The 144,179-nt window shown below is 38.7% G+C and overlaps 1 protein-coding gene across 3 annotated transcripts; it reads right to left on the reverse strand.

Moving 5' to 3' along the window:
* Positions 1 to 902: 902 nt before the first annotated feature.
* On the reverse strand, positions 903 to 105,050 carry LOC131675502 (methionine-R-sulfoxide reductase B1-like). Of its 3 annotated transcripts, none has more exons than XM_058954510.1 (3): positions 104,857 to 105,045; positions 104,363 to 104,535; positions 903 to 925 (listed from the first exon to the last, which is right to left on the reverse strand). In XM_058954510.1, exons 1-3 carry the CDS (start codon positions 104,940 to 104,942, stop codon positions 918 to 920), a joined length of 267 nt encoding a protein of 88 aa, XP_058810493.1. In that variant the 5' UTR covers positions 104,943 to 105,045; the 3' UTR covers positions 903 to 917. The 3 variants fall into 3 exon arrangements, with proteins under 3 accessions (XP_058810493.1, XP_058810492.1, XP_058810491.1); XM_058954509.1 differs by lacking the exon at positions 903 to 925 and adding an exon at positions 33,170 to 34,039 and having other exon boundaries at positions 104,857 to 105,050; XM_058954508.1 differs by lacking the exon at positions 903 to 925 and adding an exon at positions 53,591 to 53,894 and having other exon boundaries at positions 104,857 to 105,040.
* Between the last annotated feature and the right edge of the window lie 39,129 nt (positions 105,051 to 144,179).

Consider the following 144,179-nt stretch of genomic DNA (forward strand, 5'->3'; position numbering starts at 1 on the left):
TCCAGTGTGTACTCGTGGCAGCTCCACGGCACCTCGGCAACAGCGGTCACTCGGAATCAGCCTGGTACGGACGTTCTGCTCTTGGAATTCGCCCCTGCGGTTCTTGTAGCGGTAGATAGCGTTAAGATTGCGGACGAGCGTAATGATGGTCAAACCTTCACTGGTTCATTTTCAATCGCGCGTGTTCCGTCTGCTCGCGCGCCGAATTCCTTCATTCCATTTTTTGTCTCCCCGGTAGGTGCTGCCTCCGCAGGCAGCAATTAGGTTAGATTATTAACGCTAATTCGACGTTTACCGTCACAAATGATAATAAATTTGTTTTGAAAAATTTTTCTCATCTTCTGTATACGGAAGTGTAGCTTTATGTTTTCAAATTTGTAAATTAATTATAGCTCTCGCGAATCCGAAAATATGCAAACAATCGAGCAAGCCATGTAACTCTTTTTTTACTTTTATTTTTGCAGTCTTTGGTATCAATTTTGTTAAGCTGATTTTACTGGAGCGTGTACGTTTCGCTCGTTCATTTTTCAATTTTTGTTTCAATTTTTTTATGTCTGTTTCTAATTTAAAAATTTTACACTTTTATGTACGTTCTTTCATCATATAAAAAGTTGAATGATATGGATTTTTATTTTTTTATTTAAAAATGTGAGAAGATTTATCGAGCAAAATATCAGTATGAGATGTTGATTTTTCAATTGTGCTTTAAATAATTATCAGTATCTACCACGTTAAAACTCGAAAATATTTGTTTACCAGAATCATATGTAGCATGCGTACCTCGTTTATTTACCTTAAAACATTTATCAATTTCCATTAGTCCGGGTGCTACGGGTGATCCTGTATGCAATTCGATGTCCCCTCGGTAATTTGACAAATCTTTATGTATTTTGAGGCGTAGAATAGATTTTTCCAGGTCACCAAGCTGAAAAATCATAATTTTCCGAGATATGGCATATTTTTAGGTAAAAATGGCGAGTTTTTCGAGTTTAGCGGAAAAGCAGAATGATTTTCAGTCAGTAAATCAGTTTTTTCGATAGATTTGTGGGATGATTTTAGGTGAGAACGAGTGGTGCTTGATACTAAAGTGTTTATTTAAAATTTTATATAGTAAAATAATACATATAGAATGGGCTGGCGATTTCACATTGTCGTTCGCGTGTCCTATCGCTTCAAGCGCTGTTGTGAGAGTGTGCTCGCGCTCGCTAGTTTTACAAAAACCAATCGGGCACCTATCCCCTCCTACGTCAAAGGCGCAAAGACAGGCGCGACGTGGGAGAAGACCGCAACAACCTCGATCGTATTTAACAAATAAGAATAAACCCTACAGTCGGCCATACTGACACTCAAGGCCGTCCCAGTCGTGTATAATAACAAAACTTATTTAGCATATAATCTCGTGTGGTCTGGTGAAATAACTCGAGTAACGTGATTGCGTTACGTGAAAACCATCTATGTCTTCTACAACATATCTATCTTTATCTAAGACTTTAGAAATTATATATGGTCCTTTATACTATTTCGGAATGACCTTTTTAATGACACCTACGGTAGTATCAACATTTTTTATCATGACGTAATCTCCGATCTTATAGACATTTGGTTTTTTTCTTTTCTTATTATAATTCCTATCGTTTTCCCGCTGGATTCGATTATCGCTAGCTTCTCGCCGCACAGTTTCAAAATTTTGGCGTCGATCGCCCTCAAAAACTAGTCGTAAACCATCATTTATTTTCTCCAGCTGTAGCATGCTGAACAATAACTGGATCGGTGATTTCTTTGTAAATCGTGAAACAGTCTATACAGCATATGTGAGGCTATATTTTAGGTCCACCTTAGTGGATTCGCCATTTTGAATTTTCACAATCTGACCTTATATTCGTAATTAGCAACCTCGAAAACCCATATACACATTTTTTCGGTCGAATGCGATCACTTATAAATGGGCTTATAGCCTCACATATGCTATATGGGCTGTTTTAACGTTGTTACGAAACTACGAAAATACTTAACTTCACTTTTATTACTGATATCTCGATGAAAAAAAAGCCATCTTGAATCTGAAAAATGGATTTCAAAGGGCAAGACTTGTGATACTCTGGCGTGTTTTTGAAAAAAAATTTATTCAAGATGCTATGTAACCATAAAAATAGCAAAAAACGATATTTTTTGCACTTTTAGATTAAGATATTTCGGAAATGTGACATATAGGGAAAATTCTGAGCTCGGATTCGAATTTAGCACATCAAAATCAATCGAGTACACTATGTCTGGTCTCTGGTTCTAGGCTTTAAGAAAATTTTGGCGACCTGTGTTATTAATTGCAGAGACATCACCAGGCAATCAAAATCATGTGAATGAAATTCAGTCTATAATCGAAGAATTAAGAGAAGCTGAAATAATATATTAATAGTATTAGTTATCTTTCAAGCTCATTGTCATCATGAGCATTAATTGCTTTGGGCGTCAATTAAAATCACTTTTCATAGTTATCACTCAGGGTCCGCCTCACTTGTGATTTAAATAAACTGATGATGGTCAGTTTGATATAGAAAATGAGATACTGATCTGCAAACATTCAATCCTGTCAATCTTAAAGTATTGCAAAAAGTTATCAGTGACGAGTTGGAAAAAATTTTCAACATTATTAATACTCAGAAGCGAGAGTTGATGAAATAAGTTTAAATAATCAGTTGTTATACACTGATATCGAACAAAAATTGTGTAACGGTCCTATTTATGAGCTATTTATTAAATCACTGAATTACTGCAACTAGTCTAACGTATCTATCTGTTTATTCAAATCAATACATTAAGCGGCGCTACCTCACTGTTTACGCGATTGTATACAAATAAGAGTCGAATCAAAATAAACAGCGTGACGTCACAAAGTAATAGACATAGATATAATGATTTTGGATATTAAGAAAAATATGTTAATTGGAGATAATTTTAATATAACAAAGTATTGATTATATAGATTTTAGCATGTAGATTCATAATATTATAACAAAAATTACATTCAATTATAAAATAATAATGAATATCAATATGCAAAGTTGATTTATTTATTACGTTAACATATGAAATATTAGAAAAATGTAAATAATTCATATGCAAAGTGAATAAGCATAGAACATGAGTAAGAATTGGTTTCATTAATAACAGCTGAATAATAACTGTTATTAGTAAATAAACAATTAACAATTTATTTAAACAATAAGCTATATTGTAACGGCCCGGAAAATAATTAGATTATTCTCGCGGCCTTTTAACAAATTTATCTTCGCTGCTCGGTGCGAGGCTTACCGCCGCCCCGATCAGCTAGGCGCTTCCTGGTGTTCCGCTGCGTACGGGCGGACACGTGCTGCCCTGAAAAGGGATCGCGAAAGCGCGGCTAAGCACGAGAGCGTGCGAGGATTTTAACCACGGGCGTGGGAAGGGACAAAGGTGCGTTCGTGGGTACGCCCAACACAATGGCAACACTTGAGTAGGTCAAACCGCACTTTATTCACTCAATCAGATTTTCCTTTTTACACAATACCGCATGCCGAGATTTCGCTTCGAGTACTATTTTAGAGAGAGAGAGAGAGACGCTCGCTCGCGCAACTAACGCACGCTAAGTAATCGCTTACGAACGCAAAGAAACTCACCGGGAAGTAGCTGCTGCAGACAGACTACTCCTTCTCGCTAATCGCCCTCGCTATCGCCCTTGTTCGGGCGGACAAGCTCTGCTCCTTGAATCGCCCACCGGAGATGACGGTCCACGGGCCCTGGTGATCCTCGTGGATGGCGTCAAACTTTCTAGCGCACTCACACTTCCCTTTTTCCACGATCGTTTTTCTTTCGTTCGCGCGCGCGCGTGACGACAGCTCGAGCTCCCCGGTATCAGTGCCCGAAAATCGTCTCCTCTCCCCACTCTACCGCTACGGTACGCGCCTCATCGAGTCTCCCTCTGTCTCCCTCTCTGCTTCGCTTCGCGCTCGCTTGCCCGCTTGGCCATGCTCGGCCTCGTGCGCGGGCAACTTTCCGCGAAAACGGCCTCGGCCGTTATAGCCCCCTCCTAGTCGGATGATACCCGAGGTAATCTCCGACGATTATAGCGCGGAATGATTATGCGAGGGTGAGGACTGGCGAGGTGAGAGGAGTGAAGTGTAATAAATGTGACGGTGACATGAGATATAAATCTTTTATTTAGTTGCCCCAGTGGGCAACTGTCAGCGACGCCGATGGCTGCAGCCGTGACGGAATTCGCCGTGGCGGGCGAGGTTCGGGCAGCGCGATGACTTGGAGACGTCGGGATGTCCGCAGATGTAGCATCCCTCGGCGTCTCGGCGCGATTGGCCCTCTCGGCGACCCTCCGGGTCGACGACATTGGGGTTGGGGGTCCGGCTCGCGCTCCTCACGCGGCTCCGCTCTCTTCGCCCCAGGGAATAGGCGCTCCGTTGGCGATGATGCTCTGACCAGCGCCCGTGACGCTGACTGATATTAATCGTCACCGTGCTTCCCCCGGAGGAGTTGGCGTCCACGCTCACGCGGCCGTGATGGGCTGACTCGGGGGTAGCCGCGTCCTCGACGTCCTGGTTGGGCGTTGTCTGGGCTGTGGGCCTAGTAGCCCTGGGCCCTTGAGGGCGCTGGTCTTCCATGCTGGGCGCCCGGCGGAATTCCGGGTAGGGCAATACTGGAGGGAGCGCCGTAAATACAGGTGACTGCCCCTGCTGTATTGCCCGGACCGCCAACTCGTAGCGCTGCCACCGCTCGAGTTTTTCCAGCCACGGGCCAAGGAGGGTTACCGCACCGGGTAGTTTTAAGAACTGCGCTGACTTAGTCAGGACTTGGCGTTGGAAGCTCATGACGAACTTCCAAGCGTTTCCGAGTTCGGTCAGCGCTCGCCCGATGCTTGGCCAGCCCTCCTCACTCGATCGGCTCGCCCGCTCGCTCAACGGGGAGGTGGGCCAATCCACGCTTTCGTACGGCCGGTCGATGCGGGGATATACGCGGGCAGACCACGGGATGTGTTCCGGGTTGCAGCCCACGTCCCGTGTCCTGCGGCCGCACTCGAAGGGCGCGCTTCTTCGGCTCGGGGCCTCTTCTCGGCCCGTCGCGGCTCCTGGCGCGCCCGTGGATGGCCAGGTCTGCGAGGCCACCTCCTGCTGGTCAGGGTAGGCCTGAGTCGATCGGTCTAGCCGGGTCGGTGTCGCCTGGGTTGACACCGCCCAGCGGAACGGCCTGACATGGACTCCGCAGTGTACCGTTGAGCGGGGGGTCTGGGTGGTCGCGTCCCTCTTCTCGCCGGTGGTCTGTGAGGAGGCATCCTGGGTTTTGGGCGCGGGGCGATCCGGACCTGAGGCGGGTCTTCCGGTGGGTACGCCCTTGGGCGCGTATCGCCCGTACAGCCATGCGTGTGCCGACGTCTTCGGCGGCGGGGCGGGGTGGCTTATGTGCCCGCCGCGGATCGGCCAGCCTTCCGGGACCTCACGGACCTCTTCCAGGGTGAGCCCTGGATTCGGCCCTGGGCGTGGCGGCGCGATGACGCCCTCTTCCTGGAGCTGCTGCACCCGCAGGATTAATCGAGCTCGGGCGTCATCGAGCCGGCGGAGCACGGTGTCTTGCGTGATGCCCTCCCGGATCTGGCTCGCAACCCGGTCAAAGATGCGGGCGAACTCCGCATCCCTCTTCTCTTCGCCTTCCAACTCGAGGGCCTCGAAACGCATCCGCTCGAAGGTCTTGTGAGCGCCGAAGAGGGTTCTTTTCTCCGGCCGCTCGAGGTCCTCGTGTCAGGCGTAGCTGAAGAACCAGGCGGCGACTTCGACGACTGCGTCTTCCATCTGTAATGGGGTGACAATGGATGGTATGAGGTGAATGAATGATCATGGCTGATGGGGGTAATGATTGCGAATGACGCGGGGGTGACTGTTAAGCCTTTCGCGGTCTCCCAGGCTTTCGCTTGTTCGCTTCGACGGCCCGGCTTGAATTCGGCATAACCCGCATCGCTGTGCGAAGTACCAGGCGTGCCGTCTTTCTAGGCCGGCCTCGTGGCTTTCTCGCGACAGTGGGCTGTGGGTTTGCCGCTTCGCCTTTGCGGGGCCGTCCCGGTCCCCGCTTCGCTGGCGCCGGCGCGGGTGTCGGATCCGAAGGCTCGCCCGGTTCGTCGGACTCGCGCTCGCTCATTTGGTCGCACGCTTCGGGCGGGTCGCCTTTCGCCCTTGTTTCCCTCGGCGGTCGAGCCGTGCCTTCCCCATCTTCCGGCTGGGTTTGGTCCTTGAACTCGGCCGGGTCGTAAAACTGGCGGAGGTCTTTGGCGTGGACGAGGGTGTCTAACTCTTCTTGGTGGTTAGCCAGTTTGAACGCGTTGTTGCCGCAAGCTTTCGTGATGACGTACGGCCCGGCATATTTCGGTGCCAGTTTTGCCGCCACGCCTTGGGCCGCCGAGGAGAGGATCCGATTCCTCTTCCACACCCAGTCTCCGACCTTGAACTTATGCGGTCGGTGTTTTTTGTTATAATGGGGCGCCTGGCGCTCTTGTTCATCCTTTGTGCGCGCTGCGGCCTCATCATACCAGTCACTCAGTAGCCCCAAGTGTTCGGCCCATTCTGCCCTAGCTTGTTCTTCTTCGTTCTCAGCGCTTGCGGAATCCTGTTGGCGGCGCTGAGTGCCGGGCGGGGCTGGTTGTCGACCATAATTCAAAAGGGCTGGGCTGACCTTGGTGGTGCTGTGTATGGCCGTGTTCAGGGCGAAGGACAATTCAACGAGCTTTTCGTCCCAATTTTTATGATGGTCTTCCAGATAGGTGACGATCATTGTCTTGAGAGTTCGGTTGTATCTCTCTGTCGGGTTGGCATGAGGGCTATACGCAGGGGTTAGCCCGGACTTTATGCCTTGCTTAGCCAAGTAGTCTTCGACGAGTTGGTTTTTAAACTCTGTCCCCTTGTCCGAGAGGAATTGTTCCGGCGCTCCGAATCTCATTACGATTTTGTCGTTTAACTCTTTAACGATGGTCTTGGCGTTGGCTCGGCGGATTGGTACGCACTCCACCCAACGCGTGAACAAATCGACAAAGACTAGGAGATATTCGTGGCCTCGGGGGCTGCGCGGGAACGAACCGGTAATGTCGCCGGCCACTACCTGCCATGGGCGCTCGACTTTGTGTCGCCCCATAAGCCCATAAGCGCGTCGCTGCTCTACTTTGCACTGTTGGCAAATTTGGCAGCCGCGCACGTATCCTTCTACGTCGCGCTTAAGCGCCGGCCAAAAGTAAAGGCGGCGTACGCGGGCGAGTGTTTCGTCTCGCCCCAAGTGCCCTGTTGTCACCGCATCGTGACACTCGGCCAAAACTTTCCCCTTCTGCTCTTGGGGCACTACTAGCTTCCACGCCTCATCGTCCTCAAACAGTTCGGAGAAAGCTCGGTCGGGGCGGTAAGTGTACAAGTTACCGCCCGTGATTTTCCAAATCGGATGGGCACCGGGCTCATTCTCCACCTCTTCGATTTTGGACAAGTACCACTCGTCTTTGGTTTCTTTGGCCCACGTGAGAGCACTTATCGTGGGCCCATCTTCGTCGTCGTCCTCGAACGCGCGTGACAGTGCGTCGGGGACCGCGTGCAGGGCTCCTTTATGGTGCTCGACTTCAAATTGATATCCTTGAAGTCGTAGAGCCCACCTCGCTAGACGGTTCGTCGGGTTTCTCATGCGTTTTAGCCAGCGCAGAGAGCTGTGGTCCGTTACCACTTTGAACTTGTAGCCCTCTATGTAGTGTCGGAATTTTTCAATTCCGTACAGCACTGCTAGGCACTCACGCTCCGAGACCGAATAATTGCGTTCTGCTTTCGACAAGGTGCGGCTCGCAAATTCAATCACGCGCTCTTCACCGCCAACCGACTGGACTAGAACGACTCCGAGTCCTGAGTCACTGGCGTCCGTGTGTAGCGCGTAGTCTCCCTTGGGGTCTGGTGGCTGTAGGATTGGGGCTGACATCATCAAGTTCTTGATGGTTTCGAACGCCTCTTGCTGTGCGGTTCCCTACACGAATGGTTCGGCCTTTCTGGTCAGCTTGACGAGGGACTCAGAGATCGTGGCAAAGTCTTCGATGAATCGCCGGTACCACGAGGCCATGCCCATGAAGCGCCTGAGCTTCCGAACATTGCTGGGCCTCGGGTATTCTGCAATCGGCCGGATTTTTTCTGGATCCGGCCTGATTCCGTCGCGATTAACGAGTAGTCCGAGGTATCGGACCTCCGACTTGCAAAACACGCTCTTGTCAGAGCTCACTGTGAGCCCTGCCTCTATCAAGCGGTTCAGAACTTTCGCCAAGTGGAGCTTGTGCTCTTCAAATGACGAAGAGACGATGATGATGTCGTCTAGGTACGCGAACGCAAAAGGGTCCATGTCTGGGCCGATGACGCCGTCTATCAGGCGTTGGAATGTCGCCCCCGCATATGCAAGGCCGAAGGGCATCCTCACGTATTGAAAATGCCCCAAGCCCGGTACGGTGAAGGCTGTATACGGGCGACATTCCGTTTTCAACGGGATTGGGTGGTAGGCGAGGCTCAAATCCACTGTTGATATATACTTGGCGTTGCGCAGCCGCCTCAGTATATCTTGCATAAAGGGAATTGGGTAAGCATCTGGCTCCGTAATCGCGTTCACCTCGCGGAAGTCGATGCACATCCGGTATTCTCCTTTATTGCCTCGCGGTACCATCACGATTGGACTTGACCAACCGCTTTTCGATCTTTCTATCACGCCGGCCTCGAGCAAATTTGCGACCTGCTTGTGCATTTCCTGCTCGATCTTGGGTGAGACCGGGTAATATCTCTGCTTGATCGGTCTGGTGGACGTCAGCTTGATGTCATACTCGACGTCTCTCGCCGCCCCTAGAAGTTTGCTGGGCGGTGGCAGCATACTTTTCACCAAACTTTCTATCTCCCCACGCTGCTCTTCTGTCGTGTCAGCGATACCGATCGAGGCCATTTCGGCGGCTCCCTTTAAGCCAGCCATCTCCATTGGTACCGTTACGTTATCGTCTCGCAGAAAAATGGTATTATCAGTGTGGTCAGTCACTGCCTTGAACTTTTTCATGAAGTTGACCCCTACATAACATTGATCTGCGAGCTCTGGGATTATAGAGACGCGTACATCTTTGGTCACGCCTCCGGTTGTGAAAGGCATCGCTAGATGGCCTATCACGGGCACTGATCGGCCGTCCGGCAATCTGCACGACCCAGCCTTAGTTACTTCCAGTTACGTCCTCCGGCGCGTATTCTTTTTCACGGCTTACGGTATGGCGTTCCTTTGCAACCGCGGCAGTCACCGAAGACTCGCCGCCCAAATCACAAGCTCCATTAGCTACAGTGAGCCCTTCGCTCGCTGCCTGCTCCGTCTGGGCTTGCGTAGATGCGCGGAATCCTGAGATCTCCAGGTTCTCTGATGCCGAGGCCGATACCTTGCCATTGCTGTGGAAAGAATGTCCGTCGCGCTTATCTGTGAGGACTAAGTCGGCGCTGCTGGGTCCGCTGACTCTCTTTTCCTGTGTTGTAGAATCTTCGCTACCTGCCGCGGTCCCACAGCCGATGTTACCGTCGTCACCGCTTCCTCGCCCTTGTGTCGGCTGGGCGCTCGCTGGCTTCAGCGAGTCGTCGTTGCCCGCCGATTGCGAGTTTGTTCTGGTGACCGGCATCGGGGGCATCGGGCGCTCCTTATCGCCCGGGGTTTGCCCTGCCTGTGGGATCTGGGGTTTGGGGAGAGCGGTAGTGATCCCTTCTAACCGCTTCCCGTCCCATTTCCCGCCGGCTCTGACGGGTTACAATCTGGGCAATACCTAACGCTGAAACCGAGTCTGCCGCACTTGGAGCAGCTCAACGGTTTCGAATAGTCTATGGCCCTTCGCTGACCTCTTGGCCTGGGTGTCGTCTCGCCCTGGGCCTGCGGCTTGGGCGGCGCCCTTGTTGTGGAAGGAATCTGGGCGAGTTTTTCACTGAGCTTATCCATTATGGATTTTTCCAGCTTCTCCATCCAATGGCTCGCCGCCCCCTTATGAGCGACCGCCGCGATCTCTGCCTCGGCCGGTTCCTCTCCTTCCTCGGGCTGTTCGGCACTCAGTGTCGACACTTTTGCCTTTTTTGTCCCCGTCCCCGGTGGGGTATAAGTCCATTCCGGAAACAGGGCGGCTTTCGGCTCCAGCATCACTCTTTGCTGGCTCGCGTGAATTAGGTCGTTCTGGACCTCTGTGGCCAGGCGGCATAATTCACGCACCGAGGTCACTTCCGTGCGTCTGATGTGGCGCTGGATTTCTGGCAGCAAGTTGGCATATAACAGTTCAAGCTCTTCCGACGCGGGCATGGGTGGCTGCACTTTTCTCACCATGGCTTGGAGCTTGGTAATATAATCCCTTACCGGCTCATCTTGCCCCTGGTAGCGCGCATGCACCTCCCTCTTCAATCTCTGTTGCTGCACGATGCTGGTGCCAAACCATTGGCGCGCGTACTCGATGAAGTCCTGATAGCTGATCCAATCCTGGTGGTTGTTTAAGTACCAAGTTTGGGCCACCCCCGTTAGGACGTCGGGCAATCCCATCAGCATCTCTTCCGCGGAAATTCCGGCGGCCATCCGTTGCGCTTCCAACTTATCTATGAAGACGTCCACACTTTGGCCTTCACTTCCAGCGAACCTAACCTTCCATCCTCTCACTATTTTTTCCACATCTCAGGTCGTGGAAAACCCGCCGGTCGTATTTTGGTGCGATCCCGCCGACGGGCCCATGCTGTACCTGGGCAGATAGGTGCTGTTGAACCTGTTCTGCCCTGCACTGCGTCCCAGTCTGTCGGTGGTGGTCGGTTCTGTCTGCCCAAAATTCCGTCCGACTGTGGTACTATGGTGAATCCTCGGCTGCCCTGCTGGGTTCGGTACAGCGGAATTCAGATGGGCATTCTGCTGTCCGCCCCCTCCTAAGGGCTGCGCTAGGGGTGGTTGGTACGGCCATCGCGCCCCGGGCATTTGATTGCCCCTCAATGGCGTGCTGCCGCCCGTGTCGCTCGGGTAGTGAAGCGTGAACGTGTCCTGGAAGCGCGCGCCCGGGCGCGGATTGTCTGCTGGCGGGGCGTCTTGTTCAGCGTGTGTCTGCGCTTCTTGCGCATCCTGCAGGTCATCCATGTCGTTTTCTAGCATTCCGACCCTGTGCTGGAGTGTCTCGATTTGGCTGACGATTTTGGCTTGTGCTGCGCACACTCCTTGCATCAGCTGCGTCGCTTCCCGAACCCTCTGGTTGTTTAGGGCCACGGACTTTTCCACAGCTCGGAGTTGCTTCAGCCAAACTCCTATTGCTTTTATGAACTCCCGTGAGTAAATGTCAATAATCGCCTAGTAAGATTTACAACCTCGCTCTGACAACCTAGCGCACGTGAGTGTATTCTTGACTAATTGGTGGCCAACCAAAAACAAATTGATTAATCGCGTCTTAAATTCCAACGAATTCAATGCTCCAACGCGAGCTTTTATTTTAATGGCCACTTAACACGCGGCTTGGGGCGCGCCATTCTATGCAAAAAAATAACAATAATCCTACCTATCAGCAGTGCTAACTGTTTGTTAGCGCCGCTGTGTTATTCATTCAATTTTGGGCACGCCCGGTGTTGCAGTTCGTTGGGGTTATATGTGACGATAGCTAGAATCTAAGAAAAGTTCGATTCGCTTCGTCTGCTATAAGTTCGGCGTAGCAAGGCGGCTTACGACGAGTCAAAAAAAAATAGTGAGAAGGAGAAAAAAAAATGTTCAAACAAAAGCAAAAACAAAAAAAAAATATATCGACCGCTGCGAGGAGTCACACACTATTACAAAAAAAATCAACGGAGAAAATCAGAAAAAAAGGAAACAAGTAAAATTAAAAAAAAATAATGGTAGGAAAAAAAAACTTCTCGCAACTGTCGGTCGCCTTGCTCGCGCGGGCGGCGGCACAATTTTGGCTGTCCGCGCGACTGCCGTCGAACCTATCTAACGGCGTTGACCACTACGAATTTTAGTAGTCGCGATACTCGGCTACAATGATAAAATTTTGAACGACATAAAAGTCGTCAAGGCCGTTATTTTCCCGACGAACTCTAGCTCAAGCCGCTTGTTTGTAAACACTCACGCGCGCCTGATACAAAGACTCTCTCTCTCTCTCGCGCCGGGTTCGACCTGTCGAAGGTTGCCGCGCGCCGGTCAACCGTCGTTGCCCGTGATTTTAGCTAGTTGGGCGCCACTGTAACGGCCTGGAAAATAATTAGATTATTCTCGCGGCCTTTTAACAAATTTATCTTCGCTGCTCGGTGCGAGGCTTACTGCCGCCCCGATCAGCTAGGCACTTCCTGGTGTTCCGCCGCGTACGGGCGGACACGTGCTGCCCTGAAAAGGGATCGCGAAAGCGCGGCTAAGCACGAGAGCGTGCGAGGATTTTAACCACTGGCGTGGGAAGGGACAAAGGTGCGTTCGTGGGTACGCCCAACACAATGGCAACACTTGAGTAGGTCAAACCGCACTTTATTCACTCAATCAGATTTTCCTTTTTACACAATACCGCATGCCGAGATTTCGCTTCGAGTACTATTTTAGAGAGAGAGAGAGAGACGCTCGCTCGCGCAACTAACGCACGCTAAGTAATCGCTTACGAACGCAAAGAAACTCACCGGGAAGTAGCTGCTGCAGACAGACTACTCCTTCTCGCTAATCGCCCTCGCTATCGCCCTTGTTCGGGCGGACAAGCTCTGCTCCTTGAATCGCCCACCGGAGATGACGGTCCACGGGCCCTGGTGATCCTCGTGGATGGCGTCAAACTTTCTAACGCACTCACACTCCCCTTTTTCCACGATCGTTTTCCTTTCGTTCGCGCGCGCGCGTGACGAGAGCTCGAGCTCCCCGGTATCAGTGCCCGAAAATCGTCTCCTCTCCCCACTCTACCGCTACGGCACGCGCCTCATCCAGTCTCCCTCTGTCTCCCTCTCTGCTTCGCTTCGCGCTCACTTGCCCGCTTGGCCATGCTCGGCCTCGTGCGCGGGCAACTTTCCGCGAAAACGGGCCCGGCCGTTATAATATATAGAACGAAAATATTAAGCTTATACTTGATAATGATAACTTTATGATTTAGAAATCTTAGATAATTAATCTAATAATTGCATAATAAGATTAGAAAAAACCGTTACAAATATGAAAAATTAGTCATAATTCAAATGTTATTAATTAATTTAAATATTTAATTTTAGAGAATACTTCCAAAATTAATCAACTATAAAGTTATATGAAAATTTAATAATTTTCTATTGTAAATATTGTAATATCACGTTAATTAACTTTATTAGTTAATAACTTTTGACGACACTATTGGCGATAATTGTATATTGTATAAAATCAAATAATAAATTCTGTAAAGTTTACATGTGTTAAAAACTTAATATTAATGGTTATTTACTCGTAAATTAAGAAAACTCATTTCTCAAAATTCGCGAATGTCTCTCGAATTTTCGATGACATCTCTCCTGCAAAAATAAGCGGGAAAATCTGTGTATAAATAGGCCCACCTCTGCACAGGCTAGGATTCACTTCTAGCCTTGCAAGGTGAGCGCATGAGTCTGAATAAACTTGGATTATACCTAAGTTCTTTCTCTCATTGTGATTAACCGAGCAAGACTGTCCCTTCCTTATAATTTGAGCTCGACTTATAGAATATCTCGCGCTATAAGAAACTTGGGCCAAATTATATCCTATCAAAGAAAGACTTTAGCTCTGCTTATGGGACAATTCGCACCATAAGAAACTAGGGCATTGTCTGACTTTCCTCGAAATATTGTACTTATTTTTGTATATTTGATTTACTTATTGATTATATTTGATTTATTTATCTATTTTATTGACAATTAGAGTAAAATTATTGGAAACAAATTCTTACTCGTTAGCTAGATACGAGAGTTTGAATTATTTTATTTATAAGTGATACGAACATCACATTTGGCGACCGTGACAGGACTCTTGTTACGTTAATTAGTGTTAAGTGTTTGTTATTTATTTAGTATTAGTTTGTAATTATATTATAGATTTTTCTTTTATTATGCCAAAAAGAAATAGACAAATGCGAGCAATATTATATAAAAATGCGTCACTGGAAAAAGAATTAAGTGAACTGCGTACATTGTATATGGAACTTGCGAATTCATTTGTTAATTTAGGTAACAATTATAAAAAGAATATGAGTTTATTTGATACGAGTTTAAGAAATATAAGCTCTGATTTGAATCATTTAGCTGATACAGTAGAGCATATATTAGCATCTAGACCAGCACCTGGCGCTTAACTTGTACTATTATTTATGAAATAAATTTGTTAATTTGAATATATAATTTTCAATTTGTTTGATTATTTGTCGAATCATATTGATTAATGTCATCCATATATTATTTATTATTGGTGTTGAATTAATTATATACTTTGGATTTTTTTAGTTGATATTACAATGTCAAACGAGAAACGTCCAATGTATAACTCTACTGAGTGTGCTCCTGAAACAATTCTAAACGAACTTAGTGAATCACTAATTGGTGAGGAATTGACTGTGCAGCAAAAAAGAACGCACGAATGGGAAAGGGCTGTAGTAGATGAATTAAAGACATTTCATACTGATCAGTTTAAGTTACAAAATGATTTTAAAACAATTTGTGAAACTATTAAGAATTTAAGTAATAAGGTTGATAGATTAACGAATAAAATAGTTGAACAAGATCAGTTAATTAAAAATTTAGAATCAAATTTAGAAAAATCAAATGAAATTATTTCTATTTTAAAAGATAGATGTGAAGATAATTTTAATGATATTATTCGAGCGAAAAATAATGTTGCCATGGAAATGAATGAAACATTTTCAGTACTTCGTGAGAATATTGATAAAATTAAGAATAATGATCAAAATAGATCTATTGTTAATGAAACTATTATTGAAACCATTAAGCAACCTGCTTTAACGTGTCCAGTTTTTGACGATAGTTACAAATAACGACCAGTAAAGTATTTAAATGATCTCAAACGTTATTTGCAAGCAAGTAATTATAATACTGCTCAATTGTTATGTTTGTTATCTTAATCTATGACGGGAGTAAATTCTTCTTGGTATGACTTAGTACAGCGTGAAATTAGAAATTTTGAAGATTTTGAAATGTTATTTAAAGAGAAATTTTGAAACGCTGAAATACGTAGAAATATTACTCGCGATATAGAATTTGGAAAATATTTTGGTGGAAAATTATCACGTTATAATTATGCTATACGTAAAATTAATTTAGCTTTTGATATAAATGAAAATCTAGATGAAGAAGAATTAATAGATAAATTATCTCGACATTTTGATAGAGATGTACGTTTATTAGTTCAAGCTAGACATATAAAAAAGATATCAGAATTTATTAAAGTTTTATCTTCTTTGTATAATGATGATTATATTAGTTCACGTCATGCCCAAAAAGATAGTAACGGAGAACAACAAATTAATAGCATAACAATTGAAAATAGTAAGTCGAATAATAAGAATAATAAAGCAAATAAAAATAAGAATATTACAAAACCGATTTTGCAAGATGTACCAAGTACCTCCTCGGGAAACGAGTAAATGTTGCTTCTCGGAAATCGGATAAATGCAAAAGCTTGCAACGAGTTGCAACAATAAAATCAAGTAACGATTTATTATCAAAAGAATTATTAACTATTTTTGAAGATCCTAGATGTGAAATTAACGGTAAACTATCAAATAATGATAATAGCGATGAGGGCAGAATTTGTCCTGAAATATTGCTTTTATTAGAAAATATTCCAGTAAAAGCTCTACTTGATTCGGGTAGTGATGTTTCTGCTATTTCAGAAGAATTTTATAATCAAAACTTAAGTAATTTTAAAGATAAACCTACTCTTCCGATTAGTGGACACGTTACTAAGGTAGCTACAGGCCAAAAATCGGTGAGATTGAAAAAGCAAATTTATTTGAATGTAAAATGGGGTAGGCAATATATTGATATTATCTTCATAATTATTCCTAGATTAATAAAAGATTGTATTATCGGTTATGATACTATGAAAAATATAAAGCTTAAACTTGACACATATAAAGTGCAAATTTATTTTGAAATTAATAATACTTTGGAAAACATGAAATATAACGATGCATTTATAGATGAAAGTACATATCAAAGCTTAACTATTCAGTATGATACTGTCTCGGATTTTGGGGATGACATACCATCACTCATTGATCTAACTCGTAATGAAATAGATGCAGGCATCACAAATGATGATTCTGAAAATCTAACTCGAGGGGAAATTGATGAGAAAGTTGATGAAAGCTCTAACCTTACCGATGCTCAAAAAAATGAGATAGCTTCGCTTGTGTACGAATTTAGAGATGTATTTCGTAAAAAATTAGGTTTATTGAAAGTATATACTCATAAATTAATTTTAAAAGATAAAGAGCCATATTTCTCAAAACAGTACCCTATACCGTTAAATTATCGAGAAAATGTTCGAATTGCAATCAAAGAGGTGCTAAGAGATGGTGTTATTCGTCGATCAATTAGTAATTATATTAATCCAATTGTTATAAGCATTAAAAAAGACGGATCAGTGCGATTTTGTTTAGATGCTCGAAAATTAAATAAAAAATTAGTTAAAGATTATGAAGCCCCACTACATATGGATGATATTTTTCAACATTCTTTCGGAGTAAAGTTTATTTCTAGTTTTGATTTGACAAGTAGTTTTTGGCAAATTCCTCTCGATGAAGAAAGTAAAAAATATACAGCATTTATTATCGAGGGCAATACCTACGAATTTAATGTAGTTCCTTTCGGTACATGTACTAGTACAGCAGCTTTAGTAAGAGCTTTAAATTTGTCAATTGGCGATTTAAAACAATTCATTATACCATTTGTGGATGATATACTATGTATTTCTAAAACCTTCAATGAACATATTTATCATTTACGAACGTTATTTACATGTTGTCGAAGAGATACATTGAAATTTTCAAAGTCTAAATTAGTTCAAGAAGAAATTGAAATTTTAGGACATTTTATTACTCCACAAGGTATAAAAGCTCAAAAAAGCAAATTAGAAATAATTCAAAATTATAAAGCTCCAAAAAATTTGAAAAGCTTGCAAAGCTTCCTTGGATTTGTTAATTTCTATACAAAATTTGCAAAAAATTATGCTGAAATATGTAGACCATTAATGAATTTATTGCAACAAAGTAAAGGCTATCAATGGTTACCTGAGCATGAAACAGCTTTTAATAACGTGAAAAAAATATTTATTGATACAATTACTTTAAAATTTCCTGATCCTAATAAATCTTACATATTAACAACTGATGCCAGTTATCATACTATAGCCGCTGCTTTGTCATAATTAAATAATGAAGGTGATGAAGAAGTTATAACATTTTTATCTAGAACTCTAAAAGGAGCAGAATTAAATTACTTTACTACTGAAAAAGAACTATTAGCTGTAGCTTGGTCATGTTTAAAATTAGAAACGTATCTAAGAGGTGCGAAAGAAATAATTATTCGTACTGATCACGAAGCGTTGAAATTCTTAACAACTTGTAAATTTACGAATGCGAGATTAGTAAGATGGTGCTTGTTTCTTCAAGACTATAACATTACGTATGAGTATCTACAAGGAAATAAGAATAAAGCCGCAGACTTTCTATCTAGTCATATCACAGACTGCAGTAATAACTATACGGATGAAATTCAGATTGCTATGTCGATGAAAGAACCTTCACGAGATTTAATGAAATATTTCAAGAATATGGAGTTATTACAACAAAATGATGGTCTTGTACAAAACTTAAGGAATAAAGAAAATTTTAATCATAGATATATAGTTTATAACAATTTAGTGTATAAAAAAGACAAAATTAATAATAAATTATTATTGCTAGAAATAATTGTTCAAGAATTGATCCAAGAAATACATGAAGTATATGGTCATATTGGATCTAGAAAAATTACAAAAATGTTACAAGAAAATTTTTATATCCACAAGCTCCGCAAGAAAGTAGCTAAAACTATAAATCGTTGCGATCTCTGTCAACGCACAAAATATTATACGAAGAAGATATCATCCATAATGCAGCCTATATTAATTGAAAAACCAAATGATCTATTATCTATAGATTTTTATGGACCATTGCCAACTTCACGAGGAGGAGTCAAATACATTTTAACTACAATAGATTGTTTTAGTAGCCTCACTTGGGATTTAAATAAACTGATGATGGTCAGTTTGATATAGAAAATGAGATACTGATCTGCAAACATTCAAGCCTGTCAAACTTAAAGTATTGCAAAAAGTTATCAGTGACGAGTTGGAACAAATTTTCAACATTATTAATACTTAGAAGCGAGAGTTGATGAAATAAGTTTAAATAATCAGTTGTTATACACTTATATCGAACAAAAATTGTGTAACGGTCCTATTTATGAGCTATTTATTAAATCACTGAATTACTGCAACTAGTCTGACGTATCTATCTGTTTATTCAAATCAATACATTAAACGGCGCTACCTCACTGTTTACGCGATTGTATACAAATAAGAGTCGAATCAAAATAAACAGCGTGACGTCACAAAGTAATAGACATAGATATAATGATTTTGGATATTAAGAAAAATATGTTAATTAGAGATAATTTTAATATAACAAAGTATTGATTATATAGATTTTAGCATGTAGATTCATAATATTATAACAAAAATTACATTCAATTATAAAATAATAATGAATATCAATATGCAAAGTTGATTTATTTATTACGTTAACATATGAAATATTAGAAAAATGTAAATAATTCATATGCAAAGTGAATAAGCATAGAACATGAGTAAGAATTGGTTTCATTAATAACAGCTGAATAATAACTGTTATTAGTAAATAAACAATTAACAATTTATTTAAACAATAAGCTATATATAGAACGAAAATATTAAGCTTATACTTGATAATGATAACTTTATGATTTAGAAATCTTAGATAATTAATCTAATAATTGCATAATAAGATTAGAAAAAACCGTTACAAATATGAAAAATTAGTCATAATTCAAATGTTATTAATTAATTTAAATATTTAATTTTAGAGAATACTTCCAAAATTAATCAACTATAAAGTTATATGAAAATTTAATAATTTTCTATTGTAAATATTGTAATATCACGTTAATTAACTTTATTAGTTAATAACTTTTAACGACACTATTGGCGATAATTGTATATTGTATAAAATCAAATAACAAATTCTGTAAAGTTTACATGTGTTAAAAACTTAATATTAATGGTTATTTACTTGTAAATTAAGAAAACTCATTTCTCAAAATTCGCGAATGTCTCTCGAATTTTCGATGACATCTCTCCTGCAAAAATAAGCGGGAAAATCTATGTATAAATAGGCCCACCTCTGCACAGGCTAGGATTCACTTCTAGCCTTGCAAGGTGAGCGCATGAGTCTGAATAAACTTGGATTATCCCTAAGTTCTTTCTCTCATTGTGATTAACCGAGCAAGACTGTCTCTTCCTTATAATTTAAGCTCGACTTATAGAATATATCGCGCTATAAGAAACTTGGGCCAAATTATATCCTATCAAAGAAAGACTTTAGCTCTGCTTACGGGACAATTCGCACCATAAGAAACTAGGGCATTGTCTGACTTTCCTCGAAATATTGTACTTATTTTTGTATATTTGATTTACTTATTGATTACATTTGATTTATTTATCTATTTTATTGACAATTAGAGTAAAATTATTGGAAACAATGTGACGAGAGCAGGCCGTTTGCCCGTCTCTCGTCCGCGTTTCTCCCTCCCCCACTCGGCTAAGCGTGGTGGCCAACGTTGGGCGCATTTAAGTATGCGCCTAACACTTGGTCTTTTGTTTCAGCGCCAAGGACGAGCCAGCGCAGTTGAGCGCAAGAAAAGTTGAAGAGCGCGGAGAGAGAGTGAGAAAGAGAGAGAGAGAGAAAGAGAGTATTAGGCCTATGCAGGGATTGGCAGGCGGGCAACGCGTGACCGATAAGCGACGCGTCGCGTGCCGCCTAACTAATAGGTCAAGGTAGGGAGAGGAGCGAGCGCCGCAGAGCGACTGCAAGATGCGCGCAAGAATTAGTACGTGAGAGAGTCGCAGCCGAGCCTTACTAGAGTGAGGGAGTAGAAGCCTAGTCCTACTACAGTGCGGAAGTCCGAGCCCAGCAGAGAGAGAGCAGTTTGGGATAGCCGGAAGGAAGCACGATCAGCCCTACCGGCCACGGCTTTGCCAGCAACAGCAGCCAGCCCACCTGCCAAGAGAGTCAACGTCGCCGACGGAGACCTGGTCAGCGACAGCGGTTAGCGACGATCTGACCAGCGACGACGCCCGGTACGTCCTGCGGCAGCACATCGCCCAGGATTCTCGACGTTGCGAGGAACAGGAGAACAAAGGTCAAGCCTTCCTTTTCTTCTTTCTCTCTACACTCTCTCTCTCTGTTGATGCGACGACCGGTGCGCGGTGAAAGAGATAGCCTGGCACTCACGTGCCGGCTATCTGAAGGTTCGCGCTAAGATTAATTTGTAGTGACGTAAGTTGCGACCGGTGAATTGTCCAGGCGCCCACGTGCCGGGCAATTTACCCGGTATTAGTCCGCGTAGTTTTTAAGTGAGTTTGTAATAGGTTAAGTATGCGATTTGGTATTAGGATAAAATGCGAAATGTTCATTTGTGATTATCTTAAGTAGTTTATTGTTCTATTTGCAGTTTGTTAGTCGGTAATTTAGATTATGTTATGCGCGCGTTTGTTCAGTGTGATAATTAATAATAATAAGAGGTTGTAAATGAGATTTGATTCTTGTCTGTGTATAATTTATTTATCAACCTCCCATCATTCTCCTCTCTCAATTGTCATGAGCGAAAGTGCCTCACTTACCCCGCAAAAGAATTGGTAACAAAGGATTAAGTTTTGTTACAACAAATTCTTACTCATTAGCTAGATACGAGAGTTCGAATTATTTTATTTATAAGTGATACGAACATCACAATTGTTAACTATCAACAAGAATATCTCAGCACTGAATTTTAAATTAGATGCTTTTGAAAAAAAACTTTTGCGATTGAAAAAAAAATGAAGAACAAGTATAAAACAGTTGTAGATGAGCTTCATAAGTCAACTCGTCGTAATTATTTACGAAGATCATTTGACATTCGTGATATTGACGAGACATGGCAAATCGATCTTGTTAAAATGATACCATATCAACGAGAAAATAAAAATTACAAGTATATCTTGTGCGCTATTGATTGCTCTTCAAAGTACGCTTGATGTGAGGCAGTCAAACAAAAAACTAGTACGTAAAGATGTTGCAAAGGCTATGGAAACTATACTTGTGAAAAGATATGTGCCAATAAAAAAGATATGTCTTGACAGAGATCGTGAATTTTATAATAAAGATTTTGAAAGTTTAATGACCAAATATAAAATTTATATGTATTCTACATATAGTAAATTGAAAGCATCAATTTGTGAACGATTTAATAGAACTTTGAAAAATAAGATGTGGAAAAACTTCTCACTGAATGGTAATTGTAAATGGTTGGATATACTATTTGATCTAATTTCACAATACAATAAATCCAAACATCGAACAATTGGAATGAAACCTATCAAAGTAAGTGCTGCTAAAGTTTTAGAAATATTAAAACGACTGTCTGCGAAAAAAACTCTAGCTCTAACGAAACTTACAAAATTCAAAGTTGGTGACGAAGTACGAGTAAGCAAAAGTAAACAGATTTTTAAGAAAGGCTATACAGCGAATCGGTCAACAGAAATTTTAACAGTTTATAAAGTTATGAAAACAGTTCCATTTACTTATGGTTTGGAAGATTATCAAAATAAATCTATCGCTGGTGATTTTTACGAAGAAGAATTACTCAAGACAAAATATCCGGATATTTATTTGATAGAAAAAATTGTAAGAAAACAGTGATCATTATTATGTAAAATGGTTAGGATTTTACGAATTGTATAATAGTTATATTAATAAAGATGATTTGTAAACGGTATTATATAAATAAATAAAATGATAAAATATATTTTGTTTTTTTATTTTTCTGATTTCTATATTTTTTTATGAATATAAGTGTGACAATTTCACTTAAACGATTGATTCTCATATTAAACCGTTTTTTATTACGAGCCATATACATCCATTCTCCAAGACGAGCAGTTTGATGTGCATATACCCATGTAATCATCTCACGTATATAAGTTTTTTCTTGAACATGTATACACTTGGAAGGTTTCTTTTTCTGGTTCAATCTGAAATTAAACTACACTTAATAGTTAATTACACTTAACTAGCACATAATTTTTCATGCTTAGAACCAGGAAGCATGATGTGTTCTGGACAAAATGGAAAATCATTATGCTCATCGTGAGTTGGTTGCGGCTAATCTAATTTATTTAGAAGTCGTTTAAAATATCACCTGTTTGAACATCATTTGCAACGTGTAGAAAGTCAATTTTATCAAAATTTTCTTCCCGCTCAATTTTATTTCGTGGCTAATATTGTGTCATTGCAAATTCGTACAAGGTATTAGAGTCTAAATAAGCAAGGTACTCCTCTACTACGCTACTATCAAATATTTTTTTCATATATCTGTTGTTAGTTGCACCGTATCGACCTGAGCACTGACTCAAACCACGTGGGATACGTGATTTTATAAATAAATGCAAATCTATCTTTGTCAAAAGTCTTAATGAAATCTTTATAAACTTGAGTATTGCGTCAGTAGTAAAGCAATGTATGTTCCAGCACACCTGCGGGGGGTCCGTAATCCTTTGGTTCCCTGGCTTAACCCTTTCATGTTAATAATAATTGTTATTGTTAACAATTATTAGTAACAATATTCGTGGGGGTCCTTGGTTTAACCCTTTGGTTCCCTGGCCTAACCCTTCCATATTAATTATTATTAATGTTAATAATTGTTTATAATGTTTTGAGGAAGGTTTATAGATCTCCTAGGGACCCTATACCTAGTGCTTTCTGTCTAATTTAATTTAAATGTATTTTTTTTAAAGTTATAAATATATTATTGTCAATTTACTTGCTACATTGAAAATGAATGAAGTGAAAATGAAACGAATAAAAAATAGCGACGATTGAAAAAAAATGAAGAGACAGACCGGAGAATCAAACCGGAGTCCTCTGGGTTGGCAGGCTAGCGCTCTACCATTAGAGCCAATGCCTTATGTACCTTAGAGGATGCATATTGTGTATATTACCTACACGCGCATACATTTAGTATAGGGCCCGAGCGTGCGAAGGAGGGGGGAGCGCATGCTGTCTATAGTTCTAACTTGAGGATGCGATGCTATAGTAGTAAATGCGTGCTCTCTCTGTAGCTCTGACTCAGCGTGGACCACAGCGTGCGGAGGAGGAGGGGAGCGCATGCTGTCTATAGTTCTGGCCTGATGGGGATGCGCTACTATAGTAGTAGTAACGGTGTGCTCTCTCTCTCTGTCTCTCTCTCGGTGAGTAGCGACACACTGGTCTTTGAGGCTCTCTTCTTTAATAATCATTTTCTCAATTTTGCCACTTCCTCGAGCGGCATATTTTTGCAGGCGAGTTCGTCCAGCTGGCCACTGCGCTTCCTGCTAAAAATTCTTGGCTCTCAGTCAATTTTTTGGCCAGTGGATGAAAAAAACCGCCTGCCTGGTTACAACATAACCTTCATCAATTCTCCAAATTTGAACGAGTTTTGATCTACACACTTCTGCATACAACACAAACAACAACACAGCCTCCACTCCAGGACCGCTACACTCTACACACTACACACTACACATCTCACCGAATGCAACATTTCCAACATTTTTGCTGCTAAGTACCAGTGTCAACTATTTTTACCGTTATCCACATATTTGAATCTTCTCGGAGAGACTCCTCATAGCCGGTGCTATTTCTTCGCCGCATCACTTCTCTTCACTTAATTTGTTCCTGCGCACAGTCATCGCGATGGCTGTTTTAATTTTAAGCTTATTTTAATTTATATCTATTTTACAACATCTTGTTTTGTTTTATTTAGTTTAATACTGTTGTATTTTCATCTAGCGCTATTTTACATGCTAGACAATTTTATTTTTAATCTTAATTTTAATTTTATTCTATCGACTGTGTTTCTTGCTTTTTCATGAAATTTGTAATGTAATTTTTCTGCGTTCGCGTCATCAATCATTTTCTCTCATTTCATTCTTGCGTCTAAGTTACTCATTTCTTTTTGCGTATCAATCATCTCTAGGTTAATTTGCGAATTCCCTTACCGTCTCTTGTAAATGGCATCATTTTACTCCCGTGTCTCCCGCCAATTTTTATCCTTAACTAACTGAGTTGGTGCCACTGAGGCGCCAATTTTCAAATCTTTTAAATCCAGACTTTTCACAACTACCGTTTATGACTGGTCAGTGACTCAAATTTTCGCGCGAAATTGAAACAGCTTAATTTGTCGTTCGATCGGTCCTTTAAACCATCTCACTTGTTACAGTTTCTTGTGTAGTTTTGAGATCCGGGGAGGAGATATGGGAAACTTTTTGGCTCAATCTATGAATTTTTATTTTTGTTTTAAATAGTTTTAAATTTTCTAACCTTTCACCTTTATCAAATGGTCTTGTCTTCATGCGCCGAGTGTGGTGAAGCGCTGAGTGATCTGGGTGCTAATATCTTGCGGTGCGAGTCCTGTATCAGATCTTTCCATCGCCACTGTTTCCATTTAACCTCAAATCCTGATCCTGCTACCTTTACTTGTCGTGCCTGCTCTTTTCAGTCCGCGGTTTTAGCCAACTCTCGTCAGCCCGGTGGCGTTTTTTTGGAATTCCCTTCTTCTACCCATTTTGACTCTGCTTCTGCTGGTACTTTGCCTTTTATCGAAACCTCAGGCCGTAAGAGACAGGCATCTCCTTACGAGCTCTTCCCATCGAAGACGTCGAGAGTGGAATCCCGGAGTGACTTCCGCAGTGCTGACCGATCGGCCGTCCTTCCCACTGTTTCTCCCTCCAGTGAGGACCAAACCCACTTGCCGGATAGTATGGCATCTACCACGGGCGACAAACCACCAGCATGGTTTTCTGGCTTCGTGAATAATGAATTCACTGAATTTCGGAACGAGATCAGAGCCACCCAGACTTCCATTCTGAATAAAGTAAATCGTGTTGCCGACGAGGTGAAGAGCCTCAAGTCCGTGGTGGGTCTCAAGGATCGTTCCGAGCTCCTTATTATGGGCCTCCCGCAGGGGTTCCAGGGTTCGCTGGAGGATGCCGCCGGGATGCTTTTTGAGGCGATTGGCTGTCCAAAAGCTGGTGGTCGCATAGTGGCTACCAGAAGATGGACTGCCACTCGCTCTCGTCCAAATCCGACCGATACTACGTCCACTTTCGTCGTGCGTATCGACTCAACGGTGGTGCGTGATGTCATCCTGGAGCGCTCGGGCAAGCTCGCTGGGAAGACGGCGAGGGATATTTTTAAGTGCGGTCACGGAAATCCCGTCTTCATCCGCCAGCTCTTACCGCAGCCCATCCACAACCTCTTTGTAAAGGCACTCGCGCGCAGTCGTGAGCTGGGTTTCGCGCGCCCTTTCGTCTCGGGCATGGTCGTCCATATGCGGGAGAACACACGTTCCACCCCTATCCCAATCACGTCGGAGAGTGACCTTGACACCTGCGCGCCTGTGCCTCCTGGTCACCCTCTTGCCCAGGCCGCTCCGCGCTCTGGTGCCATGTCAGTGGCTGCCACTCCGATCGGCACTCGCAGACATGCTCCACTCAACCTTAACTTCGCGCCCCAGGTTGTCAAATCGCGACCTACTGCCTCCATCCCAAAAAATCCGGCTCCGCAACTTAGCAAAACAGACGGCTGTTTCAGCCCGACAGTGTCTGTTTTTCCGGCCCAGCCATTTCAAGCCATCCCAACTTCATCTCCTCCAGTTTCTGGCCCATGATGCCAACTAATCCGGGACCATACCCCGCCCTCTGCTTCCTTCGTTGTCGGCCACATCAATATAAACAGACTTAATTCCCCCCGTCACTTTGCTCTTCTCGAAACACAAGCCATTTCTACACATTTTGATGTCATAGCCATTACCGAAACTTTCCTCTCACCTGATATCTCTGACTCACACCTCTCTCTGCCCGATTTCAATTTTTTCAGGCTTGACCGAATTGGAAAGCAGGGTAGCGGTGTTGGTCTGTACGTCAGATCTCACTTTAAATTCAGTTTCCTAGCTACTTCAGATCCAGTTTTCGATAACACGCCTGAATTCATCCTGGGTGAAATAAAGTCCGACAACACCAAGCTTTTGATGGCGGTGGTTTACAGACGTCCCTCTGCTTGCTCTCCCACATACTTTTTCAACTGCTTGGCCACTTACCTACCTCTGTACGGAAATGTCATCATTACCGGTGATTTCAACGCGGACCTAGGTTCCAGCTCTCTGCCAGATGCTCGAGCTTTGAGATCTCTCGTTGACCTGCACAACCTCCACTTCGTATCCACTGCTCCCACTCATCACTGTCTTGATACAAATCCCCCCTCCCACACTACTCTTGACGTCTTCATAGTGAAAGACCTAAATGCTATCCAGACATTTGGAAAGTCTGATACTCCTTTTATTGCTGGTCATGACTTCATCTCGCTCACCTATCGTTTCGCTACTTATAATCATATCACCAAAGTCATTAGGTCCCGCAGTTTGAATCGGGTGGACGAAGCGGCCTTAAATGGGACCCTCAGGGGCCTTCTCTCGAATCTGGTCGACAATTTTTCAACACAACTGCAGCACTCTTTCGGCTCATCGATCGAAGCCGACGTGCATCCCCTTGACAACCTGGTGCACTCTCTCACTGAAGTCCTCATAAAATCCTTTGACGAGGTAGCTCCTCTCAGGTGCATCGGGTTGTCTTCTAGGCGTAAACCCTGGGTGACCCCGAGCATTCTTGCGCTTATGAAAAAGCGTGACGCTGCCTATAAACTGGCATCCTCCACCCGCTCAGGCAGTGACGTCGCTGGGTACCGAAGACTACGCAACGATGTCTCAAATGCCCTCGACTCTGCAAAAAATTCCTGCATTTCAGGCAGACTGTCTTCTGCAGCGACCAGCAAGGCCAGATGGAGAGAGTTACGAAACCTGGGAGTCACAAGGCGCGCTCTTCCATCCCCGTTTCAATTTTTTTCTCCAGCCGTACTTAACACCCACTTTGCCAACATAGTCAACTCGTCCCCTCCATTGACACGTGACTTTTTGGACGCCCTTTTAGCGAGTCCCCCAAACGCTCCTCACGTCCACTCCCCGTTCAATTTTCGTGAGGTCACTAGCCAGGAGGTCATGGATGCACTAAACTCGTCCACATCCAGAACATTCGGTCCCGATGGTTTGTCTGTCAAGATGCTTAAACTCGTCTCCTCTTCTTGTCTCTCATCTCTCACGCATCTTGTCAACAAATCATTACTGTGCGGCGTCTTCCCTACCTCCTGGAAACGGTCTCTCATCACCCCTCTTGCCAAAGTACCTTCGCCCGCTCTTTTATCGGACATCAGACCGATAGCAAGGTTATCTGAGGTATCAAAGGTGCTTGAGAGGCTCGTTCATGTACAACTCTCGTCTTACCTGGACCGCCACAAGCTGCGTGATCCACGGCAGGCGGGTTTCGTGCGGTTCCACAGCACCCAGACAGCTCTCGTGGGTGTCCTGGATGACGTCCGCAGGGCTATTGAGGAGCGTATAATTACAATCCTCGTCCTGCTGGATTTCTCCAGGGCTTTCGACGTTATCCCCCATGGTCGTCTGATGGTCAAGCTCAGGGATCTATGCCTGTCTGACACTGTCCTGGGATGGTTTTTTAGCTATCTGACTGACAGGTTTCAGGCTGTTATGGGGGAGGATGGCAGGGTGTCGGATTGGCTCAGGGTTGCTACTGGAGTACCTCAGGGTAGTATTCTGGGACCATTGCTATTTGCAATCTTTATCTCGGACCTACCCTCTGTTCTCTCCTTCATGAACTATATGCTATATGCCGACGACACGCAGGTCTATCTTCACTGTCATCCCAGCAGCCTTGCGGAGGCTTTGGGGAGGGTGCAGCTTGATGTGCAGGCTATAGCGGATTGGGCACTAGGAAACGGTATCTCCCTGAACCTCACCAAGACCAAGGTCATGATACTAGGCAGCGAACAGTACGTTAGGGCTATTAACTTGAATGACATCGTGAAGATCACCATCAACGAGGTTCCACTCGACTATGTTACCAGTGCTCAAAATCTGGGCGTGACACTTATTCCTACATTAAACTGGTCCGAACATGTGAGAGGCGTGACGAGGAGGGCATACAGCTGTCTGGCTTCACTTCGTTTCCACAGGAAATCTCTCTCGACTACCCTCAGAATAGTTCTTGTCGAGCAACTCGTTTTCCCACATTTTGATTACCTCTCAGTGGTTTGTATTCAGCTTGATGGAGAGCGCTCGTCTAAGCTTCAAGTTGCGCAAAACGCCTGCGTACGCTTCGTAATAGGATGGATCCCTTTTATACCTTCTCTATCCATAAACAGCCACATCACGCACCATAGACTAGCCCTGGGCTGGCTATCCCTCACCCCAAATAGGTATAGAGCCCTTGCCGTTCTGGCCTACTCCGTTGTGTCCAGAAAATCGTCGCATTACCTGGCTAAAAACCTGTCTGTCCTGCTCGATGGTGTCATTATCCGGCGCTCGGGTCGCCACCCGCCGTCGGCGTTCGAATACAAGGCCCCTCGAACTGAGGCATGGAACCATTCCTTTGCTATACTTGCTCAGAGAATACTAAACTCACTGAGCGTGGCCCTGTTCTCCACCGATCGGATCCCTAACTTCAGGGATTGGACCCGTGATCTATTCTTGAACTACGAGGCTAGAGCATGGATTGAGAGGGCGTCTCGTGAGAAGTTAATGCCGGTACCGACACTGTCCGATTATACTCGCATACCAAACAGGGTCAATCCAGCCGCGTTCTCCCAAAATTATCCATCGTCCCACACTTACCCCTCTATCGACCTATGGTTCATGAAATAGCCAATTGAATGGTTATTTTCTAGCCGAACGCACGTCGATCCGTCTTTATACCTTTCCTCTTTTCAGGCCTTCCTTCTGTAAAACAGGTGCCATTCGCGTCTTTACTAGTCTTGCTATTTTTATTATTTTTTACTACTTTTAGTATTTTGTTGTTGTTACTATTTTTATTGTTTTCTATTACCTTTATTGTCTTTATTATCTTAGTATTATTTTTCATCTTTTATTATTGTTAGCTTTGTCGTTTTATCTGATAACTCATTTATATTTTTCTTTATATATTTTATTTTACTATATTTTCATATTTAATTCTATTTTATTTTTACATATATACTCTTAGTGTTTACTGTTAATGCCATTGGAAACTCGCTGCTCACCGTATATACTACTCACATAGTTTCACGTAATTCATCTCCTTCAAATAGTCAAATGCGTCACTTTTCATCCTTGCATCTCGTCTTTTGTCATGTTTAAATTTTGTAATTATTTTGTTATGTACATTTTCCAAACTGCCAGACGGGGTTCCACCTCATTGGCGCAATAAACGAACTAATCTAATCTAATCTACGCTCTGACTCAGCGTGGACCACAGCGCGCGGAGGAGTGAGGGAGCGCATATGCAGCTATGCTTACTACCTACCCTCTTATCTTAAGTTGACTATGTCTATCACAAATATAGATCACAGCTGGTTTGAGGGTGATTAAGCTTCTCCACTACTTTCTGGAAGAGAGAAAGAGAGAGCAGCTATGTTTTGCTACCAATCCTCTTTATCTTATCCTTATATTATAGAAAAATATTACCTGTTAATATTACAAGCGTTCGGTAGAATTTTCAACGGTTAGTTTCAAGGGAAACTACGAGTTGGTCACAGCACATTGTGAAATTATTTTTTCTGTTTATTTGTGTGAATAAATTTTTGTTAGTGAAAATGGAAAATATAGTTAATGTCTGTCAGCTTCTAGAAACCGTAAGTAAACATTTTAAAAATAAAAAATAATTTATGTATATATATTGTGATAGTAAACATCTTGTTAGCGCTATCGCCTCAACCATGCGGCTGCCTGCGAGGGCAGCACCTACTGGTTGGGGAAAAATTGAAAAAGGGAACCCGGTATGAGATAGGACGGAACGCGTGCGAATATAAATGAACCAGTCGAGGATAAGTTATTGGAGCATCCAGCCACGGTGAAGAGTAGCCGGAATTTTCCTCGAAGTTTTCCCGAGAGATAAGAAGTTAGCCAGCCGAGTAACCCGAACCTTGCGTGAAAGTGTCACGACCGAGATCGAGATATCCGTTTTCGTCGCTGTTGTAGCGAGTGTGTGTGAGTGAATGTGGGTGCAGAGTTTCGCCATCGAGGGCGAAACCATGTGTGAATCGCTTCCTTCAAAAGGACTGATAAACGAACTTGTCTCCTTCCCCCTCTAGTAGTGCGACCGATACAAAGGTAAGCTGGCCAGCTATACGAGGTGTGATCAAAAAGTAAGGTGAATTTTTATTTTTCTCAAAAAATATTTATTTATTCATCAATTTTTATTTTATCTCCTTCAAAGTAATCCCCCTCGGATATAATGCACTTGTGCCAACGCTTTTTCCAATCCTCAAAGCATTTCAAAAAATCATTTTTTGTGATCTTGTTTAGTTCATCCTCGATGCCGTCTTTATCTCCTCAATCGTGGCAAAACGCCGTCCTTTCATGGGCCTCTTCAGTTTTGGGAACAAGAAGAAGTCACATGGGGCCAGATCTGGGGAATACGGTGCCTGTGGCATCGTTACTGTGTTGGTTTTAGCCAAAAATTCGCGCACAAGCAACGATGTGTGAGCAGGGGCGTTATCATGGTGCAAAAGCCAATTTTTATTTTTCCACAAATTCGGACGTTTCTGGCGGATTGCTTCCCGCAAATTGCGCATAACAGGTAATATTCCTTATTTACTGTTCTACCCTGTGGCAAGAACTCATGATGCACCACGCCCTTGCAGTCAAAGAAAACTGTAAGCAAAACCTTTACATTTGATCGAACTTGGCGTGCTTTTTTTGGTCTTGGTGATCCAGAATGCCTCCACTGGGACGATTGAGTCTTAGTCTCGACGTCATAACCGTATACCCATGTTTCGTCACCTGTTATAACCCTGTTGAGTAAATCGGGATCATCGTTGACGTCATTCAGTAGCTCTTGGGCGATGCTTATGCGACGTTTCTTTTGGTCGAAATTGAGCAATTTCGGAACAAACTTCGCTGACACAGGTCTCATGTCTAAAACACTCGTCAAAATTCATTGGCACGAACCAAATGAGATGCCAATATCATCAGCAATTTCTCTAATGGTAATTCGACGATTTCCCAACACTATTTTCTTCACTTCTTCAACATTCTCATCAGTTGTTGATGTGCTGGGGCGTCCAGAACGAGGTTCGTCGTCGGTGTCTTCTCGGCCTTCTTGGAAGAATTTATACCACTTGTAAACATTTTTTTGGCTTAAAGTAGACTCACCGTATGCCACTTTCAGCATTTCAAGTGTTTTGGAACATTTGATTCCATTTTTCACCCAAAATTTAATGCAAACTCTTTGATCCATGTTTTTAGACAGCAGCAAATCGTGGAGCACGCAAAACACTTCTAATCTTGATGCCTCTCACAAACAAACCAAACATACTACAAAGCTGAAATTTGGAACGTATGTTCTAGACGAGTGTACCAACATAACCAAATAAAAAAGTCGAAGATCGAACAGACGTAGCCCGCTAAATTTCAAAATTCACCTTACTTTTTGATCACACCTCGTATATCGCGACTTTTTACATATGACTGCGTGGAACTAATTACTAATCCCTCGTACTCGGTAAGAATCGGTAGCGTACATGTGCAAACTCTGCGAACAAAGAGCTGCGATCGCTCCGGTGCGGCATGTTATTGATGCGCGCGCGCTTCGTAAATATAAACACGCGGGCCAAGTATACTGTAGAGAATACGTAAATAAACTAACTCGCATGTGATACAGATCTTAATTTCGCCGTTATTATTTCTAACAAGTAGCAAGTTGCTTGACTGACTCCCGTCTCCATTCACACCCCGTTACAATATATATATTTTATATATGTATATATATGATATATAAGTACTATATATACATATATATTATAGTGACTACTGAAAGACAAAATCGGGATCTTCACTATTACTTAGTACGCTTTGTTCCCCTCTCATTTTACTTCACGCTTTCTCTCTCTGATTCACTCGTTTTTAATTGCTGCTTTAGTCCTACGTAGTCGCGATGACTGCAGCATACTGTCGCAGCATGCTATAGCAGCGCGTTCGGTCTTTCCTACTCGTTCTTGCTAAGGCGCGCACACATGTGCTGTTGACCATAGCATCTTACCTTTATGTGCCTGGCCTTGGCGTGACGCAAGTGAAGCTCTCGCAGGTGAACTCTACATTGATATATACAAACATAGAAAATAGTCACATAATAGTGCAAATTATTAGTTACTTAAATATTATTAAATTTTACATTTTTAAACTGAATGAAATAAAATCATGTTCCCAGGCAATATTATTTCTTTCTACGCGTAATCCATAAACTATTTCATTGTCATAATCAGTCTTGTAGAATACGTGATATTTATTACAGACGTCATAGCACCAAGTAAATTTCAAACAACTAATACTACCCTGAATCTAGTCAATCCTCATATGAATGAAAAGAAAAAAAGTCGAGATCTGATTATGATATTGTTTCATTAGATCACAAAAATAAAAGTCTGTAATTGAGTTACAGAACATCCTAACTGGAAACTGCCTACATTTCAAAATAATAATGGTGCAAAATTTTATTGTAAAAACAAACTGATCAACTGGAGAAAACACATTTAAAAAGGTGGAACTAAGACTGAGAAGTATTTTATGATTACAAATTGGACACTTGACAGATTTAATGAAGCCCTAACAAATAATTCTCATGTGACAACCAGGAATTTGCAAAAATGGGCTATGCAAGCTGCCATAAAGTTTATATCAGAAGAATTCATATTTATTGCTTCTGTCTCATGGGTAAAAAAATTTAAGACATTTTCGCATTGGCCAAAGAGAAGTTACTAGATATCTGAAGTCAACAGAAAAGAAAGTAATCGCTACATTCAAAGTGATGCACTAAATTTTCAACAAGAATGTTCACATTTGATAACAAAATTTGATTTAGACTATGTATTGAACAATGATCAGACTGGCTGTGAATATTGTACAAATGTTAATCGTACTCTTACTATTCGGGGCCAAAAATGACTTGAGGTACATATTGGAGATGTAACCAAGGTTATACATTTATATACAGCGCAGTACATCTTGACAGTATCAGGAAAATCAGTTTCTCAAGTTTTTATATGCTGGTAAGAACCTAGTGGAAAGTTTGGTCTAGTTTTTAGAAAACCGTTGACTCATTAACTCAGCAATATGGAAATACTTTTGTTACATGCTTAAAATCTTGCATATTGTCATCAATTTTATCGAAGAAGTACGTTGACAATGTTTTGAACCCATATGTAGGTCATAATAAGTTTATGATACTATTAGATAGTTGATCTGAACACAAAAATCATAATCCATTTGATCAATTTATAAACGTTAATTTAGAAAACATTTGCACTCTCAAAATTATTCCACCTGGTTACACTCTACTGGTTCAGCCATGTGACGTATATTTTTATCGCCAACTAAAATATTTCATCAAATCCCTGGAAAATTCTATTTAGGTAGTCAATAATCAAATTTGTATCAGCTCCAGAAGTGATTGTATCAAGAAGCATTCTTTGATATCTAATCAGTTAAGCGCTGCAAAAACATGCTGTAATATGCTTGGTTTGCTTCTGGATTAATTGCAGATAGAGAGGTATTTAAAAATGTCAAACAAATATATTTTCCTCCTGAAACAAAAAAAGAAAAATGTAGATATGGAGCACTGGCATTTGCCAGGTGTTCTTGGTGTAAAAATATAATTGTTTCAAATGCTACTATATAGATTACCATCCTTCAATTTACCAAAAAAAAAATAAATTTTATGCAGAGCATTAATCCTCACCCTACTTCCCTTTCACAAATACTGTTCTAGATTATATTCTATTGAAGTGTATGTATATTTAAACTGCAACAGAAATACAACATAAAGTTCAAATGTTGTAAAAAAATATATTTGTACAAAAAGTATTTTTAAAATAAACATATCTTACATTTCACTACATCGAAAATATACGATATGACATGAACAAACTAATTTTATTTATGACAAATACTTTTTTTGTGTGATAAATCAGCAAGCAGTAGACTTAATGACTACTTTTTATAAAGCTAAAAGTAATCTAGACAATAGATATTCGATATAGCAGAAGTAAGACTTATCTGAAGTGTGCTATTGACTTCGAGTATAAAGGTAAAGGTATAATCGTTCGAGATTAGTACAAAATTTTTGATAACATAAGTGTTGAAATAAGACCTCATATACGTCCATGCGTTTTGCATCTCTAGCACTTTTTTTATAGGTCTTATGTTAAAATCAACAGCACGGTTAAATTCTACACAAAAAAATACAAAGAATACGTGAGTTCCATTGAAATTCAAGGACATTCTAGCGTTATTTTGAAATATAATATACGTGTTTTCGATGTATGTTTTCACGCAGAATACGGTGATGCTATTAAGTTTATATGATGTAGCCGAAAAATGTTGGAAGTGAAAATCTACGTAAAAATCCTTATTTTTGCATTTTTCAGTGGTTTTTTACTTTTGCCACTTTTTTGGTGCACCCGATGATAAAATTAATAGCACCATCGTATTTTACGTCATAAAAATACATATAAATCATGTATAAAATATGCGAATATGATCCATGGAACTGCTCTGAAAACTTCCTCAATTCGTGAAGTTCTTGAATCAACCGTTTAAAATTGAAAATCATTATTTTTTGTCTCAGTTCAGTAGGCCTATGAGAGAAAACGGCAAAACACGAGTACTTTTTTTTAGATAAAATACGTTCAATTTTTTCCGATTTATTTGGCGTATCCTAGCTCGTGACCTCTCCTTGTTTTAAGGCTGAATATACACTGGATCTAATCTGCTACAATAATGCTGTATTGGTGGTTTATTTACTTGATTCGTTGTTTTTTTCTGATGGTCACCATGCTCCTTATTTATTGTATACTAGACTTGAATCAGAGGAATACACGGATGCTGCTACCTTCTATCAAATTCCGGCTAGCCAATAATGAGGCCATCATTTGTATGCACTTAATGCGGTGGACTGGGCTGTACTCTTGGATGAACATGCTCAGTTAGGTATCAATGTTGATTTGTTTTATGGCAAGTTATTTGAGGTGTTTGGCTGTCATACCCCGAGAATGAAGAAAACAATATCTACGTATCCAGCCTGGATGTCGCATGATTTGAGAGATATAATATGTAGGAAGACTGCACATGCTTTTTATATTTATTATTTATTATTTTATTTTTTATATTTATTATTTTATTCGTACTCTCTTGATCTGTCGCGTTAATGAGTAAAAATTCGTTTAACTTTGAAAAATATATATGAATATTGAATTTGAAGTAAAATTATAAATGAAATATCTATAATTGTTAGGATTGAATTTAAGAAAAGATAGATTTTACCCTAGTTTCTTATGGTGAGAAGTATCCCATAAGCATAGCTTAAGTCTGTCTTGAAAAAAGGATGTAATTCAGCCCAAGTTTCTTATAGCGCGAAATCTTCTATAAGTCGAGCGTAAATCATAGTAGAAAACGAAAGAATTGATTTGTTAATAGAGAAAAATAACTTAGGTATAAGCCCAGCTTATTCAATCTCGATAGCTCACTTTGCAAAGCTAGGAGAGAAAACCAGCCTGTATAAAATTCAGCGTATTTATACACAAATTTTCCCGCCTATTTTTAATAAAAAAATAAGAATTCAACAATAAATAATGAGAACATTTTACATATAAAAATAGTTTATCACTTGTAGAAGTAATTTAAAAAAAGAAAAAACTTAAATTAGTTAATTACATTTAAATATTAAACAGTTTTCGTATTTTTGCAAAATCATATAATGTAAATATTAAATCGGTTAGCTAAGATTAATAAAATATAACAATGTTGTCATTATGTACAGAAATAACGCTTTCGATTCATATACTATTATTTCTTTAAATAAATTATTAATTGTTTATTTATTAATAACAGTAATAATCAAGCTGTTATCAATGAAACGAATTCTCACTCATGTTTCTCAGACAGTCATTTTGAGTTCAGAGTATCCGTTTTATTATAATAATCTGAGTCATGTCTCCGTGATTGATCGTGTCTGTTTGGTTGTGAATAGACTACCAAATCTACTGGAGATACGGTCCTGCTCAGTGCGTCCATTCAAGAACGCTATATAGCCCAGGAAAAATAGGATTTGAGGCGGTTTTTCATTTCGGCAAGACGATTATTTTTTGACAGGTAGTGTGAACGGCGTACATTAAGATAACAACTATCCATAGTTTGAGAAAGTTTCGAAACATTGTTAAAATGTCCATAAACTAATAAATTTTATGACTTTTTTCGTTCTTTTCTTTATAACTTTGTTCCGTTAACATTTACAACAAAATAGTTGAATACTTTTTGTTCGTGAATAAATTACCTACAAAACCATAGGCTGTACGTCAAAAAATATCCATCAGGTAAAAAGTTATTAACTATTAACTTTTGTATTTTGAAAATATTATAAACAATTTTTTTTAGCGTTGTTATAAACATTGTGCCACCGCTTCTCGTTGAATGGTGTCTTTTTGTTACGAGATGATGTGTACGGAATCGCGAATCTGTAAGTTTAATAGTTTACGAGTTATCGTCTTATAAACAAATTACATACTCGTTTATTTTTCGAAGCCCAATTGTTATCCACTAATGAAAAAAAAATTTACTGTATGTCTTTCAATGCCCTCTATCGATTTCCAAAATGATTTATCAAAAAAAATCAAAATTGCGACCGTGGGAGCAAAAAAACAAAAGCGACCTTAATTGCAAAATAGATTAATAACATTTTCAGTAACTTTTTTGTAATAATTATTTCGGGTTTGGATAGCAATTCAAATAAACTTCAATTTAAAACAACGATGGCACAGATCCGTTGATAAACAAAAAAGTTACAGGCCGGCAAAGTTTTTGGCTTATTGTTCAACAATTTATGCCACTAGTGGAAAAAAAATATCGTCATTGGCGGAATACCTCTAGTTTTTAGGGATGAAAATTTCAAGTCTATGGGAAAAAGGTAAACGGCTTAAAAAAATTTGGGAATATCAGCCCTCGGCAATAATTTTCACAATCTATCGCGCGGCGGCGGAGTGGGGGAAGCCAACGAATACTCGACAGAAAAATTGAGTCTGACCCTCAAAATCAGCAGCGCAATTAAAATCGCTATTTTCTCGTTAACTATTCAACATATTTTCATCATTTTTTTTTAATTTGATACCCCGCGACGAGAGAAATCTATTCCCGCTATATAAAATGAGCAAAAGTTATAAACAATGGCATAAAATTTATTTATAAAAAAATGTCATTTTTTTTTCTTCATTATTATTAACAGGAATGAACTATTATTATATAGGTAAGTAAAATCAAGCATTTTAACATTTTATTTTCAGCATTTAATTGAAAGAACAAATAAGCGAATAATCGCATATCCTTTACAATTACCACAAAAATCGGAACATTTCATTCCATTTTTTTTGCACCCACAATTATTTGTACACCCCTTTTTACAATTACATCTAATACTACGTAAAATTTCATCTGGTACCAAGTTCCCGTCCACAAAAACTGTTTTGTAAAAATTATTCACGTACTTCCAGCCCCAATTACTCAGCTTTAAACTGGTGTAACTTTCTTCCAGATTACTGCTATTACCTAACCCCAACCACAATTGAATTTGATAATACACTCGGTAGGAGTGACAAACAGCAGCCGATTCGCTAGGGGGAAGCCATTTCAAATCGAAGTTTTTTTTTGTTTTTACTCCTACCTCGAAACAGTGATGCCGAAATACATTTAAACTCATTTTTTGATTGGGTTTGGCACCGTACAAAGCCATAATGGCTAAATTACCGGTTTCCACGATTTTAGCTTTATCTATATTAGGATCATTAAATACCGCTAGTTTTGTAATTAAAGATTCATCTTTTAATACTATTTTGAGTAATTTACTTTTACCTTGGTAATAAAAAGCACTCGTTGTATCGCAGCCAGTAAAAGCGTATAAAAATAAAATTACGGGTTTTAATTGTTTATATATAAAACTATGACCGCCATAAAAGCAACCCGAAAGAGAAAGTGGCTTCTATCATACTAACGTTTCCAAATATATAAGAATTTGGAATATTCAAAGTTAAGAACATTAAATTTATCATAAACGCGATGTAGTTAATTATTTAGACAATACACATTTAACATTAGACAAAAAAATTATAATGAATCATATATATTTTTTTCAAGTTCAAAAGTAAGCTTAATTATTTATTTATATGTAAGTTAACATGTTAAACTACTTGATTCTACTTACCTATATAATAATAATTCATTCCTGTTAATAATAATGAAGAAAAAAAAATGACATTTTTTTATAAATAAATTTTATGCCATTGTTTATAACTTTTGCTCATTTTATATAGCGGGAATAGATTTCTCTCGTCGCGGGGTATCAAATTAAAAAAAAATGATGAAAATATGTTGAATAGTTAACGAGAAAATAGCGATTTTAATTGCGCTGCTGATTTTGAGGGTCAGACTCAATTTTTCTGTCGAGTATTCGTTGGCTTCCCCCACTCCGCCGCCGCGCGATAGATTGTGAAAATTATTGCCGAGGGCTGATATTCCCAAATTTTTTTAAGCCGTTTACCTTTTTCCCATAGACTTGAAATTTTCATCCCTAAAAACTAGAGGTATTCCGCCAATGACGATATTTTTTTTCCACTAGTGGCATAAATTGTTGAACAATAAGCCAAAAACTTTGCCGGCCTGTAACTTTTTTGTTTATCAACGGATCTGTGCCATCGTTGTTTTAAATTGAAGTTTATTTGAATTGCTATCCAAACCCGAAATAATTATTACAAAAAAGTTACTGAAAATGTTATTAATCTATTTTGCAATTAAGGTCGCTTTTGTTTTTTTGCTCCCACGGTCGCAATTTTGATTTTTTTTGATAAATCATTTTGGAAATCGATAGAGGGCATTGAAAGACATACAGTAAATTTTTTTTTCATTAGTGGATAACAATTGGGCTTCGAAAAATAAACGAGTATGTAATTTGTTTATAAGACGATAACTCGTAAACTATTAAACTTACAGATTCGCGATTCCGTACACATCATCTCGTAACAAAGACACCATTCAACGAGAAGCGGTGGCACAATGTTTATAACAACGTTAAAAAAAATTGTTTATAATATTTTCAAAATACAAAAGTTAATAGTTAATAACTTTTTACCTGATGGATATTTTTTGACGTACAACCTATGGTTTTGTAGGTAATTTATTCACGAACAAAAAGTATTCAACTATTTTGTTGTAAATGTTAACGGAACAAAGTTATAAAGAAAAGAACGAAAAAAGTCATAAAATTTATTAGTTTATGGACATTTTAACAATGTTTCGAAACTTTCTCAAACTATGGATAGTTGTTATCTTAATGTACGCCGTTCACACTACCTGTCAAAAAATAATCGTCTTGCCGAAATGAAAAACCGCGAAACGGCCTTTTTCGGCCTATTTTTCCTGGACTAATAGGGACCGAGGAAAGCTCGAAGCGCTCTCTGGTGGTTCAAAAACGGCATTTTTGGAGTTTTTGTAAATCGTTGATTATTTTAAATGATACAGTCGCAGTGCAATCATTATAGCTGGCACTTCTTTACGAATGTAAATAGAACAATAGTTATCATAAAAAAGTAAGTATAATATCAATAAACAATAAATTTATTCATTAGAGTCGAACCTATAAGGTTATGTATTCTACAGATCTTGATAACAGCATTACATAGTATCGGAAAATGAAAAGTATAAACAAATCTGTTTGATAAAAAATATCCTATGTATAAATTAATTATATATGAACATTTTTGGTACAGGTATTGTCATCGCAACTTTGTTAAGAAAGGATGGATATAGTAATTAAAACTGACTTCGAAAAAATTACACATGCTATTCAATTTCAACCCCAAACGCCAAGTAAAGGTAAAGATTTAGCAAATATTGGCCATGTAAGAGATGTTGAGGAAAGGAGACAAGATAAAGTAAGTTATTTAATCCAAGCCAATGTTGTTCGACAAGTCAGTGTCACTAAGCAACCCTATGCAGTAAAATTAAAGGTAGATTGATTGTCAAGTACTTATTTAATTATAAAAGTGTTTTTATATATGATAATTTTTACCTTATTTTTTCCAGATCAATGAGAATCGGTTTGTACATGCCGTATCATGCACCTGTGTATACAACAAAAGTAACCGATGTAAGCATATTTATGCTCTTATCCACTACATAAACAACCATGAAAGTTTATCCAGGACTAGTTTTCATAAACAATGGGGTAATCCTACTGCACGTCAGTTTGCTCAAGAGAAATATTCTAAAGGTGCTTCATTTGAAACAATGTTTAAAGAAAAGAAAGTCAAAATTAATCTTGAGCCACCTCCTTTGAATATATTGGACAAAATTAATCACTCATGCCCAATTGTGAACCTTCTTCTTGTGCCTACAATTAGTAATAATGAGAATTCCAGTCAAAAATTGATGATATCCAACCCATCTCAAGAAAAAGTTATTGAAGACTTTGAGAAGTGCAATGATTTATTAAACAAAGTTTTTAAACTTTATGAACAACATGTTTTTTACAAGGTTGTTGTAAAATTACCAAGAGAGGTTAAAGACTTTTATATAAAATTCATTATACCTGCTTCAAGATATGAGATCATACGATTATGTTGTGATACTCTCTCGCAATCTGATAGTGATAAGTGGTTTGCTGCTCGACGATTGAGAATCTCAGCCAGCAAGAGTGCACACAGTATTAAAACAACGAAAACAAAATCAATTGAGTCTGTTGTCGAAGACATGCTTTATCCTAAGAAGGTGGAAACTACAGCCACACGTTATGGGAAGAAGTATGAAAAGCATGCTTGTAAAGAATATCAAAGATTATATGGCGTTCATGTACAACAATGTGGTTTAGTAATATGCGAAGAGCAACCTTGGCTCTGTGCTAGTCCAGATGGCATTGTTATCCAAGGCAATAAGATAGTTAAAGTTTGAGAAATTAAGTGTCCGTATAGTTGTGCAAAGTTACCCATCGTTGATTATAAAAATAAGAAATGCAACGTTAGTTATTTGAAATTCAAAGGTGATACAATAGAGTTAAGAGAAAGTAATATTTATTTTACACAATGCCAAGTCTTAATGTATGTGACTGGTACTGAAAATTGTGATTTAATGATATATTCACTAATTCAAAATGGTTCATGCTGTGTCCAAGTACAAAGAAATGAAGAATTTGTGAAAGCTACAATAAGAGTTTGTGAGCATTTTTACTTCGACCATTATTTACCTAAGGTGTACTATAAAATTGTAGTTAAACCAAATGAAAACATTCCACCAAAGCGTACTTTTACCGGAGTGAACATAGTCAACACTGTTTAAAGAATTTATAAAGCTGTAAAACATTGATGTAACTGAAAAATTATTTATTGATGTTGTTAATTCAGTTATGAACTGAATGATAAAAATAAAATTTTAATATGATAGTCAATAAAAGACTGAAATTTCATATAAATATGTACAATTTGTTATTCTTTTTTTTGTTAATCCTCATTTTGATTCTTTTGATCGGCATGAATAGGAGCCTGAAAATTAACAAGTACACATATGAGATGCACAATATCATCAGCGTAGGAAAATAAACTTGTAGGTATTTCATCTAAAATTTTATATATCCTAAGTCGTTGAATTACTCTTTCTACGTGAATCCGAACTCTTGCTATTTTATATGTTTCTTCAGTCTCAGCTTGAGAGAATTCCGTTTTGTTTTCCAAGTATGGTGGCAATACCATTAGAACACTTCTTCCGAACTCGTCTAAAAGCTTACGAAATTCTGGAAAACCTTTGTCAGCAAGGACAACATCGCCTTCTAAATAATCTATTAGCCCAGATTCAATAGTTAGTTGAGAATCACTTTTACGTCCAACAGCGACTTTTGATTTTAAACAAATATATCCACCTGGTGTAACTCCAATAAGAATTTTAGCTGTACAACCATGTTTGTATTGAGAAAATGAAAAAATTTTATCATCAGCATCATGAGGTCTTTGCATTCTGAACTCTGTACAGTCAATAATAATTCGAGTATTTTTATAATCTGGATAAAAGGATTTAGGCATTGTGCCTTGAACTTGAGCTTTCGTAGGCCAAAATATTAAATTTTGTGTTGCCGATACTAAATATACTAGTGTATGTATAACAATGCTGGACACAGTTGTTCTATGTACATCAAATATAGCTGATAACGATGAAAAACTAATACTTCTTTCTAATAAGAAGTCGAATGTGTCATAATACACTCCAGCTAAATACAATAGATCTTCTTCATTTCGCACAGTGTCATAGCCATGAAAACTTCTGCTTTTTAAATACAAGTCCAGGGTATCAACATTCACTGAACTGTCAACATAAACTTTCATTGGCGTATTACAACCTTTATCAAGTGTCTTTTGGCTGGGAATGATGATAGTCTTGCCTATAACAATACTTGTTTGGGTCTCTACCTCATTAAAAACTGTACTACTGTTTGTTGCACTGTCAATAATGACTGTTTTAAATCTAACAGCTGTGCATATTATTTCTGTACCGTTGGGCTTCAGCTGTGATTCCTTACTAAATTGGCTGTCATCTACTTGACATTCTTTGTCAACATAACTTTTATTGAAATGCGTTTCTCCAAGGTATAGATCTAAATTTTCAACTTCATACTCCAATAACTCATAAGCGTCAAGTAATTTTACTTTCTGTTTTAGTGTTCTCATGCTTAATACCTCCCTATTTTCCCTACGCTGCATGAAACGTGCATGCCTGTAAACAATAATAATTATTAAACTATTTTCTTCTATTACACCGAAATATAATTTGCTTTGTAACGGGATGGATACCGTTTAATTATTTTTATTCGTGCGAGTTTATTCTAGGGCGAATGTAATCATCTATGCTCAATACGTAATCCGGAGAGCATGGGGAAACAGGTGTCAGTCAACCAATAGATCTACTAATCTACGAAAATGTGAGTGGAAGCAATATGGAATAAGCGAGTCGAAAGCACTTGTTAATGTCAGGAATAGAATCTTTTATTATCTATCAAATGCTACATAAGGTCGGCCCGCGTGTTTGTTTACGTCGATGCTCGCTCAACGACAACCCGCAGTGTCGGGACGCTCGCTGCTTTTTATTAACAGAGCTATTACATGCACGCTTCGGATGCCGGAGGTTAGTCGTCACGCATGCAATCGTATCGAGACCGTGAAATTAAGCTGGCCAGCTTACCTTTATTCGGCGGACGCTCGAAGTTGACACCAACAAGTCACACTCAAGAAAGGGATTCGAGTTTGTTCGTGTCGCGGATCGCGAACTCGCGCGCACATGGTTTTGCCCTCGATGGCGAAACCTCACACACACACTGTTCGATGTCGCCGGTACGAGGGCGTTCAGCAGGTTCAGGTCAGCACTCGGTGGTAGCGGTTGCTGGTGTTCGACTCTAGTTTGGATACCCTCACTGGATGACTCGATCTCTAGTTCACGTATCAGTAATCGGCGTCGTAATTGCGGGTGAGCGTGACGATGGCCAGTGCTTCACTGGTTCAATTTCAATCGCGCGCGTTCCGTCTGCTCGCGTGCCGAATTCCTTCGTTACGTTTTTCGTCTCCTCGGTAGGTGCTGCCCCCGTGAACTGCAATTAGGTTATATTGTTAACGCTAATTAGACGTTTACCGTCACAGCCCGTCTTCCAGTCTGGACCCACGGGATCCTTGACAATAATCCTATTAGCGCTGTCCCTTCCGAGGTGGAGAGAAGAGAGGGTAATAAAGGGTTATAGTCCGTGTGATGTTTAGCTCAATTTTTATTCCGTGAACAAGTGTAGGTGTGGCCGTGCCCACGGGGGCAGGGAAAGATTACCTGGCTGGTCTCGGTGGTTCCTCTCGACCTTGGTCATCTAGTGGAGGACGATCGCGCGCCTCCCATCCCAGCCTCTCTTGGACCAGGTCGGCGTGCCATCGAACACGGGGGCAACGATCCGTGCGGGTCACCCCGGGGTAGTAGCACACGTTGCACCCCTCCCACTGAGCGCGGGATAGGGTGCCCCGTGGGAGGCCTCGTTCCCTGGGGATCAGCGGCAACCCGTCCCTACGGTTTGGGGCGGACCACAGCGGTCTTTCGACGGTGGGATCCTCACCCGCGGGCCCTACTACCACATTGATGTGGATGGGCTCCGTTGCATGACCCCCCTGGCTGCCGTCCACGTTCACCACCAGGTTTACCCCACACGTTTACGAGCCCTGGCGTGGTATGACCCCCGACCTGACCTCCGGAGCCGCTGTTCTGGCTCCGATGATCGGAGGCTAGGAGAGGCCCATGGACACGTCATTCACCGGGCCCTCGATGGCCTGGCGTTGACGGCGCTGAACTTCTTTCAGCGCGAGCGCGAACTGGCGCCGGCGGGACACCACCTGACTCCAGTGTTCTAAATTACTGGGGCGATGTCCCGCTGCCGTATACGCGTCGTATTCCGCGTATACGGTTCGCTGGAGAGCGTTGAGGATGGCCCAGCCTTGCTCGACCTCCCTCAAACCCTCTACGATCTCCTCCCAGGTCCTTTCGCCAGGCGTGCATGCCTGGCTATTAAACCTGGGGCGCCAGGTCGCGTCGCCAAAAACCGTCTCCTCGGTCTGCGTCCCGATGGAGATTGGTGGGGCTAGCATCGGGATCGCAGCCGTTGTGGCTCCCGGTAATTGGGGTGCCTAGGTCCGCGTGATCCCGGGTGTTGTCGACGGGCTTGTAGTGACTTCTTCGTCGAGGAGCTCTTCGATCAGCACGGACGTCGAGCTCTCGTGAGCTCGCGCCCGTGCTTGCTCCTCCTCGTCCCTTCTCTGCCCCAGCAGGTGCAGGGCGGCGTGTGTAACGCCTTCGACGGCGGGGCCCAAATTCAACCCGATGAGGGCGGCCGCCGCCTGCTCGAATTGCTCGAGCGTAATCTGCATCCTGTAATAATCCTGCATGTTAGTATCCCGAATATTTTCCTCGGATATCGAAGGTGGGCGCCTGTTCGGCTGCCCAGGGCCTCCGTCGCCGGGGGGGGGGGCGAAGGTGGGATCCTTAGCGTCGGTCTCCCAGGTCCTTCGTTCACTGGGCCTCATGCATCCACGGTCGGCGTTCTCGGTGGTCGGCCCCTCTTCCTTTTCCCGACGATGGAAGGAGGTGCTCGAGTAGTCTGTCGATGTTGTGTAGAGTGTGTGGTTAGCGCGTACTTGCGAGGTCTCCCTCGTAGACGCTTCACCGTGTTAGAAGAAGAAGTGTTTAGTGGGATTCGGTTGGGGAGTTTAAGACGGATATGACGAGGTGAGCTCGGAGTTGTCGCGTCGTTGTTTCGGAGTGTGTTATCCGCAGTGTCACGCTTCCGTTTCCGTGTATCGTCGTATCGCTCGCATTAGACGGGACGTTCATCGCCATGGTTACCTCGGTGGTAGAGGTCTCATCGTCATCTCGTTGTCGATCTTCCGATAAATCGTCATCTTGCCCATAATAGGGTTTGAGATCTTTGGCGTGTATTAACGCCGTGACCTCTTCCTGTTGATTGGCAAGGCGATACGAGTTGGCACCGAGTACCTTTGTGACGATAAAGGGGCCTATGAACTTGGGTGCTAACTTCGCGGAAATGCCCTGCGCCGCGCAGGACAGTACGCTTGGCATTGTAATACCTTGCCTGCCTCAGGGACTCATCCGAAGCGCTCTCGTGAGCTTGCTGAATAGCGGAAAGGTTATTCTGCATGTGCTCGTTCCATTGCCCGATTCGAAGTAAACTCTCCTCTTGCGCGGCAAGCTCGTCCATTCGTCTCCGAAGAGTATTTGGGGCTCCCGGTTGTCTGCTGTAGTTGAGCATGGCAGGGCTGACCCCGGTGGAACTATGGACGGCCGTGTTCAACGCGAACATGAGTTCGGACAGCACTCGGTCCCATTCCCTGTGATTCCCTCGCAGGTACGAGGTTATCAACGTTTTCAAGGTACGGTTAACCCTTTCCGTAGGGTTAGCCTGCGGGGTGTAGGTTGTGGTGAAGGTCCGTTTTATCCCCAGATCTCTCAGGTACCCGTCTACCAACTGGTTGCGGAACTCAGTGCCATTGTCTGACAAGAAGATCTTTGGCGTACCGAAACGCAGGATTACCCGTTCCCGGAGTTCCTTCACGATCGTCTTGCCATTGGCACTAGGTATGGGTATACATTCGACCCATCGTGTGAATACATTGATGAATACCAGGACGTATTCGTGCCCTCGAGGGCTCTTCGGAAAGGGACCGGCGATGTCGCCTGCGACCACTTGCCAAGGCATAGACAACGTTCGGTCCTGCATGAGCCCGCGCGGCGGTCGCTGCTCAACCTTGCACTGTTGGCAGACCTGGCACTTTTGGACGTATCCCTTAACGTCCGTATAGATTCCCGGCCAGTAATAGGATTGGGCGATGCGGGCAAAGGTCTTCTCGCCTCCCAAGTGTCCTGCCGTCTCTAGGTCGTGGCTCTCGAACAATACCGCCTTGCGTTCCTCCGGAGGCACGACGAGTTTCCATACGTCCCCGTATCCATCTTCTTCTTGGTGGTCGTAGTTTGGCTTTAGGTGATACATCACCCGGCCAACAACCTTCCAATTCTGGTATTCTTCTGGGTGGCTCTCGACGCGCCGAAATTGTTCCGTGTACCAGGCGCTGTCCCTTGACTTCGGTTGATCCATTGCGCCAACCTCAGCCTTCGTGGGCTCAAAAGCGCGTTATAACGCGTCGGGCAACGCATTGTCTGCCTCCTTTCGATATTCGATCTTAAAAGTATGGCCTTGGAGTTGCAAGGCCCATCGGGCGAGACGTCCAATTGGGTTCTTCAGGTTATATAGCCATTTTAGACTATTGTGGTCCGTCACCACCCTGAACCGGTACGCCTCTATGTATGGGCGGAATTTTTGGATGGCCCACACGACCGCCAAGCACTCGCGCTCCGTGGCTAAGTAGTTTTGCTCAGCCGGATTAAGGACTCGGCTAGCGTACTCGATGATCCGGTCTCCGTCTCCTACTCTTTGTATCAGGACGACACCGATTCCCGTACCGCTAGCATCTGTCTCCAGCACGTACTGCCCGTCGGGTTCCGGCAACCCGAGGCATGGAGCGGATATCATGAGTGCTTTAAGCTTAGCGAAGGCTTGTTCTTGGTCCTCTTCCCACACATATTCGCTCTTTTTCCCCGTCAGCTTCGTTAATGGCTGAGCGTGCGTGGCTTAGTCACTTAAGAATCGGCGGTACCATGAAGCGACCCCCAGGAAGGTGCGCAGCTGTCGCACGTTTCCTGGTCTATAAACTCGGTTCAATAAACTCGGTGGTAGCGGTTGCTGGTGTTCGACTCTAGTTTGGATACCCTCACTGGATGACTCGATCTCTAGCTCACGTATCAGTAATCGGCGTCGTAATTGCGGGTGAGCGTGACGATGGCCAGTGCTTCACTGGTTCAATTTCAATCGCGCGCATTCCGTCTGCTCACGTGCCGAATTCCTTCGTTACGTTTTTCGTCTCCCCGGTAGGTGCTGCCCCCCGTGAACCGCAATTAGGTTATATTGTTAGCACTAATTAGACGTTTACCGTCATAGCTTATAGATGTAATCATCAACCTTTCTATTGCAGCTTTTTCATTCATCTCTTTTACTTTATATACTGGAGGGAATAAAGTTCGGATATAACTTGGATTCATCTCTATATCTGATTTAACTCCTCCAATGAAATGATCACTGCATATTCTGTCATAATCTTTAGGAATCCACGTTGAACCATCGCCACTGAAAAATAAAGAATAAAAATAGAATGATATAATTTTTCAGTTTCATGTTCAGAAGTCTGTGGTAATGCTCACATGTGTTGAGAATAACATAAACATAACCTTACTATTTACTCACTTTACTCTTTTCACAGCTTGAATCCATTTCATTTTCTGGTTTTTTTTGTGAATAGCAATTGGGAATTGATAAAATTTACAATTACTATTTATGCTCGTTTTGTTACAATTAACGATACAACACGAAAAACCCATTTTTTAAATTTTTTCCATAACAACACATATAAAAATTTACTCTAAAAATGCCACTTTTGGCCACTACGAGCGCTTCGACTGATTCTTCTATCCCCTCCAACCAAAATCCTCGGTCCCTATTGGTTTAGAGTCATTATGTTTTTGTTGACTTTTACATATGTTGTTACGGTTGCTATATTTTTGTATTTAGAATTTAATTATTAATCTTTACATTTTCCTTTTTTTGCATTTTACTTATTTTATTATATGTATATTATTTATTTTTATAGTTATTTATTTGAAAAAAATTGTTAGTTGATTAATAGCTCATTTTTTTAAATTATATCTTCAATACGTAATTTAAATATACAATATCTGTATCAATTGGTATATTATGCAATGATGCAACTAGGACTCGACGAGAGTAGCTCTTGGTAACGCTTGCGGGTAAGAGGTGATCCTGACACTGTGCAGCAAGCGTGGAGGCTCTCTGTAGCGCTTTCTCACTAAGGTATCAAGCACTCGTCTTTAGACTTTAACAACGGAGACACACAACGGGCGATGCTAATCTGTGTAGCATTCTGCCTTCCAGGAGGAACTAACTCACAGCTACTGTGAGAGAGTTCTTAAATACTCCCAAATCTTAACCCTAAATTAGTCTAAAAACATAAGTAGAATGGTCCCCCGCAGCCCTCGGGTGAGACCGGACCAGCTGCCTGAAGTTTATGGCCCATGCAATGCGTTTGTCGTGCGCCTGTTGAAGACATGCGTCAATTCCCCAATTCAGTCACAAGAAACCTGGGGAACTGACAACTTCTAAAGATTTTCTCTTTCTTTTTCTCGTGACCGTTTGACACCAGTACAAATCGCGCGAACATTTTTCCCGCCTTCATCCTCTGGATGAACACCATTTATACATATTATAATATAGTAGTACTGAGATACCCTTGCAATAACCCAATAACCCTCGCTTGGCTGGCTTCTTGTTGTTTGGCTACTCCAACTCTAATGGTGCTAAGTAGGCGATATGACGACGGAGAGTGTTAGTGTCTGTCTTCACAGTGACCACTCGCATTAGGTCATTCTTTTCATTGTGCAGTTCAATGACTCGTTCTAAGGGCCATTTTGCCATTTGCCTCGCTCTTGCAGCTGTAAAATATACTCAGACGACCAGCGTTTTCAAAACTGGTCTCACAGTCGTTGTAGTAGCTGAAATCGATCAAAATGGTTTAATGGCAGTCCTGGTGTTTCTTTGTCGGCAATGATGACGGCAGGCCTCTCGTTCAAAAAATGAGCAGGTGTTAGCACCTGCGGGTTTTTGGGTTGAAGTTTAACGGTTTGAGTAGCCTTGGGTTGAAACAAACGTACGCTGTCGGCAATGTACTGTACTATATATTGTCCGCCGTCTTCCGTGTACTGTTTACCGTCCGTTATCTCGAAAATTGCTCAAAGTATATCTTGAATGCTTAAAAACTACTCTAACATATCTCGTTTTATTATACTACATTATATGTCAATGTTTTATTTCTTGTTATGTGAAACACTTCAGTATTCGTTTACAAATTGAAAAAAATTTTTTGTGTTACAAAGCTTTCTATATTATCTTGACTATGAATGAATGACGCTTTAATTGAATATGTTAACATTTAAAAACTAGTTCATATACTTATATACGTTTGATTATTCAATTTCTATAAAATATATATATCTATTATTATTTATGGACTGGATCAATTCGAAACGGTCGTTCCTCAACAAAATTTCAACCACTTGAAGAGCTGGATGAGTTACGTCCGTTTTCGAGAAAATAATCGTTGTCGATTTGCATGTGAATACTTTTCGATGATAAATTATTGTGCTGCCTCTACTCTGGGCTCAGAGAATTCAAATGCGTGATGGCGTAGAAGATCTCCAAGTGTTTCGACCTCAGCAACCCCGTCAGGCAAGCCGCGACAATCGCTAAGTCGAAATTCGTCAATCTTTCTGGTTTTGGTTACAACCAAATTGAAGACTACATTAGTAAGAAGTGCTTGGAATAATTATTAAATATAGAAATAGGCCTGACTACTTGCGTTCATCATAAACAACATCTCAATCAACTTAGCTACCAGATTAGGATTTCTGATGCAAATCTGGATTCAGCACCTGCAGCTACGTCGCGAAGGTCGCATCGAGGATGCAAGCGACATATATGCATTATCTACGAGATTAAAAAGTGCGATGGCTAATTTGTTAATAAAAAAAAATACGAGAAAGAGAGAAAGAGAATAACAATTATTCAAATTCGTGGGAGAATGAAGAGCAGAAATTTAGTGATAGAGAATAACTTGATTTTGCTTATATTATTGGTGTCTGTTATTTAGATCTGTGGAGTTGCTTCTGATTACTTGGTTTAACACCAACAAGTGCTTGAAATAGTTTTCAATTATCGATAATTATTATCGATATATAATAAATTATATAATAAATGATTGATAATTTATATAATAAATATATTTTTATGGATGAGACAAATTCTGAGCAATTAATTATATTATCGTTTCAGGCTCCTCGGCATCGTTGGACAACACGTGGTTATGGATAACCATGCGCAAGCTACAGCTACTTTATTTGTTTACAGACCAAACAACCAAACGGATAAATCTTAGGATTCTATCTTTTTTATACGCTTTTCAAACTAATTATTTTATTGAAAACCCATTCAGAAATTTACTCTACGACAGATCAATGGATTTGTAATTGATTCGACCACCGATTGCAATGATTTCTCATTGACTCTGGCTTTTAATCCGAAAAATAATTTTTTTGTCATTTTTTTATCAGTCATTTCGTTTTTGCATAAGAAATTGGACATGAGAAAAATTTCGACAAAATGGATGCCGCATTTGCTCTCAGTCGAGTACAGACGCCGTCGAATAGTGGCCGCTGAGGCCCACTTGGGGCGCATCCACTGTAATCTGGACGACTTTCTTCATAACTGTACACAAAACATAGATACACCACTACACTCCTGAGACGAAGAAACAGTCAAAATAGTAGATTGTGAAAAGTCAACCAGCTCCAAAAAAGGCGAAGACAGTTAAATTGGCTGGCAAGGTTATGGCCACTGTTTCTTGGGATGCACGTGGAATTATCTTCGTTGACTATTTAGAAAAAAGACAAACAATCACCGGAGAGTAGTATGTGTTATTGTTGGAACGGTTAAGCGAGAAAATAAAGGAAAAAAATCCTTACTTGAACCAAAAAAAATTCTGTTTCATCAAGATAATGCACGAGTGCATACCTACTTAGTTTCAATGGCTAAAATTAAGGAAATGAAGTTCGAATTAGTAGATCATTCACCGTATTTACCAGATTTGGCCCCATGTGACTTTTTTTTATTCCCAAACCTAAAAAAGTGGCACAACGATTCATCTCAAACGAGGAGGTCATAACACAAACATGGCTATTTTGAGGAACTTCCAAAATAATTTTTTTCTGATGGCTTAAAAAAAACTTGAAGAACGCTTGGAAAAGTATATCCAGCTAAAAGATTATAATGAAAAATAAAAAAAAAGTCTACCAAAAAAAAATTGTTTTTCTATTTTTTTCTAAGGACTTATTGACCCACCCTCGTACAAATAGTGCGTCCACGCTTGTTGCAGCAAATTGAATAACGATTCCGCTAAATGCATAAGCGCAAAAGTTCCAGTAGAAATGAATACGACACTCTTTATCGACGAGGAAATCAAGTATTACGCACGATAACTCAGTCTAGCGTAGCACCAGTTCTGTACAACACCAAAGAACACCTTCTGTAGTCCACCAAACACGTAGCCGCAACAAGAATCATCCTTCTACTTTTATTCTCCTCCGTGAATACTTCAAATCTCGAAAATCAACCTCTTTATCTTGCCTTTAGATTTCGAAAATGAAAGAGACACATGCGTCTGCTCGCAAGAGAGTCAAAACAGCTATTCCTCGGTTTTGCAGGCTCTCTCCTCGCATTTCGTCTGCCTCGACCAATCAACACCCACGATAGCTCTTCTAAGATGCGAATGTACCTGTCTCCCTCTCCGTGTCTTGCTCAAATATATTGTGCGTCTTGCTGCATACTCTCATCTCTTTCTTCTTACTTACCTTATATCAGATCATAGATGTATATAGTTGGCATTATAGAAAATAATAATGTCACGTAATAGTAATTGTGAGACATAACGAGTTAACAACCTTATTCATAAAAGATAGACTAAAATTGGCTCATCAGGTTACGCCCTCTCATGGATTGCATTTGAGTAGTCTAAAAATGTGTGACGTTAGTACACAATTTGCCTTTTGTTGCTAATTATTACCCAAACAAAATAAGTATGGCTAACAATCGCGATGGGGGTTAGCGAAAAGCAAGTATCGATGCGTCTTGAAACTCGATTAAGAGGATAGAAAAAGAATTCCAATATTTAAAAATAATGTTTATCAAACCGTGACGTTACAGAATGTTTCCTCATATGACTTCGAAAACCAAGAAAAAAAATGTAAAACGGAAGATGTAAAACCAAGCGTCTGGCTGAATGAGACGAACACTAAAACAATCAACGCTGGTCTCAACATTGCTAGTTTGCAACCCTTTTTCCAAACAACTCAGAGAGAGGACCGAGGAAAGCCAAAATTAGTCCAAGCGGCTTGAGCACCCGTTTCACAGCATTATCATATACAGTACCATTATCTGATAAGAAACGTATAGTAATGCCATAAGCAATATTTAAAAAAAATAAACTAGGAAAAATTCTAATATAATTATTAATATTCTATCTCTCTCACTTTCTATAAAAGAATCATTCTAGTGGAACCTATAAAGGAAAACATATTATCTACAAAATGTAGACCATCAAGAAGTATAACTAGATACGGAAAATAGGCATGCTAGATATTAATAAAATTATAACTTCACAAAGTAATCAATACGCTATCATCAAAATCTTCAAAAAAATTGACAGTGAAATTAGAAGTATAAATATATAATAGACCAATAGTTTAAAAATAACTACACATGGATATATTGTAACATTTATTATAATTAATGTAATACACATTTATTGTAATAATTATTGTAATACTTATTCCGGTAATGCTTGCAAATTTTTTTTTTTGCAGTAAGATAAGAAATAATATAATAAATGATTATTTCATGATAATATATATTTAATGAAAATAATAATTTGATAAAGAATACATTTTACTTCTAAAATTATTATACATCTGTTGTATCTGAAAGAAAATTCATTGCAGCAGAATTTATACAAAATCTTTTTTTCTTTGGTTTAGGTCCATCTTCAAACATGTGTCCAAGATGGGCATTGCATTTTGAACATGTGACTTCTATCCTTACCATATGTGGATTAGTCAAAAGCAGCAAGAAATTACTACCCACTATGCGTCGTGTTTACACGACGCATGATCCATCGTAAAGCGTGATGATGATCCGGAAAAAAAAACAACATATTATACATATTATAAATATTAGTCACTATAACTAATTTTAAAAATTAGTTTCATCAAATTATTATTTAGACGGAAAAGGAAATCATTTGTATCATTACAAAATAAAATTTTATTTTCAAGGGCTATAATTTCGTTCATTAAAACATTTTCATTATTAATTTGTTTAATGTAGGTATTCATGTAAAGTTTTCAATTTTCTTTTTTTAAAATGATTTATAGACATAGAATTTCACGTTCTCTGTTATCATATTTGGCGGCTGTTACACATAGCGTTCATAAATTTCAATCACTTATTTTATTACATAAACATTTGGAGTTTACGAACGTGTTACAAAGATATTTTATGAAAGCTACATTAACACAATTCTGTCTTCGATTGTATTAATATAATTTGCAACGGTAGTCGATTCCATCAATCGATACGTTCGCGATTCGGTAGCACTCGCGATGTTAGAGCGAACGATGAAGAGAGAGAGGGAGCGCGAGAGAGTTTAAAGTTCCGTTAAGCCTCAGTTGTTGTTCGGAAAATCGCAAAAATATTCATCTTGTGTTTTGCTGTTTGCCGAAAGATAGTTATTAGTTAGGATACGTGCGGGAACAAGGAGAACCAGCGCAGCCTTTCCAGGGTGAAGAATTTGTTTGCCAACAACAATTACGACTGATTACCGTAATTGCACCGCAGGGTAGGTGCACCTTCCTTTTTCTTCCAAAATACTTTCGCAAGTATTTTGTCAAACGCGACCGTTTTTACATTCGTGCCGAGCGTAAGATTTCGCGGCAGAATTTTATAATTCTCTCTCTCTTTCTCTCTCTCCCTCTCTCTCTCTCTCTCTCTCTCTCTCTCTCAAAATTTTGTCATTGCCGATATCAAAAATAGATGTTTTCGTTTGAAAAAAATTTGTCATTTATGTCCTTTACTAACCCTGCGACATTACCAGATGTATCCCTAACAACACATGTTTGACCTTTATTAGACTTCTAGGGTTGTCCTTAACCTTGGACCTTGATACATATTTGAACGTAAAATTTTCCGCTTTTTCAATTACCGCTATGAAAAAGAGGGGTTCCCATTTGAAAAATAAGTTGACCGCGAAATAACCTTGAAGGTGAGGTTAAAGGTTAAATCCAAGGTCACCATTGAATTCCTTGCAAAAAGTTACAAAAGACCTGACCCTATCCTTTTTCAAAAATACCTTACCTGAAAAAATACAGGACCATTTCGGTAATTTTGTTACGCCTTGTATATTGTACAACTATACTACATAGAGCAGACTACGAGGGTCGTTTGAAAAGTCCGTGCAAAGTCAGAGATGGCGCTACTAGTGCGTATCAAGGTTATTTTCAGTTAGTGGCATATCTTGGAAGAGCACACACCAAGTTTCAGCCAGATCGGCCAATTACTTTGCGTTTTACATTCGTTTCAATCAAAGAAATCGAGTGGTTATAAAAAAATGGACGAAAAAGAATTTCGTGTATTGATTAAACATTACTTTTTCAAAGGTAAAACGCCTCAGGAGATTAAACAGAAGCTTGATAAACATTATGGTGATTCTGCACCTTCGATTAGAATGGTTTATAAGTGGTTTCAAAATTTTGGGAGTGGCCATAAGAGCACAAAAAACGCTGAACGTTCTGGACGCCCTGTTGAGGTTACCACTTCAGAAATCATTGATAAAATCCATGATATGGTGATGGCTGACAGAAGAGTGAAGGTGCGTGAGATTGCTAGTACTGTAGGCATCTCGAGCGAACGGGTACATAATATTTTGTACCAACATTTGGACATGAAAAAGCTATCCGCTAGATGCGTGCCGCGATTGCTCACGATTTACCAAAAACGAGATCGTGTCAAGTGTTGCAAGAATGGTTTGCAGCTGTTCCAGCAAAATCTGCAAGACTTTAAGCGTCGTTTCATCACTGTAGATGAAACATGGATACATCACTACACTCCTGAGACCAAAGAATAGTCTAAACAATGGGTTACCAAGGGGGAATCTGCTCCGAAAAAGGCGAAGACAATTCCTTCGGCCGGGAAGGTTATGGCGACTGTCTTTTGGGAATCGCAAGGAATAATCTTCATCGACTGTCTGGAAAAGGGTAAAACCATTACAGGCGAATATTATTCATCGTTATTGGATCGTTTGAAAACCGAGTTGTTAGAGAAACGTCCACGATTGGCCCACAAAAAAGTCCTCTGCCACCACGACAATGCGCCAGCTCACGCCTCAGTAGTTGTGGCCGCAAAACTGATGGAGATAGGGTTCCAACTCGTTTCACATCCCCCTATTCTCCAGACTTGGCTCCGTCGGACTACTATTTGTTCCCTAATATGAAAAAATGGCTGGCGGGGAAAAGATTTTATTCAAACGAGGAGGTGATTGCAGAAACGAATGCCTATTTTACAGACTTGGACAAATCCTATAATTTGGAAGGGATTATCAAACTAGAGCAGCGTTGGATGAAGTGTATAAGCCTAAAAGGAGACTATGTTGAAAAATAAAAAAGATTTATTAAAAAAAATCAAGCAGTTTTTATTTTTGCACGGGCTTTTCAAACGACCCTCGTATATACTATTATACTATACTAGTCATATGTAGGTGAATCAGAAGTCAGATAGGACAAGCAATCAAATGTTCAGTGCTGTTGTTATAACTAGTGACAGATAAGTGTTTTTAATTATTTTTAAGTTCCAACATTTTTATCAAGTAATAAACAGATCAATTGTTCTTTACAAGAAGTATATCTTTAACTGCGAGTCTGAAAAATTTCTTGTGCTGTGAATTGTTTTGATCATTTTTGAAGCCAACTTGATTCCAAAATTATATCTTTTTTTAAGATTTAGGTTCAGTGAGGTTTTGATCTGAGTTTTGAATGGATCAATTTGAAAATTGGTACATATTTTTCAACATATTTAGATCCACTTAAGTAAATCTGATTTTAATTTAAGTGAGTTAAAATAAAATAATAGTTAAAATAATAATAGATAAAATAATAATAGTTTAAATTAAGAAGTTAAAATCAAAATCTATTTGATTTGTATAAACAATCTTAAAATCACGAAAAACCGGTTATTTTGTGATTTTTTTAAAGTACATGATTATTCTTTCAGAAAAGTGTTACACTTAAGTGGGATTGGATGCAAAAAAGTAGTAGAATTCCTTCGACCAAAGTGGTTTAACCCAAATAATTTTTTTTTGCGCCTACGGTAAAGGACATTTGAATGGTTTGGATTCACATAGCTACTCCAGCACTCTGAGAAGTAAATTTATATATTGAAGGTAGGTACTTACTATTGTTCAATTTTTTTCCATGATTTAAAATTTTTCAGATTTACCATTAGCTGACCCCGTAAGGTAATGGAGGTTCAATGGTCTGAGTTTGTAGTCTGACAGGTTACAGGGGTCTTATGTCAATCGGAATTTAAGTATATGGAGTATGCTAGTACATATATTTGACAATTAGACTGTTGTATGTAGTTTCGAAACTAATAAAATACTTAACTGTAATTGATGATATCTCAATGAAAAAAAAGTATAATACGAAAAATAGGTTTAAATAAGCAAGTTTTCAATTATCAAAACTCTATTTATATTTGGAAAAAAAATTTTGTTCACAGTATTACATAAATTCAAACATAACAAAATATCATGATTTTCGTACTTTTAGGTTAGGATATCTCGAAAATGTTAAGTGATGGATCAATTTTGAAGCCAGATTCGGAATCAGCACTTCGACAACCTATGGAAATATTCTATCGTGTTTCTTGGTTTTTTCCATTTTGAAATAAAAAGAAAGTGGTTGGTTCCAGAGACCAGACATACCATTTTCCATGTATTTTGATGCGTTGAAATCGAACTCAAAATCTAAATTAAGTTTTTTTTTTTTAAATCGGAAAACCGTAAAAAATCAGTCAAAATCGTGTAAATCTACCATAAAAAGGTAGGTTAAGAGCAATAAATTTTTTTCTGGCTGAATCACATCATTCTTTCGTATTTTGATGCGTGAAACTGAATGTGTACTACAAATTGAGCTACACTACGTGGTTTTTTAAATAGCGGAAAACTACCCCGAAAATTGAAAATAAGCCTAAAATTCAGTGTAATCAGAATTGGGAAGAAGACTGATGAAGCTTACAATATCGTATAGATCCGTATTCTTTGTATGCATAATACTCACATTATAACAGGATTTTGATTAAGCTTCGCTTGACTAGAATCCGCCACATAGATTTTAAATAAATGAAGCCGCGGAAATTAAACAAGCAAATTTCGAATGATTCTCCTACGCAGAATGTCCTGGGTCCAGCTGCTTAGAATTGCCTCTTTTCTGGTTGTAGAAGTGTGTAACGGATAGTGTTGCGGGCTACACGAAATCATGCGTTGCGATCACCAAAGTGAGATATGCATGAGCACGGGCAAGTACATAGAGGAAATTCGAAGAGAAACACGGAAACATAAAATAAGTACGCGCCGCTTCAAGATAAAGAAGGATGTTTATTCAGAAACATAGAGAACATACGAAAGCTTAGAGTCGGATCACATAAAAAATCAAGTTAGCTGTTATAACGCGAGCAACCGAGTAGGAGGAGAGAACAAGCGCGAGAGAGAGAGAGATTAAACTTCGAAAAGGTACTTGATGCATTCGTAGTTCCTAGAATTGGTCTAGCTCGTTCGCTTTATCTGTCAAAATCTGACAAGTCACTGGCTATGTGAAAACGATTTTTTTTTGTGTACTGCCTTGCGAGTAGATCACAATCCTCCGATCATTTTCAAGGAGCTCCCAGAAGCTGTCTCTCGAGCGCAATCGTCTAACTACCTGCTAGCTTCTACCCTCTCCGTTCGCTAATCAGACCCCTTTTTTTCTCCAATGGGTCTGCACTCTTAGCCGGCCGAAGGCTAACTCTGACTATCGCGCCTATGCTCTCTCTCTCCTTGCTATAGCTTTCTCTCCGCGATGTCTGTGTTACGAGCTGACTATCGATAATCTATCGAAAAGCTCGTCACATACCAACTTGCTGACGTCTGCTCAGTACTGAAACATTTTATAAATTTTCAACATATAATTAAATATATGATTATTGGCTTCAGGAAGAGAGAGACATAACGAGCTACAAGCCACTCGTTATAACATTATACCGTAAGCTAAAACAGAAGCCTTAAAATCTAACATACTTGACTCACCACGACTTTAATTGAATGAACCTTCAATCAAAACACAAGCTACCAATCTTTGAAACCTTAGTTCTTCTTACATATTAAAAAAGTACTTGTATTCCTTCTTTCTGTTATATTGTACTCTCTTATCTTCAAACGATTTATATAAAGGATTTCTTTTTTGTTTATTGCTTTGTGTCTTTGTTTCCCTTTTAAGTATCCAAGAAAAGTCTGCTATCATATTAACATCCCACTTCCTTTGATAACGGCGCTCCATTTCTTTAATATCTTGGTGAAATCTTTCTACCTGTTCTACGCTGTCATCCCCAAGATATTCCGGAAAATAGTAAAGGCGAAGGAAGTGAAGTTCCATACTATCAAGCAGCCTAATATTTTGTAATTTCGTAATATTTTATGTAACTATGACGAGTACTGACAATGTCAAGCAGGGAGTACTGCGATAATCATAAACAATTTAACGTGCGAGTACATTCACATCTCCTCTAGAATTACATAAATAATTCGTAAAAGAAGAAGCACGTAACTGAGAATGTCCTAATGTTGTCTGCTCTCCTCACTGAGTTGAAGGCGTTTCGTATATCAAGTGTCGTCAAAAGCACTATTGGCCTAACCTTGTGGGGCTTAATCTGCGCTCTATTACCTTCTTAATCACGCCTATCGTCTCCTTTTCTGAACTGTCTATCGTTGAGACCATCAACTTCTTGCATCGCCTGTTGGATTCGAGTTCTAAGCGACAACTTGGAAAGCTTGACAAGTATGTTCAGCAGTCTGAACAATTTGTAGGTAAATGGCACATCGGGATTCCTACCCTTGCCCTTACCGATGAGGATCAGTCGTGCTATCTTTTACTCTTTGCTAAAAACTCCCTCCTTGAGTCACGTATTGTACAAATTAAGAAGTATCCTAGGATTTAGTTCCGCAACCATCCAGAGAAACTCCGCCGGTATCCCGTCTGGTCCCAGAGCTTTTCTTGCTGCAAGCTGATTCACCGCCGGTGTGAGCTCAAGTATCTCGTTATTTTCAACATCGTTCCCCCTCCTCACTTGTTCAGGGTATGTCGGAAAGAGTCTCTCAACTATCTTGTCCATAGTCTGTTCGATTCTCACGACGGGTGGTCCAGTCCGGACTAGGTTGCGGGTTACTATTTTATAACCCATTCCCCAGGAGTCCGAATCTACTTCATTGATCAGCTTGTCCTAGTTCTTGCCCCAGCAGAATCCTAGGTTAATGCTTCGGAAGTGTACGATCTCATCTATCAACCAGTAAACGGGTTGTTTCTCACGTTTTTTTCGTTTTCTGAGCATGAATACATCACAGACTCGTTCTAAGAGACCCGCGACCTCCCATGCCAGCCTCTCCAACTTCCCTTACCACCTGCAGCGTTACTGAGGGCCATCAGCGCCGGGTCTGGTTCCGCCTCAAATTTTGCTATCAATTTGTGGACGTCGATTTTATTAACGTACCATTTACAAGAGGTGGCAGAGCTCCTGTCGTTGTTTGCATGCGACCCCTCAATACGAAGGCTATATATTAGTGCTCGCTGGCAGTGTAATTCTCCAGGATCCGCCAAATCACAACCCTCGCAATGACCTGGTCCGTAACAAATGTCACATCTGGAATGAACGAACAGTAACCAGGTTTTCTGTATGTTGTTACCTTTCCAACGTCTGTGACCGTCAAATCCAATCTAGTTGTCGTTTCGAGTAACGTCCGTCCACACTTATTGGTCAGTGACATGCCCCACTCGACAGTCCTGGCGTTATAGTCTCCCGCGAGTTTAATGTCTCTTCTGAGACTCTTGAACTCTGTTACGCTACAGTTTGGGGTTATGTATATGCTCGCGTATGTTACAGCTTCTACTCAGGCCCGCACGAAGTCCTTTTCTGTTAAGCGGCTAATTACCCACGACATAGCCCAATCACGGACCCATATTTCCGCGGTATGCGAACCATTAACAAACCAGATCAAAGTCTCTCGGTCTTGATACGGTTTGCAGATGAAGACAATTTTCGAATCGTTTTTGTCCGCTATTTGAGGTAACAGAACATTAGTCAGACTACTGCTTTTCATGTTACCCTGGAGGACCCTAGCCATTATGGAAATTTTGGCGCGCCTTTCCTTGATTCACTCTTACCTGTATCAGTGCCTTTTTAAAGAAGTCACGGAGAACAGAGCCCGGCACGTGCTTGCCCCCGCCTAGTCCCCCTGCCGTACAAAAATAGCAGGCAGCTGCGCTCGGGTAACCCCTGGCTTTGTGACCCTCCTTGCCGCATTTAAAGCACGCTTCGTTATAGTTCAGCTCGTCGCAAATGGCCCGCAAATACCCATATCCTAGGCATCTGTAACATTACGTTACCTTTACACGGATACTAACTCGGCAGCAGACAAAATCCACTTTGACGTGTCTGGCTTGCAAGAGTCGCTCGGCGTCCAAGCTATTCACCACGCAGACAGCTTCTGGCCCCAGCTGTTGGGATCAAGAATGGATATCCGCTTATTCGCGCCCACTTTTAGCCGTGTGACAAACGCGTGTCCTTTAACTTCTGAAATTCGGTTAGCATGTCGAGGTCTAGGATCTCTAGACTTTTCCTCGGAATTGTGTCTTTTATATCGCTACGTCCTCAAAGCGCCTCCCGGAGTCGTGTTGACCTTTTGGGATTCTTTTGTGCGTGTGTCATGTTTCGTTCGTCAGAACTTTCGAACACCTCTCTGTTCAGTCTGGTATGATTCCAGATTCCTCAGTGACGGTGCCACGTCAACTAGGCAACAAAAAAATGGATTTTAACATTGGTTAACAATACTTCTGTACAAAATATGTACATTTCAGGTTCATTTTTTAACCTTTAGAGGACCGGAAATCGAGTATAATGGCTCAAAATTAAAATTACTCAACTTCATTCAAACGCTATAAATTTGGGAGTTTTGGGGTCGCTTATTACGAATCTAAAGTTAGTTTTTAAAAATTCTTCAATGCAAGATGGTGGATCCAAAATTGCGGGCGAAATTTTTGAAAAAATCAGTAGATTCAAGCAATATTGGTTATTGAAGGATTTTAGTGCGCTGAATCCAAATCCGAGCTCAGAATTGCGCCAGCACATCAGAATTTTTAGATATCCTAACCTAAAAGTGCGAAAATCACATTTTTTGGCTATATTCGGTACCTTATAACATTGTGAATAAATTTTTTCATGCAAAACTGATAACGACATCTGAAAGAGCAACTCTTGGTCTACAAAATGTACTACCGATTTTTGTTTTTATGTCTTTTGGTAATGGAGATATCATCGTTTGAAATTTAACACCTATGAATTTGTTTATACTGCGACACTACAGAACGAGTGACCAGACATAGTACACCTGAAAGATTTTAGGGCGCTGAATCCAAAACCGAGCTCAGAATTGCGCCAGCACATTAGAATTTTTAGATATCCTAGCCTAAAAGTGCGAAAATCACGTTTTTTTGGCTATATTCAGTACCTTATAACATTGTGAATAAATTTTTTCATGCAAAACTGACAACGGCATCTGAAAGAGCAACTCTTGGCCGACAAAATGCATTACCGATTTTTTTATGTCTTTTTCCAGCAGCGATACCGTCAATTGAAATGTGCCATTCACCAATTGATTTATACTTGAGTATGAAAATTCTTGATTTTTTTTGCAATCTTCAGTAGTAGGAAAAACTCACACTGGCATATAAAGGTCTACCATTGTACTAATTTACGGTGAATCTAGCTGAATTTATTAGATCCACTCTAAAATGGCAGCTATAAATTTAGGGCAGGCTAAGGCAGATGGCTATGGCCTAAATGCACTGAAAATCCTATAACTCTAGAACCAGCGACAGGTTAACTTAAGTGCGCTATAACCTGCAAGCTCAAAACGATGACAGGATTGCCTAAGTGCGCTATAATCTACACTCAGCTTAAAACCACGACAAGTTAACCTAAGCGCTCTATGACCCGCGAGAGGGTAAGCTAAGTGCGTTACAATACGCGGCTGGTTGACTCAAGTGCGCTATAACCTGCAAGCTCAAAATCACGGCAAGTTAATCTAAATTCGCTATAACCTGCTACAGGTTAATTTAAGCGTGCTATAATCCGCAACAGGTATATTGAGTACGATAAAACTTGCAAACTAGAATCCACGACAGTATAACCTATATGCGCAGTAACAGGTTAAACTAACAAGTAACCCTACCCAAGTGTCACTCACCGATTTTAACCAAACTTGGCACATCGTTAGAGCACTAAAAAATATTGAACCCGTGTTTTTTTATTTTGGCCGAATCCACTGTTAAGGGGTAGAAACCACCCCTAATAACCCCTAACCAGGCTAACCCACCTAACTCTGGGTAGAGCGAGTTTGATTAATTATTTTTTCACAAGAAAGTTAACTTTTCAACCCAGATAGGCTAACCCATTTATAACCTGATATAACCGATCCCCACAAATCACTATATCCCTTATAAACCATCCCTATCAACCCCTAAGCAGGCTAACTCACCTAGCCCTGGGTAGAGCGAGTTTCATCAGCTGCTTTTCTGTAAGAAAATTAAGATCATAACTACTGATAGGCCAATACAACCTTAACCTTGATATATCTTATCCTAAAAAACCCGTTAAATCCTCATAAATCACCCCTATCAACCCCTAAGCAGGCTAACCTACCTAGCCCTGGGTAGAGCGAGTTTCATCAGCTGCTTTTCTGTAAAAAAATTAAGATCATAACCACTGATAGGCCAACACAACCTGAACCTTGATGTACCTCATCCGCACAAATCCGCACAATCCTCATAAACCGCCCCTATCAATTTCCAAGTATTAAAATGCTTCTATCTTTCAATACATAAAAAATATAAAAAACTTAATTTAAATTAACCTTTAAGATGTACTATCCTAAAGCTTCAGTTTGGTACACTGTGGATGTATTTACGGTCTCTTTTACAATTCGTATCTTGATTTAATTTTCTATTTTATTAAATTTAAATATATTTTATATTTTATTAAATATAATATTTTTTAACAAAAGTAAATTTTTCTGGAAATATGACAAACATTTTTTTATTAAAGTATAAATATTATATTTAGAGATTTACAAGATCAAAAGTGAATTTTTCACACATTTTTCAATTTTACATCCGAGTATTTTAGTCCTGTATGTACCTTCAGGGTTAAGTTTACGCGCAATCAGATGATATTAATTGATTCTAAGGAATAATATCGAAACGTCAACCTTAAGCATCATTTAAAATACCTATACCAACTAAAAACAGAACATAATTTAAATTTATCTACTATCATTTTTTATATCAACTTATAAGAAATAAATTCAAAGAGAAACAGAAGAACCGTGTGGAATAAATAATTTGATAACTTACGAGTATCTTTTTCTTTCTTTTTATTCAATAATAATTCAAATAGCCCACCATGCTGATGAACCCAAAAAATATTTTGAATTTATTGTATTCTGCATTTAATGACCCAGCATATAATAACCAAAGTCAAATAACAGATGAAGAACGATCTTTTGCTTCGTATTTAACAGACCTAATAAAAGTTTCATCGAATACTAAAATTTTTGTTGAAAATTACGAAACTTTATGTTACTATGATGATAACGTAGAAGCTAATGCTATAAGCGTGGAAGATGAAGTAGAAGAAGATTTCGATGACTATGAAGAAAAAGAAATTTCTGACCAATCAGAGGATGTCGATTTGGATTATAAACAACAAGCAGTTACTTTTTGGCGTAAAAGTAGTACTAAAAAAAAGGAGAAGTTTGGATTCAGTAAAGAAAAATGTTAAGATGGTAAAACATGAGAGAATGCTGTACAGATGGGAAAAAGAAATAGAAGAAGGAGGATCCAGATTAGAATAGTTACGCAATATTTCAAAATACGTTTTACAGCAATTCAATAATGCTACTGAAAATCGTTTACCTGTTCATGATATCCATTTAAAAAGATGGGGGTTATTGGCAAAAGAAAGTGTACAATTAGCTTCAAAATATTTTAAAGCGTCGCCAAAATGGGTGCATAATTTTAAAGTGAAACATGGAATAGTTTCAAGAAAAATTAATAAGTTTGTTACTACTGCACAGTTGACAAATCAATACGAATTGAAACAAGCAGCTTCTAAATTTGTAGACGAGGTATGGTCAGAAGTGGAAGCAAGAGGTAAAAAAAATATTTATAATTCTGACCAATCAGGGTTTAATCTAGAGGTTCACGCTGGCCGTACTTTATCAATCATAGGCACCCAAAAAGTAGAATGTCTAGCACAGTCGATAAATTCTTTAACACGTAGTTATACAATTCAGCCAATCGTTTCAGCAGATGGAAAACTACACTCACCTTTGTTAATAGTTTTCAAAGAACCTGATGGTAAATTTGGACCATTGGTACAATCTACTATTTATAAAGCAGATAATATTTATGTTTTACGTTCAAAATCAGGAAAACTAACATCTGATATTGTAACTGAATGGTTTAAAAACGTTTTTTTACTTGCAGCTGATACGGATAGTTTGTTAATTTTAGATTCTTGGACTGGACAAAATGAAAAAGTGTTTGAAAAATTGGATACAGGTATGAAAAATATTCAAATTAAAACTATACCTGCTGGAACGGCGGGAATGATACAGCCTTTAGATGTCTATGGATTGAGACCTTGGAAAAATTTTGTAAAAAACTTTTCAGATATAGTTATGTTGTACAATTTTAGCATTAACTTACATTTACGTAATAACATTTTAAAATTACAATCTCTTACGCATAACCAGTTTTCTTCACCACGATTTACAAACATGTTCAAATATGGATGGTACAAAAGTGGTTACGTACTTGAAAAACCAAATAGTTGGCAAACCCCTGTTCAGTATTGTTTTCAACATACTGATGTTAAATGCCACTTTTGTATGCTATTTGGGATTGTCACATGTTCATGGTGCACCAAATGTCTTTGTATAAACCACTTTTTTGCTCTTGACAATGTCGATAAACCACACTATTGTAAGCAATACGTTAATTCCACATAAATATTAAAATAATAATAGTAATTTCATTATGAATATTTTATATTTTAAATAATAGTACATTTTTTATTGTTTCGTGTTACTTTTGTCTTCACTAATTTTATGATATTTAAACGAACTCCACTTACTATAAAAAATCTTTTAAAATTCCAAACGGCCCTTTTCATGGCCAAATGATGTGCAAAATCCGATCGATAACCTCCACGCGGTGCACATTGGGTCACGCTAATGTCGACGGTTCTTCAAAAAGTAATTTCAAATCACAGTTACTGTTATTCTCAAAATATTTGAGGTCAAAAGATTTTTTTCAACTTTTTAAACCTTAAAAAAAATACAAAGATAATACAAGAAAAGTATAGTCGTTGTTACAAAAAAAAGCTTGCGAATGAACATTTTATTTGAAGAAGCTTACTTCCAACGAGTTGGCTGCGGTTTTATTTATTTCTATGAAATTTACAGGTTTTAACTCATTTTTTATACAAAAGTTTTATTACAAAGTAAAATTTTGTTGACCTTTCTCTGGTTATGATCTTTATTTTCCTATAGAAAAGCAGCTGATGAAACTCGCTCTACCCAGGGCTAGGTGAGTTAACCTGCTTAGGGGTTGATAGGGATGGTGTATAAGGGATATAGTGATTTGTGGGGATCGGTTATATCAGGTTATAAATGGGTTAGCCTATCCGGGTTGAGAAGTTAACTTTCTTGTGAAAAAATAATTAATCAAACTCGCTCTACCCAGAGTTAGGTGGGTTAGCCTGGTTAGGGGTTATTAGGGGTGGTTTCTACCCCTTAACAGTGGATTCGGCCAAAATAAAAAAACACGGGTTCAATATTTTTAGTGCTCTAACGATGTGCAAAGTTTGGTTAAAATCGGTGAGTGACACTTGGGTAGGGTTACTTGTAAATGCAGTGAACAGTGAGGGTCAAGCACAGAACAAATTAATTTAAGTGGACTGTAATCCATAGCATTTCAACCTAAGCTCAAATGTAGTTAAAGAGGTTACACTAAGAAGCTGACAATCTTTAAAATGTATATTCTTAAACCTATAACCGCCAATTCTGTGATGTTATGCTTTCTTTTTGTGAAAACGTTGGCGCTTCATTTGAAACGATCGTTGAAGAGATTTACGTTTGTGACTAGTAGGGTTATTATCATCCCTTTTCAATGACCAGCAGTAGTCGGCCATCATTTTTTCGTCCCACCTTCCTTGGTAGTGTTGTTCCTTTTGTTTAAAGTCTTGGTGAAATCGTTCACCCATTTCCTCACTGTATGCTCCAAGATTTTCTGGGAAATAGTCCAAATGAGAAGGAAGGAAGTGTATTTTAAGGCTCATTAGACAACCTATTTTTCGGAAATTCTGTAACATGTTGGACACAATAGTTTCAAACTGCGGGTCTCGATTATTGCCTGCAAATTTTTCTGTAACATCTTTGAAGCTCAACCAAGCATTCTTTTCAAGGAAAGTCATGGTTTCGATAAATGTATCATCTTTCAAGAGTTTTCGTATATCAGGCCCAACGAAAATGCCTTCCTTAATTTTTGCATCACTCAATTTCGGAAATGTGGCTTTCAAATGATTGAAACATTTACCTTCTTTATTCAAGACTTTCACAAACTGTTTCATTAGACCTAATTTAATGTGAAGTGGTGGCAGTAATACTCTCTCTCTCTATCAACAAGACCTACATAGGCGACATTATGAGAACCTATTTTCCATTCTGATCTTGTGGGCAATTTTTTTGTTACCCAATGCTTATCTCTTGTACGGCTGTCCCAAAGGCAGAGGAAACACGGAAATTTCGTATTTCCCGACTGCAAGCCAACTATACGATTTATCATCTTAAAGTCACCACAAACAAGCCAATTGTGAGTCTTGAAATTTATTTTTTCCAGTTGAAATTGAAAACTATTGTATGATTCTTTTAGTGCAGTTGAGTGACCTACAGGAAGTGCCACATACTTATTTCCGTTGTGTAGTAAAACAGCTTTGAGACTTTGTGTGGAAGAATCAACGAAGAGACGCCAGTTTTCTGGCTTGTACAAATCTTGGATATACGAGTTAACCAATTCTTCGATGTTATTAACAGTACACCATCACATCCTCCATTGTAAAGTACTTTATAAACGCCTCTTCTCGGTTTATGTAAATTGACACTTATATTCCAGGTAATAATAGCTTCCTTTCTTGGAGTCTTAAAACACAGAGTTCAGCTTTATCCTTTGGAAGATTGAGGTCTCGAATAAAATCATCTAACGAACTTTGGTCAAAAAGCTTAGGACTCTCGTTATCAAAACTATCTTCAAAATAGACATCTTCAGTTGTATCAATATCCATCGGTTCAACTTTTGCCGAACCAACTTCTTTTCCGGGCTTACTTACTTTTCCTACTTTGGCTGGTGTTACACTCGCTACCGCAGGGTAGATGATTTTATTTGAATTTTGTTTATTGAAATCCGTTGTATTACATAAGCAGAAGTAACAATCAGTTTCATGGTCCTTGGGCTCACGCCAGATGGTCGGTTCAATAACAGTCATATTGCTGCTATTATCATCCCACTTCAACATAGCAAGTCTGCAAGAATTACAAATTGAAGATGGTACCCATGTCTTATCTAAATTGTCGATCGAAACCTTATAACATTTCATATATAGAGTTTTGATTGAATCATTAATTTATCGTCGAAGAAGTTGTTTCAAACTTCCCACAAACATAACAAAATGTATCAATTTTTCTTGCACAAGGACTTCTGGAACTCATTTTTCTTATAATAAACAACAAAGAGGATAAAAAATGTTCTTATGATAAATATTCTTAAAATAAATAAAGTAGAAGAAAATAAGATAATAGCATTTACAGGAAATTCAACCGTTAGCCCGCCACTCAAACGTGATCTCTAACACGGAAGGATTAGCATGTCACAAAATCAGTTATCTCAGCTTTCACCTATCTCAGCTTAAGCATACAATCATACATTTCAAGTTACGTAATATTCTACATCATCTATCTACAGAATTTCAAAAACGAATGAAAGATTTCACGGTTTTTGATTCCGCTGATCGTATCGGATATCAGATTTTCAAAACTTATTTTATTTAAGCAATTTGTTTAAACAAGTTTTTGCACAATTGAATATTTTTGCAAGTTGCACCTCATTTCTATGGTTTTAGGGGTCACTGATTACGAGTTTGATGTTAGATTTGTGAATTTAGATTTATTTAAACAATTTATTCAAACAAATGTTGCAAGACTCAATATTTTTGCAAGTTGCACGTACTTTTGCTGATTTTTGAGGTCTCTGGTTATGAATCTGATATCAGATTTGCAAAATGTATTTTATTTAAAAAATTTCTTTAAACAAATTTCTGTATAATAGAATATTTTTGCAAGCTGCACCAAATTTCCATGGTTTTGGGGGTTACTAGTCACGAGTTTGATGTCAGATTTGTACATTTAAATTTATTTAAACAAATTATTTAAATTTTTAATTCTAATATTTCTCTGTCTGTCACAGGCCGACAAACTTCAGAACCAAAAACTATACATAACGCACCCGAAGAATTTCGATGCGCTAAATCCAAATCCCAGCTTAGAATTGCGCCAGCACATCAGTATTCCGAGATATTCTAGAAGGCTATAATCTGCGTGGCAATAACCCAAAATCCGATAACCCGAAAACCCCCGACCCCTTAACCTTTAACTGCCCCCTTAACCTTAAATCCGTTAACCCTGTAGCCCTCAAACCTGTGATGTTATAACCCTCGATGCCGTTACGCAAATCCCTTCATGCCTGAGCCCAGTATTTTGCGCCACAAGGAATCTGTATCGCAGGTTACAGGATTCCGAGGTGAAGAAATTCGGGGTTAAGTTGGCAGGTTTTATTGCCGCGCTTGTTATAACCTTCTTGGGTTAAAATATTTGGGGTTAAGGGGACGGGGATTATTGCATCGAAGGTCACAGGGCTCGGGGGTTAAGGGATTTAGGGTTAAGTGGGCAACGTTTATTGCCCCGCAGGTTACAATACTCCAAGATCAGGGATTTGAGTTATAATAGTCGAAGTTCATTGCGTTGCCGTATAAACCAATTGATAAGTAGTACATTTCAATTGACGATAAAAGAAGACATAAACTAAAGATTGTTAGTGCATTTGTACGATAAAAATTGCTTTTTAGATGCCGTTGTCAATTTTGCACGAAAAAAATTATTCGCAATGTTATAAGGTACCGTATATAGCCAAAAAAACTTGATTTTCGCACTTTTAGGTTAGGATATCTCAAAATCCTGACGTACTGGAGCAATTCTGAGCTCGGATTTGGATTCAGCGCATCAAAATCCTTTGAACATATTATGTCTGGTCTCTGGTTCTGCACCTTTGTCAAATTTTGTTGGCCTGTGTAATTGATGTGGAATATTGAATAATTAGTTTTTTATTAAAAAAAATTTGTATGCAAGAAAATATGAAATGTTTCGATATCAAATCATCCCTGGAATAATAGAAATTATTGGTCAATGTACGTAATTTTTTGGACATTATATTTAATGATCATTTTTTTTAAAACGAAATCTCAGAAATTACAAGATTTGCAGCAACGCATATTAAACGAATGTGCTGTTATACCAAACCAATACATCACCAATTCCATCAACAGCTTTTATAATCGACAAGGTTAATATATATATATATATATATATATATATATATATATATATATATATATATATATATATATATTAACAGGATATAAACGAAGGATATTTTGAACACTTACTAAAATAAGTTTGATTGGCTGTGATCGTAAGTGATTGAACTGCATAAAGTCTTGTGATTGGCTGGGTTGAGAAAATTTTTTCTTGACTGGCTGAGCTGTGAAAGGTCTCACCTTGATCGTCTGTACTGTGGAGGATCTTGTTTTCGCTAGTTGAACACTGCAGAATTTTGATTTGACTAGCTTGATTGTAAAGAGTTTTGCCGCAACTAGCCATAATTTAATGTCAGGATCATTTTGTTCCGATGTTCTACCTTAGTGATAGTTGACCTTGACTATAATGCAAAGTTGAATTGGAAAAAATGTAGAATTATCCCAATACTAAACTCTTTTTCTCTCCGAGATCTCATTAAAAAAAAACTCAATTTAACCTTCAAATGACCTTGAAGGTCAAGCCCGAGATCAAATACAAGGTTACCGTTGAATAACCAAGAAAGTCTTTTTCACTTTTGTATAATACATTTTGTCCGAAAATGCGTCCCCGCTGAGTTATCATGCTGTCCCGGAACTAATCTAGAACCTTGTATATATACATATAACGCATTTCGCAACAACTCGACCATTGAGCTTCGTCAAAATTAAGAACATCCAAATAAGTCGTGCGACGGCTCAAAATGTTCGTCTTGGATATCATTTTCAAAATATTTCTGGTAAATTTGGATTTTCAAAATAGCGGATCGAACATGCCAGCTGAAATTTAGCCTTTATGATTCGATTTTTAACTTTTTTTTATAAAAATCGTATTTTTACCACTATCTACTTTAAAATATATTCTATAGAGTAATTTTTTTTGCTCAATTCAAACACGTTATCAGATTTTCAAAATTCGAAATGACAAATCCAATATGGCGCCGCAGCACCTGGAAAACCGAGCTTACAAGGAAGGCAAGGGAAGTGTGGGCAACCGATTCCAATGAAACTATGATATGTTATAGAGGACTAAAAAATAAGGGATACGTATTTTTTTATATGCTAATAAACGGTTTAAAGAGGCGAAAACTACCCCCAAAGTTCGACCCTAAAAACCGTTCTTTCAGTATATCTTCTTTCTTATACAAGATTTCTTTCTGAAAACACCTGATAAATGTTTAAATTTAAACGAAACTTATATTGTCCTAAAGGACATTGAAAGCTAAATTTGACGTGTTTCGACGTTTTTGTTTTTATATGGTATAGGGGGTAAACTACCCTTAGATAATTTTCATTCTTATTCGAGTAAAGCGCCGGAGATTTCAGTGGAATTTCGGTCATGTAACGGGGTAATTGCTCCGTTTAAATCTGATTATTCATTCGGTATACAGGCGTGTCGAGATGCGCGCGGTATTATCGAAATGCTCAAATTTAATAGTCGGAGAGCAGGAGGGGACGGGAGTCAGTCAACCAACTTGCTATTCATTGGAAATAATAACAGCGAAATTATAATCTGTATCACATGCGAGTTAGTTTATTCCCCTTTTTTCTACAGTACACTTGGCCCGCGTGTTTATGTTTGCAGAGTACGTGCGCGTCAATAACATGCAGCGTTGGAGCGATCGTAGATCTTTGTTCGCAGGGTTAGCACAGGCACGCTACCGATTTTTACCGAGTACGAGATATTAGCAATTAATTCCGCGCAATCGAGAGAAAAATAAAGCAAAGTCGCGATATAAAGTTGGCCAGGTTACCTTTGTATCGGTCACACGGCTCGTAATGGAAAAAGGAGACAAGTCCGCTAGCGTTAGTCCTTCACAGGAACAGTCTGCTCTTGGTTTCGCCCTCGATGGCGAAACCTCCACTCACACTCACTCACACATACACTCACTACCACAGCGATGACAAAAGTACGACTTTCGGTTAAGGTGGTTTGATTCAGCTGGCTCACTTCAGCACTCGGAAACTCTGGTCCTTGATAATTGTAGCTGGATATTCGGATAGCTAATTCTTGACTGGTTCATTTATATTCGCGCGCGTTCCATCCTCCTACCAAATTCCATTATGCCATTTTCCCCAACCAGTAGGTGCTACCCTCGCAGGTAGCCACTTTGTTGGGGTGGTAACGTTAATAGGACGTTTACCGTCACAGTCGATTATAAATCTTTAGAAAAACAAGAGATGAACATTATTTTATATAGTGATAAATGTTTTATAGGGGTAAAAACAACCCCTGAAATTTGTCTTTAAAGTACATTTTTCAGGGTGTCTACGAGGGTCGTTTGAGAAGTCCGTGCAAAAATAAAAACTGCTTGATTTTTTTTAATAAATCTTTTTTATTTTTCAACATAGTCTCCTTTTAGGCTTATATACTTCATCCAACGCTGCTCTAGTTTGATAATCCCTTCCAAATTATAGGATTTGTCCAAGTCTGTAAAATAGGCATTCGTTTCTGCAATCACCTCCTCGTTTGAATAAAATCTTTTCCCCGCCAGCCATTTTTTCATATTAGGGAACAAATAGTAGTCCGACGGAGCCAAGTCTGGAGAATAGGGGGATGTGAAACGAGTTGGAACCCTATCTCCATCAGTTTTGCGGCCACAACTACTGAGGCGTGAGCTGGCGCATTGTCGTGGTGGCAGAGGACTTTTTTGTGGGCCAATCGTGGACGTTTCTCTAACAACTCGGTTTTCAAACGATCCAATAACGATGAATAATATTCGCCTGTAATGGTTTTACCCTTTTCCAGACAGTCGATGAAGATTATTCCTTGCGAAACCCAAAAGACAGTCGCCATAACCTTCCCGGCCGAAGGAATTGTCTTCACATTTTTCGGAGCAGATTCCCCCTTGGTAACCCATTGTTTAGACTGTTCTTTGGTCTCAGGAGTGTAGTGATGTATCCATGTTTCATTTACAGTGGTGAACGACGCTTAAAGTCTTGCGGATTTTGCTGGAACAGCTGCAAACCATTCTTGCAACACTTGACACGATCTCGTTTTTGGTCAATCGTGAGCAATCGCGGCACCCATCTAGCGGATAGCTTTTTCATGTCCAAATGTTGGTGCAAAATATTATGTACCCGTTCTCTTGAGATGCCTACAGTACTAGCAATCTCACGCACCTTCACTCTTCTGTCAGCCATCACCATATCATGGATTTTATCAATGATTTCTGAAGTGGTAACCTCAACAGGGCGTCCAGAACGTTCAGCGTCTTTTGTGCTCTTATGGCCACTCCCAAAATTTTGAAACCACTTATAAACCATTCTAATCGAAGGTGCAGAATCACCATAATGTTTATCAAGCTTCTGTTTAATCTCCTGAGGTGTTTTGCCTTTGAAAAAGTAATGTTTAATCAATACACGAAATTCTTTTTCGTCCATTTTTTTACAACCTCTCGATTTCTTTGATTGAAACGAATGTAAAACGCAAAGTAATTGGCCGATCTGGCTGAAACTTGGTGTGTGCTCTTCCAAGATGTGCCACTAACTGAAAATAACCTTAATACGCACTAGTAGCGCCATCTCTCTGACTTTGCACGGACTTTTCAAACGACCCTCGTAGTCTGCTCTATGTAGTATAGTAGTACAATATACAAGGCGTAACAAAATTACCGAAACGGTCCTGTATTTTTTCAGGTAAGGTATTTTTGAAAAAGGATAGGGTCAGGTCTTTTGTAACTTTTTGCAAGGAATTCAATGGTGACCTTGGATTTAACCTTTAACCTCACCTTCAAGGTTATTTCGCGGTCAACTTTTTTTTCAAATGGTTTCTTTCCAAACGACCCTCGTACTTCTACATACAAACAAATTTCCAAATTCAACTGGAAATTGATTGTTACTAGTCAACAAAATTATGCGACGTACCAATCTGCAAGGGCTTGCATCCCCTAACTATGGTAGGGGTGGTTGTGATTAAAAAAAAATTTTTTTTTCTAAACTAAATTAAATTCATTAATACTGGTACTGTTTTTTATTTGGAATGACGTTGAATACTAAAGTAGACTGGTATGTATAAACTACCCTTAATTTTCATTGAAACGAAAGATATCTGCTTTATATGATATAGTAATATATTATACAAGGTCAAAAAGTACTGACTTGTTTTATATGTAGTGATTAATTTTCTAGAAGAATAAAATCTACTCTTCAAGTTTATTGGTAAAAACCGTATTTTATTGATTGGTATAATTTATTATTTTTCAATCTGATCGATTTTTTTAAAGGATTTATAAGTATGTATTGAAATAGAAAACTCTAGTCACCAAGGAGCTGAACAAATACTCCTGACGATTATAATAAAAAAATTAATCGTTTAAATAAAAATGTATTCCACGTGAATTAATTTTTTGTTTGATTAAACTCTATGAAAAGACATGCTAAAGATTAACTTTCAATCATCCAAATGAATCTCTTCGAGATGATAACATTCATAGTTCTAATAAACTAAAATAATTATTCTTGAATTTAAATTTGCTAACCCGAAATCTTTTAATGTGTAATTCCTGAAAAGTCACAAGTATTATTGTTATATATTGAAGCGTGAAAAATGACATTATAAATAGCGTTATCAATGAGACTTGGTTGAAGGACGCGGCAGCGTGCACATGTGCTTGTGCGTTGACCAACGAAAAGATAAGGCATTCCAAGCAATTAGCTATTAAAATCTAATCAGTTCTTATAAAAAAGTACAAGTAGTTGATAAAAAGGGAGTGTGAAAAGAGTTTTGGTGATTGGAAAGTTCAAAGCAATAGGAAAAGGAGAAATAGAAAGCAGGCGTGCAGAGAGGTTAGTTCCGCGCCGCCGGTGCGAAAAGATGTAGAGTGAGAACAAATAATCTATAAACCGAAAACGAGACAAACAACACTAGACAACATGAAAAAAGTTACATTTAAAGATGTAGAATTAAAAAGTATTGCTGAAGAGCTGGAAGAGATAAAGGAACAGAACAAGAGACTAAAAGAAAATGTGACTAAAGAGATCAAGGCATGGGAAAAGGAGAGAAAAGAGATGAAAACGAAAGTGTCTGAATAGAAGGAGGAAATAGAAAATTAGAAGGAAAAGCTGGAAAGTGTGGAAGGCAAAGTGAAAAATCTGGAAAATACTGTGCAAGATATAAGTGAAAAGTTGAAGGAGGTATTGATGTTACCGAGAGAGGATATCGCTGATCGCAGCAGGAGGAGGGAGCTTCAGAGGGAGAGATGAGAGATGGCGATAGTCGGACGAGAGGATCGACATGGAGTTTGAGGAGTGCAAGGAGCCAAAGAACACATAGGAGCTCGGAAGTCGTCAAGCTTGTTAATTCGAGCGTGCCAGTCGGTGACCGCGGCCGTCTCGAGGTTCCGAGTCACGGCGCGTTCTTCCTCTCGTTTCTTCGAGTTTGGCAGCTCGGGATGGCGTCCGTAATTTAGAAAAGCGGGGCTCGTTCGCACCGCTTCGTGTATTGCCGTGTTGTAGGCAAACGCGAACTCTGCTATGTGCGCATCCCACGTCGAGTGCTTTTCCTCGATAAACGCTCGAATCATGGTTTTGATTGTGCGATTTACGCGTTCGGTCGGGTTGCTCTTAGGCGAGTACGGGGCGCATGTCGCGTGTATCACGCCGAACGAGTCCAAAAAGTCGTCGACAACTTTATTCTTGAACGGAGTACCGTTGTCAGACAAGAACTTTTTAGGGATCCCGAAACGCAGAAACACACGTTCTTTCAGTTGGCATCGGATGATTTTCCCAGTAATCTTACGGAGAGGGACACATTCGTTCCAACGAGTGAAGAGATCGAGAAAGACGAGCAAGTGCTCGTAGCCCTGCGCGGATCGCGGGAAAGGGCCCATGGTATCGCTGGACACAATTTCCCACGGTCGCATGACGAGGTGTCGTCCCATCAATCCTGCTGGTGTGACTTGTAAGGCTTTGACCTGCTGGCAGATTTGGCAATTCTTAACATAGTATCCTACGTCGTGATGGATTTTCGGCCAATAATAGCGGAGACTCGCGCGCTTGTGGGTTTTGTAGCGGTCAAGATGTCCTGCCGTCGGCTCCTCGTGGCATTCGGATAAGACTCGTGCCCGGTCTTCCTTTGGGATAACGAGCTTCCAAGCGTCGTCATCGGTTCCGAAGAGGTCGTCGACGATGGGGTCAGGCTTATAAATATATAACCGGCCGCCTAAAACCTTCCAATAGGGGTTATCCGTGGGCCGCTCGAGGACCTCCTGCATCCTCTTGCGGTACCACGGGTCGTTGATGCTCTCGTCGAGTGTCAACGAAGCGGTAGCCGCGAGCTCGTCTTCGTCGGCCTCAAACATGCGTGAAAGCGCGTCAGGCACGACGTTGTCCTTACCCCTGCGATGTGTAATATCGAAATCATACGATTGCAACGCGAGGGACCAGCGACCAAGCTTACCGTTTGGGTGTTTCAGATTAGTGATCCATTTAACCCTTAAACACCCAAAACGCCACTACCGGTACACTGCTCTTCGACGGCCAATAACTAATACTATTCGTAACTAGAAAAAATTGAGATACATACATTTTTATTGCTAAAGATCTCCTCTATCCGATAGTGTGAATAAAATTTCCCCCAAAAATGATTATTTATTGCAAAATGCAGTTTAAACAAAAAAAAACGTGATTTTTCGTGCGTATTTTTTTTTGTGATCGCTTTTTGAAAGGTTTCCCAGTCTGCAGTATACCTGGGACCTCACTAACCGGTGGAGTAAATGTCTAAACTTTAAGAATCCATGATTCAAAAATCGAATTTTCGTTTTCCTATTTCCAAAATGGCCCCTTAACGGCAATTTTTTTTCAAAATATTCATAAATTTCTTTGCTAAATTAGGTGTACTTTTCGAAAAAACTCTCAAGAGTAAAAAGTTCTTAGAATCAACTGAAAAATACGTTTGAATTTTTTCAAAGAATTTATAGCAAATTTTTTAATTTTGCATATAACTAATTTTTGCAAAATTCAAAAAATTGCACGAAACGCTCCGGAAAAATTCAGGCGTATTTCTTGGCTGATTCTAAGAAATTTTTACTCTTGAGTGTTTTTTCGAAAAGTGCACCCAATTTAGCAAAAAATTCCCGCGGTTTCTGGTATCATCTAAAGGTGTTGAAGATGATTGATGTGCATATGTAGATCTATCGTCTGTCTGCCGCAAACAGAGTTTACGTTGCCCAACTATCACCAACGTGGAGGTCGACGAATCTCGATAGTTTCTTTTTTTTTTTCTTTTTTTTTATTATTTTTATATTTTTTTAATTTTTTTTTAATATTTTTTTTAGAGATTTTTGAAAATTTCAAGTATTCGTCAATTGAAATCAATTTGATCCTGCTGTTTCAGAGTGTGATTGAGAGAAACAACGCAAGCAATAATATATATCGCAATCAATGTCAAAATCTTGTAGTCCTTTGACGACATTTTTCAAAATTACATAATAATCTTGTTCTTGACTCGAATCTATGAGTTTTAAAATCGCCTAATTTCGATTGCAACAAATATTTCCTGCTAATGTCTCTACAAAAATCTTTTGTTTTCAATTTATTTTTAGTACTCTTATTGCAAATTTTCCAAATTACTGTAGCATTTGTGATTGATGATTCTATTATTCTTGAAAAAATTTTAAAAGTCTATTTTCTTCGAACTGATAGATGGAGAAGCTTTTTTACAACGGAAATCGTGTAAATCTACCCCTCCCATGTATTTGTTGTACAAAGAAAAAGCATGAGGAAATCCTAGTTCTACTCTCTCTTGAGCAGTTCATGAAAATCTTTTCACGGGTGTTATGGGAGTGACACCAACAGCTGTGGAAAGAATAGAGACTTGTTTTGAGTCTATGACACTGATAAAATTCATACCACTGTTGCTATCATGACTTACTTTGTACGATCCTCGCGGATCTTTTTTTTCAAATTCATGTTTTTCTTTCACTCTATCCTTACGAACAGTTCCTGTTGATCGTAAACCATATTTATTCAGATGAATGAGTAAGTCTGGGCTGGTAAAAAAATTATCAAAGTAGATATGATAATCAGATAACTTTCTTATTGACAGGCCATTCAGAAGGGGATTGATCATTTGCACGACAACTCTCGAGCCAAGTGCACATGCCATTAACTTTATTCCAATACTTGTATCATTTTTGCCACAATAAACATCTACATTGAAAAGATATCCATTGGCTGCACATAAACCCCAGAGCTTTATCCCGTATCTATCAGGTTTACAAGGCAGATACTGTTTTAGGCTGGTACGACCAAAAAATCGAACCATCATTTCATCAACTGAAAGAACTGTTGAGAAAAAACCAAATTGTTGAATGTTTTTCCTGAATAAATTTAATAATTGACGCACTCTCCATGCCATATCTTTATCATTTCTATCTTGAGTTTTTGAAAATTTTATTTGTGATTTGATTTCACAAAATCTATTACGGCTCATGGCTGAAGCTACAGGAGAACATTTTACAAGAGGGTCAGTTTCCCAATACTCTGATTGATTACTTCGGATATTGTATGATGACAGCACTAATATACCGATAAAAGTGTTGAGTTCTTGTATGGATATTTCAAAGCCATTTTCTCGGCTAGCTTCAATGATATAGTCTTGTATTTCTCTGGAGAAAAACATTTCGAATATTTCCACAGGTGTCATAGATGATATTTTTTTCCTTGTTGCATCTGTCAGAAAGATTTGATCATCTACATTACCAGAGCGAACTTTCTCCCCGGCCTTCCAAGAACGTGATCTGGTTCCAATTGTTTTTCAGATTCTGAGTAATTATGAAAAGTAGATCTATATGAAACATTTGGTATGGAATATTCCAAGGCCTCATTCTCGTCATCCGACGAGGAGTCTCCATCAGAGCCAGAGTCATCAGGATTTGGTATGATGGTACATTCATCATTTTCATCTGAATCCGATTCGGATTCAACATTTGTTGAAATTTCTGTGGCCCTGCGCTTAGGCATTTTTTTTTCGACGTGTTCGAAAAATTTTAGGATGAAAATCCGGTGAAGGTGTGATGTGGATGTCAGAGTGAGATAAAGGTTATTGAATCATTGGGAATTTTTTACTAAAAAACGATGAACTTTCCGAAAAAACTCTCAAGAGTAAAAAGTTCTTAGAATCAGCCAAGAAACACGCCCGAATTTTCCCGAAGCGTTTTGTGCAATTTTTTGAATTTTGCAAAAATTAGTTATATGCAAAATTAAAAAATTTGCTATAAATTCTTTGAAAAAATTCAGACGTATTTTTCAGCTGATTCTAAGAACTTTTTACTCTTGAGAGTTTTTTCGAAAAGTGCACCCAATTTAGCAAAAAAATTTATGAATATTTTGAAAAAAAATTGCCGTTAAGGGGCCATTTTGGAAATAGGAAAACGAAAAATCGATTTTTGAATCATGGATTCTTAAAGTTTAGACATTTACTCCACCGGTTAGTGAGGTCCCAGGTATTCTGCAGACTGGGAAACCTTTCAAAAAGCGATCACAAAAAAAAATACGCACGAAAAATCACGTTTTTTTTTGTTTAAACTGCATTTTTCAATAAATAATCATTTTTGGGGGAAATTTTATTCACACTATCGGATAGAGGAGATCTTTAGCAATAAAAATGTATGTATCTTAATTTTTTCTAGTTACGAATAGTATTAGTTATTGGCCGTCGAAGAGCAGTGTACCGGTAGTGGCGTTTTGGGTTGGGTTAAGGCTCTGGTGGTCGGTCACAACTGTAAAGTGATACCCCTCCACGTAGGGTCGGAACTTTTCGGTCGACCAGACGACAGTGAGGCACTCACGCTCGGTAACCGACAGGCGGCGTTCGCAAGCCGTCAGGGCGCGGCTCGCGAAGCACAGAACTCGATCTTCGCCGTCGATACGCTGCAGCAGAACGCTTCCAAGGCCAGTATCGCTCGCGTCACATTCGATGATGAACGGCGCAGTGAAATTCGGCCTGGCTAGGACAAGGGCTGTTGCCAAAAGGGCTTTGACTTGCTCGAAAGCTTGCCGTTGCGCCTCCTGCCATTCAAATCTGGCGTCCTTGCGGGTGAGCGCGTTAAGCGGCTCACAAATCGTGGCGTAATCGCTTAGAAATTTTCGATACCACGAGGCCATGCCCAAGAATCTGCGCAAAGCACGAAGATTTTTCGGGGCTGGGTACTCGAGTATCGGTGCGACTCGTTCAGGATCGGGGCGTGTACCGTCGCGATTTACCAGCACGCCGAGATAACGCACCTCGGTCATGCAAATCCTGGACTTCTTGCGGTTGATCGTAAGGCTAGCTTCACGTATTCTTTTTAGAATATGCGTGAGCCAGCGGACATGCTCTGAGAACGTTTCAGTAGCGATGATCACGTCGTCAAGATACGCGAAGGCATAAGGCTCCATCTCGGGCGAGATGAGCCTGTCGGCCAACATCTGAAATGTTGCCGGGGCACCAGCCAATCCGAAGGGCATCCGAACAAATTCGAATAGCGCGAGTCCGGGGACGGTGAAAGCAGTTATCGGGATGGCCCTCTCCAAAAGAGGGACCTGCCAAAATCCGCTCGCGAGGTCAATTGCGCTCACGAATCTGGCGTGCTGGAGCTTTCGCAGTATCGCGTCCATAAACGGCAGCGGATATGCGCTCAGGCGAGTAACGCTATTCACCTTCCGGTAATCCACACAAAATCGGTATTCGCCGTCGAGTTTCCGAATCATCACCACCGGGCTAGACCACTCGCTGCGGGACTTACGAATAATTCCTATCTGAAGCATTTTATGCACTTGCACGTGCATTTCCTCTTCGATCGTATGCGACACCGGATAATATTTCTGTTTAATTGGGCGCGCGCTGCCGATGTCGATGTCGTGCTCGATCCATCCGGTACAGCCGAGCTGCTCGCAGGAAGGTTCGGGCAGGAGGTCATCCATCACTCGATCGATTTCTTGTCGCTGCTCCTTCGAGATCTCTTCGATGCCCAAGGCCGCCAGCGACATCGCCTCCTCCGCACGAAGTGAGGAGACAGTGGTTGGGACTTCCTGATCGCAACCTTTAATCTTTATCGTGTTGGTCTCGGGATCCAAACACGCGGAAAAGGCTCGAACGAAGTCACTTCCGAGGGTGCAATCAGCATCAGCCTCGCTCAAAATGAGTACGTCGATCGAGTGGGTAACACCATCTATCGTAAAGGGTAACTGTACATTACCGATGATAGGGACATAATGACCATCGACTGCTTTCGCGCCGGGCCCGACATACATGTTGACGCGCTTGTTCATCGCGGTAGCAATCTGAAGGGCGATGGGACTCAGAACGGTGCGCGAGGCTCCAGTGTCGTACAGAGCCCTGCAGGTAAATGGACCGATGCTAAGCGTCAGCCACCATCTGGGATACTTCTCTACCAACGCGCTCGTCGCAAAACTATCGGAACGCGTTGGCGCTTCTCCCGCGGGGGCATCTGCAGCGAAGGTCCGGGTCGCCATCGGAACGGTAGGGACCTCATCTACGCGTTCCTCTCCACGTTTTTTGGTGCCTCGGTTTTTGAGCACTCGGGACAGGTGGCTTTGGTGTACCCAGGCCAGCTGCAGTCCCAACAGAGTAATCTCTCAGCATCGGGGCCGGGAGGCTTGCCCTTGTTTTTATCCGACTTGGGAGTGATGACTTGGGCCCGACCGTTTCTTGCCGGGCGGCCACGGCCGCTTGCCCCGCTCCGTCTTCCCTCGCGTTGACGCGGGTAGGCCGGAGGTTTGCCATCTTTCGGGGAGCCGACGGTGGTCGACTCCTGTACTGCGTCCTTAAGGGGGACGGGAAACCCTTTCTTAGCCGCCGCAAGTTGCTGCCACTTTTTATCGAAAAACTTTTGAAAAGATTTTTCGAAGTCGGCCTCGGAGAAAGGAGACTTTTATACAACAGACGCGATGCTCGCTTTGGCCCTCGCCGGCGCTTTGGCCCTAGGCTGGTATGCCGCGTCGGGCAGCATGCTCTGTTCCGCGGAGGGGGGGGCTTTCCAGTGTTCGTCGGACTCGGCGATCTCTACTTCCATTGCTTTAGCTAACAACTGCGGTAACGACGCGAAGTAGTTCTGAGTCTTTTTCAACTCTTTCTTCAGTTTAGGCAACATATTATCCATTGCCAAGTTGACCTGGTCTGCGACGCTCCACGGCCTTTCGAAGCGGCTAAAAATAGTATTCAGCGCTGCAAGGTAATCGCGGACCGGTTCATCGGGGCCCTGTGTCCGCAGGTGTGCTTCAACCGATAGATTACGGTTGTACTTCCTGGATTTACTATAGGCGGATAGTGCGGCATCTCTGAACTGTTCATACGACGACCATGTGGGCCGTAGCAAGCGGTACCATCGAAGCGCGGATCCGCGAAACAGGGTGGACAACGAGTCTAAAAGCTCGTCTTCCGCTATTCGGTCTAGGCAGCAGTTTTCTTCAACACGCTCCAAAAATTCGTCGATGCTGATGGTGCCGTATCCGGCAAAAGAAATCTTCCATTCTCTGATGGTTTTCCCTAAATTCCTGGTTGAACTCATCGAACGGGAGGTTGCAAGAAGTGGGCTCGATCGCCAATTGAGGACACCGAAGCTCGAAGGGATTTGGGCTTGCGCAGCGGCCGTTTGTTGCGCGCCCGTCGCTTGCGAGAGCGGACGACTTGAAGATGTGACCCCCCTTCCCCAGCTCGAGCTTGCGGGGATGTGAGGGATCGCGTTGGGAAACTCAGCTTCCCTTAATCGCGTGGCCGCTTGCATCCTGTCGGCCGGTCTAACTGGTGCGGCTGAATAAATTGTTGGTCCTGTTGCGTATTGTGTTGTCTGCTGCTTCTTTGTCGAGCAGAAAATTCGTGCATGGGGATTTACGTTCGGGCTGGTTATAGTTAGATCGAAGTCCGGATCGATGAGGCTGTATGTATCGCGAAAGTTGACAGCTTTATCTGCGCGCGTCGCGTTAAACCGTGTGCGCTCGTTTTGTTGTTGAACTCTTGCTTCAGTTGCTTGTAGTCTGGCGAGGAGGTTATTGTTCGTGGTCTTCAGATCTTCATTTTGTCTTATAAGTTTGTCGTGTTCGTTTGACATAGCTTCTAAACAGTTTTGAAGATCGAGAATTTGTTGAGCTTGTGAACGTTCCGCTATCACTGCTCGTTTTAGCTCCTCGGCTGCTAAACGTGGCATTTGTTTAGGTTCACCGCAAGGCAGATTAACCCATATGAGGTCTTCCCGATAATTTATCGTACTTGGGGTGCCTATTGTAGGTATTGATGCCTCGTGCGCACATGTTGTGTTCGTGTTGGCATGACGTTGTTCACTTGAGCCTACGTTTGCTGCTGATACTGTGCACGGCGGTGTTGACTGCGATGTCGGCACGTGGGCGCTCGTAATTACCGCGAACATCGGTGTGTGTGTGCGTACCGCGTCTCGCATGAGTGTCTCGTGTGTATTAGCTGTTGTTGTGAGTGACATGTCGCCGTTATTCGTTTCTTCTATTTCTTGGCTATTTATCATGTCTTCTTCTATGTCTTGATTAACGGCGTTAACGAGATCTTCACGCAATTCTCGCGGTAGCGCGTCTGATTTTATAAAAGTGAGACAAAGGTTATTACGCCGCGTTATCGTTTCGTGGTCCCACGCGTCTATGGTTTGTATGAAGTCTTTTTCTTCATAGTCACCTTGCAGTCGTCTATATAAGCGGTTCGCGCGTTCGTACATTGTGCCGTCTACCACGAGTTCAAGATTTTCCAAAACGTTATCTATTCTATCACTTCGCAAACTTTTAATCCATTCTTTAATGTGATTGTCAATTTTTTCTTTTATAATTGTTAAGTCGGTTATATCTTTTTCGGCCATTTTTAATTTTTATAAAACTGATAACGAAAAACAATAGTTTTGGAATATCCTAAAATAGTGGATTTTAATTGTAGGTCGCGTAACAATTTTTAAGCGGATACGCCCGATTGTTGCCAGCACGCACAGCGGAAAATAAAAGTTGTTACGCTTGTACGCATATGTTTCTAAATACGAAGAATTACGACTCTCGCTCGCACGCTATGATAAAATTTTAAGGTGCTGAAAACCGAGCGCCTTGTTTTGGTTGTGCGCTGTGGCTAGCTTCTAAACGTAAACAATTCTTCTCTCGTCGCGCGCGTAGCATTCCTCGGTGGATTCTACGAACACGCGCTTTCGCTATACAATTATGATTCGAATTTCGGAATTTTCACAAAGCTATTAAACCCATGTGTTGTTGGGCGCCATAATATAACGGGGTTTTGACCCAGCGCGGGTCACTCGTTATATAAATTACGAGGGGATTAAAACAGCTCGGTGTGGGCCTCGTAACGGGCTGCGCAAAGCCTAGCCCAGCAACAACAGGAACGTTGTGGTGCAGCGTCTGTTACCTTGGCCCGCGGAGAGCGTCGTGTAGTCCTATGGGCGCTTTGGAACAGTCGCGAAATTCAGGTGCGAAAGCCGGACGGAATGGGGTTGCTTACGATAGGTAAAAAGGAAGCGCAAAAGAAGAAAACAGATATGCGAATAACATCGAGTTTACTACGGAGAATAATACAAAATTAATACGTAGCGTAAGCGGGAGAGAGAGTGGCGAAAAGCTAGCGAGAGAGACATGTATTCGAGAAGGTACTTACAATAATATCTCGGCGTTAGCCCTGCAGGCGATATCCTCAGCCTCGCACGTGGCTCGCGATGACGCGCAGTGTGCAGCTCGGATGCAGTCAAGAAGCGGGCGGCCTTAAAGGCTCGCACGCGCGGTCGCGGGAACTAGCCCACCGAAGAGACTAAGGGCAATCTCGGCACCGATACTTTACACCAAGTGGACACTCGCGTATTCGCAGGCAACCGAAATGTCAGTCACAAGAGTTAGTCGCGAAAAGTCGGATAACAAAAGATCGCAAGCACGAGTATAGCCGCTCGTCACACGTCCACGTGCTTCCAAGTCGCCGGTACAAGAGCGAGTCCTTATCGCGCGCCTCTGCCCTACTCTCCTACTCGCGCGCGTCGCGCCGGCCTCCCGAATTCTCTCTCTCTAGCTCGCCCTCTATTAGCGCTCTCTCTGACTTACCTTTGGCTGCCATACATGTGGGATAATTATAAGACAATTATATATATAAGAATAATTATAATTATGTATGGGGAGAGAGAGACATAACGAGGGTCTGGCCGCTCGTTATAATATAAAAACTAAAGAGAAATATTTAAATAGCCTGGACCTTAGCTCAACGGAGATTGAAAACTTGGAAAGAAGAGAGAAAGATGTAAAATTAGAGATATTGGGAAGAGAAAGTGCAATACAAGGTTAAATCGTAGGATGTAGAATAGAAAACTTGAAATATAATAAAAAGTACAAAGAAATTCAAACTGAAATACCAATGGCTACTGTTTGGAGAATACTAAGAAATCATCGTTATCATCCATATCATATCACTTTCACTCAAGTCATCACACCTGCTGATATAAGATTACGTCTACAGTTTTTCCAATCGGCACGACAAATGATTGCCAATGATCCAAACTTTTTTCGATACATAATGTTTTCAAACGAAGCAAACTTTCCAAGCACTGGCCAGCTTAACCCATTAACGACCAAAATGCTCAATTTTTTTGTCGATTTTTAACGTGTTTTTTTCGGTAGTCATAGGCCTAAGAAATTTTTGCAAACACTTATTTGGATGGGAAATTTAACGCTCTTTCAGAATCTTTTTTCAAAATTGCGATTGATTGCGTTATAAAAAAGTTATAGCCAATTAAACAATAAAAACCTGAAAAATTTTACGAAAAATCAAGTTTGCGATTTTTTTTAGCAATGTTACCGCTAAAAAATCATCAAACAAATATGATCAGAGGTGATCACGACTATCAAAGTATCTCCAGGAATTTTGGTGGAATTTTTGAACCACTTCTTCCAACAAAATGGTGGAAAAATAAAAAAAAATCCATAAAAACATTTCTCATTTTTTATCTCGGAAACCATTAAGTTTAGATGAAAAGTTCATTGAACAGAAAAGTCTTAGAATTAAACGAGAAATACGCCTAAATTTTTTCAGAATTTTCCGAGGCGATTTTTGAATTTTCGGAGAATACGGAAAATCCATTTTTCCAAAATCATCTCCAAAAATTCTGAAAAAATTCATGCATGTTCCTTGATAAATTCTAAGACTTTTTGTTCCATAAACTTTTTCTCCAAACTCAATAGTTTTCGAGATAAAAAACGTTCTACTCTTAGCATGACCCAGAGACGAGGACGTAGTAGAATTTTGTCTCCTTTGGGGTGCTTGATTTGAGTGAGTTCCCTTGCCTCTCACTGCAATACGAATTTTTCAGTGTATTTTTTTTGAAATATTCAACACAAATCGATAAATCACATTTTTCACAGATAATTCTCGTTCTTACGGGACAATAAGAACGAAGTTTGAGTTTTGTTTGTTTGGACATATTATGTTTTTATTTTTTGTATTGTCTCTGCGTCATGTAATTTTTAGCTATTGAAAGTGCAAAATCTTTTGTTCCAACCCTTTTTTTCTCATCATTGACAGCATTGAATAGTACAGTAGCATTTACAATCGAAGCTTGAATTAGTCTTAAAAAAACTACCCATGTCTACTTTTATGAACGAATACTCGGAAGTAAATTGTTACAATGTCCGTCGTGGATATCATTGCCACCCATAAAACTGTTATAGATGCTAATAGCCCTCGGAAGAGGTATTTCAACTTTTTTTCCTTCTTGCTTACTGTATCTCTTTAAAAAGGATAATGGAGTTACCCCTGCAGCAGTAGAAATAATCGAAACTGGTTTTGAATCCATCACAGTGATGTAATTTATACCACTGTTCTTATTGTGCTCCATGGCATACTCACCTCTTTAAGCTTTTTTATTTAGAACATTTTTATCTTTGACTCTATCTTCTCTAATAGTACCTGTACATTTTAGCCCAAGCTTCTTCAAATGCACAGCGAGATCTAAGCTTGTGAAATAATTATCAAAATAAAGATAGAACATAGATATTTTGCCCAGAGGTATAACACGAAAATACTTTTCTAGTAAATTCCTGACAACGCGAGAACCTAATGCACACTTACTAAATTTACTTCCCGTTGTAGAATTTTTTCCGCAGTATAAGTCAAGACCTAATACAAAACCATCGGAAGTACAAAGACCCCAGAATTTGAGACCGTATGGGTTTTCCTCGAATGAATTATTTTAGAACCATCCTCGCATAAGACTTAGCCATGATTTCATCGATGGAAAGAGCAGTTCTCCACACACCGAACTTCATAATATTAATTTTAAATAGGTTTAATAGTAAACGGACACGCCAAGCATAGTCAGTTGGATTTTTATCATTCGTTTGTGAATATTTTAATTTTGATTCGATCTCTTCAAACTTATTACGTGACATAGCAGAAGAAACAACGTTACAAGATAAAAAGGGATCACGTGACCAGTAATCCCTCTGAGATTTCCTTTTGTTGAATGAAGTCAAAATGATTATTTCCACGAATGTATTTAAGTCTTTTAACTTTAAATCAAAATTATTTTCTTTGCAAGCATCTATAATATATTGCTTCATTTCAGTTGAGAAAAATGTTTCAAACAGTTCTACTGGCTCCATTTCTTGTATTTTATTTTTTACCGAGTCTTTCAATAAAATTTTGTCTTTCAAATTATCATTATACTTTTTTTCTCCTTCCATCCACTGGAGTTCATGCGTTCTTTCTAATTTACTTTGAGTTTCAGTATATGTTTTATAAGCTTCTGTGTACGTTATATTAGAAATTTCATCATCCGAATTAGTATCGAAATCTGATCCATCAGAACCAGAATTGTTAGGATTGGGAAGGGTAACTATATCATCGTAAGTGTTCTTTGAAGTATCAATTTCGTACATTTCATGGGAGCGAGTGGAACGTCTTTTACGTTTTTGCGACATGTTATATAAAATAATAAAAATACCTAATGAAAATAATTACTACAGTTTTCAATGCTTCTTGTCAAACCTAGACTTTAGAAAGCGAAAATAATCTTTTCGATTCGATTTACTGTATGGTCTTAAAATAATAAGAGACTAGTAAGTAATAAAAATGAGCTCACATACAATTTTCTGAATTGCTTTTTTGATATGTGTATATTAGTATACGCTATACAAACTGCACTTTTATACACATAAAAAGGCAAGACGTTATTATATTATTGTTGAATGGCTGTTCTTTATTCTGTATCAAAAATATTAACGCTGCTAGGATTATAACCTAACTCACTTTTTATCTCGAAAATTATTGAGTTTAGAGGAAAAGTTTATAGAACAAACAGTGAACATGCCTGAATTTTTTCAGAATTTTTGGAGATGATTTTCGAAAAATGGTTTATCCGTATTCTCCGAAAATTCAAAAGTCATCTAGGAAAATTCTGAAAAAATTCAGGCGTATTTCTCGTTTAATTCTAAGACTTTTTTGGTCAATGAACTTTTTATCTAAACTTAATGGTTTCCGAGATAAAAAATGAGAAATGTTTTTATGGATTTTTTTTTATTTTTCCACCATTTTGTTGGAAGAAGTGGTTCAAAAATTCCACCAAAATTCCTGGAGATACTTTGATAGTCGTGATCACCTCTGATCATATTTGTTTGATGATTTTTTAGCGGTAACATTGCTAAAAAAAATCGCAAACTTGATTTTTCGCAAAATTTTTCAGGTTTTTATTGTTTAATTGGCTATAACTTTTTTATAACGCAATCAATCGCAATTTTGAAAAAAGATTCTGAAAGAGCGTTAAATTTGCCATCCAAATACGTGTTTGTAAAAATTTCTTAGGCCTATGACTACCGAAAAAAACGCGTTGAAAATGGACAAAAAAATTGAGCATTTTGGTCGTTAATGGGTTAATCGATATAATTGTCATTATTGGTCGGATGTTAATCCGCATTGGCACAGGCAGATAGATAATAAAAATCGATAAAGCTCTAACGTATGGTATGGAATTGTTAATGGATACCTTATAGACCCGTAATTTTTCGATGGAAATACAAATATGCATAATTTGTTATAGTTTCTGAGAGACCATCGTCCAGGACTTCTTGAAGAAGTAGATTTGTACACAAGATTAAGTATGTGGATTCAATTAGAGGGAGCTCCTGCAAACTACGCTCGATTAATTAAACAATATCTCAATCAATCTTGTCGTGACCGGTGGATTGGACGCACCGAGGGTGGAGATTTTGGTGTTCGATGGCCACCAATATCTCCAAATTTAACATCACCTGATCTCATCATCAACCTCAAAACTATTTTTTCCTTCTTTTTGTAAAGAGTTATTGACCCCCCCCCCCTCCCCCCTCGTATATTCAAATTATATATTTTTCCATTTTCGGATCCTTGATAAAAAAAATTTTCTGTTACAAGCACTGTGACTTTCAAATAACCTTGCAAAATGGCTTCAAAGACAGCATGGTATTTTACACAATTACTTTCAAAAGGTATCTTTACAATATTTATTTTACCAAAAAATTTAAAAAACTAGTTATTAGGAGATTTTTTGAGCAGTTGACCTTCAATTGACCTTCTCAGGTCATAAATACGAACTTGAAATATCATTTTGGATGTAATTTTTCCTGCTCTACATGATTCCGGGGTCAAAAATGGGAGTTCCCATTAAAAAAAGCACTTTGACCTACAGATGATCTTGAAAAACGTATTAAGGGTCAAAGTTGACGATAGCCCACTCAGTCCGCTACAACTTTTGTAGAAATCATTTTTTGATAACGTTTGTTTTTACTAGGTTATGCGCGTGGTCAGATTAAAATGAAACACCCTGTATATATATATATGTCCTCTGGCTGGTTTTACTTCGGCTCGCTTTATTTGCACTGACTTTTCTTCTTTCTCTTTTCACTCTTACTTCTCTTGACTTCTCTTGAACTGCCCTCGCGGTTTTTTGCAGAGCTTTTTATAAACACGGGGTGGTTGGGAGTTAAAATCCCCTTCTTTAGACCTATGAGGTGACGAAGTCAAGGTTTTCCACATTGGTCGAAGAATTTTCTTTCAACCAAACATAATACATAATTGATCAGAGGGCGTGAGTTTTCAGAGAGAGGGCGGTCCATTCTAAATTTGTGCTCTTTTCTTCGGAGATAGCTCTTAGAGTGTCATTTTTGAGAGCAAAAATGACACTATAATTTATAATTAATTATCACAAATAAATGTTAGTCGAGATACTTAATTGTAATTTTACATTATTACTTAATACTAGAAAATCAATAATAAATTGAGATAACGCTAAATTACAGAAATTCTATCATTAATTATTATAAACTATTTTATAAAATTTGCAAACACATCTAAATAGTTATGAAACTTGTTATTGTATTATTATTTGCTATATTCTGTAGCTAAATATGGACAATTGTTATTTATTATGTTATTGTTTAATTTAAACTGTGGATTTCTGTATTTGAAAAATGCGGACTTTTGCACAATGTTCGCTAAGATATTATACAATTTCTTGTATTCTTTAGAATTAATTGCAATAGTTTTATATCTTAAGTACTACTGTGGGCAAAAAGTAAGGTGAATTTTCAATTTAAACTTCGCGGGCTTAACATTTCGGGCTAGTTCTTTTTTTCTTGAGTTGGTAGGACTGCGAATGACATCTGGGACAAATTTCACGTCAATGTCATCATCAGTAATATATTTACGCTTGTGTTTACCAAACGACCAAGAGTGCATGTTTCGATTTTTACAATGTCTGATTTAATTGAGCAAAAAAGTGCCATCAAATTTTGTCTGCGGAATGAAATTTCGGCTGCGGAAACTTTGAGGATGTTGCGGAAGGCCTTTGGTGATTCTACCATGTCGCAGAAAAATGTTTATAAGTGGTACAAAGACTTCAAAGAGGGTCGAGAACGTGTTGATGACTTGGAGCGCTCCGGACGACCATCGACGTCAACAGATGACCAACACGTCAATAAAGTGAAGGAATTAGTGCTCGAAAATCGTCGGTTGACTGTTAGAGACCTTACTGATATGATCGGAATATCAGAAGGATCTGTGAAAACAATTTTGAAAGACCATTTGGGCCTACGAAAAGTCAAATCTCGTTTGGTACCGAAAACGCTCAATTTCTTGCAAAAAAGTCGCCGCGTTGATGTGTGTGAAACAATGCTTTCTGACTATCAGGACAAGCTCAAATGCATGATTACGGGAGATGAGACTTGGATTTATGCTTACGACCCTGAAACAACCGACCAATCAAGCGAATATCGTGCTAAAGGCGAGGCCAGACCGAAAAGAGCACGTCAAAGTCGTTCAAAAATCAAGGTCATGATGACAGTTTTCTTCGATTTTCGTGGTGTGGTGCACTATGAATTCCTTCCACCCGGCCAAACTGTTAATAAGGAATATTATTTGAGCGTTATGCGTCGTTTGCGTGAAGCAATTCGTCTAAAAAGACCAGAATTATGGGCCAACAACTCTTGGTTTTTGCATCACGATAATGCACCATCTCACACTGCACTCGTTCTTCGTGACCATTTCGCCAAAAATTCGACGCATATCGTTCCGCAACCACGGTATTCGCCTGATTTGGCTCCGTGTGACTTCTGGCTATTCCCAAAACTCAAGAGACCACTCCGGGGAACGCGTTTCGAGTCGATTGAGGAGATAAGAGCTGAATCGAAGAAGGCGCTGATGGCTATACCGGAAAGGGACTATTTGGCATGTTTCGAGGATTGGAAAAAACGTTGGCATAAGTGTATTTTATCGGGAGGGGATTACTTCGAAGGGGATGACATTGATGTAGAAGAATAAATAAAGATTTTTCATTTTACAAACAAATTCACCTTACTTTTTGCCCACAGTAGTACCTATGCTTTTCTATTTTAAGCTTAAAATGGAAATCTGATAAAAGAATAAGGAGAGCCATAATTATTTAGAAATGGAAAGCAAATCTTAGCTGTGACTCTCCTCATCCTTGTTCTTTTCGCTGGAACGCGAAGGTTCTCATTCTAATAATTAGATCTTAATAAAAAAAAGAATTCTTTTAAATTGACTAAAATGATACCCCGACATGGCATTTAACACAATTTTAGGTTTGGAAATCTTAAAAAGTTTAGGTAATGGTAGAATCCTTTCGTATAATTCGTATTATGAGATAAAGTTTTTAAAAAATTGTAATAAAATCTATGTATTACTAAAAGGTCATCTTTTATTGGGCTCATAATTTTTATAGTTTCGCCATGCCAATACCATTGAGGAGAATTAATGTATAGAGATTGATGTTGATAATTAGCTTTTATTATTATTAGTTTATACGGAGCTGTCAAAACAACGACTGTTGAGAAGAATAATAAAACACTTTTTTAAAGCGATAGTAACAAAACAATCATGCTGCGGCAACTTCAGCTTCGAACGAAGAATTCGCATTCGAACGTAGAACTCGGTTCGTTAAACTCGCCACACCATCAAACGTATTCGCTCCGTGCACGATACCGACCTAACATCTGATGGCATAAAGCAATCAGAGCGAGTATCCCTCGTATATAAGATTAATACAGGAGTTTGATAAAAAGTGTAAATATTAATTACTTTTCATAATTATGTGTGTCAAAATCACTTGTAATCCTGTAACATTTGTTGACGAATATTGAACTACGCGGATATAAGTAAATATTGTGTATATTTTGAACTTTTTATGTTCACATGAAGTTTATACGTTAGTCATGAAGATACGAGGTGTGTTCAAAAAGTAAGGTGACTTTGTATTTTTAAGAAAAAATATTTATTTATTTATCAATATTTATGTTGTTCCCTTCAAAGTAATCCCCCTCAGATACAATACACTTATGCCAACGGTTATTCCAATCCTCAAAGCACTTCTCATAAGCACTTTTCGGTATAGCCTTGAGCTCTTCCAGCGATGCAGTCTTTATCTCTTCAATCGTTGCAAATCTCCGTCCTTTCATAGGTCTCTTTAGTTTTGGAAACAAGAAAAAGTCACATGGGGCCAAATCCGGTGAATATGGTGGCTGAGGCATGATTGTGGTGTTGTTTTTGGCCAAAAAATCTCTCACAAGCAAAGATGAGTGAGCAGGGGCATTATCGTGATGCAAAAGCCATGAATTGTTTTTCCACAATTCTGGGCGTTTTCTTCGTATTGCTTCTCGTAAACGGCGCATAACTTCAAGATAATACTGTTTATTGACCGTACGTCCATATGGTAAAAACTCCTGATGCACCACGCCATGGTAATCGAAGAAAACAGTGAGCAAAACTTTGACATTTGATCGAACTTGGCGTGCTTTTTTCGGTCTTGGCTCATCTGGGCTCTTCCATTGGGACGATTGGACTTTGGTTTCGATATCATAACCATATACCCATGATTCGTTACCAGTTATGACCCTTTTAAGTAAATCTGTGTCGTCGTTGACGTCATTCAACAGTTCTTGAGCGATGCTCATGCGACGGTTCTTTTGGTCAAAATTTTCCAGAACAATTTTCTTCACTGCTTGAACGTTTTCATCAGTTGTTGACGCGTGCTTGGGCGTCCAGAGCGAGGCTCGTCATTGGCATCTTCCCGGCCATCTTGGAAGAGTTTGTACCACTTGTAAACATTTTTTTTACTCAGAAAAGTTTCACCGTATGCCACCGTCAACATTTCAAATGTTTCGGAGCACTTTATTTTATTTTTTACACAAAATTTGATGCAAATCCTTTGATCCATATTTTTCGATAGCAAGAAATCGCCGAGCACGCAAAACACTTATAACCTTTACGCCTCTCACAACCAAACAAAAAATGCTATACACTTGAAACTTGGTACAGATGTTCGGAAAAAGTGTACCAACATAACAAAACAAAAAAATCGATAATCGAAAGTACGTTGCCCGTGAAATTTGAAGTCACCTTACTTTTTGAACACACCTCGTATATGGAGGAAAGAAAGGGCAGAGGAATACGGGGATTTATTGGGGAAAAAATGGAGGGCAGAAGAACTAAGAGGGAATTCAACGCAGGCAAAGTGGAATAATTTGGTAGAGAAAATAAAAGTAACAGCCGAAGAATTGAAAATGAAATGTAACAGAAGGGGGGGGGAGGTTAAACAGAAACAAAGAAAGCGAGATAAGGATGCAAAAAAAGAGAGTATGAGAAGATTTGAACATATGGAGAGCAGACAGAACGGTGGAGAAAAGAGAGGCTAGGGAAAGATAGAAAAGCAAATTAAAAGAGATGATAACGAGAAAGATAAGGAAGGCAAACGAGAAAGAAATCAAAATCATGGCAGCAAGCAGGGACAAGGGGGAATTCTGGAAGATAGTAAATAAAGAAAAACCGAAGAGAAGCAGAAAGGGGAAAAAAATTAAAAGAGAGAAGTGGGCCGAGTACTTCAAGAATTTACTAGGAGAAACAGAGGAAGGGAGAAGGAACCCGAACGACGAGGAAAGCACGAACCAGGGGGAAACGCGAACGAGGGGACAGAAGAGGGGGAGGTAGAGGACATTTTAAACAGGCGGATAAGTGAGAAAGAATTTAGAGATGCTTTCAAACAAATGAAAAACGGAAAAACAGGGGGTCAGGGCAGACTCTCCACTGAATTCATAAAGGAACTACCGGACAAAAACAATGATAGAAATTTTCAATGAATTATGGGACATGAACGAGATTTTAGGGGACTGGGAAATAGCACGAATTTACCCAATATTTAAAATTAATGAGGAGGAGGAGACTAAAAATTATAAGGGGTATCGCTGCTAGACTGCTATAAATTAATGACGAAAATAATGGCCGGAAGAATCAGTGAATGGGCAGAGAGTAATAAGGTATATAGAGAAAGCCAAGCAGGATTCAGAGGGAAAATAGGGACGAGAGAGCACATTTTTGTAATAATTCGATTATAGGATATACGCTAAAAAGGAAAGAAGGGAAATGGTATTTAGGATTCATTGATTTCAAAAATGTGTTTGATAGAATAAATAGGGATAAAATGTTGAAAAAATTACAAAAAAAGGAGACAAGAGGGAAAATGTTGCAGATGATAAAAACAATTTACAAATCTACAAAGAATAAGGTAATATCTAATGAGGAGTTATTAGAGAGTTTCGAGATGCACCAGGGGGTAAGACAGGAGTGCCCACTGAGCCCTAGCCTATTCTGTTTGTTCATGGACGATATGGACAATATTTGGGAAAAGAATGAAATAGGAGAAACGGTAGTGGGAGGGAAAAAATTCTATTGTTTAAAGTTCGCGGATGATATTGTAATTGTGGCGGATTATGAGGAAGGGATGACGGGAATGTTGAAAGAAACAGAAATTTACAGTGACGGAATAGGAATGAAAAGTAATACAGAGAAAACTAAGATAATGATTTGTTGTGAAGGAAAAATAGGTAAAGAGAGGGTTTTTACATACAAAGACAAAAAAGTAGAGGTAGTTAGGGAATTCAAATATCTGGGATACTGGTTTACTCAAAAAATGTAAATACAACATATATAAATAAAATAACAGGGAAAGCAAATAGGACAATCAATACGATGTGGGGTATTTTAAAAAGGGGAAAATAGAAAATCTAAGGAAGAGGCTATATCTCTTGGACAGTCTAATAAAAGCGGGATGTTAATATGGGGTAGAGATTTGGAGGTGACAAAAATGGGAAAATCTTGAGAGGGTGCAAAGGAAATTTATAAAAATGGCCGTGGGATTAAATAGTACCACGCCAAATAATATAGTTGCCATGGATGCAAGTAGGGCGTCGATAGAGTTACATACAGCTAGGAGGGCAATGGAGTATTTCGTTGAGATAGAAAAAATAGAGGAAGGGAGATGGCTAAAAATTTGTTTGAGGAAGGAAGTGAGGAGCATACTAAATAATAATCCGATGAAATGGGGAAAGAAGATACTAATGCTATTGGAAGGGGTAGGGGATGGGGAAATTCTAAAAATCATATGGGGCAAAAAAGAAGTAGAAAAAACAAAGGGCAAAATAGAGATAGGAATAGAAACAAAAGCAGAACAAGAACTACAAAGTCTGTGGGGCAAAATAGACGGGTAACATATAGCGAACTTTTTAAAAAACTGAAAAAGGCGATGGGGAAAGAGATTTATTGAGAAGACAGGAAGATTCCGGGATGGATAAAAGAACAATAGGCGAGAATAAGATGTGGGAACGTGGGCAGAGAACGAGCGAAAGAGTATAAAGAAAGTGAGTGCAGATTCTGTGGAGGAAAAAAAGAGAACTTGGAGCACATGTTAGAATGTAGGAAAGCAAAAGTGGAAATAGGGGGTAGATGGATAACGGTGCTTGAGGAACAAGAAATTACTGGTAGGGGAACGGAAAACAACAAAAAATTGATTGCAATATTAAAGGGGAGCCCGAACAGAGCAATTAGTAACTATATATACATTTTCGAGAAGTTGGCCAAATTGAGGAGAGATAGCGAGCATCCTGAATAAGAACAGAGGCAGTAGGGTAAAGAGCAAATAAGGGAGATGGAAAGTATATATGTGAAAATATTTATATTGTTAAAGCGAATATAGGAGGATTACATTGTAACGATGCGGTTGAATTAAGGTAGTTTCTTAGACTTTAAGTGGTAATGTTGTGACGGAGAATCTCGGCTAGGCCGATCTCGTCCGTTTGGCTCTCGCAAATGTCCGTGCGCCGCGCCAGGCTGAGAGTGTGTACGTTTGGCACACACACTCATGCTTGGACCTTTTGTTTACGAGGTGCTGAACACGGGCTGAGCTGACGACTGGAGCGATGCAGATGGCGCAGAAGAAGAGAGAAAGAGAGAGAGAGAGAGAGCGCTTGAATTGCGGATCGCCGCGGAAAATTCGAGGAGTCTCTGCTAAGCGATGAGCAGAGGAAGTCGCGCGCGCGGATAAAACCGACGGTGACGGTTTTTCAAAGTTGGCCTCGCGACCTCGTCGACGATCGTTCGTTTTGGAGACACGCCCGGTGCGCGGACGAGTATCGGAGTGTGAGGCTGGGTCGCGCCCAGCCATGTCCCGAAGTATACCCGGCACCGGTGCGTGTGAGTTACCGACGAGGTGCACGGGTGCGCGCGCGAGCAGTCAGGACGTGCTGTCGTCCAGAACGATAAAGAGGCGGCGAAGACAACAGCAACGACAATTAACGAGCGGGTTGCCGTTGAGGCAGCAATATTGTGGAGCAAGCGAGAGGACGAGCGAGAAGACAGATAGCGACGACAAAAGAATATACCAGCGAGACGGTCAGCGAGGAGCACACCAGTGACGTCACGGTGCAGAGCGCTCCAGCCGTCGGAGAGGCTGAAGGTCGAGGTCGGTGCCGTATTTTTCTCTTGTCTCTCTCTCTTGCATGTTTGGGCGTCAGTCCATGGCTGGTAGCACAGCAGACCTGCTGGCTACCCGTTGATAGTCTATCAGCGAAAAGTGTTTGTCGGGCATTTGTTATAATATTTAGTTTTTATAAGGGAATCGGCAGGCTGACCAGCCACCGATTCACCTTCGCGTTCGCGTTTGTTATTGTGCCACTCGTAGTGTGTAAGTCCGAGGTTGCCGTATTGTAATCGTTTGTTGACAATTAAAAGACTAGCGTATTAATCCGATGTTGTGTTTATTCGCCGCTGTATCACTCCTCATCCCGACTTCGGATCTGTGCGTTTAACGTGTTTATGCTCGACGCGTTATTCAGTCGTGGGAACGTCTTTTGCTTCCCGAATCCCCGAATAAATAATTAGTGCGGACGGTCGCGAGCAACCCAGACGGGTACGGCCGGAATTCTCCGTTATAATGTAAAGTGAAAAATTTTGTAAAAGGCCATGAAGGCTATACATGAGCAAATAAAATACTATATTAATAAATATTAATAAATAATTTATTATACAAATAAATTCTATAGTGAACCAGATCACTATAACAAACATTCATTAAATAAAAAAACCAAAGAATTTTTTGAATAATAACTTTAATTGTTTAAGAGAAAGTCCAAATAAGGCTGAAGTTATTAGTTTGATTGAAAATGGAAAGAAATAAAAATCTAAGTTCTACTATATGCGTCCGAAACATGTACTGATAGATTCAGTAAATGACGTGCGCCTATGTGTACGAGAGTCGTTTGAAAAGTCCGTGCAAAAATAAAAACTGCTTGATTTTTTTTAATAAATCTTTTTTATTTTTCAACATAGTCTCCTTTTAGGCTTATACACTTCATCCAACGCTACTCTAGTTTGTTAATCCCTTCCAAATAATAGGATTTGTCCAAGTCTAAAATAGGCATTCGTTTCTGCAATCACCTCCTCGTTTGAATAAAATCTTTTCCTCGTCAGTCATTTTTTCATATTAGGGATCAAATAGTAGTCCGACGGAGCCAAGTCTGGAGAATAGGGGGGATGTGAAACGAGTTGGAACCCTATCTCCATCAGTTTTGCGGCCATAACTGCTGAAGCGTGAGCTGGCGCATTGTCGTGGTGGAAGAGGACTTTTTTGTGGGCCAATCGTGGACGTTTCTCTAGCAACTCGGTTTTCAAACGATCCAATAACGATGAATAATATTCGCCTGTAATGGTTTTACCCTTTTCCAGACAGTCAATGAAGATTATTTCTTGCGAATCCCAAATGACAGTCGCCATAACCTTCCCGGCCGAAGGAATTGTCTTCGCCATTTTCGGAGCAGATTCCCCCTTGGTAACTCATTGTTTAGACTATTCTTTGGTCTCAGGAGTGTAGTGATGTATCCATGTTTCATCTACAGTGATGAAACGACACTTAAAGTCTTCCGGATTTTGCTGGAACAGCTGCAAACCATTCTTGCAACACTTGACACGATCTCGTTTTTGGTCAATCGTGAGCAATCGCGGCACCCATCTAGCGGATAGCTTTTTCACGTCCAAATGTTGGTGCAAAATATTATGTACCCGTTCGCTCGAGATGCCTACAGTACTAGCAATCTCACGTACCTTCACTCTTCTGTCAGCCATCACCATATCATGGATTTTATCAATGATTTCTGAAGTAATAACCTCTATAGAGCGTCCAAAACGTTCAGCATCTTTTGTGCTCATATGGCCACTCCGAAAATTTTGAAACCACTTACAAACCATTCTAATCGAAGGTGCACAATCACCATAATGTTTATCAAACTTCTGTCTAATCTCCTGAAGCGTTTTGCCTTTGAAAAAGTAATGTTTAATCAATACACGAAATTCTTTTTCGTCCATTTATTTACAACCGCTCGATTTCTTTGATTGAAACGAATGTAAAACGCAAAGTAATTGGCCGATCTGGCTGAAACTTGGTGTGTGCTCTTCCAAGATATGCCACTAACTAAAAATAACCTTGATACGCACTAGTAGCGCCATCTCTCTGACTTTGCACGGACTTTTCAAACGACCCTCGTATTTTATGCAAATTTTGATCTATTTCTAATTGTTTTAAGAAATTTCATTGATCAAACACAATTATTGATACACCGAAAGAATTCGCCATTTCAGAAGTTTCCTCAGCAATCTCCATCTTGTTCAGCTGTTTCATTAAGCTTGTAATTCTGTTTTTGATTTCCTTTAACGTGAGATATTTGTAATCTTTTTCCATTATAATAGCAAGCGACACATATTCTCTTTGTATTTCGTAGCCAAGTTTGTGTTTCCTAGTATGGGGGTTTATGATTTATTGAGAAATTTATACAGCTCATTGTAACTTAATAAGAGTGTTACAACCATAGCGACATCAATATCGATCGCAGCTGCATTAATCTGAGTTTTTAGATCGGTGGAAGGAAGCTTCTCAGAGCTAATTTTGGTTTCTTTTTAGTGGATCTATTAATTCTTGCAGCAGTATCATTATTTTTTACATCCTTGTCTATTATAGTGCCATCTGAACTCGCGATTGATCTTTTTGCAGGTTTCTTAAGGAGAGTAGTGTCATTAAATTTCAGGTTTATTCCCTTTCTGTTTTCGAGTTGTTCAGTTAGTTATGTATTTTGGTTAACTCTAGTAACGGACTCTAAATCATCACTAGATTGCGGTATTATCACTGATTGGATAGTGGTGCTGAAGTTCATTTGTGTATTTTGGTGTGTGCAACTTTTGCAATATTTGACTGAATGGCGTTCTTCGTGACAAATAAAACAAGTAATTTTGTCGATAGAAATATAAATTCTATATAGTCTCGTCACAGTTTATAGAAAATTCTGCTGGTAGCTTTGGAATGTCATCAAGTTCAGTGTCGAGTTGTTTGCGAAAGCGTCAAATATATTAAAATGCACTGTCACTGTAACCAAGTCTTATATTACTCGTTTCATTTTGGATTTATGTTTTTTAACTTTTTAATTTTTTCGTCATGAGGCATGCAAGGATGGGGATTGAAAAAGATAACGTGCTTAGTCTCTGCTATGTAGTGACGTACCTCTAGCATATATTCTGCAATATCAATAATATTGTTTCCATCTTTTGTTAGTTCGATAACTAGTATTACATTATTGAGGTAACAACAGAATCTATTCTGTGAAATTTTTGATAAGGGCTATGATGTTGGTCAGTAACGTTTTAGTTGCAATTCGCTTCAAGTACTCAATTACTTCGACACCTTCGACTGTGTCCAACAGAATAGCTTGTTCTTTCTTCGGAAATAAACTATTGCTTACAACCTTGAAGAATAAACTTCAATTTAATGATCCGTTTCTTAGCACTATAATTTAATTTAGCGTTACACTTACAAGAGAACGTTTCCTACCCTCCGCCTCCAATTTTACTGTATTTGGATGTTATAGTTTACTGAAAAATGAAAAATACTTGTTTTTTTTTATCAACGAAAAAAGCTTTCAAAGGGGTGAAAGCCATCCTCCAAAATCATCCCTCAGACCAGTTTTCTATCAATATTAATTGAAACCAAAAATATTAATAAAAAACTGTTCTGAGAGATGATTTTCGAGGATGGCTTTTAATAGGGTGAAAACCATCCTCCAAAATCATTCCTCAGATCAGTTTTCTATTAACATTTTCACCCCATTGAAAGCCATCCACGAAAATCATCTCTCAGAACAGTTTTCTATTAATATTTTTGGTTTCAATTAATATTGATAGAAAACTGTTCTGAGATGATTTTCGAGGATGGCTTTCACCCCATTGAAAACTTTTTCGCCGATAAAAAAACAAGTATCTTTTATTTTTCAGTAAACTATAAGACCCAAATTGCAGTAAAATAAGAGGCGGAGGGTAGGGAACGTTCCCTTGTTAGAGCATTATTTTCCATTGTAGAATTTTTGGCAGTTTGTTGCATTTGGGACATTATAAATCTATAGCTTTGTCTTATTATCACTTATTCAAAATTATAAATAGTCACAGTATGCCGCACGCTTATTACATTGGTCGCTAATCCGCAGAGATACGTAAAGACATCTGACTCGTGCAACTGATCGAACCGTATTTTCCCGGGTATTTTACAATGGAATTTTTTTATTTTGATTTCAGCAAACGGTCGCAATAATATTCCATTTGTTATTCACGTACCAATCGCCATTTTTTTCCAAAAAATCATACGGATGTGATCGGTTAGTATTAAAATAATCTTGATTAAATCACGGCATATGGCAGTTTGAACCTTGAAGCATGCGCTCAAAAATCGTAGCAATTGTTAAAAGCTTCTTTTTATGGCAATGTTATTGCAGAAAAGCTTATCTCATTCGAATAAGTCTAAAAAATATTGGTATAAGTCTAAAAATTAAGATAACTCAATAATTACAATGATATCAAACTAATTTTTTTATCATTATTAAGATCCATTGATATTGTTTATTGGGATTCCAAGTGCAAAAGAGAGCTTTTTTCATATTTTTTAATTTTATTATGTTACAACGGCTGAGACAAATTAAATTTTGTGACTTTAAAGTACAGCATTGTATTTACAATTTCATACTATAAAACTTTGTTCCTGTGCATGATCTTCGTATGTTTGCTCGTTTATGAGTAAAATGAGAAGTGTCGAAAAAGAAAGCTATTATCTGCAATTTATAACTTAAAGCATTTATTTTGCAAAGAACAATGAAAAATTGATGTTGTTAAATAACAAATATTTGTACTAATTAGACTAGACTAATCTTGAGGATTTTTACTATTTTCAAGTGTCTGACATATTTTTCCTTAATAACTTTTCATATAATTAATATTTTGAGAGAAAAATGTAGGGAAAAATTTACTTCAATATGTATGTGTAAAACCCAAAAAAAATCGATAACCTAATGTCTCCGAGTTCATTAAAATAGCTAAGAATCACCCATAAAATTAATCTTCAATGGAAACTGCCCACATTGTTTACTATCCATAATGTATGTGTATTACTTATTTAATTTTCAGAAAAAAGTTGATTATTAAGTACAAAAATTGCACAAATTTTATATATATTTTTGTACTAATTTTGTCATGTGTACAAACTTGTACATTTATTTCCAGTGGCAAATTAAAGCTTTTACAAGGTGAAAGGTGCACTTTAAATTTAAACTGAATTATTTTTTTTTTTTGAACTGAATTAATCAATTTATTTATATACAATTAATGAAAAAATTCCAATTTTATGTAAGTTACAAATATTTTATTTTACACAAAATTGAATTTTTTTTTAATGTCTTTTTACTGATCATATATAAACAAATACATTAATTCAGTTCAAATAATATTTTTATTAAAGGGTAGCCACTATCTTTTAAAAGTTTAAGTTAAATCATCGTTTGTTAAAATTCAGAATTTCATTTATAATTAATGTTGAAATTAAGAAACAATTGGAGAATTGCTTGGTTTTTCATCATATCTCACAAACATATTTTAATTTTTACATTCCTTCTTACTGTGTTTCTTACAAAAGGAACAAATTAAACAATGGAACCTACTTAAGTGTTGGAGTCACAAATGAAGATGCCAAGAGTCGTTGAATATGCATGGAAAATAAGCACTTATTGACATATTGAAAATCGAGATACTTGTAACAGTTTTGAATCGATATTATACAAGTGCTTTTATAAAATGACTGGTTTCTTGTTTGATTTTAATAAATATTAATAAGGTTGAAATATTTAGCACTTTTAATTATTAATAAATAACAAGTTTAGTTAAACATTTTCTACTATATGATAATTATATATTTATAAAAATTATTGTTTGCTAAATTGATGTCATACTATTTTGAGTTCCTCTTTTTAGCTTATCAAAAATCATCTTAAAAATACGAATATCTCTACTTTTTATAATAGAAATGATTAAAACAAAAAAAATTTCTAGGACAGAAATGGTCTACATATTTGATAATCACAGTATAAAATTCCCATAAGTATCCTACAACAAACGATATTTCATTAATGATTACTCTGTATAAAACATAAAAGCTTGCAACATATATTTGATAAATATACTTTATATACATTTTTTAAAACTATAATAAAAAAAATAAATATGTATCTTAACCTTGAATTTAATCATTTGTAAAATTTTTATCAAAGTTAAATCCTACATAAAGTTTTTAACAATAATTCTATGAATAATAATATTACACATAGATTTAGGACTTACCAAGACTAGTATCTTTCTTAAGAACAATTCGCCCTTGATCTAAAACTTCATTAAAAGCTGGCCATCCACATCCACTATCAAATTTATTTTTAGAAGAAAAAAGTTCTTGGCCACAAACAATACAGACATATATGCCTTTTCCATTAAACTTGTTATAACAGCCACTGAAAGGTCTTAAAAATAAAAAATGAATTTGAAGAATAAAAAAAATCACATTTTTGAAGTGGTGAAGTAATCTTCAACTGCATGTCGTAATTGAAATAATTTTTGACAAGTACATCACTTAAATTATATTTTACCAATTTGAAGCATATACTAGTAAAATTTTGCAACAGTTTTAGCATTATAAAAATAGTCAAATAGTCTTATTAAAAAATGTATAAATTTATGACATCTAAATTCAAATCTCTGAATAAGTTTACAATTATAATTATTATCCTAATGATTATTAATCGTTATAAAACATTGTAACAATATATAATTTTAGTAAATACCTTTCAGTCCCCTTCTCCTGAGTAACAAACCACTGAATAGGTGTTAATCGAATTTTCAAATCATTTTTACATATTTTTACCTCCATTTTTTTAATTCTTTAAAAGAGTATTCTATTATATTCCAATACGTCCAATGACCAATACGTACTTCAAGAATCATGGAATCAGGGAGTAATAGAGAAGGAGATACAACTCCAGGTATAAGAAATGAACCGACTTAAGCGAGCAAAATCATCAGATTCACTTATCGGAATACCCCCAAGTAGCATCAGATCCATCTAGTGAGCGCCATCCGTACCCTGTAGGCAGCCAATTTTATCAGAGGTTAGAAGCTTGCTGAATGCTGCGAGTGCCAGGTGACCACGTCTGACCTCAGACGTCTAGTATGAGCGCTCCGTGTTGGCTAAAGACCGAAGCGATCGCATGCCAAAAGGGGAATATGTCCGTACGATTACACGGAGAGAGAGGAATGTCTGAGCAGAGCAACGGCGTACGTCAACTCACTGGCTGGAATGCATGTTTGACTTTCGGAGCTCGGTCGGTTTATCGCGCTCGGACTTGTTATGTATATGATCGGCCTTTTTGCATTTTTAGGTTCATCGTAGGTTAATTAAGCTATTTAGTAAAATCCAAACATAAATACTTAATCTTAAGCCCCCTTCTTCTTGATAAACATATGCAACTTTCATGCTATAAAGTATCCAATGCATCAATAGTCGATGTAGCTAAAGTGCTCGGCTCATGCTTCCGTTTTAACCCTTGCGGGTTCCACTCTCGTTCGATCAACTATTTTTATTAATAATCCTTATTTATTTCATTTTTTCATTGTTTATAGATTTTACAGAACTTATGAATATGTTAATTGGTATAATTATTATTAAATATTTTTTAATATATTTACATGTAAAAAAATTATAAAGTTATTTAATTCTGTTTTCATTTATTAATATTTACGAAACGTTATCCTGAAAATCATTAATTCATGTATTATTCATTCATTTATTAATTAGTCATTTTTATTTTTGTTTTTGTTCTTTCTAGTTGTGTTACAATAACATATATATAATATCGTACTATATGATCTATAATAATAGAAACTCACCAGTACGCGTACGCGCGCGCAGGACTTTTTGATGCTTAAATGTAATTTTGACTATACAAGGCTATAGAGACCGAGAAAAACCGGCGGCAGTCTTAATTTCATGTAATAATGTGTTAAATTATACTTGAAATCCACATTCGAAAATTTTTCCGTGACGAACATAAGTCTGTCACGTCGATACAAAGAATAAGTACGTGACGAATTATGATAAGTAAATAACGGGTTATGGTAACAAACCGGCTATCGGTAATTTAATTTCCTATTATATCAACCCTCTCGGGAACATTTGTAAACCTATCTAGCGGGATAGATTAGTCTAAGCACGTCTCCATAATATTTCCACGAATATTACTCACCGCATATTAATTCGGCGAAAACACAGAAAGGGGCACATCAGCCTACGGTATAAAAAGGCTGGATCGGGATCCGCAAAACACAGTTCAGCAGTTTGGCAATTCAGAGCAATTCAGTTTGCACAGCATACGTTTCGCGCAGTACTAATTGAGTTATTTTTTAAGTCTAACTATCCGGCTACTCAGAACCGGAATTATACTCTGCTAAGCATTATAAAAATTGTCTTTAAACAATAAATCTTAAATCAAACGCAAACACCTGAGACTGTTCGTAAAAATCTCTTCTAAAATCCAATCCTAATAAGGTAAGAAACTGAGTTATCTACTTAAACGCGCTACATATAATAAAGGCGTTATCCCTTTAACCAACCTCTGCTTAACTCCTGACTAAGATCCAACTTTTACCAACGCGACAGTATTTGTATACATTATTACGTCTAGCAGTGACATCTCCTCGCCTAGACATAACAAGTTATAACATTAATAGAATAAGTACTGTAACGTTTGATCCTTATCCTACGTTATTAAATAAATAGTTCGGGCTCTAAGATACTATATATTAATAATCGCGTTTCCGAGAGTAAGCAAGAAGTTGACACGCGAAAGTTCTTTGAGTTTTGATATTGCTACAATAAACTAATAGTGAGCACAGTGATATCCACGTAGTTCGCCGTTTCGACGAGCCGTTTGAAATACAATTGTGTACTGTTGCAAATATCGAGGGAAAGCCCGACAGCGCCGCAGCGAATACTCAATTTAATTTCTAGGTAATATTAATTTTGGAGAGGAGATAATCGAAGGCTGCTTTTTTATCATAAGAGAGAGAGAGAGTCTTATGAATTAAGCACTCAAATTATCGTCTAGGAAAGGAATAGCAAGCTAACCACTGAATAATGAAAATTAGTCTCAGGAAAAAGCTGAGTCTTTATTTCAATCAATGCTCGCGCTGCTAGGCAAGGTAGTATTCTAAGTCCTCCTGCCGCAGCGATGAGCGAATTTATACTTGCGAAGACGGCTCCTTTCTACGCTTGGTAGCCTCTACAACGCTATTTTTGATATTCGCATAAACTTTGTACAGGTTTTATCACAAAATGGCTCGTTCGAAATTGAAAATTAGTGACTTAAAAAATTAAGTAGATGATAACGAATTTTTTAATATAAATCGTTTTTCAAGGAAAAATCGCCTCTTAAAATAATAAGTTATTTAAGTTAGATAAGCGAATAACACGGAATTTACAATAAATTTACGGAAGATTTTTACATCAAAAAGTCAATCGTGATAAGTGGAACATTATTCAAAATGAAAACCGTTAATTTAACAATCCGGTTTTGAATAATAATTAAATAATGAATTTTAACGGGGGAGGTTATCTGAAAAATGGAAAATTTATTTAAGAACAAACTCCCACGATGCAGAGCAAACCGCCGCTCCGTTAAACACGTATGATAGTACGTGTATTCGCCTTAACGTCAGATGATTTATCTTAGTTGTCTTCTATCAAACGGAGTTGAACTCACCTTAAGTCACGAGTCTTGTCACACTCGATGAGTTTTAAGAGTGAGCGACTTTACTCCTAATTTTCTTAATCCCCTAGATGTAATCAGATTAAAACCTAAGTCCAATGCGAAAACAGCCCGACACAAATAACATTTTATAAAAAAAAATGATCATATCTCACGTATGTCTAATTGTACTTCTCGAAAAAATAATTATTTGTTATTGCACCATTATATTTCTCATAAAAAATAAAAAATATCGTTATCGATAATTCACCTCCTATTTATTCGCATAAAAGACATAATTAAGCAAAAATAAATTCACAGAAAAATTGTACCTTCTGTAGTCTAAATTGTACCATCAGTACAATTCTATAAATTTGTTTCTAAAAGAAATAATAGGACAATTACAAATTACCACTAATTGTTACAACGTACAAGGATGTCATCCGGAAATGCACTTTGCGCAGACGTAGAGCTTTGTAATTGTCCTATTATTTCTTTTAGAAACAAATTTATAGAACTGTACTGATGGTACAATTTAGACTACATAAGGTACAATTTTTCTGTGAATTTATTTTTGCTTAATTTTGTCTTTTATGCGAATAAATAGGAGGTGAATTATCGATAACGATATTTTTTATTTTTTATGAGAAATATAATGGTACAATAACAAATAATTATTTTTTCGAGAAGTACAATTATACATACGTGAGATGTGATCATTTTTTTTTATAAAATGTTATTTGTGTCGGGCTGTTTTCGCATTGGTAACCTAAGCCTTTTTCAATTACTTAAGCTACTAGGAAAATTAAATGACCAAAACGGCGAATAAATTTAACAGACTTTAATTAATAAAAATCACTAGTCTTTGTAGGGCCGAAAGACTAACGCACGCGAATAGGATTTTACAATTAACTATATGTTCGGTGAGAAAGAGAGAGAGAGAGAGAAGATTCAAATTCTACCGCGAACTAACGCTCGACGCGAATACAAAAAAATAACGCTAACACGATTAGACAAACTACCGAATGTATTTTGTATCGCATATAATGACGGTAGGTGCACCTACCATGCGGTGCAATTACGGTGATCAGACGTAATTGTTGATGCAAAATATCAACTGCGGCTGCCCCTCGATTAATCGGCTGCGCTGCCTTACATTGCGTCTGATTTGCTGCAATCTGCTGCTGTATTGTCCTGCTGCTTGCTGCTGCAATGCTGTTGTTGCACACACGCACGTAATAGTCCCAGAAAACTTATTATCGACGAAAACTAAGTGCAACACAAAATCGGCGGTAGTGATACAAACACAGCTGAGGCGTAACTGCCTATTTAAAAGATCGCACGCCCCCTCTCTCTCTTAATTGTTCGAACTAACGCGCGAGAAGCAGAATCGCGAACGGATCGATTAATTAAATCGACTACCGTTGCAGAATTCGTAAATTCCTCTTTTAGCCATTATAAAATCAACAAACGAGTAACAATCGTTATCATTAATTTTATAGGTACGTACAATTGAATCGCTATCTCGCAACGCAATTTTAATTGTTTAAATAAATTATAAATTTTTTATTTATTGATAACTCAGTCGAAAATCAGTCATCAAAGTGTCAAATTCCTGCTTCTCGTTCTTAAGGTGCTAGGATTGCTATTATATATTCGAATTTGTATCATATTTATTTGTTGCAAAATTACTAGCGATATTTACTTGTAAATTAAATTAAACTAACAAATACATATTGAATGATTATAATAACTTGAGATTCGAGATTATCGGATGAAAATTGACTGAAAAAATGCTTTTGTTCATAAAAAAAACTTTGCAATTATTGATTTTGCATTGTAAACAATAAATTTCCCACGCTCGTGATGTCACGCTCCTTATATGGTCTTGTTTTCGCCGAATTGCCCTAACATATTTACGCGTATATGTGAAGAGCGCCTTAGCTCTGATACAACTTTTATTTAGTTTTTTATGTATGACGGATTGCTGTTTTGCAGTGGAAAACGAAGGAAAAGGCAAATCAGACTGGACCGTTATAGTACATAATATTCAAATGATGTAATTTAAGATATTTTTATGGAAAATTTGTAAATAATTCATACATACAATTCTTTATACACAAAATTTTTAATATTATCATTACCAGGAGAATCTATAAATATTTTCAATGAATCCCAAGATAAAACTCAAGATAAAGCAACATATAACAGCCCGTGGTTACAAACATAATTTCTTGAATCGATTTCAATTTTTTCCAAAGTTTGACCTTGTGTTTATTAATTGTCATTTCAAACTCTAATTCATAGGAAATTGTCGCCATTTAAAAGCAAATGGATATTCATTTTCTGACAAATACAATGTTATACGATTTTAAAGACAATTTAAGTTTTTTCATCACCCATTAATATTTCACATTTTAATAAATTATTACAAAATTCTGAAATCAGTAATCTAGTACTATTACATGAACCTTCATTGGTACTCAGATTTCGAATAATATTTACTTTCAATTTTGATTCGTAAGACGGAAAAGATAAAGGAAATAGTGTGTTCAAATCTTCTATTAATATAGCCACTTAAAAACTTTCATTATCACAGTTTTCTGTACTGTCTATACTTGTGTATATTTTTTCTGTTGTATTATATAATAAAATCAACGACTTTATAATTTATTCCATTAACGTGAATATTTCGTGAAGATTTTTTATCTTCAAAACTAATTGACTTTCTATAGTGTTTATAACGTAATATTTCACCACATATGTAATTTACTGTGTTATACGTTATCAATTATTTTAATACAAATTTGAGGAAAATGTTCTAAGTTCAAGGTATCTTGATTATCGTTTAATATTTCATCACCAATATTTAATAAAAATGTAGAAAATTCAACTTTTTCTGGTAAAGCACGCATATTTTAGGTTAAAGAAAATTTGACAATATTTTTCCATTGTAAAAGATGATTTAAAGATAAATCGACAGTTTTTCTTCGCGTACAATCGATTTTTACAGGAAGCATTTGTCTAAAATCTCCTCCTACAATAATTGTTTTTCCACCAAATAATTTGTCATTATTCATTATATAACCTAGAGTTTTATCCATTATTTCAATAGCATATCTTGGAGCTATAAAAGCTTCATCCCAAATAAAGACATCTGTTTCTTTCAAATGCGTACTGATCTTTTGCCTCAATTCAGTAATATTCATGCTTGAATTACATTAAAATTATTATTAGGGAAATATAAAATTCTAAATATGCTTTGAAATCCTTATTAAATTTATATTCGCCAATAGCAATAAATTCAAATTTAATAACGTAACAGATTTGGAGATATTCAGCTGTATAGGTAATGGGCAGTGCACCATATCAGTTTTTTTTTCAAATAAATAGAACCGTTAGCTGATTTTAACACTTTAATTTTCTTTATATTTTAAAGTAAATATTGGTATATATGGTATCAAGCTTTCCATAGGATTTTCTATTTTGACAGATATGTTATTTTAACTGTGTGAACTGTTTTTTTTTTTCAATTATTCATTTTGAATTATATATGTAACTATTTGAAGAGTTTGTTTACATTTATAAATTAAATTCCAAACATTTAATAAATAAATTAAAGGTACCGAAATCATCTCATAGAATTTTACATGAAATATCGATGTATAATTTTCTTCATTTGTGGCAGGGCTACAGCGAGTTCGCTGGCCCTGTGCACGGCACTATCCTTACGTGAACGTGAACGGAGCGACCGAGCATGTGCTGTAACAAAGGGTACATGCCTGTGTCGTTGCAGGGTCAGGAGAGAGGAGTGTAGCGGCCAGCGCAGTAGCGCTGAGAGAGAGAAAGAGCGATAGCGAAGAAAATTTTTGAAAGGAAAGAGTGGGGAGAGAAGCGGCGCGTGGCGACAAAAAAAAAGGTATGAAGAAAAGAAGGGCAGTGAGACGCGAGCTGAAGATTAAGAAGTTCGCCTGATAGACAAGAGAGTGTTGATAGTTGAAGTTGTAAGAAGTTTATTTAGACGAGCTGAGCAACGAGAGGGACAGATCGATAACTGGAAGGCAGAGGTAACCCCAATGTGTAGTCACGACATCAATGCAAGTACTTAGGACTACCTGATAAGACCAAAGACTTTGAAAAGAAGACAGCCATTCCACATCCAAGGAGCACGGGCCGTGCTTCGGCTGGCCCCAATTCGGTGCAGGTCACCGTGCTGGTGCCCTAACCGGACGGACTTCGTTTTCGCCGACGCCGCCTCTCCATCAACGAGCCGACGGTATCTGGTAGGTCGCTTTCTTGAGTATTTGTATTTCCTTTTACGCCAGCTCTCGCTCGTCTACACGACAGCGAATAATTTACGTTTAAAATAACGCGCACGCTGAGTGAATTCACTCGTATGCTTCGCTGAGATTTGTCGCGGTTCGGGCTGAGCGAATGCAGTCGCTCATGTGTCGATGTATTTAATTTTAAGTACCATGTACTTGTGTACGAAGGCGGAATAAAAGGATCGCCTATTGTAATTTAAATTTCGTTAGATTTTTTTATATCACCTTCTTCTAGCCGGAGTGATCGGTTGTCCTGTGAGAGTCAGCGCCGGCTTTCTTTACTGAGACAGAATCTATAAATAATTTTAGCAGAGTTCAGCCGAGGTGCACGGAAGTTAACAACTCTTACAAATTGTAGACGATATTTATTCAAAGCTAAATTTTATTATAAAGGTATGAATAACCTTATGTTCTATAAGTGTAACATCGCCCTTTGGTGGCCAGCCTGTGCGCCCTCGAGGGTGATGTTCCAGCCGATGACTACTGTTACGTGCAACTGATTTATACTCGCCAAGTAAGTCGAATGGATCTATCTCCTGTACTGGAATAGCGAAACCACGTGTTCGCGTTATATGTTACTCGTTGTATCGTCCTGGGTAATTATTTTAGCTGCGGGTCTGAGAACGATACCTAATTCTCTCTCTCACTCCGTGCGACGCTAATAATAAGGTGAGTCGATACCGTGCGGATCGACAACAAAGGCGATAGGCGAATTACTTCGCTAAATTCGCCATAATAAAAAGCGCATCTCGTTACAATACACACACACACACGCACACACACACACACACACACACACACACACACACACAAAATTATGTATACATACATACACATATGTCACACAATCGAACATATGTATGAATATTATTGAAAGTTAACAATAGAATGTTTTTCATTATCTTTTTAAGCGTTAACAACTTTTGAACAAAGAAATATTGCTGAAATTGAAAAAAGACGTTCATTCTACAATTCTTTAACTATAAATTCATATAATGCAACTGTGGGGACAGAACCGACGCGCTCTGGCCCCGCTTCGCGGCAGCACCGTCGAAAACAAGTACTGACGCCGCGGAGTTGCCGCTCGGCTGTCTCTTCGACTGACTTCAGCAAGATGGCTAGAGAGCGAGTACGCCTAGTTTTTGCCTCCCGAGTTTCATCGCATAGAAGTGTCGTTGCCTAACTGTGTTCAATAAATATTAAGTCTATCTACCTCTACCTACCGTGTCGAATCATTTCTACCATGAACACGTCCCCAAACAACATTATTATAAGTTATCTGCAAACTTACTTCTTAGATATTAAGGGTGTTGCCTAGTCGGCGGGGTAAAAAAAATGCTATTTTTTGGAATTTTTTTTTGAGTAGATTATGAAAGATATGGATATAAAAATACATAGGTATAGTAAATTAGATCTTAAATTCCAAAAAAAAATTTTTTTTTATTCATTTTTTTCAAGTTTATTGTACGAAATACGTAGTTGAATATTGAGCGGTAATTTCAAGACAGCTTAGTTGCAACATAATTTCTCAGCAACGGCTTATCTGAAACAAAAAAATCAAAGTGTTTTAGATTTGGTATGATAATAGCTACAGAATGGACCATAATTATTAAGTTTGGGTTAATTTTGTGGATTTTACTTAATAAAATGTGAAAAGTTGAAAAAAACGGCTTTTTTTTGGCATTTTTTGGAAAAAAAAATAGTAAAAATCAAAATTATAACTTGTTAGTGGTCCACTTTCTGGATAATTATGTATAGAATATGTGGTCTAAATTTCAAAAGGATCGGTCCACTGGTTCCGGAGAAATCGTGTTGCAGATCCGAAAAAACGTTGTTTTGAGAAAAACGCGTTTTTAAAGTTTTTTTAAACAAAAAATATAAAAAATATCTTACCAAAATTTAATCTGCAATGCCTGCACCGTATGAAGTATCTTCTGATTGATCGAAACCTTGATTTTCTTCCAATCTAGCCTTTTTTCTCGATGTTCTAGACTCTTTGGAAGTATTCAAGCTGTGGCGATTTGCTTCTTGAACACGCGTGGAATCGTGATCAGCGATGTAATTCACAGAGCTCGGCCCGATTTTCAAACCCAAAAAAAATACACTTATACTGTTCCGATCTTTATAAAAATTTAACACAATATTCTTACATACATATACATTCGAAAAATGTAAAAAAAATCGATTTTTTCAAAGTGCCCGACTAGACAACACCCTTAATAATAAGGTTTTTACGGTATTCGACACATGAGTTTGAAGTTAGGAAAGTTCAACATGAACGAAGAAAATTGAAATTTCTAAAAATGCTTTCTAATCAAAATTAATCGCTAAAGTGCAATGCAATAAAGATAAATTACAAAAAAAATTTTTTAAATAATATACCACCCTTTAAAAACTACCCTTAAAAATGTTGCCAATGTCGAATATTGCCGTATGTTATTAGATACAAAATAATTCATTATTATTGACCATGATTATATATTCTAATGTTAAAAATATGAGTAAAAAGTTTAAGCTCGTGGAACCACCCCGAACCACCCCTAAATTCAGTTGAGCAGGTGAATAAGGAAAATTGATCTGTTTTCGCACCTATTTGTTATTTATTTGACACAAAATAAATCATTTTGTTTTACATACAATTGTTTATTATACCGCAAAGAACATGCCTACAAAATTTAAGCGCATGAAATCACCCGGAACTACCCATAAATCTATTTCACAATTAAAGAAATCACCAGGATTTGGAGTATTTATGCTCGTATTTGTTATTAGACACGAGATATTTTACTTTTTTGCATATAATTATTGATCGTTCTGTAAAGAAGTGTACTAAGTTTCAGTGCGCAGAACGACATGCAACTACCCCCTAAATGCATTTAAAAGGTAAATCAGCAAAATTTTGCGTTTCACGTTATTTGTTATTAGTCACAAAATATTCTAATTTTCTCGTATACAATTATTTATCACCCTCTAATGAAGTTTCAGCGATCGGAACAACCCGTGACTACCCTAACTTAATTTAACAATAACCGGAATTAATAAAATGTGTATTTATGCTCCCATTTGTTATTAGACGACATTTTTTATAGTTTTTGCATACAATGTTGATCGTGCTGTAAAGAAGAAATGCACAAATGTTGAGATCGCGGAACCACCTGGAACTACCCTCTAAATGCATTTAAACAGAGAAATCATCAAAATTAAGTAGTTTTCGCTCTTATTTGTTATTAGGTATAAAATATTTTTATTTCTTTACATATTACTAGTATTATTTAGCGCGCTTCGCGCGCTTTTTTTTTTATTACTTTACTATTATTTATTACATTATTTGAACCTTTTACATGTCAACTTCAAGATTTTAATGGACACGAATAAGTCATGCTGTTTAAAATAGACTACATACGTCAATATTTATTGATGAATAAAAATAGAACATGCACCCATTTTTTCTCAAAAATCGATGAACTTTTACTCATTTCAAGATATATCGGAAAAATTATTCAAAAGATTAATTCGACCTAAGATCAATAATGCTATTATACTATTATACTATTATACAACACTAAACTTACATATTCAATAGTAGTGATTATGGCTCCAATCTTATGTTAGTATGAGTAATACGAGTACATTTAACATCGTGTACTTTTTGCTGCCACTATGAAAACACCCGTGAATATTCTTCTAATTTAACGGGTTTAATATTTTGATAATTAATTTCCTTTGTTCGCATACGTTTTAATTTAAAATATACAAAAGATAAATATGTAGTCTCTATTTTATTTTTATTCATTCTCTTTTTCTTTCTACCAAATTTTAACACAACGATATTAATTATAGTATCGGAGATGGTTATAAAATTAACAATTTGTACAAATAGTTTCAAAACATAACGTATTATGTTCTTAAACCAATTTACTAACATATTTCCATTCTTACAGTTTATTATCCATGTTAATTATTCATAAATTGAATTTATCGCTAAAATATAAATCTTACACTCTTTGATATATAATAATAATAATATTTCAAAGTATAGGAAAATTAAAAATTTCGCGTTCTATTTTTGCATCAACAAATCACAACGCTGGATGTCAGCGACTCATCTTTTTTTAAAGATAAGTTAGGAATAAAATATGTAAAAAGTATAAAAATAAAAAATAAAAATAAATATAAGGCAAGGATAAGGATAGGATAGAACCATCAGCTGCGCCTAACAATTTAATTTTGTTTCTTTTTTAACGTATTGGGTCATGGTATCAAGCTTTCCATAGGATTTCTCCATATCAATAGATATATTATTTTAATTTAATTGCTTTTTCCATTGTTCATCTGAAACCATTTGGAGAGTTTGTTTACATTTATAAATTAAATTTCAAAATTTATTTAAAATAAATTAACAGTACCGACTGCACTAAAATCAATTCGCAGAATTTTATATAAAATATCAATTTACCTTTCTTCTCAATATTGATCATATTTATCCGAAGCTAAACTTTACAATAAAGATATATGCAATTAATTTATATGTCCAATAAATAAATGCAATTGAAGTGCATTAAGATTACTTTATCGTATTTTTTGAAAGTTAGGCCATTGAGAGAATGTGGAAGTCATTTACAGTTTAATGCCTACAAATTATTATACTTATTTGTATTGATAGATGTAAAGTACTTCGATTTATTATTATGACCGATTTACTCATAATTGTGACACACGTGACGAAATTCAGTCAATCAGGTCATAAATAAAATTACTTCACTCAGCATCACTTTTTCATGTAGAAAAATAAAAATATATAGGTTTAGATAAACTTTACGCGGTTTTACCTTCTTTTTTATTTCTTGTTGTTATATCAATATTAACATATTTAACAAATTACTTTTCTCAAAGGTAGATTTTTCAATCTTTTTTAAAAACCCATATCACAGCGGAAAATGTGTATTAGTGATGAAACACGTTTTCAAATTTATGATTTATTATATCAAAAACTGCAATAAATATAATCTTATACTATTTTTTTCTCAACGGGTTAATTAAACTTTTATTCTACTTTTTGAATAAAGATTGCAACATTACAACTTTTATTTTACACATTCAAAAACCAAATTTTCGATTATTAATAGAAAATATTTAGAGCAATTTTAACCTATATTATTTGTATAAAACGATTTCTTCGTTGTTAGTTTCATATTATGAGTGTATAAACAATATTACAATCTACTTTTTTACTTCCTTATCTTCAATATTATCCGTATGATAAATTATGATGATTTGAATTTTTATTAGTAAAATCTCAATTCAAAACCACACCTATATGCTTATTTTCCGCCACATAAGAATATCACGCAATTATATCTCAGCCATCAGATCACTATATGCTTCAACGTGGCATCCATCACTTTTTTATAAAGGATAAAACTGATAAACAATGAACTACATTATGATTATAAATGATGAATGAAAGATTATATTTTTTATATTTTATTTCTTTGCTAAAAACAAATTAAATTAAATCTGAAATAAAAAATCAACGAAAAGCAATTTGAATTCTCGCGGTTTTTTTCATTTGGGCCAATCAGGTCACGAATAAAATGCTTCAATATGGCTTCCATCACTTTTTTATAAGGGAAAAGTTGACGGTCGTGTAAATATGAAATGGACAAAGTTTGAGCTCTGAAAATCACTTGAAACTGACCCTCATCCATTCAATAAGATAAATGTTTTAAGTGTACACTGTCTTCATTTCAATTGATTCAAAATTTGAATTGTGTCGTCACATTGGTCGTTGTTCTGTCAGCCGAATCAAGACTGGAGGCACTTCGAATTGCATTGAATTGAATTAAAATTAGAGGCCTGAATGTATCACGGTGGTCCTCGACGAACTTTAACCCTAAGTGACTTGCACCTCCAATTTTCTTTTTCAATATGATCGAGGTCACTTCTCCAACATATCCCCGTTGCGTCGAAAATCGCAAAGTTGAAACTTTTTTTAATTGTTATTTAAAAAAATACATTTTCCCCGTTAGTTTTGGAAGAAAATTTTACCAAATATTTTGTTGTATATTACAGTCAATTATTACAGTTTAATTAACAATATGTTTATACTAATTTATTCAGTAAAATCAATGTCAATTATAGAATATTCAACTTCAATTCGATATCCCACAATGTGCACATATATGGCTATCTTTCGAGGCAAGAATATTCTTTTTATTTAGTGATTTAACTATCTTATTCCAAAAAAAACTTTTTAGATTCGTAGCTATTTTTTGTAATTTGCACTGAAACTATTCCTCTGAAGGAAAAATTTATAAGAGGTTATCGAAAGCTGAAAATTTTGTCTATATTTTCACATATTTTTTTTTCTAATTACAACAGTTTTGTAATTCACTTTATTCCTATGTTAAATTTTTGGATTTCTCAAAGGCCAAAATTCGTTAGGAAAATCGTAAAGTACGATGTAAGTGATATTCCTCAGCCTCCGTACGATACATCTAAACCTAGTCAAAAAAATCTTACGATCATTCTACATGAATTCGGAGTGAGCGCAACAAAGAGGAGAACGTCCCGTATTGGGATCATCTGTTCGGCACTTCGGTTACGGGCCTTTTTTGATGCAGAAAGATCTTTTCTTATCCTATTTTTATACTAAATTTTAAATTGCGCTCGTAATTAGGAAAGTAATTATAAAACTCTTAATAATAAAAACTTATTGCAAAAATTAAAAATTAAGGCCCGACATTACAATTTATCGAGACAAATTCTAAATTCACTTTCAAAATAAAAAAAAAATAAAAAAATAAAAACAAAAGCAAAAAAAACCAAAAAAATATAACTATCATACATTATTTAACCGTTATTCACATTTTCTGTCTACACTCATTTTGTTTTATCTTACAATGTTTGCTTCTTTCTACACCGTTCGTCATTGTGAGAGCGGACGTCTTTTCTTTTTTTATGAATTTTATGTATCCCAAAATTTTTAGATTTTACTTATAAAATAGGGCAAGTCGGCGATAAGTTGATAGTCTCTCTTAAAGAAAATATCAAACGCGATGAAAACCGTGTGCCCAAAAATTTCCAGAATCCGAGTAGGAAAGAGAAGTTGAAGGCCGCTAGGAAATCCTATATAAAAAAACTTAGGCCGATGCGCTCACACGCGTGTTCGCCCCATATGCAAGTCGTAAAATTGCTAGCTGCATCCTGTGTAACACGTACGTTAATAATTTTGAATTCCGCATGGGAAAGAAGCCCGAACAACGTCGCGTCACAAATTATTTTAAGGGGGAAGGCTCGGAAGGCGTATTCGCTTTGTCGCGGAAAATTAACGAGGGCTTATATCGTCCAATAGTGTCGATAATCACGATTTACCTAGTTACGAGAGAGACAGGTTGCACAAAGAAATTCATCATTTCGGATATTTATTTACACTTTATTGAAACAGCAATTTACATGCGGCGTTTGACGTGTGCGTCGGCCAAGTCCGGGCTAGTCCGTTCCGTGCGAATTAACGCACAGGAGACAGAACATCGCCTTACAACTGTCCCGCGAGTTCCCGTGAGTGTGATGCGAATTCATGCACGCAGCCACTCGTCAGCGTCCGGCCGATACGATGCTTAGAGAGAGAAATCGAGGCGCGCACCGAGAAACGAAAAAGGGTACCTGACCTTAGAAGGAAGCGCTGCTGTGGAAGTCCATATCCACTGGGCCAACTACGTAGTCCTCAACAGGTGGATCTCTATGTAGATTCTGCTGATCTTCCTCTGCGATGCTGTTCACTCGGTATCAATTCACTATTTACGCACTTCTTAGTCGCGAGGCTTAACTAGCTCGAAATTAGTTGCTGATCAAAGCCATACTAACGCCGCGATCTCGCGCTTTCCGCGACGTCTTACGCGCCCCTCCCTATAGGTACCCAATCGGCCGAGCGCCGCCGGCTACGCACACATTGTATGCGACTCATGCCGGCGACACTATTTCTCTCTCTCCTCCTGTGCTCCCCGCTCTCGCTCCATCCCTCCAACGCCAGGCATCTTCGCCGATCAGGAATCAAACCTACAACAAAGCCACATCGTGCGTCGATACTCGGCTTTAATCAACCGAGACCGATGTGGCAGCGGCTCAGGGGAAGGCACGCGGAAGAGAGAGAGAGGCAAACAGGGCGAGCGAACTCAACGGTCGAATTGCCCGTCATACCTGTTGCCGCATTTTTCCCTCGAAAACTCGCTTTTTAAGTCGTCTAAATTTTAGTATTGAAATAAAAAATAGGCATGAATATTATAATACTCCGAATATTTTTATGTCATTTTATAGACCACGACTATGCCGTTTGATTACCTCTTTTTACTTTTTTATTTTACGTATAGTTAAGCCAGGAAAATAGAAAAGCACGGGCGTAATTTTTTTTAGTTTTATTTCATTTATATTTGATTTACGTAATATTAATATAATTATTCAACATTTGAGCCTTTTATTAATCAAACCATAGTAACCTGTTAAATAATGAATAAATGCTTGAACTTTAGACCATATTTGTTTCTTTTATAATACAATACCATCATAAATTCCCATGTTTCGTTTTAAGTAGCTTAACTAAGTATAGCTTTGCACATAACTGTTATTAATAATAGTAACTAAAATTTTGACCAAAACGATATGAGTGGGTCCATCTCTTAAGAGAGGCCCAAACCTCAATTTTCGCTCTGCCCCGCTCATCTTGGAAAACTCACGTCTCCAATCCAATTAATGCCGCCAAAATTGGACAAGGAAATCCTGCTGTCAATGAGGAAAATGGGGCCAATACAATGAAGCTTTATTGAGAGGATGAGAAAGGGAAAACCCATCCAACCACCTCCAGCTAATAAAAGGCCATGCACGGCCCCGGCGGAATTGATTCTGCCGTCTGCTCTCCAGCTCAAAAGTAAGCCCTGGACCAAGTTTGCAGCCGTCCCCGTACGCCAAGCATCAATAGAAGATTTGGAAGACAAAGTAAAAACTTATCGTGAGCGTACAAAGCTAGGATGAGTAAAGTGTATAAAATAAAAGAGAATAATAAAAGTAAGTTGAATTAAAATCATATCTTCTTCCTCTTTCTCTATTTAGCATTCGCGAAGTCGTTTCCCCTCTTTAAACGTCCTTTTTGCAAGAGTCGCATTTCGTTTTTCGCTCTTCTGCATCTGTGGTACTGTACTGTAGTAACGCGACTCGCGTATTCGATGATGCGCAGCTGTACTCCTACCTGCTGCATTAGTACTGCTCCTAGGTCTGTTGCACTGTCATCTGTCTCGAGTATATATTCACCTTCGAGATCTGAAAAGTAGAAGCAGGGTGCCGACCTCAACAATTCTTTTATCTTTGCAAAGACGAGTTCTTAGGCTTGACTCGGAATATATTCTTATTTTCTTTCTGAGTCAGCATCGTGAAGGATTCAGCTATCGAGGCAAAATGTGAAAGAAAACGTCAATACCACGATGCCATCCCGAGAAACGTTCGTAATTTACTTAGGTTTTTCGGTCGAGAGTACCCCCACTATGGCCCGGATTCACTCGGGATCGGGCCTCAGTCCCTCGCGGTTGACGATAAAGCCCAGGTATCGGTCTTCGGACCTGCAGAACTCGCTTTTTTCCGGATTGCGAGACAGAACAAGGTCCAACTTCTTGACGTGCTCCTCAAAGCTTGACGAGATCAAGATAATGTCGTCGCGGTAGGCAAACGCGAACAGGCTGAGCTCGGCTCTTTTCACTCTATCGATCAGGCGTGGGAAAGTCGCGCCGGCATATGCGAGCCCGAAGGACATGCGCACGAACTAGAAGTGGCCCAACTGTGACACGGTATACGCAGTTAGCGGTCGCGCTGTTGGAGCCAGCCTGATTTGATGATACGTGCTGCTCAGATCAATTATCGATATGTATTTGCCTCGGATAGTTTTCGAAGAATGTCTTGCATATAGGGAAGAGAGTATGCATTCGGCTCGGTGACCTTGTTTAGCGCGCGATAATTGATGCACAGGTGGTAGGTGCCGTCCTTCTTTCGCACCATTACCACGGAAATGGACCAGCCGCTGTTCGCTAGCTCGATTGTGCCGTCTTTCAACATTCGTTTGACGATGGCTGTCATCTCTTGCTCGACCTTGTGCGAAACAGGGTAAAAAGGTAAAAAAGTTGCTTGATAGGACGTGTCAAGACGACGTCGATTTGATGCTCGGTTGAGTATGCGCAGCCCTATCCCTCTCCCATTCCTCTAACTTGGCGGTCTATCATGGAATTCAGCTCCTCTCTTTGTGAAGAATAGTGCGTTGTCATCGGGGTCTAGAACAGTGCGAACTGCTTAACAAAGTTAACGCCGAGGATACGAGGATACAGTTGTCAATTAACTCTGTCACTATCGTCACTCGTGTCGTCAGCATCAGCCCTTCTACCATAATGGACAGCTAGACGTGCTCATGGACGGCCAGGGTTCGTCCGTTGGGCAGTTCACCGATTTGGACCTAAGCACATCTGCCCAACTCATGCTTGTGTCTCGACATTTAACTGTAAGGCGTTTTGCCCCATTATCATAGCCGAGGAACCAGAATCGTACAGTGGAATAATTGAGACGATCCTATTTTTATCGGCACGCACCAACGAGTCTCATACTTGGGTGAATAGAGCCGCGCTCTCTTCATCGAGGTCAACTGTCTCGATGGTTTCTGTTCGTCGAGCTCGCTCCGCGCGTCATGCGTTGCGGTTGTGCGCGTCCTCGGCGAGTGCAGCGGATCCCGTGACTGAATCTTTAGATCAGTGGGACTCACTAAGTTTGTTGAAACTTCTTGGGGTTGCAGGTAAGCAGCAGGTGCCCAACCTAGCTGCTCTGATTCGCGTTTCCCTGGTTATATTTAGAGTAATACTTGTGCAAATATCCCAGTAAACCGCAGTCATTGTAGGCGAAGGTTGGGTTGGGTTAGCTTTAGGCAGTGGTGGGATAGGCGTCGGCTTAGCATTCGTCTTAATAATTTTGAAGCGGTGGGTTAACGTCTCGAAAAGCTTCTCAAGCATTTTCACGATACTTTCGACCAGTTCCGGGACGTCGAGATAGTCGCCGCCTCTGGTTCTCCCTGGTTTCCGTTCCTGTGATTGTACGTCTGGACCAGTTCCAGTCAGTACTAGCCAGGGCTTCGAGTTTTTGCACTTTCTTATCATCCTCCGAAAGTGCCGTTCCAAGGGCGTGTGCCTTCGGTTTCTGACTCTTGCCTTCACTCCTAGGTGGCTTGTAAGCCAACTCCGGGAATAAGGTGGTGCCAGAATCTGACGCGAGTCGGTCGATCCGACGCAAACTTAGCGTATTTTACGAGAGCACGGCTAGTCACTGAAGTTCCTTGAAACTACTGGCTTCGGATAGGCGCGTCTGAGTCTGAATATCGATTAGTAGGTTGCCGTACATTACGTCGAGTTGTTGTTCAAGTGGCATGGGAGGCTTTATCCTCTTTATCATGCCCATGAGACTAGTGATGTAGGTGGTGACGTCTTCGTCGGGACCTTGGATTCACGTATAGATTTTGCGCACCAACCATTGCTATTGGAGGGCATTGGTGCAATACCACTCTCGAGCCTCGATAACGAAGTCTTGATAGGTTTTCCAATTCTCGTGAACTGCCTCGTACCAAGTGAGAGCGAAGCCGGTGAGTATGTCTGCGATGCTCTTGAGCATCTCATCTTCGCTCATTCCCACCACCACTCGTGCGCTATCAAGCCTATTGAGGAAAAGGTCGACTTACGTACCGCTTTCACCCATGAACTGGAGCTTCCAACCTCTCACAATTCGTCTAACATCCTTAGCTGTCAAGTTGAAAATTTGAGAGCCTTGCCAACTCGACTGGTCAATTACATTACTATCCGAGAAGTAATATTGTCCACCCCTCTTCCTTGACGAAAAATAGAGTGTTACGTCAGCCCAATAGGCTACGTAGCAGTGCTTTGACTCGATTGCGGCCTCGAGTGAGCGCTTGCAGCTTGTATAAAGGTGTCATTGAAGTTCACCTTGGGTTGCCGAACTTGCGATGGCGTATTAATATCGATGAGACTGACAAGGGAAGGCAGGGAGGTGTCCGTCACCGATTTTCTTTAAACTTTGCATACGATTAGAGTATCAAAAAATATTAGACACGTATTTTTCTTTAGCGGCCATACGGTAATTTAGGTGATAAAAACAGGGTTGCCAATTATAATTATTTACATACGCTTGAAGTGCATAAGTTGGCGAGACGCTAAATTCAAATTATTATATCTCGGTGAAAGAAAAAGATATCTGAACGATTCAAAATTCATTTTGAAGGGAAAGACTCATACTTTAAGATATATTAATTAGTTTGACCGAAAAAATTATCTTATGATCTTACATAACCTCAAATATGTGTAAAAGTCATGTTTTTTGAACTTGAAAAGTTTTACAGTGTTTCTTTTGTAATGTTTTTCGTTCTTTCAAATGGGAAACTCAATTTTTTGGGTCCAATTCCAAAAACTGGCCCAAATCTGGCTCAACTTGAAAATTTTAAATGGAAACTACTGTTGCTTATGGCAGATTCGAATTATGGGGGAAATTATACGTTCAAAGGTGATATCAAATTTTACCGAAAAAACTTGTATTTTGAGTCCCAAAGTGGGACCAAAAATAGAAACCGGTGGTTTTGGGACTTTTTGAATTTCACAAACTTCGCTTGTTTTTGTTTCTTAATTTTTTTCTATTGTTTATTATAAATATTATGCAAATTTTGTTGAAAAATGATTTTTACGCAGTTTTTCTGGCTCAAAAAATAATTTTATTTTAGTTAAAAATTTTTCTGAAAAAACTATTATCAACCAGTTGACAGTTTATTATTATTTCTGTTATTATTATTATTATTAAATTGTTATTATTAGGAGATGTATTATTATGAATTGTTATAGATTTTCTTATGTTCCTTATCGTATTGTATACCTATAATCCATGTATTACATTGATGTGCATATGAATATAAAATCTTATCACCAAATAAATAATTTTGTATTTTGACAGCATTAATTATATATATAACAATAATAGTAATAAAAATATTGCAGACACTTTGTTGTTATTCTTTTATTGACCACTGCAAATGCGGAAACCGCGATTGATTAATCATATTGATACTAATATGCGGAAGCAGTGCCGCAATAGTTAACCACTGGATATTTTTGACAATGTTGTTCGGTTTTTATTATCTTTATAATATTATTTTATTTTGCTCATAAGGAAAAATATAAAAACACGTTTTATGAAAGGTCGAGTTTAGTTTAAAATTGTACTTGTATCACATAACACCTGTATATATTCAGTAAGTGCCAATGCATTTAGATATACAATTCATATAAAAGATTGTTCATAAAATTGTTAAGACTACTTGAAAATAATTAGTTTTACTATCATCGAAAATTCTGTGCTCAGAATTTGATTGCGTGACTTTTCAAATCAGACTTTTCACTATTCGTACATATTGGATACTATATATATTTAAAAAATGCCTATTGATGCAAAAGTTGTAACAACCTTACTTTCAATGACATTTGATCGGAGCAATAACGGCGAACCAAAGTTTTTAATCAGTGACGAAGAAATGCAGTTGCAAAACATGTAGAAAATTCTGATGTTGATGTTCAAGAAGAAACGACATTGTATTTTTGCGATAAAAATGAAATTTATCCAGAAGCTATTGAGTACATGGAAAACGAAGAATCTGAGGATTTTCTAGAAGAATTAAATAATCCATGTGAGCAAGACAAAATTGAATTTAAATATAAAGAAGAAGCAGTAAAGTTTTGGTTGAGTGGAAAAAGTAAGCCTTATTCATTTAATACTGTAAAGCACAAATACAAACAAGTAACTAGCGAGCGACAATTACGACGATGGAAACAGCAAGTTGAAGCAGGAGGCAGTAGATATGATAAATTATTCAAGATATCAGAATATGTTTTTAATAATTTTAATGAAGCTATGATATCGAAGATGACTGTACATGATATTGATTTGAAAAGATGGGCTTTACAAAAAAAAGCTGAAATAGCTATGCCTTTGTTCAAAGCATCGAATTGGTGGATCTGGCAATTTAAAAAAAAACGTAATATAGTATCTCGAAAAATCACTAAATTTGTTACAACAGATTCATTAAAAAATATTGATGAAATTGAAAATTAATGTGAAACTTTTAGAGTTGAAATTAAACAATTGCTTACAAGATACGCTGCAAGCAATGTATATAATTCTGATCAGAGCGGATTTATTTTGGAGATTGACAGTGGTAGAACATTAAATTATAGAGGACTGAAAGAAATTCAAAGCATAGCACAATCACTGTCTTCCTTAACACACAGCTATACTATTCAACCTGTTATATCAGCAAAGGGTAATTTGCTTTCACCCTTATTTTTAGTATTGAAAGAAGCAAGTGGAGACTTTGGGCCTCGAGTTAGACAGACATTATTTACACCAGAAAATGTATTAATACGAGCTTCTACATCTGGAAAGCTTTCTAAGCAACTGCTTCAGACGTGGATGCAAGAAGTATTTTTAAAAAATACTGGGAATTCATCGGTCTTACTTTTAGACTCTTAGAGTGGGCAATAGAATAATACCGTACAAGAAGATGTACCGGAACAAGTAAGTTTAATGGTAATGACAATACCGCCTGGCACTACAGGTAAAATTCAGCCTTTGTTTATGGTTTTCGATTCTGGAAGGATTTTGTAAGAAAGTTATCTGATTTTATTATTTTAATGCAATACAATATCAATTTACACGAAAGAAATTTTATCATAAAAATGCAATCCCTCGTACATAATCAGTTATCTTCTCCGAGGTATCATAATACTTTTAAGTATGCATGGTTCAAAAGTGGTTATATTGATAGACCTCCAAAATTTGATAATCCTGTTGAATTTTGCTTTGCCATAAAAGAAGAACCTGTATGTACCTACGAAGATAACATTGCAATTATAATTTGTAGTTGGTGTAAAAAAAAGTTATGCTTCAATCATTTTTTTACAGAGTATTATTATTGTAAGAATTATATACTATAATTATATAAAATAATTCTCAAAAATATTAAACATATGTACGGGATAAATAGAAAGTTGTATTTTATATATGTTAATATGTATATGAATGTAATTATTAAAAAAAATAAATAAATAATATTTATAATAAACAAAATATATAATAAAATGTTTTTTTATTGCCACTTTGGAACTCAAAATACAAATTTTTTCGGTAAAATTTGATATCACGTTTGAACGTGTAATTTCCCCCATAATTCGAATCTGCCATAAGCAACAGTAGCTTCCATTTGAAATTTTCAAGTTGAGCCAGATTTGAGCCAGTTTTTGGAATTGGACCCAAAAAACTGAGTTTCTCATTTGAAAGAACGAAAAACATTACAAAAGAAACACTGTAAATCTTTTCAAGTGCAAAAAACACGACTTTTACACATATTTGAGGTTATGTAAGATCATAAGATAATTTTTTTCGGTCAAACTAATTAATATATCTTAAAGTATGAGTCTTTCCCTTCAAAATGAATTTTGAATCGTTCAGATATCTTTTTCTTTCACCGAGATATGATAATTTGAATTTAGCGTCTGGCCAACTTATGCACTTCAAGCGTATGTAGATAATTATAATTGGCAACCCTGTTTTTACCACCTAAATTACCGTATGGGCCGCTACAAAAAAATACGTCTCCAATATTTTTCGATACTCTAATCGTATGCAAAGTTTGAAGAAAATCGGTGACGGACACCTTCATGCCTTCCCTTGTGAGTTGGACGTAAGTCGAGTTATTTATTGCGCTGCCGCTTAACGACTGCATTTGGTTCAGCATCTTCTCGTATATGGAGCCCATCTTGGTGCATTGATCTATAGCGTTCTTCATCGTTGAGTTTATGTGTTGAATACTGTCTGTTTGGCTAGCTAACATGTCGTGCATGGGTTTGAAATCCATGGTTTCAAACACTGCGTCTCGAAAAGCTATTGTGAAAGACTTGGTAGTGTGAAAGACTGTCCGTTAATACTCTTAATTTCGACGTGTCCGTTTGGCCGATTTTTCCATACGGTTGATGAGCTGTTGTTCATTGGTCGGCTTATTGCTGGCTCTGGTGCATCTGTCTCTATCGATTCCTTTGAGGTGTTTGTCGTTGATGCTTACAGTCTTTCGAGTATTGTTGCGTTGTTTACTAATGATGCTAGGGGTGTGTGGTAATATTACACACATCGTCCGTGTTATCATCAGCGTCCAGCGACTGTATCTGATCTTCTCGCACCGCAGCCCGATGGACTTGAGCGTCTACTTTGTTGCATGGTTAAAAATCGCTTTCCATATACTCCCTCGCTAGTCAGGTACATAAAACCACTGTTCTTTCAAGTTTTTTGCCATCTGGTTGCAACTCTAGTCTCACTAGATATGCGACTAGCTCGTCTTCGGATACCTTGTCGATCCAGTCTTTAATACTTTTCGTTAGATCCGGTTCTCTTTGGTCTGTTTCCATGTCTACGGTTTATAAAAGCACGAAATTTAATATCACTTTGCCCGACGAATATTTGTATGCTCACTAATCGGTATACTGCCGGCAAACAATATATCACGTGCTTGTGTTCGTCAAATAAGAGAAAGAGAAAGAAAAAAGCAATAATAATAATAAGAAATGAATAGTCGTTTTAGTACGACGCAAAATTTCGCTATGTCGATGTTCACGCATGCCAATAGTTTGTTCTCTACTAACCGGCGTTTCACACGCGAAATCCGACGTTTGGATAAGATATTATGTTGAGTTTTGCGCTATGTGCGAGTCCGGGGTCAAAAAGAGGGGTTTCCATTACAAAAAACACTTCGACCTTGAAATGACCTTCAAAATGAGGTTAAAGGTCAAAGGTTTTTGGTACATTGGGTGGCCCACTCTGTTCTGAACAAATTTTGTAGAGGTCATTTTTCGATATCTTAAAAATTAAAAAAACGCTTTTAGGCAGTTTTTCAAGCATTTGACCTTAAATCGACCTTCTCAAGGCCATGAAAAAAATTTTAAAATACCGTTTTAAACGTAAAATTTCCCGCTCTTTCCGAATCCGGTGTCAAAAATAGGGGTTCCCATTAAAAAAAAATAATTCGACCTTCAAATAACCTTGAAAACGATGTTCAAGGTAAAAACTAATTATACAGATAGATGGCCCCCTTTGTCGTAAACAACTTTCATCTGAAACATTTTTCACAAAAACACGAATTTTCGATTTTAAAATGGCTGTACGGATGGTCTGGAACACCCGGTATAATATATAAAAATTTAATATATACATAAATATATAATATATAATCTATTACATACAATATAAATTTATATATATATATATATATATATATATATATATATGTTGTAACTGGTCGTTCGACTAAGAACCTTTTAAATAACTGCAGAATGGTCCAAAAAGCCAACGACAGTTCTCCGTACTCCGAATTGCACTAGCGCAGCGAATTGTAAAATAATTTACAACTAACAACTATTTATTTTATTTTTTTCATATGCTGTTACGCGATGAGCACCAGTGTTACAAATTTACTAATTACAAAGTCCGACAAGATTTTTGCACAAGCAAACCATACATGGTTCCCCGAAGAATTTTTGGCACTGAAACCGAATCCGGCCTCAGAATTTCTCCAACACGTCAGGATTTTAAGATATCCTAACCTAAAAGTGCGAGAATAGCGATTTTTGCCTATATTTGAGGTTATGTAGCACTACGACATTCTCTATACACAAAAAACTATAAACGACATCTTAAAGTAGTAGCCTAGACCTTTCAAATGCCGTTGAGTTTGCTCAAATAGCTTATTTTTTCTTTGAGATATTGTATTTTAAAGTTTTTCGATTTCATAAATATTGTACCTCTCAGAACATACGAGTACAGCTTTGAAAGTTTCGAAGTCGAATTTTATGTCAAACGACTTCAATTAACTACTGTTCTGCAAGAAAATTAAGATATATACCATAGACAAGCTAACCTACCTTTAACCTAAATTATATCATTCCACAAATCCTTACAACCCTTAAAAACCACCCCTGCCAACCCTCAAACAGGCTAACCTACCTACGATAAATCTGGGTAGAGCGAGTTTAATCGACGGCTTTTCTATGAGGAACCTAAGATCTCAACCAGATAGGCTTATCTGTTTTCTCCTTGACGTAGTCTATCCTCAGAAAAACTTACAACCCTCAGAAACCCCCTCTACCAACCCCCAAGCAAATTAGCCCACCTAACCCTTGGTAGATCGGGTTTAATCAACTGCTTTTCTGTAAAAAAATGAATATCTATTAACATTGTCTCTGATATACCCCTCCTCAGGTAGGGGTGGTTTATAAAGGCTGTAAGGGTTCGTGGGGATGACGTAATTTAGGTTGAAGTTGGGTTTGCCTGTCCATGGTATATATCTTAATTTTGTTGTAGAACAGTGATTGATTGAAGACGCTTGACACAAAATTCGACGTCGAAACGTTCAAAGCTATATGTTCTGAAAGGTACAATATTCATGAAATGAAAAACTTTGAAATTTAATATCTGAAAGAAAAAATAAACAAACTGAGCAAACTCAACAGCATTTGAAAGAACTAGACTGCTTCTTTAATATGTCGTTTGTAGTTTTTTACGTGTAGATAATGTCGTGGTGCTACATAACCTCAAATATAGGTAAAAATCGCTATTTTCACACTTTTAGATTAAGATATCTCAAAATCCTGACATGCTGGAGCAATACTGAGGCCGGATTTGGTTTCAGCGCCAAAAATTTTTTGGAAAAACATTTATGGTTTGCTTTGCTACAACTACTCATCAATATTTTCCGAAGAATCGTAGATATTTTTGATAAATTATAATTATTAGTAAATAATTTTTTATTTTAAATATTAGATACAAGTGATAGAAGGTTTTTTTGAACAAGAAAACTGATTAACAATATGCAGCGACCCAATAACGGTCGAAATCCTCAATAGTGGAGGATCAGGGAAACTTCAAGTGCGTTATTGAGGTACGTATTAAATCGATTCTAAGGCTTCTAAACCTTCCAAAAAATTTTTAGGGCCCCTAGAAGGTAGCTTCACTCGAACCAAATGATAAATATGAATAAAAATTATTAAACTTTATCTTAGTGCATAGTGTGCCTAACGCGCATAATAAGTTTGTTATAGGTCACTATCATTATTGAAATATATTATATATGTTTTCAATGTATTTTTTCCCGTAGAATACAATGGTGATATTTATTTTACCGTAGGTTCAACCTACAAGGCTCTAGAGTTCAAAAGCTGTATTTTTTATTGGTTTTTATTTTTTTTTGAGGTCGTTCCACCACTTTTAAAAATCTAGAAAAATTCACAGACATTTCTGAGCTGCAAATACATAATATATATTTTTTCCAGAAATGAGTATTTTTTTGTTTTTAAAATATCGAGTTTTAAAAATTTCGTACGCCTGTAAAAATTTGAATTTCGCGCCAAACATTTTTTGTATCACACCACTTGGTAGGGTTGAAAAAACTGTATACAATTTGAAAAAAAAATGTTTTTTCTAGCTCAAAAATTGACCGAGATATCGTCGGAAAACTAAAAATGACGTTTTACGGTCTAAAGGGCCGAAAAATCTTTTTAAAATTTGGTTGAAGAACATTTTTCATTCAAATGTTGGTCTTACCAGTATATTGCTGCTAGATTATTGGAGTGATCACTGCGAGAAAGTAATTGAAGAAACTAGACCAGAAAATAAGATCGTTAATGTTATGAAAATTCCAACTGGAACTACAGGAAAAAGCCATACATTAGATGTATACGGATTTCCATTGTGGAAAAACTTTGTTCGATGTTTTTCAGATAACGTTATTTTAATGGATTACGATATGAATTTACATTCGAGAAAGAATGTTATTAAGCTTCAATTATTGATTCATAACCAATTTTCGTCAACAAGATATTAAAATCTTTTTAAATATTCTTGGTTTAAAATTGGATATCTAGAAATATAAACCAGAAAAATTTGATAATCTGATTGATTTCAGTTTCGGGGATTCTTGTAGTTCAAAATGCGAAATGCTGCAAAAATGCTGCAATTATACGTTGTGGCTGGTGTAAATAGTCCCTATATTTCAAACATTTTTTTGATAATTATCATTACTATTCAGACTTTAACAAATAAAAACCGTTCCTTCTAAATTGTATTAAATTTTGGAAAAGTTTATATTAGTAAGTGTTTAGCAGTCTATAAAAAAATTGGTACATAGACAAATGAGGTAAAAGTAGTATCATGTAAAATAATATAGATTAAATATAATTTTCTCTTTTTATCGATTCTGTATAAAAATAAGATTTTCACCATAAAGAGTTATAACATAGAAGGAATTCATATAAATTTTTCCAGTTTACTTTCATAAGGAATGGGAGTTGCAATGCCTATAATTTAATTAAAAACAAAGAAACTATTTACCTCTATTTTCATTCAAAACATAAACATCTGCTCAAAACTAAACTACGAGGGGGGGGGGGGGGTCAATAAGTCTTTACAATAAAAAAGAAAAGAAAGTTTTGCGTATGTAGTTTTTTTTTTATTTTTCAACATAATCTCCTTGGAGGTCGATACATTTTATTAAACGGCCTTCCAGTTTTTCTAAGCCATCAGAAAAATATGATTTCTGAAAACCCTCAAAATAGTCATTTGTTTGGCGATGACTTCTTCATTCGACGTGAATCGTTGTTCGGCAAGCCATTTTTTGAGGTTAGGAAATAAGAAAAAGTCACTGGAAGCCAAATTAGGCGAATATGGTGGATGGTCAATTAATTCGAACTTTAAATCGTTAATTTTTGCCATCGAAACTTTAAATCGTTAAATTTTGCCATCGATCGTCTAGCTCTTTTCCAAGTAGTCGATGCAAATGATTCCATAAGCATCCCAGAAAACCGTGGCCATAATCTTGCCAGCTGACTTTACTATCTTTGCCTTCTTTGGGGCTGGTTCTCCTGCGGTAATCCATTGTTTGGACTGTTCTTTGGTTTCAGGAGTGTAGTGGTGTACCCATGTTTCGTCTACAGTTATGAGTCGACACCAAAAGTCTTCCGGATGACGACGTATGCGTGCCAAAAAATGCCTCAGAGGAGACCACGCGGGTTCGTTTCTTTTCAACAGTGAGCAAACGTGGCACCCATCTTGCTGATATTTTTTTCATCCCCAATTTTTCACGAAAAATTGAAATGATTGTACCCTTTGATATCCCTGTGGCCTCAACTAATTCTCGCAATTTTAATCTTTCATCACTCAACACCATATCGTGGATTTTGTTGACCATTTCGGGAGTACTCACTTCTACGGGGCGTCCTGAACGAGGTTCATCTTTTGTTGTTGTACGGCCGGGTTTAAATTCATTTACCCAGTTATAAACAGTCATAACACAGGGGCAGACTTGCCATGAACGGCGTTCAACTCAACTGTGATTTCTTTTCGTGTAAGGCCTTTCAAATGAAAATGATTTATCACCGCTCGAAACTCTGTTTTTTCCATTTTTCAAATAAACCAATAACTTTTTGTTCAATCATCGAACCATCGCCCACAAAAAAAAGACTTAACGAATCGAGCTGAAACTTTGTACGATATCTAGTTAGTGGTATTGCTTGCCAAAAACATCATAATTTAAGCGTGATGAGCGCCATCTCTTGGATTTTGTAAAGACTTATTGACCCCCCCTTCGTATTTTTCCACTGCGAAAATTCATGTCAATTTTTCAATTTGTCACCTATCAAAAATAGGGGTTGCAACCCCCAAAAGTCAATATCACCAGAATTTGTTATACTTTCGATAAGGAATATTACCTACTTGGTTTTACTAAAAAATATTGATTAGAAAAAAATCTATTTAAAAAACCTGTTTTTAGGGGTGATCTTTGAGGGTGGATTTAACCCCTTAAATATGTTTTTCCGACCATAAAAAATACCAATCTCTTGCTTTTTTAATGTACTACAACATATACAAGTAATATAAAAATCGGTGAGTTCGGGTTGGGGTACCTTCCTTGTGAGTTACTCACAGACCCTCCCCTCACCATAACGGAAGGTGCGTTGGCACCGTCAACCGAACGTCGAAGAAACAAAACCTTATCATCAACAAGCTCACCTTTATCGCGCGTGACCGTGACCTTTGTCGCAGTCCGCTCCGATGGGAGAGCAGCGCTTGAGCTCGCTTTCTCACATACAAACTCTATCGCAGGTTCGTCCTTATTTTCAAAAGCAACGGCCTTGCCAATGCCTGCCCAATCGTGGACGAAATACTTAAACCGAACTCTCTTGTGCTCATGTGCAACGATGGCAATTCATTTTGCCTCGCTAGACACTTCCTGGACGAGCTAAGCGCCACACACAAATTACCTGGACTAATCGCTTCCTACGCCTTGTCGTTTGGTAAATAATCGTGCGATGTGGAGTTTCGATGTTTTGAGCTGAATCGGACCTATTATACAGAGTGAGGAAAAAGTATGGAAACCCTAGAAAATTCGGAAAACCGCATGAGGTTAGTCATGAAACAAAGGTCATAGCCTATGTAACTTTCAACGAGGAACTCAACGGTGACCTCTGATTTGACCTTGAAACTCATTTTCAAGGTTATTTCAAGGTCAACCTCATTTTTTCATATGGGAACCCCTATTTTTTATACTAGAATCAAATGAGCGATAAATTTACGGGTGAAAACGATTCAAGTCCGAAGTATCGTAACTCCTAATCCTCCTTTTAGCGATATCCAGGAACAACGACGCGGATGTAGAAGGTTTAATTTCTTAGGATATTGAGTGTGACGTTCTTTCATCCAATGAGGTTTGGCGTTGGACCAATAACTAAAGTTGTGACGATTGACTTCGCCATTTAATTGAAATGTCGCTTCGTCTGAATAAACAATATTTTGTAAAAATATTGGATTTTCAGTAATCATTTGCATCATTGTCTCACAAAATTCTACTTGACGATCAGGATCATCCTCATTCAATTCCTGCTTAAGTTTCATTTTATAAGGATGAAACTTGTTTACCTTTAAAATTTTAAGAACAGATTTTTGATCGATCTTCTGTTGTAAAGCCACTGATCGAGATGATTCATGTGGATTTTCCACAAAAGACAGTAAAACGTTTAAAGATTTTTCTTCATTTGTTGCCGTTTGTGATCTTCCAGTAACAGAACGATTTTTATTAGACCCCATTTCTTGAAAACGTCTTAAGGTTTTTAAAACTGTGGATTTAGACAAAGGAGTTTCCCCATCGCCGTTTCGAAACGTTCTATTAAAGAGATTAACAACTATGAAATATTTGACGAATTTGTCAAATTTATTTTTTTTTTTATTAGTCAAGTATTTTTTTTCCTAGAGCCTATTTACTATGAAAACAATAAAATATGGTTCCAACTTCCAATCAGTAGAAGTCAAGTACAAATAAGATTTAAAAATCTAAATGATAACATTTTTTAAATTATTATTTGTAAAAGCACTTCTATTTTATTTTTAAATTTTCACTTCTTTCAAATACCTTCAAAATAATTTTATATTTCTAATAAACAATTAGCTTTACAGTCCATGAAAGAGGAGAAAACGTAACTTTTAACGAAAAAAAACGTGACTTTTGTTTTTGTTTTGGTTTTGTTGTTGACAAAACAACAAAACAAAAACGTTTTTGACAATTTTAATGATATTTTATGCTCAAAGTAGTGACTTTCTATTTTCTAAAATGAAAGATGAAGACTGCGAAAAAAATGAGATCCAGATGAACTGTGCAGTGTGAAAAAAGAATTGTCTTCTTTTTTTCAAATTCTAAAAAAATACGAAAAAGACAAATTTTCAAATTGCTTTTTATTTGTTTTCTAGTGAAAATCAACCTTGTTTTTGTATTTTTTAAGAAATATTGTTTTCTCAGACGAAGCTACATGTCAATTAACTGCCGAAGTCAATCGCCATAACCTTAGATATTGGTACGACAAAATCCTTATTGGATGAGAGAAAGTCACACTCATTATCCTCAAAAATTAAAAGTGTGGGCATAAATGGTAGGCGATAAAATAATAGTTTCCTTTTTTATCACAGGAAATTTGAACACTGTAACTTTTGTGAAATCAGACTGTTTCAGCTATCCAGGCGTTAAGACTAGATGATTTTGAAAATACATGGTTTCAAGGAGGATTAGGGGTCACGCTATCTTTGAATCGTTCCCTCCCTTAAAATTGATCGCTCTTTTTGATTCTAGTATAAAAAATAGGGAATCCCATATGAAAAAATAAGGTTGACCTTGAAATAACCTTGAATATGAGGTTCAAGGTCGAATGAGAAGTCATCTTTGTGTTCCTCGTTGAATATTACATAGGTTATGACCTTTGTTTCATGAATAACCTAATGCGGTTTTCCGAAATTTCCGGGGTTTCCATACTTTTTCCTCACCCTGTATACGTACCTACATACTCTGCACTACTTTCTTCCGAATCCTCGTACTCTATAATAATCACACGCTTGACTTTAGGATTCTCGTTTCTATCGAACAGAGGAGGCGCTGAACTGGCAGTTTCTGTCTTGTTCTCGCCTTCCCTTTTCACCTCGACTTTATTTTTTTCTTCCACGGTGCCTTTGCTCCTTGCGCAAAGCAGTCTCACTATCTCAATAGCTCGCTTAATCCATTTTAGGCAGGAGTCGCCGAGCGGTCGATGGTTCCAGCGCTGAGGTTTCCCTGCTTTACTTGATTACAAGTAGGGCAATCTCTAAACACGTATCCGATTGTTCCACAAACCTGACAATATAACGTCGGTTCCTAAATTTGCATCTGGCAGTTGTTAGCATAATGCCCAAGTTGTTGGTATTTATAGCAAACTACCCGCGGATTAACCTGAGCTACTGGGTATCGAGCCCTCCTATGTCCTCACTCGTTGCAATGGAACCAGGTCCCTGTAAATGGCCATTTGGATTGCTATCTTTTTGATCACGTTGCTGCGGAACCAAGCTAGGGGCTACACCTGCAGTCGGGGCCAACGAAGCTTGCGCACTCTGACGAGTAGGCTTGGCTTCGTTTGTAAGTTGGTTCGTCGACTATTGACTGTAGCCACAGCAACTTCACTGTCCTGCTTTTTGCCCTTTTTACCTAGCTACTTATTCTGTTGCTGCGTTTTGTTTTCAGGAGGTTCATCTGTTAAAACCTCATCAATCACGTCGTTTAATCCGTCAATAGTTTCGACTGATTTTTGTTTGCCGGAAGACTTCTTTATGTCTGCGTACGCCGATTCTGAGATTAGCGTCACGTCAGCCGATGAAGGCTTTTGCCACCACTTCCAACTAGCCATACGATCTTCGAGTGCCATACCCGCCTCTTTAAAATTATTTATATTAGAGAAGGTCTTAGTTTTAAGATATCGTTTATATCTTGGATGTAGACCCTCTATAATTATCGCTAGCTGACGTTTTACTGAAACCGGCGGAGTGAAAAAGTGCAAAATTGTCTGGAAAGCCGCGACATAGTTTGACGCAATTCAATAGTTTAATCGGCGACAGAATTCGCTAGAAAAACTCTTTTTGAAATCTGTCAGCGTCTTCCACATACCGCGATTAACTTCATACCACGGGCGCGCCTTATCGCGGAACGCGATGCCTATTGCTATCAGCATCTCTTCATCAGAGATGCCATAATAGCGCTGGTAATCGCTCAAGCCCGATAGAAAACTTAGCACATCGCCACTGTCTTTACCGGAAAAACGGAGAGACCAGACATTGAATGCGCTTACTCCGTCCGCAGGTATACCATTTATATATTTGATTCTTAGAGGAGCATTCTCATTGCTTGACATTTCCGCTTTAATTTGCCTAATTTTCCACGGCGATTTAACCTTATTAGTGTCGCAACTATCAGTATCTGATAAGCCCGAAGTTCTGTCGCTTCCACTAATATTTTCTATCCGTCTCTCTTGTTTTTGTTTAGGCCGCCTCACACTAACTATACACTTTTCGCTTATTATCGAACCTTCACCGAGTGGAATTGGTATTCGCGTTTCATCTCTGGTAGCTCCTCGTACCTCGCGCTACCCCTCTTCAACCCAAGAAATACCCTTGGCGCGTGATACTTCGTGCTCGCCCATCTGCTTGAATTGGCGTAGAGGAAAGTACTACCTGCTCTATTGTTTGGTGCGTTCGCGTGGGCCGATAACTCAGTCTCAACCGCTGGCACGTTTAGCGCCACGCGGTCGCTGAGCGGCTTGGCCTGAAGCGGCAATGAAGCCTGCTGCTCGCCCTGAGCCGCTCTACTGTGCATCGCCTCTTTTACAACTCTAAAAACCGTATTCGCACCATCCATAACACCTTGTCTCACTTCTCGCCTATATATCCAACGCGGTGCTGCTGTGAGGGCCCGCCAGATTTGGCTTATCGCGCTAGTGCTACGCTCACCTTGGTTTTACGCGTCTTGTTCGCGTGCGCGTTCGGTCCTGCTATCCAACGGCGAGCAAGCCGCCGTCGGTAACCCATTGTTAATACCGAGCGCAACTGCATTTTCGCCCGAAGGCCCAATTTGTTCGCGAGGATCCTGCTCTCGCTTGTGCCGCCTGCTCTTGTTCATGTGATAACTTGGTCGCCAAGGGCGCTGCAGCTACCACGACTTCATTGCCCAGGTTCGTGTTTCGCGCGCTATTCACCGTTGTTTTTTGCTGTTCGTCGTACAGCCTATCCGGAATTCGGCCTGACACAAAGTCGCCCGAGCGCAACAGTGACTGCAAATCTGGCCGCTCTCTTAATAACATATACCGCAAATATCAGGTTCGTAATTCTTCAAGATCACCCTGCAAGCTAAGTTCGCGATAGCGCATTAAGCAGGACGGCCGGTTCTGCTGAATCGATTTCGCATTTAAAATTTTTGGCGTGCGCGTCGCGTAATACTCTATGCATGATAATCCTGCCTCTACACGCCAGCGACATTTTCCAACCGAATTTCAAGTTACCAAGGCAAATGTGCCTCTATCGCGTGTTGCGTAACCTGACACTACCGAAATTTTTATCTCATATTCTTTTTCAGGCTCTGAGCCGGCGAAAGATCGCCTTGCTTAAGCCTAAGTAAGAAAATTGCGATATGTTCAATTCAAATGATTAAGTTCGTGTCCGGTGTCAAAGTAACTAAATGACACATACACGGTCACCCGACTTCTCCACCGAGAAAAGACCATTGGCAATTCGAGATAAAACACTCATAGAAAAAATAAACACCGAAAATTGAAATTTCTTCTTTATGCGCGCGCTTTGCCCTTAGTGCACTAAGAAAACTACTTAGCTAATTGTCCGCGAAATTCATTACCCGATCATTTCCGTCCTCGTTATCTCGATTGCTAAGGATACCATGTAACAAAATTTGTATCGTTACCAATTTTTGGGTGTGCAAATGAGGCGCTCTCGCTCAAAGCAATCGGGCAGGAGGAAGGAAAACGGTCGGAAAATAAATTGATATCACGCTTCAGAAAACCATTAAATTATTTATCAAATTATATTGACACAAACTTATATAAACCTTAAACACTAATAAACATAACGGAATTATTATCATATACAACACACAAAAACAACGGAAAGACAAATAAACTTAAATTACTCGCGCTTACAAAATATTAGTGATCAACGAAACGTGTTGCCCGGCAGATAACCACCTTAGCGATAAACCAACTTAGCCTAATTACGCTCAGCGAAACCGCCCGGCAAAAGATCGCCTTGACGGATCGCTATCTTACATTAGTACGTTGGCCGTGTAATTACCATCAGGTAGCCGGCGCGCTAATGCCTTGCCACCTACTTGACTTTTACACAAGCGCTGTACAGCCAGAGAGAGAGAGAGGAGAGAGAGAGAGAGAGAGAGAGAGAGAGAGAGAGAGGAGAGAGAGAGAGAGAGAGAGAGAGAGAGAGAGAGAGAGAGAGAGAGAGAGAGAGAGAGAGAGAGAGAGAGAGAGAGAGGAAGAATAAAAATGACCTTGACCTTTCTGACTGTGCTGAACGTTGGGGAGGCCTGGCTGCGACCTGCGGAAGGTGATGCTGGCCGTCGCTGTGTCTATTCGTAGCCGGCTTCTTCCCCAAGAGCGTTCCTTGCAGAGGTGTTGGTACCGGGCACTGGCAATTTATTTGGTGTGCTTCTCCTCGTCTCTGTCCCAGAGTAGCTTTTGAAATCAGCTTCTTGCTCTTTGGGGTGGCGTACTGTACTCTACTGTCCGCACACTTTACTGTGATCGACAGCTTTCTTCGACTTTTTTCTTTTACCCACTTGACTCATTTATTAGGCGGCGCGCGACTAAGGCGCTAATTAGTTACGCGTCGCGCGCCTGCCTAAACCTGCGTGGGTCACACACGCCCCCCCCCCTCTCTCTCTCTTTCTAACACCTAACGACGTCCACTTCAGCTCGGCCTCGCTCGGCGATGTCCATCAGTTGAGAACAAAGGCCATGCATTAGGCGCATACTAAATGCGCCCAACACTGGCTACTATTAGTCGCCGAGAGAGGGCAAAGAGGAAAAATTCTGAGCGAGAGCAAGCTCAACGCTCGCTCTTGTCACACGTTCAGAACTATGTAATAACCTCTATCGACGCTAAACGAAGATGAGAACGAACACCCTTTACAATAATTAATGCAAGATGCTAACGTTTTATCAAGAAACAGCAATCAATATTTCACACGTATAAAGCCATGGCACAAGTAATAGCAACACTGGAAACATTATCGTAACAGCTAACGATGGCGGCCAATTCCAATTATCTCCCGCATTCGCTTTCATGATACAGGATCTGATCTTTTGGTCTCGAGAGCATGACAAAAAATTTGAATTGTTAAACTCAGTAACCGCGTTTTAAAGCGAGGTCTCTTTGAACGGCAGACCTCGCAAGTGCCAACCGCTCCGCCTCAACGGGGTGACGCGGTGAACATCCTCAAGGGTGGCCAAAAGGCGGCTCTGGCTAAGCTTGCCAAGCAATAAAGGCCGTGGATGGCGACCACGATAAAAAGCTGAACTTGAACGCGATGAACCCCGTTTTGACCCAACGACAGAGTTTTGAACCGAATGAAAACCATTCTTTAGAAAGCGAGATCTGACTTTGGGACGGAACAGGGTAAAAACAACCTTTCGAATGACGGATACTCACCAGCGTGAGCGGGTTTGACCGAAACGCAATGGGGAGACATGCCCCGGCACGTCGAAGCGATGGACCTGTGAGTAGTGGGAGAAATCCCTTAATACAGGAACGCAGGGTGGGATGTATTTTGAACGCGAGCCCAGGAGGGGAGGCTTAGTTGGTTGATCGTCTCAGGAATCTTCCTCTGGCTGTCCCGGCTGAGTCTCTCTTCTGACATCCCAATTTGGGTTAGCCTCTGCGGGGTAGTGGTACCAGGTCAAGCAAATCTCATAAGATTTGTATGCTGCGTGCTTCCGACGCAGTAGACGTTGGGGCAACTAGAGTCCCGTCGCGCCCAAACCGAGGGTGAAGCCTTTAGTTCCGCTCTCCTTGAGCGTCGAACCATGAAAAGATCGGTACTCCTTCCGAGGAGGTTGCCGCCTTAGATTAAAAAGGTTCCGACTCGCTGAGTCGCGCCAGGGATGTCGTAGCAAACTTGACTTCCGGATCCCCAATGTATTTGAAAGCGAAGGGGTGAAAGACAGTGGGCTATGCCAACTTATTGGTGCCCAGAGAGGGGGATGGTAATGTCTCGAAGACGCTATACCACCCTCAAATCGGAAAAGTGTGAAACAACGCATACACTCGCTGTTAAACTCAGTAAGTGAAAACCTATCGAGTTTAACAAAAATTTTGGATACACTCTACAACACTAGCGACGCGATCACGAGACAACAGGAAGCCTTGACCGCCAGAATAGTTGCTCTAGAGAGTAGAGGTAACGTAGATGCACATGATGCCAATATAAGACATTTAGATGAATTACTACAGCAAGGAAGCACTCGCAAAAGCGTAACGTTCCAAGATACGTTCACATGCCATTATGACACGCACTTGCCTCAAAGTACACTAGCAGCAACCGACCAGAGGCCCACGGGAGCGGCTGTCAGGACACCGGGCAGGACGCTCCCTTTCGGAGGGGGTGAACAGCATCAACCTATTAGGTTTAATGCTGAAGTGAACAACCATATAACAGTCGCATATTCGAGTCAGCAATCGCTAAATCCGTGGTCTCTCGAATCATGGAATCTTTAGTGACGCAACCGGAGGAATCAGGGAAAAGGTTGAGATATAAACTCTATAAACACACTATGGATTTGATAGATACTTTAATGTACGCTCCTAGTTCGAAGTACAAAACTAGACTAACTGTCTAAGGGGACGTAGTCCTTATATACCCGTTTGAGGGCATCCACGAGGAGAAAACGACCCTTTCACCTTCTAAAAATGAGGTGTAGGTCCTTGAAGTATAAATCAAGATTAGAAAGTGAAATTATAATGGGAATTTAGGTAATTCCTATTAGCGGCGCATCGCCATTAGGATTCCTTCAATAGCCAGGTGCTCGACGGGTAATAAATCAAATATTAGAAATGAAGATTTAGGATGGGAACTCGGGTAATTCCTATGAGTGACGCATTGCCATTAGGATCACTCATCAGCGGGGTTTCCGACACCTCCCCCCATCAGAAAAGTTTGCGACTTCCTGGATCGTAAATTTGCTGGATCGATGGCGTCAATCGTTGAGGAGAATAGTAAACTGCGTTAGGGGGAAGACTGGAGCGCTGGGTTGTATTACTAGTGAAGTACAATTTATAAAGATATTAGTGCATGGCGAACAGAGCCATTTTAAAAATTTCACAATTCGATCGAGGATATAACTGAATACATTAAATCTGTAAAGTATTGTGAATAATATAATGTCTAGTGAAGTATATCCGGCGTATTGCAGTATGTTCTAACAGGTGCTGATTCAAGTGCGATGTTTGTAATCCTGTACTATGATGTCTAAATTTTCTATCAGGTCGTTTAGTTTTTGGGCGGTATTGTGTATAGTGGTTAAATCTAGGAGTCTACCGTGCAAGATTGGCATTTTTAATTCTGTTGAATTCAAGAGAGACAACTCTATATTAGAGAATGTCACATTGACTCTATAGGATTTGGATATTGTGTCGTTCATGTGGCTTCTGGATAAATAGATGCTGTCTGGTGATGGACCTCTACATTGAGGGTGTATTTCTAATATCGAAGCCTGTGTAATGGATATTGTGGTATCGCTAAAAGTGTTACATGAGATAGTGATTATCTCAGACTTCACGGGCAAGATGTACCACGAATATCCATTGGTTAGCGAGTAGATAAAGTTATCACTTTAAGAGAAATTCTTCTTTGTACACCCTTCCTCTTGTTTTCTCCGTACTAAATTCGCGTAGTATCAATGTTCTTCGATGAACCGATGAATCGGATGGTGTAGCTCGCATAGCTTAAAATTGTATGCTCAAAAACTGAAAAAACCGTTATTTTCCGCGTTTTTTCCATGTTTTTAGCACAAAACCTCAAAATTAGATACTTCACTAGGTACTAAAATACCTAAAAATACTCCAGGACTCTTTTTCTGTATGCAAGAATACCAAAAAGTAGTTTAGAAAAATTTTCCAACTCCTAAAAATTCATAAAGTCAAATATTACTTCCCTGAAACTGCAAAGAGCCTATTCAGCCAACTTCAAGTACAGAAAAACTCCGTATCATTTTGAAATTATTAATTATTATAATGAAATAATATCCTTGAGTAAGTAAGTATATAATTATAGTAGAAATCAGAATAATGTTTATAAAAAATATAAATATGTGCATTCAATTTGTTCATGAAATGTATTGTCAATGTAAATGTGATAAATCCATATCAATTCAAATTTACAAGAACTTTAACATTATAAATTTTAATTACAATATTATTCTTAATCTTCATCACTATCTTCATTTATAACTGGATCAATATCTATGGAGGAAAACAAATCAGAAAGAATTTTTGCTGGTCTAATAA

This window comes from Phymastichus coffea, unplaced genomic scaffold (genome assembly GCF_024137745.1).
Source record: "Phymastichus coffea isolate CEN01 unplaced genomic scaffold, Cenicafe_Pcof_1.1 PCOF00024, whole genome shotgun sequence".
NCBI classification, from domain to species: Eukaryota; Metazoa; Arthropoda; class Insecta; order Hymenoptera; family Eulophidae; genus Phymastichus; species Phymastichus coffea.

What these genes read in the sequence shown, in the direction of transcription:
- LOC131675502 (XM_058954508.1), bottom strand. Translation starts at nt 104,942, where the DNA reads ATGGAGGTAAAAATATGTAAAAATGATTTGAAAATTCGATTAACACCT. An exon ending in CAGGAGAAGGGGACTGAAAG is followed by an intron (nt 104,536 to 104,856) that starts GTATTTACTAAA and finishes TTTATTTTTAAG; the next exon opens with ACCTTTCAGTGGCTGTTATA. An exon ending in TAAGAAAGATACTAGTCTTG is followed by an intron (nt 53,895 to 104,362) that starts GTAAGTCCTAAA and finishes CACGACGCATAG; the next exon opens with TGGGTAGTAATTTCTTGCTG.